The 127,490-nt window shown below is 48.1% G+C and overlaps 1 protein-coding gene across 4 annotated transcripts; it reads right to left on the bottom strand.

The window, feature by feature from the left end:
- Positions 1-7,558: 7,558 nt before the first annotated feature.
- On the bottom strand, positions 7,559-101,090 carry EDAR (ectodysplasin A receptor). Of its 4 annotated transcripts, XM_017859940.1 has the most exons (14): positions 101,012-101,090; positions 100,493-100,607; positions 100,182-100,226; positions 43,033-43,101; positions 42,190-42,312; positions 41,275-41,456; positions 35,456-35,541; positions 24,228-24,314; positions 22,455-22,580; positions 22,284-22,358; positions 21,969-22,041; positions 19,103-19,262; positions 17,555-17,615; positions 7,559-8,170 (listed from the first exon to the last, which is right to left on the bottom strand). In XM_017859940.1, the coding sequence occupies exons 2-14, from the start codon at positions 100,499-100,501 to the stop codon at positions 7,848-7,850; spliced, it is 1,419 nt and encodes a 472-aa protein (XP_017715429.1). In that variant the 5' UTR covers positions 100,502-100,607; positions 101,012-101,090; the 3' UTR covers positions 7,559-7,847. The 4 variants fall into 4 exon arrangements, with proteins under 4 accessions (XP_017715429.1, XP_017715425.1, XP_017715427.1 ...); XM_017859936.1 differs by having other exon boundaries at positions 22,284-22,580; XM_017859938.1 differs by lacking the exons at positions 100,493-100,607; positions 101,012-101,090 and having other exon boundaries at positions 22,284-22,580; positions 100,182-100,449.
- Between the last annotated feature and the right edge of the window lie 26,400 nt (positions 101,091-127,490).

Here is a 127,490-nt window from a genome sequence, read left to right as displayed (position 1 = left end):
GGCGCCCCTTTTTTTTTTTTTTTTTTTTTTTTTACTATTTTGGCTTAAAGTCTAGTCTATCTCATAAGTACAACTATACCTGCTCAATGTTGTTGTTCATTTGTATGGAATATGTACATCACTTTACTTTCAGATGTAAAGCGGTAAGGTGAGTTTCTTGTAAGAAGTGTATAATTAGATCATGTTTCTTAATCCATTCAGCTATTGTATATCTTTTAAGTGGAGAATTAAATCTGTCTGTGTTCAAGGTTATTGATATGTGAGGTTTTGGTGTCTTTTCTGGCTGTTTCATAGATTCTTTGTTCCTTTCTTTTTCTCTTATTGATTGTTGTTGTGGTTGGTGGGTTTCTACAGTGGCACCATTTCTCTTCCTATTTTATGTGATTGCTTTGCCAGTGAGTTTTATACTTTCATTTGTTTCCATGATGGTACATGTTGTTATTTTGCTTCCAGGCTTAAAATTGCCTTGAGCATTTCTTGTAGGAGTGGTCTAGTGGTAGTGAATTCCCTCAGCATTTGCTTGTCCAGGAAAGACTACTTCTCTTTCATTTATGAAGGACAATTTTGCTGGATATAGTATTCTTGGCTGACATTTTTTTTTTTTTCTTTCAGCACTTTGAGTATATCATACCATTCTCTTCTGGCCTGTAAGGTTTCTGCTGAGAAACTCACTCTTAGGCTGATGGGGTTGTCTGTCTGTCTGTCTTTCTTTCTTTCTTTCTTTCTTTCTTTCTTTCTTTCTTTCTTTCTTTCTCTCTCTCTCTCTCTCTCTCTCTCTCTCTCTTTCTTTCTTTCTTTCTTTCTTTCTTTTCTTTCTTTTCTTTTTAGATGGGGTCTCACTGGGGTCTCACTCTGTCACCTAGGCCAGAGTGCAGTACAGTGACATGATATGGGCTTACTGCAGCCTCTGCCTCCCAGGCTCAAGCAATCCTCCCACCTCAGCCTCCTTAGTAGCTGGGACCACAGGCACAAGCCACCATGCCTGGCTAACTTTTTGTATTTTTGGTAGAGATGGGGTTTTGCCATGTTGCCCAGGCTGGTCTTGTACTCCTGAGTATGAGTGATTACCCATCTCAGCCTCTCAAAGTGTCAGGATTACAGGCATGAGCCACCGCACCTGGTCAGGGGTTTTCAGGTAACTATATGCTTTTCTCTTGCTCTTTTTAGGATTCACCCTTTATCTTTGACTTTAGACAGTTGGACTATAGTGTGTCATGGAGAAAACGCTTGCAGAATGTATCTTCCTGGAGATCACTGAGTCTCCTGTATTTCAATATCTAACTCTCTAGACTTGGGAAGTTTTCATCTATTATTTTATTAATTAAAGTTTCTAATATTTTCTTTGTCTCTTTACTCTCAGGGATATTAATAACTCAAATATTTGATCACTTTGTGTTTTCCCAAGTGTCATGAAGGCTTTACTCATTTTGTTTTATTCTTTTTCTTTTTGTCTGACTGGATTATTTAAAAAATCCTGTCTTCAAGTTCTGAGATTCTTTATTCTCCCTTATCTAATCTATTTTTGAAGTTTTCAAATGTATTTTATACTTCCTTCAATGAATTCTTCGGTTCTGGAATTTCTATTTGGTTCTTTAAAAAAAAACCTCTTTGGTAAATTTTCATTCATATCCCGTATTGTTTTCTGATTTCTTTGTGTTATTTTCAGTTATTTTGTATATCACTGAGCTCCTTTAAAATCAATATTTCAAATTTTTTATGTGGGATTTCAAAATTTCTTTTTGATTAAGATGTATTGCTTGAGAATTCTGATGTTCCTTTAGAGGTGTCACATTTCCTTAATTTTTCATGTTTCATTTGTCCTTAAGTGGATCTCTGCACATCTGGTGTAACTGTTGCTTCTTCCTGTTTTTGAAATTTTCTTTCATAGAAGAGGATTTTTTCCTAAAGATATATCTATGGTTTTGGTTGAGTAGGGTACTTTGGCTTTGATTCTGGGCGCATGTAGTAATGTAGTCTCTGTATAATTTTTTAGGCTGTAAATAGTGTTGGTGGCATCCATGATTTCCTCACTGGGTTAGGGTGAAGTTAGTAGTGGAGGCTGTGGTGAAGTTGTACTAGGGATTGGGATGCCAGATGGGCCAGTCTTCAGGCCCTAGTGATGACAGCAATGGGCTAAATGTGCCCATTTGTGCCCAGGGCTGTATATGCTGGCATCTCTGTTGGCAGTTATTTGGCAGGCTGATTTCTGGGCCTCCACGTGGCTTGTTCAGTTGCTGGTAGTGGCAGCAATGGACTGGGTGTGTAGGTGGGTTTTGGGGCTTTTGGGCAGCTGGCATAGCATGAGCGATGGCAGGAGCAGTAGCAGGATGATTCTGTGGGTCCCAAGTGGTGTGCATTGATGTTGGTGGTTGCTGTGATGGGCTGGGTGGGACAATCTCTAGGCCTTTAGGTGGCACTTGCAAGGAGGTGCCAGGTGACGTGATGGTGGCTGGGAGTTTAGGCCCAACCATAGGCCCCAGAAAGAGTGCTCAGGTACCCAAGATGGTGGATTGCTTTGCACAGTCCCCAGGACCCCAGGATGTATGTCCGGTCTCAAAGAGGGGGGCAAAGCTGGGCTGTGCAGGTTTGTGCTCAGGCCTCTTGGTGAGAGCAAGAACCACCATTGGGGGCCAGGGTAGGGTGATCCTCAGGCCCCAGGCAGAGTGCTCAGGTAAGAGATGGTAGCAGCTGTGCTGAGGTGCTACGACTGGACAGAGTGTGGCTGTGCTCTGTGGTCACAGCCTGGGCTGGTAAGTGGGAATGTATGTCCTTCCCACAGTCCTAGTGGGGTTTGCTTTCCAGCCTTGACAGTGTTAGCCCATGCCTGTCTCACGCTCCCACCCTGGCTGCAGGAGGCCCCATTTCAGCTGGTGAGCAAGTCCCAGTGGCAGCTTACACCCTTTTGGCATCCTCATCTCTGTCCTAGCAGCACCCACTTCGCCCTGCATCAGCCACTGCAACCCTCCTTTCCTTGTTTGTTTCTTAGCCCTGGCTGTGGGAGTGCTCACAGCTCACTCCCTATTCCCAGCAGCAACAATCTGGGTTTCTGTAACACCTCAGTCCCAGTGCCTCTGGGCCCCAGGACAGCATGCAGTCTACCCAAGGCTAGGTTTGAAAATGGTGTCTTGCTGTAGTTGCTTAGGTCTCAGACAAGTGTGGGATCCAGTGCAAGCTCCATCTTTGGAGCAGTTCCATCCCATGGTCTCCTGGCAGCTCCCTATGTTAGCTTCAGTGGATGGGAGGGTTGAGGGGATCTCTTATGGCCAGGATTACATGATTTCATGGTGGAGATCTGGGCCACTGGAAGTCTCTCATTCACCCTTTCCCTGAATTGGGAAGTCACTCCCAGCTCCTAGTTGATCCTGGCTGGGCAGGCTGCTTGTCTCCCTTCTCCTTCCCTGCTTTTGGTGTTCCCTGCCACTTCTCTGTTGAATTCCAGTGTTCTCTGTTGGATAATGTATTCAAAGTGTGACTGCCTACACACTATGTTTGTTCTAAGTGGAAGAGGCTGACATGAAACGCTTCTGGTAGCCATCTTTGTCTGTGCTATTTCTAATACTACATGCTGTACCTAGGTAAATTCCTCGGGAAAGTTGAGACCCATGTTCACAAAATAAAGAAAAAGGCCACAAGGTTACAAGAAGGGTCACCCGGTTCCTCACGGTTATTTCATTTATTCATTTGTTTGCCTTTAAACCTACATTCATGGCTCAAAACCATTATGCAAACTGGGATTCTCATATGACTATGGATTTCATTTTTCCTTTATATTTTCCTTTTTTAAACTTCCTGTTACTTGTCCAATCTCAGTAGAAGTACACCTTCTAACAGAATAATACTGGCCCTACATTTTGAGATGATAGCAAATGTTTACAGAACAGACAAAATCGAACTTAACAATAGACTTCAAGTAGACCTAGCCTGAGAGCCACTCTCTCCAAACTTCCCTTTTGCTCAAACATGGCTAAAGGGTTTTGACACTGACTCCTAGTCACCATCAAATCCCTCCAATGTGAGACCAGACCAGCCACCTAGGACAGGTCTATCCTGGCACCAAGGAATAATCAAAACCTAACTACAGGATGACTCATCGGGGATGCTTTCTGATAAAGATCTTGATCAAATGGGGGAAATGTGAAAGTTGTCAGAATTATAAAGGAGTCACTTGTGCCAAAAAACAAAACAAAACAAAAAACCCTGACAAATAGAGCCATGGAAGGCCATGAAAGAAGGGTTCTCCTAGATAAATGACTGATAACAAGAGCCATCACAAGACTCTGAAAACACCAAAACCTTGCGCAAAAGCCATTACAATCTTAAACACACACAAAGACTCCTGCAAAGACCTCTGCCCAACAACTCCCTGTCCAGCCTTGGACTGGCACCACCCTTATTATTGATCCTTGTAGCCAAGGATAATTGTCTCAAAATAATTACGTAATCCTTCTTATTTTTCCTTTAAGAACTGTTGTCTTCCTTTACCTCTTCAAAAACACACATAGTTCACTATGGCACATGTATTCCCATTGCAATGCCCTATTCCCCAATACATATCATCATTTTCTTTTAGTGAGCTTCTCTCTGTTATCTAGGTTGACAGAGATGATGGAGCAGAGCCGCCCCAGTTAAGGTATTCCAACAGGCAGAGGCCCCAGTTGACCCACATTCAACTGAGCCCAACCTAAGTCAGCTGACTGACCCTCTACTAACCCCCAAGCTATGATAATAAATGACTGTAGCTTTAAGCCATTGAATTTTAAGACAGTTCGTTACACAGAAATAGATAAGTGATACAATGCCTTATGTGCTAATGATAGCAACTTGGAAAACAATGCTCCAGGTGGTTTTTACATGATCTCCTTGTAATGTTTGCTTCTACACTAGAAGTTCTAGTGTTCTACTTCTAGAACACTAGAAGTTCACTAGAGCAGTGGACTCTAGTGAATGGCCCAGGCCATAACATTTTAGGCACTTTGTTTATAGCTGGTTGCAATCCTACGGTCTCAGCATTCATAGTGCAATAACCAGGAACAGAGCAGTCAGAACCTTCTGCACTCACCCACCGACCCACCACCCCAAATACAAAGAGCTCACATTACAGTAGTCTATAAACCTTATTAGTGTGTTTATTGAGATTATAAAATATAATAAGTTATATATATACAGAGTTAGACAAAAATATTGACAATTAAGACTTCACTGTCTAAGGGCCACAGACCTACCCTGGGGTGTTTTCTAAATGTTTTAAAGTATTGCAAAATAATATCTCCACACAAAAATGGCAGGATGGAGTCCCAGCTTTGTTCAGTGAGAATTATTATGATCTCATTGTTCTGAATCCCATAACAAAGGCTAAAGCTTGTCAGAGTAAATCCCATGTTTCCAAATAAGTAAATGACAAGAGAATGTGTAACTATATAAGGAATAGCTCCCTAAAAATGGCAGGTGGAGAGCCAGCGGAACAGGAGCTGACACTGGCTGGCCTTACAGTCCCAGAATTCCAATAGCGTGAAATGAGGCCAAAGCACCAGGAGCAGAGAACAGCCACCCCACTCCTTCACTGAAAACATTCTGAGGAGGGTACAAGCTGTTATCCTGGAACAGCACACTCATCACAAGTGACATTTGCAGTCTAATTAAAGGGAGACTCATCATCATTATCATAATGCAGGGGGAAGGGGGCACCACAGGATTTCAAAGAGGAATTAAAAGGATAATTAAGCTCTGCCGTGGAGTATTTAGCTTGCAAGATAAACCAAATAGGTTCTGAAAAACAGCAGCAAACAGACACAGTAAATGATATTAAATATTCAGGACCTCATTATGATCCTCTCACAGTATGTACTACATTCGTTGGTGGGAAATTGCTTGTTGGTGTTAAAGATATGACTGATTTTCCCCCCAAAGCATTTTTTCAGTCATGCAACTTGTAATTTTTACAACCTCACTTTGTAAGTCAGAGACTTTGTTTTAATTTAGTAATAAACACAGTCAGACCTGCCATCAGGGAGCTCAGCAGTGAACTCCAAATTAACCCCTGGTGTGATCACTAGACTGCCTCCTGAGCCCTTGGCAGTTACAGGGATAGTACGAGAATCTGCCAAGAACAATGCCAGATTATTAGCTTTCTGCCTATAAATGTTATGTCAAACCATTGCAGTTACTGTGAAAATGCCAATTCTGAGTTCTTCTGTTTCAATTCCCATTTAAATGGACAAACCACACCGTATTTACTTCCATAGAGCACCTCAAAGGCCTGGCGTTTCCTACAGCTCCACTTTCTTTTTGCTCACCTGAACCCTACCTGCCCCAATTATAGAATCACTCGCTAACATCTCATTTGCACAAGAGAAACTGAGGTTGAGAGAGGAAAAGACAAGACCCAAGGTGGCACGAGAAGCCAGCTCCCTGGACTCCAAGCCCAGACCCTCATTTGCACTGCAGGACTCCACTTTCCCTGACTGGCTCAGAAGGCTGAGTCTGAAACTCTCAGGCCGTGAGGCTAATCTACGAGTCTCAGATGAGCTCTTGAAATCTAGAATTATGCGTGGCTGAGCTCTTAGGAAGTCATCATTTCTCTAATTACAGTTGGCTACTCATATATGTTTGAAGTGAAAACACAGGCTGACATGTTATAATTTAAATTGCTGTGTCCTTGAGCATTGCTGCCCCTAAAAGGTCAAATCTGCCTAAGGCTGAGAGTGGAAGGCCATTCACATGTAATGCAAACCACAGGGTACCCAGGCCAAAGATTCATGCAGTAAATGGAATTGGCTACTGCACACATCCAATTGCTTGGACAAACACATGCCTTGCATATTGGTTTTGTATAGAGTGAGCTCTTTCATTATTGACTGGAAGGCCTGTAAGAATATGGATGACCTCAAGGACAGGTAAAGTTATCCTAATGAAACCACATAGGGTATTAACAGATTTGTACTAAACCTGAAATAATACCTGGAGCAGGGTGTTTGCATTTTGTAGCCATTTTACCAAAATGTTTGAGCTGCTTCTTCACTAGGATGCCATCCTTCATCATCAGTAGGGAGTCATCTCCCACGTAGAACTTCTATTACATTTTCTAAGTGCCCCTTCATTCAGCTTGTTTGATGTCTTCCAGTGAAGTGGTTTGTAAACATACGTTCCTTCTGTCTTCTACTGGAGTGCAAACTCCTTAAAGACAGGGAACAGATTCTTCACTTCTGTCAGTCCCACGGGGTTTGGTTCATTTGAGTCCTCAACATTGTCTCATTGTTCAGTGAGTTAATGGTGGGCTGGTAGGCTGGCTGTATGAGTGAGTGGTTTTTTTTTTTTTTTTTTTTTTTTTGAGACAGAGTCTCGCGCCCAGGCTGGAGTGCAGTGGCCGGATCTCAGCTCACTGCAAGCTCCGCCTCCTGGGTTTACGCCATTCTCCTGCCTCAGCCTCCCGAGTAGCTGGGACTACAGGCGCCCGCCAAATCGCCCGGCTAGTTTTTTGTATTTTTTAGTAGAGACGGGGTTTCACCGTGTTAGCCAGGATGGTATCGATCTCCTGACCTCGTGATCCGCCCGTCTCGGCCTCCCAAAGTGCTGGGATTACAGGCTTGAGCCACCGCGCCCGGCGTGAGTGGATATTTACTCTGCCTGGTGAGGTACAGGTGAGCATCTGAAAGTAGCCCAGCTCTAGTCCTTTATCTTTGGTTAAATTGGAAGACAGGCCTTATTTCATCTGGCTCCTTGAACATCCTAAGGCACATGGTGACATCACAAAAGCCTTGATTCTTGGCAGTCTTTTGGCACCACTTACAGCTCCAGAGCCCTCATTGATCCTTGGCTTGTCCTGGGAGGACAACCCACAGGCATGCTTTTCAGGATGCAGCATGTGGCTGGGTAGCAGGTGGCACAACCCCCGCCCACTCCAGTATGTCTGCACACAAGGACTCCACAGCATCCAGCCGCTCAATCTGCACCAGTTTTGTGAGCAGCTCAGGGATGCTATAGCCTGCTGTGCTGATGCGGTCAAAGAGCTGCATGCCGTCTGTCATGCCCCCAATCTCATCCCTCTTCAGGCCGAAGCTCTCGGCGAGGTGGCGCCACGTTTTCACAACAGCCTTCTCAGAGTTGTACGTGGAGCTGAGCATTCGGCTAGTTTTCTCGAGGCAATCAAATGGCAGCTCCGTGGGGCTAAGACCTGCAAACACCAATGGCCACAGTTAGATGCTGCAAGTCGCAGTCAACAGAAGGTCAACACCATGAAAAATTATTTAAATGAAATAAAAATTATTGAAAAAAACATAAAAAAATCGTAAAACAAAGCATGCAGAAAGCCACCTAAAACAAATGCATAATTTAAGGCAAACGACACCTAGAACGCTGCCAGCCACAAGAGAGGGCTGTGCATGTACCCTAACCCCGGTAAGAGCCCCTTCCCCACTAGGAAAATGACTGCTCTATTGACCATGATAATAATTCCCTGATGACCATTTTTAGCAATTCTCAAAGACTTCAAGACAAGTTATCCTTAGTTGGGTAACCCTGTCTCCCATGGGGCTGGGCTGAGGAGGGGGTCAAAGAGACAGTATCATGTCTCTTTAGGGAACAGTAGTCAACTTTGTAATGGGTGCTCTCAATGATAGCCCCAGATTGGGGTTATCTGAACCAAGTCACTGCCAACTCAGTGGTCTGATGGTTTTTGGGGTTCACTGTACATTAGACTCACCTAGGAGCATTTAAAAACTTGATATTGCTGCTTCTGGAAGATGAGTAGATATAATTTTCCCTAATCCTCCCACTAAGTGCAGCTAAAAGCCCTGAACATTCTGTATAAAACAAATACAAGAAGTCTCTGAAAAGTGGAGAAAAGAAGACAGACCAACTAGGGACCTCGGTACCTAAGGATGGTGGTAGTGGTGAGTTCCCTGGGTTTTCTTTGGCCTCATTCCAGACATGGGGCAGAAAAGTCCAAAAATCCAGAAATAATAGCAACCACAGACAAAAACAGCCCCAACAAAAGGCTTCTCTCTCTAGTCAGAGCACTAGGAAAAGAGCAGCCTAGCAAGCATAAAACATTTAGACAATAATTGCTCTATTCCAGCCAAACACCACAGAAAAACTGTGTCCCCACTCCATCCAGGGTAGCAAAGACTGAGAGGGGAGCCTAAACTTCCACCCTCACCAAGCTGTAACACTGTGCCAGGTGGTGTCAGGAAAGGCCATGTAGGGAGATGGGGCTTTCTCATCAACCAGCTGGTAACAACTCCCCTGCCCCTGTGGTGACCATGTCAGGAGCCATACTCCCAAACCCCAAGTAGCAGTAAAAAGGAGTCCCCTTGGGTGTTAGTGAAGGTTGAGTGGGGAATTTGGATGTCTACCTTCACCTAACAGTAGCAAGACAGCACCCTCATTCTCCTGCCACAGGGCTGTCTATCAAAAGGAGCCAGCTAAAATAGAAGGCTTAAATAAGACCCAGAGTTTCATATCAGGACATAAAACTACACAGGTTTCAAAGTGAATTCATTCATCATACCAAGAACCAGGAAGATGTCAAATGAGTAAAAAAGAAAAACAATAGATGCTAACACTGAGATGACAGATGTTAGGTAATCTGAAAAAGGTTTTAAAGAAGCCATAATAAAAGTGCTTCAACAAGCAATTATGAACATGCTTAAAACAAATGCAATAATAGAAAAACAGAAATAGAAAATAGAAAAAAATAGAAATCCTCAGCAAAAATATACAAAATGTACAAAAGAAATGAAAATATTAGAACTTAAAAAATACAATAACCACAATAAAGACTCAGTGGATGTGCTCAATGGCAGAATAAAGACAGAGGAAAGAATCAGTGAGATGGATAATGGAAGCTAGCAGTGGAAATTACTCAATCAGAGAAAATAAACTGAAAAACACAGAGCCTTAGGGAACTGTGGGGTTATAACAAAAGAGCTAACATTTGTGTCATGAAGTTTCAGAAGGAGACGAGAAGAGAGTGGGACTAAAGTACTCAAATAAATGATGGCTTAAAACTCCCCAAATTTGTAAAGAGATACAAGTCTACAGATTCAAGAAGCTAAGCAAATCCCAAACAGGATAAACCCAAATATATTCATGTCAAGATACATCATAAATGAACTTCTGAAAACTAAAGATAAAGTCTTAGAAACAGCCAAAGAAAAACAACGCCTGACCTAGAGACAGAAAACAATTAGAATGACAGTAAATTTATAATCAGAAACCTGGAGACCAGAGAGAAGTAGCACAGTATTTCCAAGTACTGAAGGAAGAGAACTTTCAACCCAGAGTTGCATACCAGGTTGCAGTGAGCTGAGTGAAAATATCCTTCAGGAGGACATGAGAATATCAAGACATTCCAAGCCAAAGAAAAATTAAGAATTTTTCACCAGCAGACCACCCTAAAAGAAACAAAAGGAAATTGTATAAACAGAAAGGAAATAATAAAAGAATGAAACTTGAGACATCAGAAAAGACAGAAAAGAACATAGTGAGCAAAAATTTGGGGAAATAAAATAGACTTTCCTTCTCTTTTAAGTTTTCTGAATTATGTTAGGCAGTTGAAGCAATTTATGTTGTTCTAAATATATGTAGAGGAAATATTTACAACTACTATAAACAGGGAAGGTAAAGGGACAAAGAGAAAGGTAAAGTTTTTATACTTCATTCAAACTGGCAAAATAATAACAGCAGGAAGGCCAGACACAGTGGCTCACACCTGTAAACCAAGGACTTTGGGAGGCTGAGGTCGGCAGTTCACCTGAGGTCAGGAGTTCGAGACCAGCCCGGGCAACATGGTGAAACCCTGTCTCTACTAAAAATACAACCGGTTGGTGTGGTGGTGCACAGCTGTAATCCTAGCTACTCGGAAGGCTGAGGCAGGAGAATCGCTTGAACCTGGGAGGCAGAGGTTGCAGTGAGCCAAGATCGCGCCACTGCTCTCCAACCTGGGCAACAGAACAAGACTCCATCTCAAAATAAAATAAAATAAAAATAAATACTAATAACACCAGTAGACTGATAAGTTATATGTGTAAATGTAGTCTCTAGACAAACTACTAAAATAACTATGGAAAAAGATAAAATCAAAACATATCACTCAAAAAACACCAAAGTTGAATTCTGAAATATGTTCAAGTGACCCACAGCAAAGCAGGAATATAAAAACACAGAAATGAAAAACAGAGACAACAAACAGTAAACAAAATATAAAATAGCAGACTTAATTAAGCCCTAATGTAATAATGACTACATTTAATGTAAATGGTTTAAATACCAACTAAAGGCTGGGTGTGGTGGCTTATGCCTGTAATACCAGCACTTTGGGAGGCCAAGGCAGGTGGATCAGCTGAGGTCAGGAGTTTGAGACCTGCCTGACCAACATGGTGAAACCCTGTTTCTACTAAATATACAAAATTAGCCGGTGTGGTGGTGGATGCCTGTGATGCCCAGCTACTTGAGAGGCTGAGGCAGGAGAACTGCTTGAACCTGGGAAGCAGAGGTTGCAGTGAGCCAAGATCACACCATTGCACTCCAGTCTGGGCAACAGGAGCAGAAACTCCATAAAAAACAAACAAACAAACAAAAACCTAAAAGGCAGAACTTGGTAGAGTAGATTTTAAAATATACCCAGCTATATGCTGCCTCCAAGAAACTCACTTCAATATAATGAGAGAGGCTGGTTGGAAGTAAAAGGATGGAAAAATACATACCATGCAGACTTCAATAAAAGGAAGGCAGAATGGCTATAACATCAGTTAAAGTAGACTTCAGAGGAAAAAAATTACCAGAAAGTGACATTTAATAATGATAAAAGGGTCAATCCAAGAAAACATAGCAATCCTAAATGAAGATGCACCAAACAACAGAGCTCCAAAATATGTGAAACAAAAACTGTTAGACCTGAAAGAAGAGACAAGCCCACAATTATAGTTGAAAACTTTAACATTCCTCCCTCAGTAAATGATAGAACAATTAGAAAAAAATCAGCAAGAATATAGAACTTACCAACATCATCAACCAACAAGATCTAATCAGCATTTATAGAACACTCCATTCAACAACAGCAGAATACACATTCTTTATAATTATGGGCCTTACACCTCAACAAATTAAAAGAATTGAAATTATACAAAGTATATTCCCCTACCACAATATAATTAGAATATAAATCAATAGCAGAAAAATCTTTACACATTTGGAAACTAGACAACAGTCTTCTAAATAATCCACAGGTCAAAGAGGAAGTCTCAAAGAAAATTTAGAAATGAATGAAAATAAAAATACCAGATGTCAGTATTTGTGAGACACAGCTAAAGTAGTACTGAGAGGGAAATTTATAGCAGAAATACAAAGGAGGAAAACTCTTAAGTTAATAATCTAAGCTCCCATCTCAAGCACTTAGAAAAAGATTAACAAAATAAACCAAATGTACATAGAAGGAAATAAGTAATTTAGAAATAAGAACAGTAATCAATGAAATTGAAAACAGTAAAGTAAAAGAGAGCAATATGAAAAGAAACAGTTATTTGAAAAGATCAATATAACTGACAAGGAAAAAAATAGATAAGACACAAATTACCAATATCAAGAAAGAAGCAGGAGATATCACTACAGACACCATAGATATCAAACAGATAATAAGGGAAAACTATGCAATTTTAACTCTACACATACAAATTTGACAACTTAGGTGAAAATAAACAATTTCTCAAAAAACATAAACTATCACAACTTACCCAATGTAAAACAGATCATTTGAACAGACTTATAACTATTAAGGAAGCTGAATTTGTAACTGTAAAAATCTCCAGCCAAACGTGGTGGCTCACGCCTGTAATCCCAGCACTTTGGGAGGCCAAGGTGGTTATGTTGCTTGAGGTCAGGAGTTCAAGACCACTCTGGCCAAGATGGTGAAACCCTGTTTCTACTAAAATACAAAAATTAGGGCCAGGCATGGTGGCTCACGCTGTAATCCCAGCATTTTGGGAGACCAAAGCAGGTGGACCATGTGGTCAGGAGTTCAAGACCAGCCTGACCAACATGGTGAAACCCCATCTCTACTAAAAATACAGAAATTAGCTGGGCATGGTAGCACGCACATGTAATCCTAGCTACTCAGGAGGCTGAGGCAGGAGAATCAATTGAACCTGGGAGGTGGAGGTTGCCAGCCTGGGACAGAGTGAGACTCCATCTCAAAAAAAAAAAAAAATTAGCTGCGCTTCGGTGGCACAAGCCTATAATCCCAGCTACTTGGGAGGCTGAGGCAGGAGAATCGCTTGAACCTGGGAGGCAGAGGTTGCAGTGAGCCAGGATCGTGCCACTGCACTCCACCCTGGGTGACAGAGCAAGACTCCATCTCAAAAAACAAACAAACAAAAACTCCCCAAAAGAAATCTCTAGGTCCACATGATTTCACTGAAGAATTCTACAAAATGTTTAAGAAATAATTAATAGCAATTCTACACTATATTTTCTAGACATAGAAAAGGAAGAAACACTTCCTAACTTACTCTGTGAGGGTAGTATAAACTGGATACAAAAACCAGACAAAGACAAAAAACAAACCACAAACCACAGACCAATATCTCTCATGAATAGAAATGCAAAATCCTTAACAAAATATTAGCAAATAGAATGCAACCATATAAAAAAGAATTGTACCACATCAGGTATGGCTTATTCCAGGGAGGCAAGGCTGGTTCAATATTTAAAAATTACTGCAATCCACTCAAAAAATTAATGTCAACAATTTATAAAAAGCCTAGAGCTAATATTATACTTAATGGTGAAAAATGGAATGCTTTTAAGATCAGAAATAAGGCAAGAATTTCTGCTTATGCTTCATCACTTACATTCACTGTAGTGCTGGAAGGTGTAGCCAGTGCAATAAAATGAGAAAAGGAAGGAAAAGGTATACACATTGGAAAGGAAGAAATAAAACGCTCCCATTTGCAGATGTGATTATCTATGTAGAAAATCCCAAGGAATCTACAAGAAGACCCCCAGATCTTATAAGTGAATTCAGCAAGGTCACAGGATACATAATAAACATACAAAAATCAATTGTATTTCTATATAGCTAACAATGAATGTATGGCTACTGAATTTAAATTGTCATTTACAGTTGCTCAAAAAATAAATGATATACTTATGATGTAAATCTAGCAAAATATGCATAGAACTTGTTTTTTGGAAACTACACAATGTAGATAAAAAAAAATTAAAGTTGTGCTAAATAAATGAAGAGCTATACCATGTCAATGGCTCAGAAGACTCAACATAATAAAGATGTCAAATCTTCCCAATTGATATACAGTTTTGTTGCAACTCATTAAAATCCCAGCAAGGCATTTTGTACATATAGGGAAGACTATTCTAAAACTTATATAGAAAGACAAAGGAACTAGAATAGCTAAAAGATTTTTGAAAAAAGAAAGTGGGAGCAGTCTATTTGATTTCAAGACTTATATAAGTTATTATATAACTTATACAAGAATCAAGAATGTGTGGTATTATAAGAGGGACAGACATGTAGATCAATGCAACAGAACAGCGACCCCAGAAAATAGACCTATACGAATATGCCAAACTGATTTTTGATAAAGTTTGAAAAGCAATTCAATGGAGGAAAGATACTTTTTCAAAAAAAACAGTGCTGGAGCAATTGGATATCCATAGACAAAAAAATGAACTTTGACCCAAGTTTCATATCTTCTATAAAAATCAACTCAAACTTAACTGCAAAATGTGAACTATGTGAACTTAAATGCAAAACATAAAAACTATGTGGACTTAAATATAAAACATTAAGCTATAAAACTTCTAGAAAAAATTGTGGGAGCAAATCTCTGGGATCTAGGACTAGGCAAGAGAGATCTTAGATTTGACACAAAAAGCACCATCCATAAAAGGAAAACTTTATAATTAGTTTCATAAATTTGACTCATAAAAATTTAAAGCATCATTCTGTGAAAGACCCTGTTAAGAGACTGAAAAGATAAGTTAAACTAGCTATAGAATGCAGAAAACATTTACAAAACCACATATCCATCATAGGACTAGTGTCTAGAATATATTGTTAAAAACCCTCAAAACTGGCCGGGCGCGGTGGCTCAAGCCTGTAATCCCAGCACTTTGGGAGGCCGAGACGGGCGGATCACGAGGTCAGGAGATTGAGACCATCCTGGCTAAAATGGTGAAACCCCGTCTCTACTAAAAAATACAAAAAACTAGCCGGGCGAGGTGGCGGGCGCCTGTAGTCCCAGCTACTCGGGAGGCTGTGGCAGGGGCATGGTGTAAACCCGGGAGGCTGAGCTTGCAGTGAGCTGAGATCCGGCCACTGCACTCCAGCCCGGGCGACAGAGCGAGACTCCGTCTCAAAAAAAAAAAAAACCCTCAAAACTCAACAGCAAAAAATCATATAATACCATTGAAAAATGGGCAAAAGACATGAAGAAACATTCATTTTACTGAAGAGGACATACAGATGAAAAATAAACACAAGAAAGGATATTCAAACAATAGGAACATGCAAATTAAGACCACACTAAGGTATCATAACACACTTCTCAGAATAGCTAAAATAAAACATAGTGACACCACCAACTGCTGCAAGGATATGGAGAAACTAGACCATTCACACACTGCTCATAGGAATGTAAAAGGGTACAACAACTTTGGAAAACAGTTTGGCAGTTTTTTTAAAAAAACAACCATGCAACTATCATACAAGCCAACAAAAGTACTCGTACATACGTGTACAAAAGTACACGAAAACCTATACACAAATATTTATAGCACCTTTGTTCATCATAGCCCTTAAGTGGAAATAACCCTGATGTCCTTCAGCAAGTGAATGGTTAAACCAGCTCTGGTCTATTTATGCCACAGACTACTACTCAGCAAGAGAGAGGAATGGACTATTGATACATGCAACAACCTGGCTGGACCTCCAGTGAATTATGCTGAGTGCAAAAAGCCATTCACCAACGGTTACATAATGTGATTCCACTTTTATAACACTCTTGAAATGACAAAACTGTAGGAACGGAGAACAGATTACTGGTTTCCTGGGGCCTAGGTGAGGGTGGGATGGGTGGGAATTGGCTGTGGCTGTAAAAGGGCAACAGGAGGAGTTTTTTGTATGGGAGCTGAGTCTAGCTTCACCGTGTCGATATCAGTGTCCTGGTTGTGACTTCTGTGTATGGTTTTGCAAGATGTTATCATTAGGAGAAACTGGGTAAAAGGCTTGCAGGATCTCTCTGTATTCTCTCTTACTACTACATGGTAAGAAGTATCTCAAAATAAAAAGTTTAATTAAAAACAAGACAAAACAAAAAACAGAGACACAGATGCCTGGGATTCACCCCTGACTAATTACATCAGGGTGTTGGGGCAGATTGGGTGGGCTGGATGGGCAGAGATGGTGTTAAGACCTGCAGGTGACTCTAATATTCATCAGGGCTGGGCACAGAGCACAAGTTCTCAGCCCTGGCTGAGGTTTGAAAACCCCTGTCCCGGGGTGTGAACTAAATATTTTTTGGAGCAGAGAAGAGCTTGCTGGTGGATGGAAGGTGAGTCCTAGACCATCCTCCCCTGGGCAGCTGACAGCCCCAGGCCATGCCAGGTGAGATCAGGCAGGCTGACCTGGGGCATGTGTTTATGGAGAGATGCCACGTTTCAGCGGCAGCCAAGAATTCTTGGCCCTGGAGCTCACCCACAGTATAGTTATTTCTGGCCAACAAAGCACTGAACCAGAAAGCCTGCCAGGGAACAGGGGGCTGCACTTGGCCTATGGTGGAGTGTGGGGGTGGGAGGAGCGGCATTGGGGGCATTGGTGAGCTGCCCGGCGTGCACCAGGCTCCACTCCTGCTGCCCGGCCAGATCAAGGAGTCCGAGGAGGGAGGCCAGCAAGGCCAGCAGCAGGAAAACTCCTGACCTCAGCCACGAGGGGTTTATCTTTGGGGTTAATAAGAAGGTAATTTAGAAAGAGGATTTTGCAGGAACTGGAAGCTGAGGATTATGATTTCAGATTGCAGCACCGACGGTCCTATCCTGTTGCCTTTTACCTGCCCACACCCAAGCCCAGGTTATGGGGAGACAGCCTGACTTGGCTCAGAAGGCTGCTGGGAGGGGAGGCTGGAGGCTCCCAGGGCCATCGGACATCGGGGACGCTCGACGGCAGGGAGAGGGCGGCTAAGTCTAGGATAAGTGACTAAGTGACTGATTATGTTTCCCAGATGACGATGCCAGTGTGGAGACAGGCACTGGGGACACGGGAGTTCCAAGGCTCCATGGCTGCTGCTCCCCGACCCTGCATGTCCCTGTAGTGGGTGCCTGCACCGGGCTGTCTCCCGCCATGAGGGGAAGGCCCATGGAAGCACTGGGAGATGCCTTCTAATATCTGGGAGCCAGATTCTGTTTCTCCACACCTGAAGTCAGTTCCAGCGGCCGTTCTGACCAGAGTGCAGCAACTGGATGGGCGGCTTCCCTGAGTTCCCCTCACAGGAGCCTCAGGGCTCCGGGCACAGCCCTTATATCTGCACCACCTCTCTCAGCTTACCTTCCATGACTCCACACACGTTGGCATACACATCCAAGATCTTTTTCCTCCGGCTTTGAATCTGTAAAAAAGGAGTCAGGAGAATTTTCACCTCCAGAAAGGGGCAACAGTAGTGAGGAGGCAAATCCTCCATGTCAGCAGGGGCAGGCAGCAGCTACGCCTGACACCAGAGACGCTGCACACAGCCCCCGTGTCAGCACCCCAGCCCCGACACACAGGGAGGAGGGTCTTCTTCAGGTTTTCCCACTCAATCATCTTTGGGGTCCACTGTGGGTGCTTCTCAGGCTCAGCTGGGTGGTCAGACTCGTAAGATACTTGGGGATACCCCTGGCATCAGTCTGTTTGAAAAGATGACCATGGGGACCCCCACTTGCCCTCAGGACATCTGTGCTGCAGCAGAGCCGTGCGGGGCTCCCATTCTGGATCACGTGGCTGGTGCCAGGAGACCAGGCCCACGGTGCACAGGTGCTCAGTGGCCCTGGCTGAAGAGTCCTGGGGCCATGGCTACCTATTTCTTTTGTAACAACCCACAGGCTTCCAGGATCTCTGCAAGTGGCAGCCCCATTACCGAGGTCACTGAACTTGGAGCAGGTAGAGCATGGCATCCTATCAGGACCAGGCCGGAGCCAGGATCCCAACTGGGCATTTTTGCCATCAGTGATGTTGCCTAGCAACACAGCTGTCCTGCGGCTGGGGTCTGCAGCCAGGGCACAGACTAGAGGGACGACCACAGGCCAGGTCCACAGGGAGCCCAAGAGGGCTCTGGTCATCTCTGCCCTCACCCCTGCCCTGCTCCTGGCCACAGTACATTACAGGGTGGTAGGTGATAAAACCCTGGGGACAGTTTCTACATGTGAGCCTGTTTTTATATTTTTAAAAATGCTTACAAGAAAGGCGTGTGTGTGTGTGTGTGTGTGTGTGTGTGTAGAAAATTGTCTAGCTGGATAAAATCCAGTATATTTACAAGGATCTTTTTCTGCCCTCTGGCATTCCAAGTGATTTGACCTTTTTTCTTTTGCTTATTCTTTTCATGTTTGTGTATGAAGCTATATAATAAAAACAAAGTGGCTGGGCGTGGTGGCTCACACCTGTAATCCTAGCGCTTTGGGAGGCTGAGGCAGGTGGATTGCCTGAACTCAGGAGTTTGAGATCAGCCTGGGCAACACAGTGAAACCTCGTCTCTACTAAAATACAAAAAAATTAGCTGGGCGTGGCAGCATGCACCTGTAGTCCTAGCTACTTGGGAGGCTGAGACAGAAGAATTGCTTGAACCCAGGAGGTGGAGGTTGCAGTGAGCCGAGATCGCACCACCGCTCTCCAGGCTGGGTGACAGACAGGCTGGGTCCCATCTCAAAAAAAAAAGAAAGTCTTTTTCCCCCCCTTTTGACTATCTTGCTGTGAACCTGTCACTGTCCAAGTCTCCTTGCTTGGACTTTTGGGAGAAACACCCCATCTTGCAGGAGAGCTGATTCAGTAAGAAAGTTCTAGTCTTGCGGCTGTGAGGGGGCCACATCTCACAGCTCATCATGGCATCTGCAGGAGCCTCACCCCGGCTGACTTGTTGCTGGTGGCAGACTTCTCCCTGGCCAGGTGAACCAGCGACAGCAGGCACAGCTCCGGGGAGCCCTGCTTGTCAGGGGCGGGCTCCTCGTCACTGTCCACACTCCGGCTCAGCAGCTGCTCATTCTCAGACGAGGCATCGTTCTCGCTGCAAAAACAAGAGCAATGGTCATTAGCAGCGCCTGGGGGGACTGCAGCCCTGACAAGTTCTCCTGTGGTGAACTTGTCCATTGCTCAGCTGTGGACAGTGGGGGGCAATGACTTGTTTTTCAACTGGGCACCTTGTGGGCACAGGACCAGGGGACGTGAGATGAGACAGATACATCGGTGGCTTCCTGCTTCCTTCCAAACAAGTCCATGGTGGGTGACCTGCAGGCGTCTAAGGGGCTGGGGCTGCCACTGAGGGTGGGAGGCATCCATGGGCCTCTCCTTCTCTGCTATCTGACACGCAGTGGCTGCTCCATAAAGGTTCATTGAATATGTCCTAGATCCCTGTATTTAATCCCAGTAAGCACCAAGTTCAACTGGTGTCTTCATGTTAAGCAAATAGATTGATGTGGCTGGCACTGAATCCATGCTGGCTCTCTGGAGTCATTGAAAAGGGAGCTGAATGGAGCCTTGTGCCTGGAAAGCCCCCTCTTGACTAGGGGGGTGACCTGGCTGACCTGTGTGCATTGCAGAGGGTGGCACAGCAAGCCCCAGCGGGTGAGGTGGGTGGGCGGTCGGATGCACGAAGCCCAGGTTCATGCCACCTTGTGGTTCACAGCCCACAAAGAACCCAGGGTCTGCCCTTGGCACATGTGGGTTGGAGCTTAAACTCTCTTAAAACCATTCCAAGTATATGAAAAGCAATATTCTTTTTAGAGGCATCCTGCTTGCTTCCTGTGGTTTGGCTGAAGACCTTTTTTTCTTAAAAAAAAAAGGATTGTATTTGTTAGTAACTAGGTTACAGCAGTGAAGCCCACAGGCAAACACAACCCTAGAGACAGAGTAATACAAAGAAAATGAGAACCATCACGAAGCCCCAGTGGGATCCACTTCCTCATCAGGCTTCAGGGGCTCACAAGGAGGTGGTAGGGCCCATCCCTGTCCCCACTTGAGAGCAGGTGAGATGGAGCAGGTGAGGTGGCACCCCAGGTCCTGTCTCCAAGACCCAGGGACAAACAGCAGAGACAAAAGCTCAGCGCCTTGCTGTCTTTTAATGTACAATTGTCAGGGTTCAATTTGTATTTAATATTTGTGTATGAAAGAAGTATATATTTTTTCCTAGTAGGGCCTCTGAATTTTCCGTCTTCAACTGCAACTCAGGTCGTGGGGCGTGTCTCTGCCCTTTTAATTTCTGGAAATAAGAAAAGCTTGAAAAACAGAAGGGAGAGGCTGAGACGGAATGAGATAAGGCTGGGCTGGAGGCTGAGGAGCGAATTCAGTCTCTAGGGAGGCCCTATTTAAGAGTTACATCCATACAGGGTGACCAGGTCCTGCCCTTGCTCCTGGGAGCAGCAGCTCGGATCTGGCACCTCCCGCCAGTCAGGCACAATGGGGCTTAGACCACAAATTCCTGCAGGGGTGGTCGTGGCTGAAAAATGATCAACTGGAATTGAGTCACTTGCAGGAAATAACCACCCCAACACATACTCCGCTTTTCTTTCCTCGTATGCAAAGACTTTGTATTTGTTTGCCTCCTGCTCGTGTGTCAGGGGTGTTAAGAGACACTGGAGTTTTCCAGGTGAGACAATGCACCTGGCAGTGCTTTATGAATGCCAAAGCTCCACACAGATGCTGGATCGATTATTATTTCTCGACAGGAATGGCTTTGCGAGGCGAACCACAGGAAGATCATGGGGTGGGGGCAGGAGAGGAGGGTTTAACCTCTGCTCTTCCTCTAACCAGTTTGGTGACCTTCTGGTGGCCTCTGTGCCCCATCTGCCAAGGGAGGCACTGTTGTGGGGGTGTCCTTCCAGCGCAGCCTGCAGTGGCCATGGGGCAGAGGCTGGCAGCGGGCTCCAGGTGCATTGCCTGGCTGGGAGCTCAGGCTGTGGGGTTGATTTTTGGAAGCTACGCAGGACCAAGTCCAAATGACCATCCCACTGGATGAATAGAACATTGACTTCCCTCTTCCCTCGATTTTAGAGCAGAGGCTGCTTCCACACCTTCATGTGTGGTAAACACGGGAAAGGCCTCACCTGCCAAATCTCCTCCTCCAGAGGCCTCTTTACGCCACGTGGCTCCTTGGGAGCCTGGACTCAGACCCCAGCCCTGCTGCTCACTAATGTGTGACCTTGGGCAAGTGACAACTTCCACACCTCAGTGTGGTATCCTATAAACAGGGATGATATGAGCACCTTGCTCCTGCGCTGTGGAGGGGAAGATGTGTTCACAGCCCTAGGCCAGCACCTGGTGGGCAGCAGGCACCGAATGCTGTTAGCCATCATCACCGCGGTTGTTACCAGCATTACGGTGGCAGCAGTACTGGCACCGCCACGAGCGGTCCTGGTGTATTGGCTGCAGCAGCAGTCATAGGGGATGCTGCATGCATCCTTGGCTTATGTTCTGTCCTCCCAGTCTGGAGAAGGGGCATGAGGAAGTCGGATGTTAAGGAGGAAGGCCCAGGGAATTTGGCAGGGTGCAGGGACAGGAGCCTCACCCGAGAGCAGCAGGCAGCTGTTCCCACAGGCTCCTCACACCGCCTGACCCCTGCCAGTCAGCAGAGAGGCGGCAGGGACTGTCTGTCGCTGAACATCCCTATGGTGTCCCAGGCTAGCCTGTCAGTGCACCCGGCTGCACCCTGGCTCCCCTCCCTGCTCAGGATCCACAGGACCCCAGCCTCAGCCTGGCGCTGGGGGCTTCCACATACCTCTTGGTGGGCTTTGCTGGAGTTGCTGTCAGCTTCTCAAATTCATCCTTCTCAGAGAACATCACCACGTTGTCTGCAGGGAAATGGGGAGGTTGGGGAGACAGGAGTTAGAATTGGCTCATGGCTCTGTGCTCAGCTCAACCCTGTTCTTCCTGTTGGGCAGAGCTGCCCAGTGTCTGCGTGGCACCACCCCGCGGTAAGCACAGCGTGGTTCAGCATGCGAGAGCAGAAGCAGAGAGTAGGCCGCTGCCGGGGACGCCCTCCACCCAGAGACGGGCACCACGCACATGGGTGTGGAAGCCCTGGTTCACAGACCTGGGGCCTCTTTCTTCTCCTCGTCCTTGCTCACTTGGGCCTCCACACTCTTCCCCGGGTGGCTGGTGCAACAGGCTGGGGAGAGAGGAGGGAGTGAGCAGCCAGGCTCTCCGACAGGGAGAGTTGACGGAGAGTCCAGGAGGCAGGGCACCGGCGCATGGGGGCCGTCACCTGGGGCAGAGGGCTTTGTCTTCAGGATGTAGAACATGATGATGAGGACGATGGCGATGGCCATGATGAAGATGGTGGACATTGCAATGATCAGGGCAGTGGCCAGGTGTCCTTGGCCTGAGAGTTCTGTGGGTGGAGAGAAGACATGAGTGACCCAGAGCTCAGGATTCCTGCTGCTGCTCTTCCCTCCAGGACTACGGCCCCTGGAAGCAATGTGCCTGCCCCTGGGATACTTTCAGGGAACCCTGAAATCTGAGGTACTTGCTTAGACTGAGAACCAAGTCCTCCGCGTTGGTTTTGGCTGCCAGACCAGGACTGCAGCCTGCCCTCAGACTGGCCTCTCCAGACTTCTCTGGGGTCATCTGGTTGTTCCTGGGGAGTTTGCTCTTGCTTCTACTACTTTGGGAACCTGAGGGCAGGGTTTGGTGTGGAGAGGAAGAAAGGCCAGTGAACAAGAGTGTCTGGAAGGCAGCACAGTTCAAGTCTGGGTATTTCCAAACAAAAGTCAGGATTCCTCTCTTCTTCCGAGCTTTCATCTGAGCACCACCTAACTCCAGGATCAGCTCTGGATTCCGGGTTTGGCTCCATCCTGCACCTCATGCAATTTCAACCTAAGTGTCATTTTAAGAGCTCCAGGGCACAGGTGGTGCCTGGGCGGGGCCACCTAGTCCACCTGCTCTGCTGCCTCCACCAGGCAGTCCCTCAGTCACCCTGGGGGATGTTGCTCACTTCCCAGGTTAATGTCGACCTTGGATTGCATAAAATGCCCTGAAGCTCGTTCTCATTCTCTAAAATAACCAAACAGGACTCTGATTCTCTTGAAGTAAGATCCAGATTTGCCACCACCCAAATAGACAGGAGACAAGCATCTGAAGCTCTCGGATCATCTCGGGGGAAGTAGTGCCAGAGCTGAAAACCCCGCATGTGGGTGCTGAGCCTCCCCTGTGGGTGCATCTGCAGGAAAACCAGCCTCCCAGCATCATCTGGGGAATACCTGTAATAGCATTTGCATGCCAGGTCTAGATGACATAAGTGTTTTAGTATTCTCCATGTTGTGAGCTCCTCGCCCCAGGGTCTGTGCAAATGAGATTCATATATCCTCGCCCAGCAGTCCTGCCTTTTGCTCTGTGTTAGCGTGTGAGAGGCCCAGTGATGAGGCTGACGAGCTGGGTGCTCTGAGGGATCTGGAAGGTACCTCATGGCTCACTGAGACCTGGACCCGAAACATGTTTCAATAACGGGCTGGCACTAAACCAGTGAGAGGGAAAGGCCAAGCCAGCTGGAGGGCTGACTCTGAGAGACATATTGAACTTTGGGGTCTTCCTCAATCCCTTCTTCCCTGGTTAGGGAGAATGAAATGTGCTTTCTGCAAGTGAATATTAAAGTGCCATGGTCAGCAGGTTTATATGAAAGCCAGTGATAGAACTGCTGTTGACTCCCAGCCAAACCAAAGCCCAGGATGCCTAGTCTCTCCTCCTGGCCCGGCTTGCAGCTGCCTGTGCTGCCCACCTGCCGCTCTGCCCCCGCCTTCATCACCAGCACCTCCCATCAGGCCCAGGACACCCATGGAGGGATCAACTCCGCTCCTTGCAGAGATAATGACTTCCTGCACGGGGTGAGGGGGGCACCTCGTCATTCAGTTACATTAGGGAGGTGAGACCAGGTGGGGAAGTGCACCATAATCATTACTCATAATCATTTCCTCTCTTCTTCCGAGCTTTCATCCAAGCACCACCTAACTCCAGGTGATCGATACCTGAGCAGCCTTCTCACCTTTGTGGGCATGCTGGAAGGGAGATAGGGTGCTGCTGCCCAAGGTGCCAGGGAAGTTGGCAGAAGCTCCTGAAGTGGCTCCCACACCTGCAAGGAAAAGAGAGTCCCTCAAATGATCCAGAGAAGCTCCACCTTCAAAAACGCTGCCACAGAGCTCGTGGGTCTGGATTCGCGATCATGAATGGGCTTGAGACAGTGATGGCTGAGGGAGCTAAATATTTGTATTTCTTAGAGTGTTTAATGAACCCTAAAGAGTCATTGTTATTGTTCTTTATTTTTTCGAGACAGAGTCTCGCTCTGTTGCCCAGATTGGAGTGCAGTGGCACAATCTTGGCTCACTGAAAGCTCCGCCTCCCGGGTTCACGCCATTCTCCTGTCTGTCTCCCGAGTAGCTGGGACTACAGGCGCCCGCCACGTTGCCCGGCTAATTTTTTTTTGTATTTTTAGTAGAGATGTGGTTTCACCATGTTAGCCAGGATGGTCTCGATCTCCTGACCTCGTAATCTGCCTGCCTCGGCATCCCAAAGTGCTGGGATTACAGGCGTGAGTCACTGCGCCTGGCCCGTTATTGTTTTTTAAATAAAAACATTCATGTGATAAGTCTGCTAAAACTAAACAGCATAGGTTGAGGAGTTTTGCAAGCCTCACCAACTCAATTTTCCTACGCATGGAGACAAAGTATATGAAATCCATAAAAACAAGCAACATAGAATGTGTATATGAAAGTATTATTAGGGTGATACAATACTTGACTAATTCCTTCAATTACATAGAGTAGGAATGTGTTAATACTTTTTCCAGTCATAAAAGTAATATATGCTTACTATTAAAAATCTAGAAAAGGGGACTGGACGCGGTGGCTCACGCCTGTAATCCCAGCACTTTGGGTTTGGATTGTTGTTCAGCATCAGTTTGAGAAAATAGCTTCTTGATTTATACATATAAATATTGTTGTGGGAAGGAGGCTGGTGATAAAAGCACATGAGATAGCTATCTCTATGTAGTATGGGTACAAGTTCTTCTTGTTAGAAGAACAAGAGGCGGCGGATCACGAGGTCAGGAGATCGAGACCATCCTGGCTAATACTGTGAAACCCTGTCTCTACTAAAAATACAAAAAATTAGCCAGGTGTGGTGGCAGGCCCCTGTAGTCCCAACTACTGGGGAGGCTGAGGCAGGAGAATGGCGTGAATCCAGGAGACGGAGCTTGCAGTAAGTGGAGATCGCGTCATTGTACTCCAGCCTGGGTGACACAATGAGACTCTGCCTTAAAAAAAAAAAAAAAAGTAGAAAAGGGGCCAGGCATAGTGGCTCATGCCTGTAATCCTAGCACTTTGGGAGGCCAAGGTGGGTGGATCACTTGAGGTCAGGAGTTCGAGACTAGCCTGGCCAACATGGTGAAACCGCATCTTTACTAAATACAAAAAATTAGCTGGGTATGGTGGCGCATGCCTGTAATCCCAGTTATTTAGGAAGCTGAGGTAGGAAAATCGCTTGAACCTGGGAGGCAGAGGTTGCAGTGAGCTGAGATCACACTACTGCACTCCAGCCTGGGCAACAAGAGTGAAACTCCGTCTCAAAAAAATAAAATAAAATAAAATAAAATAAAATAAAATAAAATAAAATCTGGAAAATAAGAACACGAGAAAGGAGGAAAAGAACTACCGATGGCCTCCTTGGCTAAGTTGACTTTTGCTGCATTTCTCCCTAGGATTTTCCTCAGACATGTTTTTCCATAGCTGTGACCAGTTTCAGAGCAAGGTGTGCTCTGCCTTCCCTTACAGCTATGCTTCCTAAAACTCCCCTTCTACGGAAAAAGTGTCACTTAGCGGGGATAGAATGGAAGCTGATTTTGCTCTCAGTCAAATCACTAAGAAACAACCATTCAGCCAAAACGAAACCATTCCACCACAGAACAGATCACGTCCTGTCCCAGACCTCCTACAACAAGACCAAGCTTCTTTTAGGCCAGACTTCAGTTTTGCAAATAATAAAAACCAACATGTTTCAAATGCATCTCCCACTCTCTCGCTTTTGTCTCTACCAGTTCTGGAGAAATCTGGGAAGTGCATTTGGTCTACAGAAAAGCACCCCGAGTCAAGGACAAGGCCAGCTGCTCTCCCCAAATCAAGGTACCTCCCCAGCCTGGCCCAGCCCAGAGGAATGGCCCAGCACTGCGCCTGGTCAGCCCATGCAGCAAGGCTTCCAGGAGAAGCAAGCTTCCTAGTTGGGCTGTTTTTTTGTTTTGTTTTGTTTGAGACAAGGAGGATCTCACTCTGTCACCCAGTCGGGAGTACCGTGGCATGATCTTGGCTCACTGCAGCCTCTGCCTCCTGGGCTCAAGTGATCCTCCCACCTCAGCCTCCTGAGAGGCTGGGAGTACAGGTGTGTGCCACCACACCTAAGTTTTGTATTTTTAGTAGAGAAAAATACACGTTTGTCAGGCTGGTCTTGAACTCCTAACCTCAAGTGATCCACCTGCCTCAGCCTCCCAAAGTGCTAGGATTACAGGTGGGAGCCTGTAATCCACACCTGGGCTGGCTGTTTTCTTTAGTAGGAAGTTCTCAGGAGAAATGCACACTCTTGTTCTGTGAGTGGGGGCAGCCCAGGAGCTAGTGACCAGCTGAGCTATCCACTCGTGTCTCCCCTAAATGGAGTGGGGCCACAGGAGAACGGGCTGGATGCTTCTCTATCCTCACACCTTATAAAGCAAATTGGCAGCTTGGCCAAGAAAACACTGGGCTTGGGAGGGACCAGGGCAGCTAAGAGTGCCTGGGACTGTCATAGGGTATGTAAGAAACGTCACCTGCCCACTGAGGGGCGAGTGATGTTTCCTTGTGTTTCTGGATGATGAATGGAAGATTTTTTCCTCCTGGGCCTCAAACTTATGACAAATCTTTGCTTTCTTAATTTAGCCTCTTACTTGGCCTCAGAACCCGTGTTCTTGTTCGGGAAAGAGCTGGCCAGGCACGGTGGCTCACGCCTGTAATCCCAGCACTTTGGAAGGCCGAGGTGGGAGGATCACCTAAGAGGAGTTTGAGACCAGCCTGGCCAACATGGTAAAAACCCATCTCTACTAAAAATACAAAAATTCGGGAGGCTGAGGCAGGAGAATGGCGTAAACCCGGGAGGCGGAGCTTGCAGTGAGTTGAGATCCGGCCACTGCACTCCAGCCCGGGCGACAAAGCGAGACTCCGTCTCAAAAAAAAAAAAAAAAAAAAAAAAAAAATAGCCGGGCCTGGGGGCAGGGGCCTGTAATCCCATCTACTGGGGAGGCTGAGGCAAGAGAATCACTGGAACCCGGGAGGCAGAGGTTGCAGTGAGTCGAGACCGCACCATTGCACTCCAGGCTGGGCAACAAGAGGGAAACTCCATCTCTAAATAAATAAATAAATAAATAAATAAATAAATAAATAAAAAACAGCTGGTGGAGAGGTGTGTGCCCCTGGCTGAAAACCACAAGCCCCTGTCAAACAACAGAGCATCCCCCTCACAGACCTTACTGAAGTTGCTCTGGAAGTCTCCAGCGTGATAAGGGGACTTCAGACTGTGTGCCCATTTCTGTTTGCTGGGAGGTAGCCTCCCACACTTCATCAGGTGAGTAAGCACAGGGGCATCATAGCATAGTTTCCAGCATGATCTAATTTCCTTTATAAGGGCAAACAGGACATTGAAAAGAAGCTGATCTATCTGTTCAGTAAGGCGCTCAAGGGAGCTTAAGATACACTGTCGGAGCAGAAGAACAGCCGTGGGCTGTGCTGTCTGTGAATGTTTGTCATCTTCGTCTCTTCTTGTCCCTTCCTGCCGGGGCTTGCAGCCTGCTTCAGGTGACAGGGTTGGGGATAGGGACACAAATATGCCCAGGCCTGTGGTCTAGAGTGGAGCGATAAACGCAGCCTAGTGAGCACACAGACACTTGTGGAATGCCTCTGCAGCCCTGCAGGGCTGGTTACGCAATGACGTCCCCAAACAATGCCTGCAGACATGACATCTGCCTGCACCCACAGGCACCCACCTGCCCTCGGCCGGCCGGCTGTGCCTCCATCCTGATCACCAGACGTTTCCCTCCCCAAACACCCCCAGCTGGCACCAACCAAACAGTCCCTGACTGTGCCGGGCTGCAGGTGTAGGCTGGGTGCTCCCTGGTGTGCAGGGATCCCTGAGTTGGTGAGAGAAATGCTTGCTCTGAGCACGTGTGCGCAGCCGAGGAGGTGGGGGCAAGGTGAGTGGGATGGTGGACCCTGACATTTCTCCAGAGCTCAGCCTCTCATGTCAGGACTGGAGCTGAAAGCCAGCATCCAGTCAGCCAGACCCCACAAGCCTCCTCAGGTTCCAAAGTTCCCAGGGCCACTAGAGCATCTGCAGGGAGACACTTCCCACGAGACCGGTCAGGAGAATCCCAGTTGCTAGATCGTTGCCCAAGGAGCAGGAGGACATGGGGATTTCAGACTTGCCCACAGGCCACCCAGGCCACCAAAGGGCAGCAGCTCACTTCCTGACATTGGGCCTCTTCCCTGTGCTCAGAGCTCGGCAACAAGGAATGGAGCTGCCCTTTCAGCAGAAGGGAGAGGGGCGAAGACCCTCAAATCACAAATAAAGGCAAGGGTGCGCTAGAATTTCCGGAGTGGCAGCCCCGTGGCCGACAGACCTGGAGGGAGTGTGCTTGTGGCAAAAAAGGAAAAGGATCAGCCCCGAGCACAGCTGTTTTATAAAAGCAACGCATGGCTTGTGTGGAAGCCAAAGGAGTGGACCTCACAGAAGTGGAGCAGCATAGAGGTGGGGAGGAGAGGCTGGTTAACACATACAAAAGTCCAGCCGGGCAGGAGCAGTTGTTCTGAGCTCTAGCACCCAGACTACAGCTGACAATAATGCACTGTATATTTCTCACAGCTACAAGAGAGGATTTGGAATGTTCCTTACACAAAGAAGTGATACATGTTTGAGGTCATGCATATCATAATTACCCTGACCAGATCATGACACTTTGTATACATGTATGGAAATTTCACTCGGCACCCCACACATATGCGCAATTATTATGTGTCAGTGGAAAGAACCAACATCTAGCTTACTTGGTCTGTTTTGTCCACAATTCAGTGCCTCTGCCCCTGGGCAAGACAGAAGGTGTGCTAAGACCAGAGGGGATGTCAAACGGGAGGTGGTGGGCCTTGCCATCCCTGGCTGCAGGGCTGACCTCATGAGGGTGAGGTCAGCCCCCCGCACACATCTGTCACCTCTGCTTGCTGCCACTGTCACTACACATACAACCTACAAGAACAGGTGGGCAGATCCGGTCCCAAAGTGCCAACCTTGGGTAGCACTGGGTGTGGTTTGAGGACAGCTAATGAAGGCACCTGCAGAGCTTGAAGCAGGGGCTGGGTAATAAGCCCTGGGTTGTTCTGCTGTTTTTCAGGAGAGTCAGAAAAATCGCCATGGGAAACAAGCACCTACTTCGCATTACCCCTAAACGCTTGAAAAAATCCATCCTAGAATCATGCAAGTATGCATTTTGATATTATTAGCATACCAGCATCCTGTTGAATGCACGTGATGTCTAAAAGAGGTTTGGGCAAAACCCAGCATATTAAAAGGAAAAGAGAGCGGCCTGGGCTAATCCTCTTCCACTCCTTCTGCTGTCACCAGCTGCGGGTCCACAGACAAACCCTCGAGCCTTGCAGGGTGGTGGGTGGGGCTGGGCAGGGTGGGGCGCGAGCAGGCCCAGGGGCCTGGGCTGGAGATGCAGCCCTGGTGCAGCCCCCAGGACAGGCACTGGCACCCCCTGCACCTGCATGCAGGTTCTCCTGGGCCAGGGTCTATGCCTGTCTACTGAGGATTAACTCCTCACTAACCAAATATACAGTGTCTGGAGGTTCCCCCCGTTCCACTGTGTGCTGTGTGTTTCGGTTCATCTGCCTCTTGGGATGCCTGTTAAGTGGAAGGTGCTCCAGGTGGGTTTCTGTTGGGTGGCCAACTGCGGGTCCATCTCCCCTCGTACACTTCCATGTGCACCCGAGTTTTGAATAAGCAAAGCTGGGTTGTTTAATAAAAGCTGGTATGAACTGCAGTCCCAGAAAACAGGCAAAAATGTCCATACAAGGACTGTATTAAAGTGAAAATGAGGCCAGGCCAGGTGGCTCATGCCTGTAATCCCACCACTTTGGGAGGCTGAGGCAGGCGGATCACGAGGTCGGGAGATCAAGACCATTCTGGCCAACGTGGTGAAACCCCGTCTCTACTACAAATGCAAAAAAAAATTAGCCGGGGGTGGTGGCACACACCTGTAGTCCCAGCTACTCAGGAGGCTGAGGCAGGAGAATTGCTTGAACCCAGGAGGCGGAGGTTGCAGTGAGCCGGTATCACACCACTGCACTCCAGCCCGGGTGACAGAGCAAGAATCTGTCTCAAAAAAATAAATAAATAAATAAACAAAGTGAAAATGAGCGGGGACTGGTTCTGCCTAGCTCGCCGTGGAGTTCGAGGCAGCGGTGACTCCGGGAAGGGTCCTGCCAGGCACTGTGTTCCCCTTCCCCAGGAAGGCTCAGTGAGCCAGAAGCACATGGCCGGAGGGAGCTACGCCTCCATTCACAGCCACCATAGCTCATATGGGGGCCTTTGAGGTCTGTTAATCCACACAATTTAGCATCTCACCAGTATGCATTAGAGGCTGGCTGGGATTCTCTGCAGAGGGTAAAAGATTGCATTTTTAGGAATGATCTGTTTATTGATTCTTACGGCTGTCAACAAGGGGTCCCAGACTGTGGCACTGGCTGTGTACCCCCTAGTGGCAGATTCTGAACTGTGGGCAGACTCAGCAGAGACTCCCTAGATGCTCAAAGTGGGATTCCCTGGGAACCTGCTAGAAATGCTGAGTCTCGGGCCCACTGGGACCCGCTGTGTCAGAATCCATTGCTCAGCGGGTCCCTGGAGATGTGTGCGCAGTCAGGTCTGAGAGAGGCTCTGTGCCAGGAGCAGCGGAACGCTGGTGTCTGGGAGGCTGGGAAGCCCGCGTCACACCTGAGGGGCAGTGCTTGCTGTTTCGCATCACAGAAGGGCACCCAGGCACGAGAGATGGAAACCATGGAGTACGCAGAGTAGCAGAGATTTCTCCAAAAGGCCAGCGTGCTCTGGCTTTGCCTCAGGGGCCTTCATCCCCGATGATAAGGAAACAGCTGCGAGGCTATTGCATTCTTAACCCGCTGACCGCTATTTATTTATTTGTTTATTTATTTAGAGACAGAGTTTCGCTCTTGTTGCCCAGGCTGGAGTGCAATGGCGCAATCTCAGTTCACCGCAACTTCCACCTCCCAGGTTCAAGCGATTCTCCTCCTCAACCTCCTGAGTAGCTGGGATGACAGGCATGCGCCATGATGCCCAGTTAATTTTGTATTTTTAGTAGAGACGGGGTTTCTCCATGTTGGTCAGGCTGATCTTGAAGTCCCGACCTCAGGTGATCCACCCACCTAGGCCTCCCAAGGTGCTGGGATTTCAGGGGTGAGCCACTGCACCCGACCCTGACCATTCTTTCTAGGGAGGGATTTCTGTTGCCCAGTGTCCCAGGCCCTGGGGCGCCCTCTCGGGTCTGAACCGTAGCCAGGCCAGAACCGGCAGTGTAGGTCGACGAGGCTCCATGGTGCACCCGCCCTCTCTCCGCACTAGGAAGCTGCCTCATGGGGAGGCCTTCTGCCCAGTGGTTCCCAGCACCCTGAGTGCCTAGCTGACTTCCCAGCCCTGGATCTCCGCCTGGAGCTTCAGGCCATCTCTGGGTTAGCTATCTCGGTCTGGATGTCCCACAGTCGCCTCAAATTCCACACACACAGCCTCCATCTTCCCTCCACCTCCCCACTAAGCACCCTCTTGCCCTTGCCCTCCGCAGCTGAGCAAGTGGCACCATGTCCACATGGCCAGTCATGGAGACACCTGAGTGTCCTCTTCTGAATCTCTTTCCCCTTCTGTGTGCCGTCCGCACCCCTGGAGCCATGCTGCCTGCTGGGCTGGGATACTTCATCTCTGGTCAGTGCCCGGCGCCTGGCCCTGGAGTGGGCACTCCACATGCATCGCCCATGCCATCACACCTCTCCTCCCAACAGTCATGTCCCCAGTTTGCAGATGAGGAAACTTTCCCAGGGGTGATCACTTGTAATGAAACCCAAGCCTGATGCTGGACCCTATCTTCCTCTCTATTATGCCAGGGCAACGTGTTGACCTCCCTGCCCGCACTGTCATTACAACACAGATCCATTTATGCAGGATGGTGCAGGGAAAACAGAAAACCAGAAAGCTCTGGTCGCCCCAAGTATGTCTTGCTCTTTAATTTAACTGAAAAATAACCGAAGGCCTTTTCATCTCTTCATCTCTTTTCGCCGGGCTCCAGGGCTCCATAGTATTGCAGTCACTGAGTACAGGCTCAGAGCTGGGGGTGAGTATGTTCTAATCCAAGGTGACAACCAACCCACAGCCAGGACTGATCTGCAATCTGATGTCTGTCCTCTTTGGTTTCCCTCTTGTTACTTGGCAACCCCAGAAACTGGAATGATTTTATTCCATTGTAAGGGAAAGTATACGTTGCTTTTTCATTTCTCCTCAGGATTATTTGAGGGCTGCATCACATTAATTAACACCCTGGGGCACTCACGGTGTGCTTCTGGGTGGATATGGCGGGCAAAACTGCACCTGAGCCACACAGCAGCCTGGGCAGTGGGCACCACTGGGAGCTGCCCCGGGCAGGAGAGGACGTGGAGGCTCCGGGAGGTGAGATAATTCGTTTAACTCAGGCAGTGAAGTTCCAGAGCAGGTTCATAACCTACGCTAGTGGTTCCCAAACTTGCTAAAAATGTACATTCTCTGGTTCATCCAGACCTGATGAATCGGGGGTGGGCCCAGCAACTGGAGTCATAAGAAACCCCCCTGGTGCTCCCCTGAGAATCACCCCCCTGAAATCCTCTGCTTCACAGAGATGCAGAGAAGCCGCCATCTCTTTTAGGATAGGAGGTGACTGCACTGCACAGGTGCCTCCGCGTGGGGTTCAAGCCCAGGAGGTGTGGGGGAGCGCTGTGGGCACTCCTAGGCTGGGGAGACCCTGGCACTGACCTGGGCTCACTCCTGGCTGGTGCCTCCCCTGCAGCTGCGACCCATTGTCTGCTGCAGCTCTCCCAGGTGTGTGTCATCCTCAGCCAGGGGCCCTTGGCAAGTCTGACTGTGGTTTGCATAATCCACCATTTATTGCTGCAGAGTACCAAGGATGTGAATTTCGTTTGGCGAGGGCCCAGTTAAATCAAGAAAACGGAGGGGAGGAAGAGGTGCTCTTGACCACAACCGCGGGTTTGAGGAAGACAGGGCCTACTGGACCTGGGCAGCCAGTTGGCAATTTCGGACTCCTGATGAAATGTTTCCTGAATCTCTGGCTGTCCAGGGTGAGGCTGCTGACGACGGTCCTGTGTGTGGGTCCCAGTGACTCCACGGGGGTTTCTAGCTCTGATGTTTTTGCTGACTGCTGGGCAGGTGCCCGGGGTAAAAAGATCTCTGGATTGAGACCAGTGCAGGCCCAGAGGTGGAGGGCATCATTCTGTTTGACATTCACACTGAGGCCCCGACCCAGGCAGGGCTCCATCCACCCCAAGGCCTAGCTGGCCGCATCTCCCCATTTCCCAGATGGGCAAGCTGAGGCCTGGGGCCTTGCCCAAGGGGCCTCTCACGAGAACACAGCAGGACTGTCCATTTCTCTGCTGATCTCCCTCAGGGCTGGATTCTAAGGCCCTACCCCAAGGCCTTCCTGGGAGCCGGCTTTCTGTTAAGCAGGCAAGGGCTGGAGGTGGGAGTGGGGTGCGCTCGTCTTTAAAATCTTCAGGACTCAGGGGACTTTGCTTGCTTTCCACATGTGACAGACCTCATTGCTGGACTTAGAGAGGCGCCCCTGCCGTGACTCGAGTCTATTCTGGCTGCCACATTGGACACTGAAGGCTGTGCTGTGTCAGCGCTCTCCAACAGAAGGGCCCCTGAGGAGGGCTGCTGCTCTCCCGGGTTCCACAGGCAAAGATGCTTTTCCGAATAGGTAGGGCGTGTCTGACATCTTTCCAGACCGGTTCTTCATCCCAGAATGACGTGGCCTTGAGTCAGCCTAGATCCTCACAGAGGACATGTGGGCCATGGCAGCTGGCTCCACCATGGGTCAGGCTGGCAGCTGAGCTGCGGCCTCCTCTCATTTGTGAATTAATTAGCATACGGCTGGCCAGGAAAAGGGCTTTGAAGATAAGCAAACCCATTGGTGCAGGGCTCATGCACTTCAGTGATTTGGAAGGGACAGAATGGCTCTCCCTGCAGCACAGCCCACAGCACAGAACCCTCCTCCTGGCTTGACCAGAAGGAGGGAGGAGATGCTGCACCCCATTCCTGCTCCTCCCCTTCCTTCCAGCGTGGTAAGATGCAGGCCCTCTTTCTTCTCCTGGAGAACATTATTATGAGACATGGGGGTAGTGGGGCCTTACGGAGAGCAAAGAGAGGCAGAGTCCCAGGGTCAGCTGCTCCTCCACCCTTGAAGGAGCCGGAGGGTGGCAAGTGCTCCTGCAGCCCGGGACCAGACACCCAGCTTCCTCCCAGCTGCCTGTCCTACCTGCCTTCGTCTCTCCCAGACCACACATCCAAGAGTCCACCCAGCACATTCCTCTGAGGCAGGTACCTGGCCCTTCCTCATAAACAGATGCCCATGAAAGCCAGACTGAAAGGAGAACAGGAAAGAAACACCCCAAGGCAGGATTATAAACTCCTGAGACTGTTAACATGTGCTTTGTGGAATCTGTTTCATTAATTGTGATCACATTTATATTTTCCTTGGCCTCACTATCACCTAGCACTTCGTAGTACTTTGCAAAATAGTAGTACTTCGCCTCTGTGATCCCCTTGGTTTTTACAATAACCATGTGAGATTGGTAGGTCAGATGTTAGTACCCCCACATTACAGATGAGAAAACCGAGGCTCATGGAGGTTAAGTGACATGTCAGGTAGCTGGTGGCCAACCTGCACTAGAACCTCAGCCTCTGACTCAAGGCTCAGCTGTGGCAAACCTCCCTGCCTTCACAGACCTGTCTAGACAGGCCACAGGGACACTTTCACTAATGCTGTTACTGTGATTCACCTTGTCCAGGTGCTAGGATCGGCTCCTTCCTACACCCTCTCTAGTGAAAGAGACCCATGCTGAACAAATACCATGCTGGTGGAAGGACAAAGACACTCACATTCCTTGGTGTTGGGGGGCGCCAGGAGGCAGGAGTAGCAGACCATGCCGTAGATGTTCCTGGGTCTGTTCTCCAGCATGTAGTAGCTATGGGGGAGAGACAAGACAAAACAGAGACAGGTGAGCTGGACAGCACACAGGCAGGGACTGGCGCAGAGAGCACGGCGGCCAGTCTGCAGGCCCACGATCCAAGTTGGGCATGAGGCCACGTCCAGTCAGCTGCCTGCTCTGACCACTCAGTTTCCTTGGGGTTTCAGCCTGTATTAAAATGGAGCATTCTTTTAACAGTATTGAGCCACCAGTGTGGGCCTTTCTTTTAATCTCAGCCCCTTTCTGGTTCCTCTCTCTGGTGGCTGTGTTTAGTGTGTGTGCCATCACCATCATCCGCCAGAAATATCCCTGTGCCCCCACACGTAGGCCCTGCTTAGCCCCCCAGGGGTCACACCAACCAAGGCCAGACCCTCCTGGAGGAGGGACACGCCCTGTGTGGGCGCCCTCCCCAGAGCCTGCAGCCTGCTGGGATTACGGGCGTCAGTGTGCCTCTGGGACACGTGGAACTCCCAGGCCATCTGCATTGCTGCTGAATGCCACCAGAGTGCAGCTGCAGGAGACAGACGGTTGTACTGTCCAGAGAGGTCAATGCAGGTGGCCCTCATGACAGCCGGCAACACAACCAGGTTGCAAGTGCCTCCTCCTCAGGAAGCACTTTACAGAAGACAGCCTTGGAAGAGCAAGCCTTTACGCTGGGGTTGCACATACAGCGCAAGGAACAAACCATTCACAGTAGCTCCGTTTGAAGTCCTTCAGCTCCCAGTGACGTCCATTTTGTCTTTCAGCTCCCCGATGTCACAGCGCCAGCCCCGTGGCTATATGACGGCTCAGGTCCTGCTCTTGGGGTCTGCCCTGTGCCTGTGCTCCCTGCAGCTGCCCCACTCCCAGGCACAGCCTCTGCTGGCACCACCCTCTCCTTGGGGCTCCCAGCTCGGGCGCCCTCCCTCTGCAGGCTATGGCTCCTACCCTAGCCTGGGCCCATTTTCCATAAACAAATGCTCAGCGGAGAGTGTGGAGCCATTTGTCACACGGTGAGAAGCTGATTAAATAACATGAGTGGCGCCAACGCTTTCCCTATTGCGATTCAAGAGCTGGGATGAGAAGGAATATTTCCATGGCTGTTTTCTAATCTCTTATTTATTAGCCAGGCCCCATAGAGGCCCCTGCTGATGGTAGTGCTAAGCAGCAACCTGGCGCGGGGGTCTGTGGGCTCCTGCCTTCCTGAGCCTGGACTGTTACCAGTAATGTTAGGACCATAATTGCCTGCTCTCCCTCAAAGCCCTTTATCCTCAGATCCCTGTGTATCTTGTAAACATTAATTAACCAATCTCAAAACACCTCCCAGAGAAGCCACGGCAGCCAGTTTTACAGCTAAGCCTCTCGCAAATCTACCTTCTGCCCTCCAGAAGCCACCTCTTTCTATGAGGCAGGCCAAGGCACGTGTCTGCCACCTGGCCTTGTGAGCTCACGGGCATGTGGGCTAGACCGGGTCCACCTGCAGCTTTCTAATGTCCCCAGCCCAAGCTGACACTTCTGAGAAACATCTCGGGCTCCTAGGCGGCCCCCTACTCCCCATCTCACCTCCTCTGTGCCCCACCTCCTCGTCCCTTGCCTCCTCCACTTTTTCTCACTCTGCCTCCAGGCATTCTCTCTCCCACCTAGGGGGACTGGCCCTGCTCCTGGACTAGGAGGCCCTCCAGGGCAAGCCTTGTTCACACCTGTATTTCTTTGGACCTTGTGCTAGGCACTGAAGAAGGATGGTTCTCTGTAGACATTGGCTGAATGAATGAATGACACCAAGTTCTTCTCTGTGGAACTTCGATGCTGAGGTGGGCAGAGGCCCCCAAAGGCCTTTCTGCCCATCCTGGTTCATACCCCAGGCGCCGGGCTTGGTCTCTGTTATGGGGGAAGCTCCACGGCCACATGGTGGGTGAGGAACACCCGGCTGTAGGATGGGTGCCCACTGGGGCCACTACATTCTGAGCATGGGGAGGGTGGTGGCTCTGTCCCACAACTGCGTCTTTGGCTTGTCCTGGGCACCCAGGCACCTTCTGTCACAGGCTGGCCACCCTCATCCGTGGGGGTCATGTGCATGGGTCCAGCTATGCAACCTATCAAGTCACTCAGTTAAGGAATATTGAAAGGTAATAAACTTTTTTTTTTTTTTTTTTCCTGAGACAGAGTCTCCCTCTGTTGCCCAGGCTGGAATGCAAAGGAGCAATCTTGGCTCACTGCAACTTCCGCCTCCCAGGTGCAAACAATTCTCCTGCCTCAGCCTCCCAAGTAGCTGGGATTACAGGCATGCACCATGACGCCTGGCTAATTTTTGTATTTTTAGTAGAGACGGGGTTTCACCAGTTGGCCAGGCTGGTCTCGAACTCCTGACCTCAAGTGATCCACCTGCCTTGGCCTCCCAAAGCATTGGAATTACAGGCCTGAGCCACCGTGCCTGGCCGGTGATAAACTTTTAAAAACACATTGGCTCCAAGAGGCTGTTATGAAACTGTGCTTCCTCACCCCGTGAGTGTTTAGTGCCTCCTGAAAAGAAGCCACTGTTTTCTAGCACGTGCTGCTGCACACAACATTTCTAAATGTTAGGTTCTCTCCGTGGGACTAGCCTAAACTCCGCACAGTGTGGCTTACACCTGGGTCTGTCATCCTGGGCTGCACAGCAACCAAGAACATGTGCCTGTCTTTTTCTGCCTGAGCTTGTCACCAACCCAAAATCAGGTGTTCATTTAGGGATCTCTGGCCCAGCTACAGAGTGTCCGGTCCCTTTGTCTTTCTGGAAAGGTCTAATTTCCTACATTTTGATCCATATCTGGCTTTCTCCCTAGGTCCCCCGACCCCTGTTCTACATGGGTTGATTAAGGTGTACAGCCCAGGACAAGAGTCAGTTTAAATGGGTCCCCTAGGAGCTGTTGTTTAGGGATGGACTTTCTCTCAGTCAATAGATACAGATTTTCCCAGAGAGTTCCTTTCTTCAGAACTCTCATGCCTGTAAGGGACGCCGCAGGTTCCCAGATGTTCATTCTCCTCCAACCATGTTGGTGTGCAGAACCAGTGCAGAGCCGCTGTGTCCTGCCCCCTGCCCCTGCCATCCAGAACCGCGGGCTGGCGAATCCTCCGGGGTGAGAAGGCGCCCTGGAGAGGTGGAGAAACGTAACCTCTCTCCCGCTTTCCTCCTGTTTTGGTTCCCAGGTCCTTCCACACAACCTCTCCCAACAGGAAAGCCTCGGGTGCTGCTCATTGTTCAGCGAGTGTCCTGGCCACACAGCCGGGAGGGCGGAGCATCAGGAGGAGTACCTGCCAAACCACAGGCAGGGGCTGGGGCCCAGGACACACTGGGACGAGGCAATTCGCATCCGTAGCCTGACAGCCACTCGGATTCAGGAATGAACGCAGCCTTTCATGGAGCTAGTCACACCGGTCTGCCAAGACTCCTGTGATCCTCCTCTGTGACACAGCATGACAGCTTCACAAGAGGAAGTGGGGCCTCCAGGGTCCTACTGTGGGGAAGCCTTGTCTGCAGTAGAGGGGGCGGCATGAGCCCCTGAGAGGAGCTGGGATTCGGAGGCAAGGCGGGGGCTTTCAATTTTGGTGGCGTTGGGACTGGCAGTGATGATTTGAGCAGACGCAGCACATCGTGGAGCCAACCTGGAAACTGTTCCCACTGTCTACACCCCTGTGGAGCAGAGCGAAGGCACTCTGAGGCGCGTGCTGAGGGTGTCTCTGCACTGGGTCCTTTGCCTGCCCAGCAAGTGTGCTGGGCCTTGCTATGTCCTGGGTGCTGAGGGTGGTGTGGACTGAGCAGGTCACTGTACCACAGAGCAGGGCAGGAGGCATCAAGATTCCAGCACTGGAAAGAATGTTAAAAGCCCAGAGAACATCCTGCTCACTAATTCTGCAGATGGCCGTCCACATTCACCTGAATCCTTCTAGAGGCAGGGAGCTCACCACCCTTCCAATGTCCAACTTCTTTAGACATTATACACTTTCTGGTAAATGTATCAGAACCAAGCACATTGTCTTCAGGCCACAGAGTCAGCCCTGGCCTTCGAGTACTGATGGACACCTTCTCGGATCTGAACCGTAGCCAGGCCAGAGCCAGCAGCACAGATCAGTGAGGTTCTGTGGTGCACCCACCCTCTCCCTGCAGTGGGAATTTGCCTCCTGGGGAACTCTTCTACCATAGCTGCTCCCAGCACCCTGAGTGAGTAGCTGACTTCCCAGCTCTGGATTTCCGCCTGGAGCTTCAGGCCGTCTCTGGGTTAGCTATCTAGGTCTGGATGCCCCACAGTCCCCTCAAATTCCACACACAGCCTCTATCCTCCCTCCACCTCCCCACCAAGCACCCTCTTGCTCCTGTCTTCTGCAGCTGATCAAGTGGCACTGTTTCCACATGGCCAGTCACAGAGACACCTGAGTGTCCTCTTCTGAATCTCTTTCCCCTTCTGTGTGCCGTCTGCACCCCGGTCAGTGCTCTCTTTCAGGGGACTCTCAGATTCTTCCTCTCCTCTACCCGCGACGCCTCTGCTGCAGCCCTCTCCCTGCCCACAGCACCCCTGGTCCTGGGGCTCCAGGCTTTCCCTGCTCAGCCATGTCCCTCGCTGCTGCCAGGAGGACGTCCTGCTGTGTCCTACCTGGCTCAGCAGTCTGTGTGTTGACCTGCATCGGCTTCAAGCTGAAGGCTCAAGTCCTCAGCGGTGGTTTCCAGAGCCTGGTTTCATCTGGTCCCTGCCCTCCTCCCCAGCTTGTCCACACCCCCAGGTGTGCAACTCTTGCTCTGGCCACAGGGACCCAATCAGAGTCCCAGGCGCTGCCCAGCTGCTCAGCCCTCTGAGCTCTGGCGTCAGCATCTCCACTTGCAGGCCTCTGTCCTATTTCTTAGCCTAACTCATCCAGGTATCACCTTCACAAATCTCCCAAGGCCCCTGCTGACACTACCTCCCCAGCCATGAGGTGAGAAGTCCTTCTGCAACTCCTAAGACACTCTGAGTGTGCCTTATGCACTGAGTTGTGGTCATCTCCCCCGTCCTCACCGGCCTCATCACTGCCGCCACCTCTCCCACCTGTACCAGCTGTACCAAGGACACCATCACTGCTTTTATTTTTAGTCTCTATTTGTAGCCCTTGCAAAGCATTCTGCGTTGTGGCCACTAGGGGGAGGAAGCAGCAATAGCCGTGGCTCAGGATTTTCTGGGGATTGAGTATATTTTCCTGGTCCCTGGCAGAACTTGCTGAGATGTCCTGCCTGGATAAAGGAAGATTTTCTTTCTCTCTTTCAGGCTAATTGCATTTTCAGTCTTTTTTTTTGAAAACTTCTGATGCAGAATCATTTTGGTGGGATTATAGTATCATATGACTCAAATATTTTTATTGATAGCGTCCCCACAGTGTTCCCAGAATACTAAAAATACTGCTTTTGTATGAAATTTTAGTTTTCTTTTTCCCAGAGTGTTTCACATGTGTTACTGCACTGCAAGTATTCAAGCAATTTGCTTCCTTTTGGTGGTCAGAAGATATTATGATGGTTAATGGCCACTTAGGAGACACAGAGGCAGAGCCTGATGGGCTGCCTGCCCACCGGAGGGGCCAGGACGCTCCGTCCTGGATGCTGCCCCTTGCGGGACAGGACCAAGGCCAGGCGTGTGGCTGCACCGAGGCCTGGAGTGTCCATGACCCCCTGTCCCCAAGGTCCTTGCCCATCGCCCCTTGGGGTTTTCTGCAGAAAGCATCCCAGGGTTTGCCAGGAGGGCCTGTGCTTACCCAGGGAGACAAGGGCCACACTCAGCGTCGTTCTCCATGTCCCCCGGCGTCAGCACGGTGGCCCGGAAGAAGCCCTCACAGTCTTTGTGGCGCCTGCATATCTGGTAGCCTCCTTTGGAAAATTTCTCCGCCGGGCAGGGGACGCAGCCATAGTCCTCGTCTTTGGTGCCGTAGCCACAGGACTGGCCAGGGGAAGAAGAGAGGAGACACAGGTGGGTGCAGCAGCCAAACTGCACCGACTCGGCCCACGGTCCTTGGGCAGTGACGTGCCGGCTGTCTCCAGAAGCTACTCTTGCTGGGCCTTGGTTTCCTGGCTTGTCCTAACTGCAAAGCCCCCAGGAACCAGCTCACGCTCCGGGTCTGTCCCTTTCCTTGCCACTCTCTAGACGCCGCCCCTCTTCTGAGCCTCCCTGAGATGAATTCAGCTAGCTGCTGGAATGCCCAGGCAGTGCAGGTAGCACTTGACATCTGACTTTCCTCAGCTTGCTACAAGAACCAGACACTGAAACCCTGGAGGTTTCCCTTGGTGCTTAACAGAACACCCAGGCTTCGCTTGCCCAGAGGAGGAGGGAGATGCGGCACTCAGGAAAAAATGTACTAGTACTGGAGAACATTTCAATCCTGCTTCCAATCAGATGATCTGATGCTAATTTAATCAGGGTAGAGAGGGAAAGTGGTCCTTTAAAAACATCGGAGAACTCCTGAAAAATCTGTTTACCAATGCTCAGCTGGAGAGTGCCGTTCCTGGGCTCACGGCAGCTCTCGCCACCAATCTTAATGTCCAGGGAGTGTGACCGGCTGGTTTGATACACCCTGGCGACCTCTCACGCAGCAATGCAGGCTCAGGGCAACAATGCCGCAAGCGGGAGGCCTCCCCTGAGAGCGCACGAGGCCCCAGGAGGGCTGGGTCCTTACCAGGTAGGGCTCCTCCCCTGGCCCGCAAGGGGGGCACTCCTGGCACAGCCCCGTAGTCTGGTTGTAGTACTCGTTCTCGCCGCAGTTTGAGTATTCCGCTCGGGCCGAGCACATCAGAGACACCTGCCAACAAAGAGGGGTGTTGTGGCCTCCATATCTCCTTAGAAACATGTGTGACTCCCCCAAGAGCCCAAGGTTGACATAGGAAGGGGGTGTCCTGTGGTGGGGGCTCTGCTGGGGCTCAGTCTGGGAAGGTGCCAGCTTGTGAGTGCTCACTGCTGCTAAGTCTCCAGTGGCTCCTGGTTGATCACCTGGGCACGGCCAGCCCCCACCAGAACCACCCTGCCCCACCCCTGCTGGCCAAGCCTCGTCCCACCATCAAGTCCTGCTCTGAATTCTCCTCATCAACGCACTTGCCAAGGTCATGGAGGAGGCGCCCCTGTTCCCCACTGAGCCTCTAATACAGTGGCTCCTCAGAAGGCCGGCATGTCCAGGAGGATGGGGGTGGGGGTCTGAGTCTTCCAAGTCTTTCTCAGCTGTGCGGGCTGTAAGCATGAGCTCCTCACACAGACACTGGGCTGTGTGTATCACACCACAAATAAGCACTCAAGAACGTTTATATCCATGAGACTCTATGAAGGGAGCTACCAATGAAATCAATCTAACTTCAGCCTGGGGCCGAGTTCCGTGCTTTGCAGGCCTGGTTTCATTTCACCCTCAGACGAACCCTGTGAAGGAGGGACTATGACCAGCATTCCCATTTTACAGCTGAAGAGGCTAAGAAACAGTCCAACCATCACCAGGATGAGGGCGCCGTGAGAGTGAGGGGCTCAGACCACTTACCACCAGGACGGGGAGCCAGGGCGTCTGCGTGTAGTCCCCCACATGGGCCATCCTCTCCCAAGGGCTTACCTGAAAGACACGCATCATTAGCTGGGCACTGGAGGTAGCCCCCGAACCGGGGGTCCGGCTACCTGTAATTTAACCCCACTGGATATAAAGTGCCTTCCAGCAAACACAGGGGAAACTACACATCCTAAAAGAAAAGGCAGACGTGAAGCTGAAGCTGTACCCATGCCATTCGAGCTGATTCTGGGGCCTTCCCAGCCTCGTGGCCATGCCCAGGAGGGAGCCTGAGAGGAGGCTGGGAGCACAGGGAGGGCCCATGGTTAAACCTGAGGTTAGTGATTGTGTTTCTCGTGTTCAGAGGGTTTGGAGAAACCCAGCCTTACATGAGCTTTAAGTCTGGAGTCCTCTAGGCCAGTCCTGGCCTTTGCGCCCCGGACACAGGAGGACCCCCGGGAGAGACTGCCAGGCATCAGATTCTGGTCTGTGCCGCCTCTGAATGCTCTCCCGGCCCCACCGTAAGGTTCTTCCCTCTCTCTGTTAAGAACAGGTTGTCCATCCAAGTGGACAAGTCCAACAACCTAACTTTACAGTTGAGATAGTGGGAGCCCAGAGAGGTTAAGTGACTTGCCCCAGGTCACACAGCTACTTAAGGGACTGAGCATGGCTGCAGCTGAGGTGTTCTGATGCTTTTCACCAACTATTAATATTACACGAATGCACTGCCTTGAAGGAGGAGGTGGGTTTATTTATTTATTTTTTCACTTTCTGAATGGAGACCTGTGTTTCTGACTCAAAGCAATTTTACTTGGGAGTCTGGGTATTAATTAGCCTGGCTCTACAAAGAGAGATAATGTGCGCTTGTGGTCACCTAAATTCTCCAGTGGCTGCACTCTGGTTCACTGTCCTCTTGCCAAGACAAAACAGCAAGTCCTCTTCTAGATGCTGGGTTGTGTGAGGAACCTTCCAGAATCAACCACTGACTCAGACCAGAAGCCCAACTGGGCCATGGAACCCAAACTCCCCAAGACCTTTCACCCTCAGCATCCTCTTGTCCTTAGCAAGCCATCACTGGTCATGAAAACCAATTAATTCCCAATATTGCACACAAAAATACCGTGATGAACATATGCCATGATACATAGGAAACTTCCCTCCCTTCCTCCTTTTCTTTTCTTTCTTTTGGAAAAGTCCTGCAACATCCTAAAGGCATTAGGGAGAAAAGTAGCCAAAGATTATTTATTGGAAATAAAGAAATTAAGTTGGAGAGGCTGGGCATGGTGGCTCATGCCTGTAATCCCAACACTTTGGGAGGCTGAGGCGGGCAGATCACGAGGTCAGGAGATGGAGACCATCCTGGCTAACACGGTGAAACTCCGTCTCTACTAAAAATACAAAAGAAATTAGCCGGGCGAGGTGGCGGGCGCCTGTAGTCCCAGCTACTCGGGAGGCCGAGGCAGGAGAATGGCGTGAACCCGGGAGGCGGAGCTTGCAGTGAGCCAAGATCGTGCCACTGCACTCCAGCCTGGGTGACTGAGCAAGACTCCGTCTCAAAAAAAAAAAAAAAAAAAAAAAAAGAAAAAAAGAAATTAGGTTGGAGAAGGAGGCGGGAGCTGCGTAAGTCAGCAGCCAGGGAATGGCAGAGGACAGCAAAAGACCAGAGGCCCTGTCAGTGGGGACCGACACCCACAATCTTCTTTTCCAAATCCCCCAGGACTTAAGGGCTTATTCACGGAGATTTCTGGAAAGAGAATGGCCCTTTAGGGGATGCAACCAATGCCAAGTATGTGTATGTTTTTAACACATAAACTGTGGGGGAAACATTCAAACCATAGCAGCGTGGAAAATGTCTCTTCCCATCCGAGGCAGAGAAGGCTGTTGCTTAACTTGTGGAACTAATCAGTTAATTGGCTGCAAGGGAGCTTCCAGTCAGCCAGCCTTCCAGAGATCCCTGGGGAGCACACCCGTCCTGCCTCCCGAGTACAACAGTACATGCCCTCGATCCTGTAGGATAGTATGCTTGTTTATCATTGCAACAAATGCACACCCACGAAAAATCCAAAGGAACTTCAGTTTCCTGGAACACCAAGCAGGGCTGTACCACCTGTTGTTGGGTGAGAAAGAAATCATACAGAAGAATGCCTCCGGGTGTATTTGTCAAGTTTCTAAATGCATGAAAGCAGGTCTGGAGTGATGCCTGCTGAACTTCCAGCAAAGATTTTTTTTGGCAGTAACTGAAATCAGATGGGGGTGGCCAAGGACCAAGGGAGCATTCCAGGGAACATTCACTTTTTATTTTATGCAGGTCTGTATTGTCTGAATGGTCTAGAAGAGAGAGTATGAATTCTGTGATAAAGGAAAAAGCATGTGTCCCTGGCTGCTCTAAGAATAGGTGGGGAAGGGGTCCCCGGGGCGGGGTCCCAGAGGACAGACCTGACTAGGGGCAGGTCACTGGTAAAGCACAGTGGCGGTCCTGGGTCTTTTCTTGGGCCCCGGCTGTTGGCCCAGTCACCTTGGAGGTGTCTCACTCGGTGGAGACCTCCAGGTGGCTTTGGGGAAGAGTCCTGTTTCCAGACCTTCTTGATGAGGTTCAAAAACTGCCTTTTCCCACGCACTACGTGCACTTCAGTGCTGCATTTACTGTTTGGAAAACACTAAATGGACTGAGGCAAGATTGAGGAGCCAGCCACCCCAGAGGTGAACTCGCTGGGTGTTTTCCTTCTAGCAACAGAGCAAGCTGGGGCAGGCAGCGACGGGAGGTCGGGGTGGTGGGGAGGCAAGGGCGACCTGCAGCCCGCCGGGTGAGGCGGGAGTTTGGGTACAAGCAAAGGCCTGAAAGGGAACTGATAGGAGCCTGTTCCCCCTCCCAGCAGCCCTGGACTTGGCTTCAGGATGGTGAGGTTAGCAGAGAGAGGTTTCCACTGAGTCTGTGGATAGGGCCAGAGGCTCTCAGCAGGGCTGGAGGCCTTCCAAGAACCATATGAATGGTTTCTAATTTAATTGACTTCTAATTATAGCTGAGCCTTGGAGGGCTTCCCTGAGTAACTGAGAAGGGCTGGGCCTGCCGCACCTTAGTGTCAACCAGGAGCACTTATCAAAAGGCGCAATTAAAACGTTCCCAGGTAAACCCAAGCAGAGAGAAAAGAAAAACAAATAAATAGCTGCACAAAGCAGAACCAAAAGTCTGTGGCCTTAGATGTGTTTCATTACGTTACCAATTCTCTGAGAGGGCGAGTGGGGTCTGGGGGAGGGGAGCACAGGGCAGCCTGTGGTTTGGATCCCACTTCTCAGACTGCAGATGCAGGCAGGAGGTGGGCCACTGGGTGCTGGGGGGCCAACTGCTCCCAATCGTGATCCCCTGTTTGTTTTACTTTGGGGATCTCCAATCTCCATCAGTGCCTGGCAATGCTGCTGGGGTATGAGACCAAGGAGCTGACTGAAGTAGGGCTACAGCCTTGTGCACACCGAGCTCCCATGTTTGTGACAGTGATGGGGAGAGGGAGCACCTGTCTTAGTGTGTTTTGTGCTGCTAGAACAGAATACCACGGACAGGCTGAGAACTGAAGTTTATTTGGGGTTCTGGGGCTGGGAAGTCCAAGAGTGAGTGACTGCATCTGGTGAGAGCTTAGTTTCCATGTCATAACATGGCAGAGGGCATCACATAGTGAGAGAGTGCAAGCGGCGCCAACTCACTGTTACAACCAGCCCACTCTCGAGATAACGAACCCACTCCCGTGATGATGACATTAAGTCATTCATGAGGGCAGAGCCTCATGACCTCATCACCTCCCACCTTTCAAACCTGTTCACTGGGAATTAAGGGATTAAGTTTTTAACACATAAGCTGTGGGGAAAACGTTCAAACCAAAGCAGCGTGGAAATGTCTCTTCCCATCCGAGGCAGACAAGGCTGCTGCTTAACATGGGACTAATCAGTTAATTGGCTAGTGATCCAGTTCAGGGGTTGTGAAGCCAGTAGCCACCCAGCAGGTTCTGTGAACACACTCTTTCGGAGGCCAGCCTCGCATGTTGGTTACCTAGTGCCTGTGGGCATTTCATGATATAAGAGACCCCATGACCAGGTAAGTCTAGAATATCTCAAATCTGGCCCTTTATGGAAAAGGTCTGCCCACTCCTGCCTGAATTGACAGCTTCTCTTCCCCAACCTGCTCTTTCTCTGCCTTTGGACCTTCCTTCTTCAGTTCCCATCTAGAATGAGGACACAGCTGTAATCACATCAGCTTATGACTACTGAGCTCGGACCCCAACCAGGCACTACCATGGCTTCATCTTCACCACTACCACTTTGTTGCTCAAAGTGGGGCCCTGGACCAGCAGCATCAGCATCACCTGGGAGCTCATGAGAAATGCAGAATCTCAGCCCCGCCCAGACCTGCTGTCTGGGATCTGCTTTTCAACCAGATCCGCAGGTGGTCTGTGGGCACATTAAAGTTTGAGAAGCGCTGGTCTAGACGATCTCCTAGCAACATCTTGCTGAGGTGGGGAGAGAACATTTAATGTTTAATTAATGTTTAATTCCTTCTGGGAGCCCAGGAAGAAAGCCTTGGCTGGATCTCTCCCTCTTTAAGTTCTGGCCTGCTTCCAAAGAACAAATGCCATCATTAGCACCCCTTTTCACACACACACATACTCTGCACTAGACATTGATTCCCTTAATCTTGTTTGTTAGAGTTCATTCATTTATTCGTCATTTATTCAACAAAGAGCTGTGGAGCTGCTACTACGTGGCAATTTTATAGGCCCTAAGGACGGTGCCTGATAGACAGGGTCCCTGCTCTATTGGGCCTTTATCTGTCCAGGGAGCCAGACATGGAAGGCATCATAATATACAAGTTTGGCCCACTTTCCTAGCCGCCCTCCCCTAGACTCAGTCTCCTCTCTGAGCTGCCCGCCTCTTGGAATGGCCTTCACCCTTGGCGGTGTGGTTTTGACGGTCTACACTTGTCATCATGGCTGCCTCCAGAGCACAGACAGCACCCAGTGCAGGAAGAAGGTGGCCATCCTCCCTACTAGTCACCACCTTTAGGAGACGCAGAGTCACTGCCTGGTCTGGCAGATGGTCCAGCCTCCAAGGCTTCCCATTCTTCCATCCAGCTGGGCCCCCCTTGACTGTGACAGTGCCACCTCTTCCAAAAGGTTCTCCCTGAAAGGGCCACACCTCATATCTGTGGGAAGCAGCTGAGACCAGGTGGCTGTGGGAAGCCTTGGCAGGCCTGATGGTTCGGAGTTACCTTTTAAAGTCTGTAGGGCGGATGTCCCTTGTGTCTGTGGCCCCTCTCCATCCCTCCCGTGTGCTCACCTGGCCTGGCCCAGCAGGGCTCACCACGCCTGGGTTGACCACATCATGGACAAGGAGGGGAGAGGCTGTGGCCGGCCCACCCAGCTCCATGGGCATAAGCTCTTCCATGGCGGGAGGCAAGGTGCTGGCAGCTGCCTGTGTCTGGGAGGCGGCCACAGAGCTGGCTGCGGCTCCCTGCCCACCCAGCACTACTCTGCTCCCCTGGCCTCCCACGCTCTCCTTCCTACAGGAAGACCGGAGGGGAGGCTGCTGGTGGCCTCCTCCCCACACCCGGCAGGATTGCTTGCTCCTCAGCCTCCCTGAGGGCCCCCACTTCCCATCAACCCAGACAGACCTCCCTGCCCTGCGGGGAGCCCGCAAGGGCATCATCAGAGCAGCTGAAAACACTTCCATTTGATGTGATTTACAGCTCTGAATCTTCCCTGTCTCAGCCGGTAGTGCTAATTAATACTACATTGGGAGGAGAGGGATGCATTCTCTTTCCGCTTCTGCTTTAGTCGGATCTGTTTCACCGGAGCAGGAGGAAGGAGGAGAAGGCAGCCTGGAGTCCCTCCTGCCCCATGCCGCACTTAGTGTCCCGCTGGCCTTGCCAGCCTAAAGTCCTCAGTGATTTCTGACCCATTTCTATTTGGCACTGGACCCCACAAATTAAATAGCCGGTCCTGTTCCCAGCCTCTCTGGCCACGCAGGGGAGGCCCCCCGGTGCTGTGCCAGGGAACAGACATGCAGAGCACAGGCCAAACGTCTTGTCAAGACCACAGGCGCCGTCCTTCCCAAGGCTGGAGCGGAGGGTGACACTGACATAGAAGTGACTGGCAACAGAGCACACTGGCGGGTCCCGGAGCTTCAAACAGCATCACACGGGGTTTACAAGCAGCCACTCTTCTTTATCACTGCACTGAAAACCTTTCATCTGCAAACTCCCTGGTGAAGATTTCAGGGCTATGAGGGGCAAACTGACCTTTGGCAGCCTCTCAAAGGTGGCGGGCTGTGTCCCTGAATTCTCTCAAGCCCTAAGTCTCTCAAGGGTGTTGCCCACCCCAAACATGTGGGTGTGAGTGTGTGCATCCATGTGAGTGTTTGTGTATCTGTCTGCGAGCACATATGTGTGAGTAGATGTGTGTATGTGTATATGTGAGGATATGTGTATGTGTGTGTATACGTGAGTGTATGTGTGTATAAGGGTATGGGTATGTGTATGTGTGTATGTATGAATGGATGCAATGTGTAAGTGTAGTGACCTGTATGTGTGTGAGTGTGTGGAATGCATAATGTGTGGTGTTGGGTGAGTATGCTTATATGATGTGAGTGTATCTGCATATGAGTATGTGTGAATATGTGTGTGGGTTTTTGGGGGGGGGTTGTATGGTGTTGTTTGTGTGGTGTGCATATGTGTATGTTTACATTGTGTGGAGTATATGTGGTATTCGAATGTGTGTGTGTATGTGGTGTGGTATCTGTGGTAAGTGTATGCATATGAATGTATGTGTGTGTGGTAATCTGTGTATAGTGTATGCATATGGAATGTATGGTGTGAATGGTATATGTATGTGGTGTGTGTATCTGTGTATGAGTGTATGCATATGAATGTATGTGTGTGAATGTATGTGTGTGTGTATGTGGCAAACCCAGACAGGCCCCATGCACAGGAGACCTGCCTGGAGGGGCACGGATGAGGGCAAACCAAGTGGCCCTGAGCCCTGGGGGGGGGCCTTCCCAAACGACGTGGACAGAGAGGTTGGTTTGAGTTGAAAGTTTAAAATCCAAGTTCTCAAGTTTCCTTTGTTAATTTGAATTGAGATGATACTCAGAAAATAGATATTCTTGCGCACATAGAATAATAAATATAATGCACGAAACACTTATTCACTTCTAGATTTTCTTTTGAAGGATCACTACTAATACAAATAAGCATGTCCAATTCTTCAGAACTCTCTGTGGATCACTGACTCTTCAGCAGAACCCACAGAGGCAGTAAGAGCATGGAAAAATCAGTATTTTGGACATATCTGTTCACATCTCATCTTTCTATTTGACTCAACTTCTTCCGTTAGTCTTTATTTTCCCACATATAAACTAGTGACAATGATGATAATTTCTAAAGTGCAGTAAACAGTCATGGCCTAAAAACATTTCTGAACACCGACATGGTTACTGTTGCTTGTCAGACTAGGCTGGGGCTTCTTGGAATGCTAATTGTGTTATGAAGCAGGTGCATGTGTGCATTTGTACACAGGCAGGACTGGGGCTGATGTCCCAAAGAGCAAGAAGCTCTCTCCAGCATTTCCTGCAGCTTGTGGTGCTTGGGTGCTCTGCACTCTTGGAGAATTGCTCACGAAAATAACGTGGCTTGCAAATATCCATGCAGAAGTTCAGAGGGAGAGCAATTATCCTCATTCCAATGTCCCGCTGTAAAGATATGTGTTCACAATTTCATTTCTGTTTCATTGAATGCCTCAGAGCTGAAAGGATCTTGTGGAACTAACAAGCTTGGAGAAGTTTTGAAAAAAAAAAATCCCTACTTTTTTGCCTTATCAAAATTGAGTGAAAGCATTTTCAGGGTGAAATCAGGAAAGTTATCATAACTAATGCATTGCTTTAAATTACAAAATGCAAATTTTTCTAGGACTCTTTTTTTTTTTCCAGACAGAGTTTCACTCTGTCGCCCAGGCTGGAGTGCAGTGGCATAATCTAGGCTCACTGCAACCTCCACCTCCCGGGTTCCAGCAATTCTCTTGCCTCAGCCTCCCGAGTAGCTGGGACTATAGGCGCCTGCCACCACACCTGGCTAATTTTTGTAATTTTAGTACTGACGGGGTTTTACCGTGTTGGCCAGGCTGGTCTCGAACTCCTGATCTCATGATCTGCCCAGCTCAGCCTCCCAAAGTGCTGGGATTACAGGTGTGAACCACCGTGCCTGGCCACTGTAGGACTCATATAAGCATATTAACGTGAAGTTTTGTTGAAACATGATAGGAGCCACTCTCTAGCACTTTAATACACATGCCGCTCATCCTTCCTTTTTTTTTTTTTTTTTTGAGACGGAGTCTTGCTCTGTCACTCATGCTAGAGTGCAGTGGCATAATCTCAATCTCAGGTCACTGCAACCTCCTCAACCTCCGCCTCCCAGGTTCAAGTGATTCTCCTGCCTCAGCCTCCGTAGTAGCTGGGACTACAGGCATGTGCCACCACACCTGGCTAATTTTCGTATTTTTAATAGAGATGGTGTTTCACCGTGTTGGCCAGGCTGTTCTTGAACTCCTGATTTTAAGTGTCTAGTGCAGAGTGTGTGTGTGTGAAAATGGGTGCTAATGACAGATTACCAGGTGGGGAGGTCAGGAGGACTGTCCCCAGTCCCAGGAAGATGGCTAGGAGTTAGCCAGGAATCACAATGGAAAAGTAGAGAGAAAGAGGGAACAGCATGGGTGAGGGCTGGGAGGAGGAGAACATGTCCCGTTAGGAAATCCAGTCACAGTGTATCCCCTCTAAGGCCATTGCTACACCCGATTCTCTCAGCAATAGATGAATGAGTTATTTGCTGAACTGCGTACTGATAAAATCAAGAACTCTTTCTTGTTTTCTGCCAATGACCTACTGTGCTGGGTCCTCCCTCAGCTCTTGTCTTCATTTCTTTGCTCTCATCAGCTCAGAGATTTGGAAAGCAATACTTTCAGTCCGCCCTGCCTCCCCCAGACCCAGCAGTTCCTTTTGGATCTGGACTCCACCAGAGAACAGAAAGTTGGCACCTTAAAATAATTGTGGTGTGATGGAGACGAGGCCTCCTGCATGAACGTGTCCCAGTGACACTGATTCTGCTTCACAACAAAAGCAAAACAAGAACGTAATCCTTAATCACTGAAAGACACACTGCTAGAATCCCAAGCTATGTCAGCCAGACAGAAGACATCAATTTGACAGAGATGATAGCTTCTAAGTTAAGGAAGTTGAAGAAGATGAACCATCTATTGGCACCGGGATCAATAGAGTCTAAAATAGTACAAAGCTGCTGCAGACAACAACATGAAGAGGCAGTAACGATGACTGCCATTGTTACCTGTCCTGAGGGCCTGCAGAGGGCTTGCTGCTCCTCTCAGGCTGGCTATCGTAGGTAACTCAGAAGGCGCCCACATGGGCGGTGGAGGCTGAGCCTTCCAGGATGGCTCGGATGGTCTGAAGGGGAAGGTGGAGGGAGGGAGGACATATGTGGGCTGGCAAAGTACGTGTGGCTCCTCCATGGCTGAGCCTGCCCACGTGCCCCCTACTCTGCAGCCCCTGCCTCCCACTCCCCACTTCAGCTGCCCCTTTGAAGCTACTATGAGCCCAGGGAGTAATGGGAATCTCAGCGCGTGGCCTGTGCACTCTGGGCTCCCCTGGGCCATGCCTGAGTCCCAGATGGGGCGGAGGTGGGGGCAGCCAGGCTCTCTGCTCCTCCTCTGTATCAAGCAACCAGTGCCATCGTCACACAATGTGAATGTGGAGTCATGTGCAGAATAACAAAGAAACAGCTTCTAAGCAAAGACTAAGCACAATTACAACATGTCACACCACGCCATGATGTGGGGCTGAACGGGTCAGGCTTCCAGTGGCAACAGTGCAGAATGATGAGAGTGGCGTTCTCAGAGTCTGCATGTCCCGTAAGAACCTACAAGTTGATGTCCTGATGAGTGGCACAGATTTTTGTATTCTTATTGCTGATAGTTTTAAAAATAATCAGGTGTTTTGAGTTGTAATTAACTTGCAATAAGCTTTACATATTTCCAGTTACAGCTGGGAGACTTTAATAACGTGTATACACCCCATGTGGCTTGATACAGAGCCCATCTCTTCCAGAGTGTATCTTGTGCCCTTGACCATCAACCTGCCCCACCCTGGGCTGTCACCGTTCGTCACTATACATTTAAGCTGATTTTGCCTGTTCTAGATCTTCATGTACATGAAATCGGGCAGCTGGCTTCTTTCACCGAATGTAATACCTGTGGTGCGTCTGCGTTGTGGGAATTAGGACTTCAGTCCTCTTTATTGCCGAATCGTATTCCACTGCATTCGGAAACCACAGTGTTTCTCCATTCGCCCATTCCATTTGTTTTTGCTAAGACTACATTTGCAAAATGGTTTTCGGTTGTTTTCTGGACCTGGGCAGTCCTGACCTTGCTTTTGATGTCAGTGACTCAAACATGAGGCAGGTTCCCAAAGGGGCTGCCCCTGGTTTTTGTCTGAATCTGCTCTGGCCAGAGGAGAGTCCTTGTAGCTCACAACCTACCTCCCGGTCACCAGGGCAAGGCGGAGGCACTGAGCTTCCAAACAGCTTCCCCGAGCTGTTCCCTTTGAGGGGCTTACTGGCAACCCTGCCTGGCCAGCTGGCAGCTGCCATGGGTAAGATACACTCAGCTCTGAGGGTCCCCTGCACCAGCCATGGGCATGGCCAATAGGGAAGGGTGGAAGGAGAAGGAAAACGATCTCCTTGGCCCAGACCAACCCAGGGACTAGTTCTCAAAAAGTTACTTCCAAAAGATGGTGTGAGTGCCCTACAACAACCTGACTGCCATTGTAAATAATCCCCTCAATCCAAGCCTTCTCTCCTAGGCTGTGTGTTATGCTCACACACAGAATTGGCTCAGAGAAGTACACAGCCCATGTGTGAGGCCCTCACTGCCCCAGGGCACTTCTGCCCTGGTCCCAGCAGCCTCTTTCCAGCCTCAGTGAACGTGTATGCCCAAGGAGGCCAGTGCCCGACAGCAGGTGGGAGCTAATCAAGTCACAGCCGACAAAGCTCTGTTGCACAGAGAGGCCCGTCCATGCCACGGTTCCCTGCTGGCTGGGGAAGGCAGCTGCCTTTCAGGTGCTCCTTGTGTGATGGAAGCTGCACAGGTGCCTAAGAGAAAGTTTGTTGGGCTTCTTCTGGAACCTGTGTTTGGGAGTGGAGCTGCAGGTGTGTGTGCTGGGGGCAGAGGCCCCATCTCTCAACCTGCTGAGGGTATTTGTGAAGGGCCAATCCAGCGCCAGGTTTGTCATTAAACCTCCCCAGCATTGCAAGGGAGGCACTCACTACTCCCCTGTTAACATGTGGAGTCAATGGCGGCTCAGAGAGGGTGAGCGACTTGCTAAGGTCACACAGACAGAGGTGGGAGAGCCGAGGCACAATGCCATATCTACTGGACTTTCGACACTTCTACACAGCTTTGGGAACAGAGGTCTGGGAGCCAAGAGAAAGGCTGGCGATGGCTGGGGCTGAGAGGAGGAAGGATTCCAAGTAAGTCAAGGGGCCCGGGCTTGGAGCCATGGACTTGGTTTCATCCTGTCCTGTGGACCTGTGGCAGTTAGAAGGTTCTCGGTGAGGCCAGGTGAACCATGATGAACCATGCGGACGGCAGGGGCCAGCATCCCTGTCTCCCTCCCGTTCTAGAAGACATAAATGGTGTCTTCATTTTATGAGTCTGCACTGAGTGAGGCCACGAGGCGGGCAATTCCGCCACCTGCTTCCCACACCAGAGGCCTTTGAAGATGTCGGAAGCCCTGCGGTTCCAGCGCGTTCCTGTTTCCACCTTTCCTTTCACCATGAAGCCAGCTTAGCTCCCAGGCACAACCCTGGCCATCTGGACTCGCAGGAAGGTTCATGCCCTGAGAACTTCAGGAGGAGGTGTGCTAAGAAAACTCAACAGCAGCAACAAAAACATTTTCAGGCTCCCAATCTTTTAAGTTTGAGTGGGTAGGATTTGTGTTTGTTTGTTTGTTTTGAACTATTTAATAGATGGATTTTCTCCCTGCTCCTAATCCTGGGATTAGACCATACCTTCCCAGCCCCTTCACTGACGTGGAGGTAACCCGGCACAGATGGCGTTTCACCAGGCAGGTGACCCGGATGGTGCAGGGCTATAAATAACCATTAAATGTCCCTTTCAGAGTGGGCTTTTTTTCCCTCCCTTACATTCGAGTCCCAGCATGAAGCAAGTAACTCATAAATTTGGATCCTTCCTGTCAAACTCAGGGTCTTGTTCTACCGGTTTGAAAGAGAATTCGTTTTTTCGTCATTGTCTTTAGAAGTACAGTAACGGGAAGGCCTTGAGAAGGGCACGCTTAGCAAAGGCACCTCCAGGTTTAGCCGGAGCACCTGAGATGGATCTGCTCCAACTCCAATGGGCCCTGTTACACCCTGGGAGAAATGCAGGGGAGACTTTCTATCCCTCAGAGCTTGGGGATCAGAGTAAAACCTTTCATTTCTGGCTCACTTCATTCTTTATACAGTTAAATTTATGTATTAATGGGACACAGATTAAACTGCAATCACACCGTATTCTTCTCTCTACCCTGTGCCTTTTTTCCGAGGTGAAAGAGCTGATGCCACTACTGAAGTCCTGGACAAACTTTTTGACAAAGAGATTGCTGGGGCAGGTGGTGACTAGTCCGAATGATCCAGAACCAGTGTGACACAGGGCAGTCACCACGGGCTTGGGAGGATTCACTTCCGAGCACAACAAAATCTCCAGAGTGAAGACTCCCTGTATTTTCCGTGGCCTGGTGTGTTGAGAAACAGCAACCATCCTTTCTGGGCTCTTTCTTGGTGGCTGGTGTCTGCTCTCCAGTTTGGGGGAGATGAATCCATGGGGCTGAGCACCCCTCCTTTCTCCAGGCTACTCTGTGATGTTCCGCAGCATACCCCAGGCTGGAGCAGAGGGCTGGATGCCAGCCCGGGGCTGAGCAGAGACTAGAATTGCTCTGAGCCCGTGACCTTGCGTGCCATTTCCACCCACCTCAGTTACCTTGCTTCCAAAACAGGGAGACAGGTTTTCCTGCTCACTCATTTCTCAGAGGGTAAACTGAGGTGAATGCATGTGGAAGTGTTTTGAATGTAAAAGGCTTGATGTAGACTGTGGTTTCTCAGGAATGTACACATGCAATTGCTATCCAGCCATGTAGGAGCAAACACTCTGTTCCTGCCTCTGTTTAGCAGGAAGGGTATACTCTGCTAATATACCCAGACCTCTGTTCCCAAAGCTGTGTAGAAGTGTCGAAAGTCAAGTAGATATGGCATTGTGCCTCAGCTCTCCCACCTCTGTCTGTGTGACCTTAGCAAGTCGCTCACCCTCTCTGAGCCGCCATTGACTCCATGTGTTAAGTGGGGAGTAGTGAGTGCCTCCCTTGCAATGCTGGGGAGGTTTAATGACAAGTCTGGCACTGGATCGGCCCTTCACAAATACGCTGATAATTTAATATAGTCTGACTATGGGTGCGGCAACGATGGCCATGGCCATGGAGCCAATGTTGTTGCCTCTAACCTCATGGGGCTGTTAATCTGGCTGTGGGCGAAGCAGGCTCTCCTGGATTGATAATGGGCTCCTTCACAAGCAGACCTGGCCCCCATTCCTGCCCTCAGCAGAACTTACTAAGCCCTGCTGGGCTAAGTGCCAGGGTGGGGGATAGGGTGGGCACAGGCAGCAAAACCAGGAGAGGCCCTGGGCCCCGGTGTCTTGGCCTGGGAGGGAGAGGCTGTAGCGCCCCCACGGTGCAGAGGAGGGAGCTGCCACACAGAGCCAGTCTCAGACCTTCCTGAGGTCACAGAGTCAAGGGAGAGGGCTGAGCCAGAGAGCTGACGGCAGAGACCAAGCTTCTAATCCCAGGCCAGGAGCTGTGGTCCCTGCCACCTGCAGGTCCCAGAGGAATTGATGCCGGGGAGGTTCTTTGAGCCCTTTGATATGAGCAGAAGGCCTAGGGTGTCCCTACTTGGATGTTTGCCGTGGTGCAAAGGGCAAGGTTTCCACGATCATCATATTATTTATACCAGTCTGGTGATTTGAAAAAGTGGCCCCCTGCTGTCTGGCTTGCATTGTACGGTCTGGTGCTTTCTGCCCTTGAATGTGCAAAGGAGTTGTGACTATGTATATGGGCGCTGCCTGTCCATGAGACAGCTCAGGAAGCTCGATCCTGTGTGGGGAGCAACAGCTATAAGGCACTCAGCCAAGCCCAGCTTGGGTGGGGGCGAGCTCCCCGTCCTGGGGCACTGTATATTCCAGGGGCCAATGGGATGCTATGCCACTAAGTCCAAGCATGTAATCTTTAAAGACATCTTTTATTAGGTGTTTCATTATGCATTTCACTACTCCAGCAGTTCCAAGGCCATTTATTTATTTATCCCCATGCCAAGAGCCCCCAAGCAATGCCAAGGCATTTGGAACTAGAGTATGCTGGTACTAAAATAAAATTAAAACCTATTTTAAAGCCTTGAGACTTATTAATTTATTAAATTACTAAAAGGGACAATGTCTCTGGGTCTTAACAGGATCCAACAGAGGACTGGACAGGATGGATAAGCTGGGCTTGTTGGCACTGCCTGCATTTTAAATGCCAGCCACCAAGAATGCCAGGAAAAAGGACTGGACATGAATGGAAAATAAAAATGCAGCTAACTTCCTAAAAATTTGAGATCTATTTATTTCTAAATGCCATGGATCCCAAATGGATCAACAAAGTATGGCATATGCACACAGTGGAATATTACTCAGCCTTAAAAAGGAAAGACTTTCGGACACATGCTACAGTATGCATGAACCTTGAGGACCTTTTGCTAAGTAAGATAAGCCAGTCATGAAAGGACAAATATCATGTGATCCCACTTGTATAAGGTTCCCAGAGTAGTCAGATTCACAGAGACGGAAAGTAGAATGTGGGTTGCCAGGGGCACATGTTACTTTATCATGAAGATGCCTATTCTCTCCTATGCTTCCATCTGACTCTTCGTCAAAGTAAAAGACAATTCAAGCAAACTAATGACTCGATTGCATTTTCTCACTCCATTCTCTGCAGTAGTACTGGCAGCATTCGTCCTTGGACATGAAGGAATCTGACATTTGGGAGGGCTGCCAAGTTTCTGGTGACTCCGAGGACACACCAGCCCCTGCTCCTGGCAATCCTCCACACCCTGTGAGATGTGCTCAGAGTGTGTCCCAGCAGCTGGGAGGAGCTGTCAGGTACAAAATGCACCAGGGCATGACTGGGTATCTTCAGCCTCCCTTGACTTTATCACAGGCTCTTCAGATATACCCCAAACTCATGTCAGTACTTACAGGTGACAGTGACGGGAGTAGCACCTGGGACAACACATACCTGAGTGTATTCAGCATCACCCTGTGCCTGCACACCATGGGACTTGGTAAGGACTTGCAGAGCTGAATTATGCACAAAGACAACCCCTTGGGAACTGGTGTCAGGAATATTGGCAGCACCAAACAATTCTTAAAAAGTTGGCTCTCTGGCCAAACATATATTTTACATACTAAAAAGTGGAGTTGTATTAGTCCAGTCTCCCATTTTCACACGCTATAAAGACTGGGTAATCTATAAATAAATAAGATTTAATTGGCAAACAGTTCCACATGACTGGCAGGCCTCAGGAAACTTACAATCATAGCAGAAGGCAAAGGGGAAGAAAAACACATCTTACATGGTGGCGAGAGAGAGAGTGAAGAGGGAAGTGCCAGATATATATCAAACAACTAGATCTCATAAGAACTCACTCACTATCATGAGAACATCATGGGGAAACTGCCATGATCCAGTCACCTCCTACCAGGTTTCTCCCTCAACATGTGGGAATTACAATTTGAGATGAGATTTGGGTGGGGACACAGAGCCAAACCTTATCATTCTACCCCTGGTCCCTCCCAAATCTCGTTTTTTTTTTTTTTTTTTTTTTTTTTTTCACATTTCAAAATCAATCATGCCTTCCCAACAGTTTCCCAAAGTCTTAAGTGACTCCAGCATTAACCCAAAAGTCCAAAGTCTCATCTGAGACAAGGCAAATCCCTTCTGTCTATAAGCCTGTGAAATCAAAAGTAAGTTAGTTACTTCCAAGATACTATGGAGGTACAGCCATTGAGTCTCCATTCCAAATGGGAAAAATTGGCCAAAACAAAGGGGCCATAGGCCCCATGAAAAAGTCTGAAACCTGGCTGGACAGTCATTAAATCTTAAAGCTCCAAAATCTTCCTTGACTCCATGTCTCACATACAGGGCATGCTGATGCAAGGGGTGGACTCCCATGGCCTTGGACAGCTCTGCCTCTGTGGCTCTGCAGGGTACAGCTCCTGTAGCTGCTTTCATGGGCTGGCATTAAGTGCCTGTGGATTTTCAAGCTGTCAGTTGATCTACCATCCTTGGGTCTGGAAAATGGTGGTGCTCTTCTCACAGCTCCACTAGGTAGTGCCGCAGTGAGGACTCTGTGTGGGGGCTCCAACCCCACACTTACTTTCTGCATTGCCCTAGTAGAGGTTCTCCATGAGGGCTTCACCCCTGCAGCAGACTTCTGCCTGGACATCCAGGCATTTTCATACATACTCTGAAATCTAGGTGGAGGCTCTCAAAGCTCAACTCCTGTCTTCTGCACCCCTGCAGTCCCAACACCAAGTGGAAGTTGCCAAGGCTTGGGGCTTGCATCCTCTGAAGCAATGGCCTGAGCTGTACCTTGGCCCCTTTTAGCTGCAGCTGGAGCTGGAGTGGCTGGGAATGCAGGACACCAAGTCCTGGGGCTGCACAGGGCCCATGAAACCATTTTTCCCTTTTAGGCCTCTGGGTCTATGGTGGGAGGGGCTGGTATGAAGATCTCTGACATGCCCTGGAGACATTTCCTCCATTGTCTTGACTATTAACATTCAGCTCCTTGTTACCTATGCAAATTTCTGTAGCCAGCTTGAATTCCTCCCCAGAAAATGGGTTTTTCTTTTCTACCATATGGTTAGGCTGCAAATTTTCCAAACCTTTATGCTCTGCTTCCTTTTTAAACATAAGTTCCAATTTCAAACCATCTTTTTGTGAATGCACATGACTGAATGCTTTCAGAAAAAGCCAGGTCGCATCTTGAATGCTTTGCTGTAGAAATTTCTTCTGCCAGATGCCTTAAATCATCACTATCAATTTCAAAGTTCCACAGATCTCTAGAGCAGGGGCAAAATGTCACCAGTCTCTTTGCTAAAGCATAGCAAGAGTGACCTTTGTTTCAGTTCCCAATAAGTCCCTCATCTCCATCTGAGACCACCTAGACCTGGACTTCATTGTCTATATCACTATTGGCATTTTGGTCAAAATCATTCAACAAGTCTGTAGGAAGTTCCAAACGTTCCCATATTTTCCTGTCTTCTTCTGAGCTTTCCAAACTGTTTCAAACTCTGTTATTCAGTTCCAAAGTTGCTTCCACATTAGCAGTACCCCACTCTGCCAGTACCAATTCTCTGTATTAGTTCGTTCTCACACTGCTATAATGATACCACCTGAGACTGGGTAATTTATAAAGAAAGGAGATTTAATTGACTCACAGTTCGGAATGGCTGGGAGGCCTCAAGAAACTCAGAATCATGGTAGAAGGCACAGAGGAAGCAAGGCACGTATTACATGGTGGCAGGAGAGAGAGAGAGTGTGAAGTGGGGAGCGCCAGACACTTACCAAACAACCAAATATGAGACCTAACTCAATATATCATGAGAACAGCATGGGGAAAACCACTTTCAATATCATGAGAACAGCATGGGGAAAACTGCTCCCATGATCCAACTACCTCCCACTAGGTCTCTCCCTGGACATGTGGGGATTACAGTCTGAGATGAGATTTGGCTGAGGAAACAGAGACAAATCATCATATACTAAAAAGTAGAGTTGGCCGGGCATGGTGGCTCATGCCTATAATCCCAGTACTTTGGGATTCTGAGGCAGGATGATCACTTGAGGCCAGGAGTTCAAGACCAGTCTGGACAAGATAGTGAGACCCCCCCCCCATCACTAAAAAACTAAAACATTTAGTTAAAAACACATATGTTTTTAGACAAAGTCTCACTCTGTCACCCAGGCTGGAGTGCAGTGGTATAATCATGGCTTCACTGCAGTTTCGACCTCCAGAGCTCAAGTGATTCTCTCACCTCAGCCTCCTGAGTAGTTGAATCTACAGGCTTGCAACGCCATGTCTGGTTAATTTTTTTGTAGTTTTTTGTAGAGATGGGGTTTCCCCATGTTGCCCATGCTGGGGTTGTACTCCTGGGCTCAAGTGTTCCACCTGCCTTGCCCTCCCAAAGTGCTAGGATTAGAGGTGTGAGCCACCAAGCCTGGCTAACATTGGCTATTTTTAATAAAAGCAATAATACAAGTATTAATTATTCTAAAGAGAAAAACAATGCATTAATATTCACATGTATGATATCTGATCATTTTGCTTTTCAGTTAGTGGGAAGATACAGCTTGGGCATCTTGTGCTGACGAACAGCTGTGTTTGGCCTGAGCCTGCAGTTGGCTCTGAATGATGTTGCCTACTGCGTCCCACAACTCTATGGGGACATCCACTTCCTGCTGCCATCAAGTCTTAGAAAACACCCTCCAAACCAGTGCATGACTTGCAATTAATTGCATCATAAAATCTTTTTTTTTTCCTAAAAATGTGATGAGATTTCTCCCTCTTGCCCATAAAACATAATCATCTGAGGTGGGAGAATTGGTTTGGGGCTGCAGGAACTAATCACCCAACCAGAGAGGCCACTGAACCCCGGTCCTGTGTGCCATATGGAACATGCATGTCCTTATTTCTTCTCAAACTCCAAAGAGAAAGAGTGACTCAGTTATGATGATGATGTATGTAGCCAGTGATTTATCATGGGCTAGGTCTTCATGGTGCCTTAGAAGCAGATGTGACTGGAAAATAACCTCCGAGTAATATGTCCCTTCCAAATCAAAGATTCTATGATCTCATGGAGGCCAATGCCCTCATTTCCTGAGCTTTTTGAAGTAACAAATGTATTTGGGAGTAGGGGGAACTGTGGAGACTGGGTGAAGCAAACTGGACAAATCAATTGTCAGACGGTTTATTCATTGAGTGTGGCCTGGACATGGTGCCATGGGGAGGGGCACTTATGACCCCAGGAGGGGCCTGTTGGCTGAAGAGTGAATGCAGCACACAAAGGGACGTATTCAGCCCTACAAGGCACAACAGATGACAGCCATCTAAGATGTCATGTCTTTTTTCTCTTTCTTTCCCTTCCTCCCTTCCTCTCTCTTCCTTCCTTCCTTCCTTCCTTCCTTCCTTTCCTTCCTTTCTTCCTTTTCTTCCTTCCTTTTCTTCTTTCTTTCTTTCTCTCTCTTCTCTCTCTTTCCTTCCTTCCTTCCCCCTCCTCCCCTCCTCCCTCCTCCTCCCTCCCTCCCTCCCTCCCTCCCTCCTTCCTTCCTTCCTTCCTTCTTCCTTCCTTCCTTCCTTCCTTCCTTCCTTCCTTCCTTCCCTCCTTCTTTCTCTCTCTATTCTCTCTTTCTTTCTTTTTCTCTCTTCTTTTTTTTGACAGGGGGTTTTCAATCAAGCATAGCTCACTGCAGCCTCAAACTTTTGGACTCGAATGATCCTCCCGCCTCAGCCTGGAGAGTAGCTGGGACTACAGGTGCATGCCACTGCCTCTAGCTAATTTAGATGTGATGTCTTTATGTAGAGCATGTTGTATCTCTGTTAACAGGGCTGATGGTGTTTAACAGCACTTGAGCCAGCCAGGGCCAGATCAACCAGGGAAGCACAAGAGACTGTTTATTCGTTCATATTCTGACATGATGTGGCTGAAAGCTGGACAGTGTGTGACTTCATCCTGAACACCACAAGGCTCCACGTCTGCATTCTGGATGTAACACACAGCCATGTGCTGTTCCCTCTGCTCTGCTGGAGCTGCCCTCAGTCTTCTCCACATCCCTGCCCTTGCTCCCTTCATGAGTCCAGTTCTCCAGGAATCAGACCTTGGGTTGGAGATGTAAGTGCAAGATATTTATCAGAAAGCTTTGGAATCAACACTGTTGGCACAAGGGGCAGTACATTCTCAGCACAAGGATGGCCCTACAGAGCTGTCCTGAACTGGAGCAAGGGGCCCAGGCCTTCACACATCCACATTAACCAGGTCCCTAGGAAGGGGTGTGACCTTGCATGAGGCAGGCTTCTTCACCCAAGGGCAATTGCCAGGTAGGGGACTCAGCTGCAGCCTTTGTCTGTTGTCCATTGTCCAGCATCTGGGAGCACTGATGCTTCTGTATTGAAGGGACCACTTGTGAGCCAGGCCTCTCATAATCCAGTTATGTCTTGCATTTGCTCACCAGGCTGATAACTACCTGCCCTGGGGGTTTCTCAGCATCCTGAGAGGATTCTATGTAACTTGAAGCCTTTTTTCAGAAACCCATCTTTCCCCTTCTCCTGGTTATATGAGCTCAGTTCCCCCTGTAGCAGCTGTGTCTTGGAGGGTCTTAATATCGGTCTTCTGCATTTGTCCAGGCCAATGCCTTGTAATTCCAACGACCACACTACTGTACAGGTACTGAAGAAACTCTGAACTTAGCAAATGGTCACAAAGAACTGAACCATCAATTATTTCTGTTAGCTGGGCAGCATTGTGTCCAAGGTCATACGGGAATTCGACCAGAAAGGCCAGGATGTCTTATGTGATTATTGTACTAGCAGGTAGTGAACCCCAGGAAAATTGAAATGAATTTAATATAAAGCACAACTTGATGGGAGGGGCTTATTCTTGTCAAAATTTAAATGTGTGTTTAAATTTATTGTTCCAAATCCTATATGCAATCCTGTATAGATATTGGCACAGGTATAAAGGTGATACGGTTTACAGGGAAGGGCACTGGGTCAGGATGGGGCCTTGGGTAAGACACCTCACTAAAGCCTGCAATTTCTTTAACTGTAAAATGAGGGTCTTATACTAGATCATTCTAAAGGTTCTTCCATTTCTGCTAGCCCATGAGGTTCTTTTAGATCTATGATATGTAGCGAAAGCTCTTGGCAACACTGTATCAGAACCAATGCCTGTGTTATGGACTATCTTCTCAAATCACAGTTATATTCCAATTAATTCGGCAGACATTATGATCTTCACAAGGTCTCTTGACGTACCAAATGGTGTGCAATGATGAGTAAGACATAGACTTGCCCTTGACACTCTTACAGTCTAATAAGAGGGCTTAGATCCTAGACAAAGGACCATGCAGGCAGGACCAAGAATATTTTCACAAAGAAGCAAAAGCATGTTTTTTTCTTCTCTTGTTACTGCTTTGTTTTTTCATTTGTTTGTTTGACAGAAGGTCAAAAAGGAGAAATCACATTGCCAGTTAGGCACATTGAAGAAAGTTTCATTGGTGAAATGGTGGCATTTGGTATCATTGCAAGGACCTGAAGGAGGGGAGAGAATTTCAGGTATGAGCACCATGCGTGGAAGGTCCAAGGTCGGGAGGTGCAGGTCCTGGGGCAGCTCGTTTATTGATTTGGTTGAAACAATGGGTTAATGTGAAGGGGATTGGGAGATTGGGTAGAAGGTAGTTTGGTGACTAATTACAAAATACCTTAAATATCAGGATTTTGTTTCCTTTAAGTACACAAGATAGGAGAGGGGGATTTCTGAATAATGAGGACATGATATATTTTTTTAAATACTCTGTTATACAGACTAGGAAGGTTCAGTTGATCTGACTTTAATTCACTGTTTCTCTCTTCTACAGCCTCCAATACACTGTTAAGCCCTTCTGGTGAATTTTTCATTTCAGATATACTTTTCACTTCTAGGATTTCCTTTTTAAAAAATACTCTCACTTGCTCTGCTGAGATTCTCCATCTATTCACTGATTAAATCCAACTTTTTCTTTAAATCCTTGAACATATTAATATGAGTTGTTCTAAAGTCTTAGTTAATTCCAACATCTGGATTATCATGGGCTCTGTTTCTATTGAATTCATTATTTTTGGATTATGGGTCACATTTTCCTACTTCTTCATATGTGTGGTAATGTTTTATCATATGCCAGACATCGTAATGATATGTGGAATCTACTTTAAATAGCACTGAGTTTTACTCTGGGCAAGTGTCAAATTACTGGAAGATCCTCCTGAACCTGTCAGGCTTGACTTTTTTCTTTATTAGGGTTGGTCTATTTATGGTTTTGCTTTTAGTTCCAAGGCATTATCCTTATTCCTGAGGTATAGACTTTCTGAGGTCTTTTTTTTTTTTTAATTTTAATTTTTGTGTTTATGTAGTAGGTGTATATATTTATGGGGTATGTGAGATATTTTGATATAGGCATGCAATGCATAATAACCACATCATGAAAAGTGGGGTATCCATCCCCTCAAGCATTCATCTTTTGTGTTACAAATAATCCATCTGTGCTCTTGGAGTCTCTATTGAATGCTCAAAGTGGTGGCTGAGCTTTCTGCATTCTGGCTAAGCCGATGCTTCAGAATTGCCTATCCTTGTGAGGCATCTGAGCTCTCTGCTCAGCCCTTAGCCCACAACAGCTGCTCTCTGTTGTCTGCTAGCTTGTGCCGAGTCTTGGCCAAGACCCACAGGTAAACTTCATGCTGATTTCTGGAACTTTTTTCTGTGTAGCACTCTCTTCTCTGGTATCCTCTTCCACAAATTCTAGATACTTTATCTCTGAACTCTGCCTCTTCATTTCATTAAGACATCCTCCCTGCTTGGTCTCACTGCAGTCTACAAATTCCTTCTGGCTAGGAAGCCGGGGTGAATGGGTATATTTTACTTTTCTTAAGGATCACGGTCCAATGCTGTTTGTTGTCCAATACCTGACGACAGTTGCAGTTACCTCCCATACTTGTCCAGTTCTAGAGTTGTTTTTGGTGGACCAGGACACAGTCAGATGATTTTCTAGGAAGACTAATTTGGTGGTGTCATTGTCTGATGAATGTGACTGATGAGACACTTGCAGCGATGTGAACAAGGACCCATTTGTTTCTGGTGGCGACAGAAACAAAAAGGAAGCACCAGAAAACTGGCGGGAGGAGAGGCCAGTTAGGCAGGAGAAAATGGTTCTGAGGCTTTGAGCCTTTCCTCTGCTCTTTAACACCATTTGTGTGCCCAAGAGTCAAATGAAGTTGAACCAGACTGGTAAGAAGTATCAAGAATATGGATATCCTTTGAAATAATGTTTTTCTACATATTATGAGTGAGACACTAAAGATTATCAAGATCCTAAAACTTCTGGCCGGCGCGGTGGCTCAAGCCTGTAATTCCAGCACTTTGGGAGGCCGAGACGGGCGGATCACGAGGTCAGGAGATCGAGACCATCCTGGCTAACACGGTGAAACCCCGTCTCTACTAAAAAATACAAAAAAAAAAAAAAAAAACTAGCCGGGTGAGGTGGCGGGCGCCTGTAGTCCCAGCTACTCGGGAGGCTGAGGCAGGAGAATGGCGTGAACCCGGGAGGCGGAGCTTGCAGTGAGCCGAGATCTGGCCAGTGCACTCCAGCCTAGGTGACAGAGCGAGACTCCGTCTCAAAACAAAACAACAACAACAAAAAAAAAACAAAAAAAAAACTTCTTAGGTTGCTCCTAAAAAGCATGATAAGTCTTCTAGGGTCAGACAAAGAGAATTAAAGGCGTCCCTCTAGTTGTATAAGACTATCCCCTCTACGATCTCTTGCTATAGTCTCTCAGTGAAGAAAAGTGACACACCTTATCCACCACCTTCTTATAAAATCCTACAGTTATAGCAACCTAGATAACATAGATGGCATTTCCATGCTGTGTCCTAGATCATTTTCTCTTTAGAATGGAAGATCCTGTTCCAGAGACCAGCAGCGGATGGTGGTGTGTGGGCAGATGGCTATACATCAAGACCTATACCCCAAGATACATGGGCTGCCATTTTCCCATATTAATGTATATGTTTACCATTTGAATAGCTCATTACTTAAAGGAATTTCACAGACATTCTGCAACCGACCTGCCCTCTCTCGCCCTGCTAACTTTGGACAGGTGTAGTGGTCTCTATCCCATTATGTGGCCACCAGTCCTGAAACTATCCTTGGAAAAGGCTCCCCACCCACTCTCCTTGGCAAAATTGTGAGCCACATGTTTTGCTCTTTTCATCTTAGTCAACGCTCATCGCACCCAGCCCTGTGCCTGGTATACATGGTCCTTGAATTCTATGTCTCTGTGTCTCTGTCTGTTTTCCTCTGTCCCATTCCCTTAGTAATCTTTATTCAAGCATCTGTCACTGGGAAGATAATCTTTTTTTTTTTTTTTGAGACAGAGTCTTGCTCTATTGCCCAGGCTGGAGTGCAGTAGTGCAATCTCAGCTCACTGCAACCTCCACCTCCCAGGTTCAAGCGATTCTCCTGTCTCAGCCTCTTGAGTAACTGGTATTACAGGCGCCCGCCACTGTGGCTGGCTAATTTTTGTATATATATATTTTTAATTGAGATGGGGTTTCACCATGTTGGCCAGCCTGGCCTTAAACTCCTGACCTCAGGTGATCCACCTGCCTCAGCCTCCCAAAGTGCTGGGATTACATGTGTGAGCCACTGGACCCAGCCAGGAAGATAATCTTATACAGGAACTCCCACCAGGCTGTGAGTGACTGGCACTTCTCCCCCAGGGAAGTGCTCACAACTAATTTTAATAATAGCATTAAAGGGTAGTGACTATAAGAACAGGACTCTGATGTCTGATTTCCTGGGTTCAAATCTGGGCTTAATTTACTAGCTGTGCAACTTTGGACAAGTAATTTAAATGTCTCTGTGCTTTGGTTGTCTTATCAGTAAAATTATGATATTTATAGAACCTAGGTCAGAATGTGAGGATTAATGAGATAAATTAAATGAGATGATGTGTATAAAGTATTTACAACAGTAAATGCTAATGAATACAAGGTAATATAATTATTTTCCAATTATGGAAGAATTAGAAAATAAAAGAAAAATATAAAGAGGAAATAAAACCATAACCCATCAGTTTTGGGTTTTGGCATTTTCTTTCAGTCCCTTATTTGTAGAGATGTATATATCTTAAAAGATATATACATTTAAAAAAATGAAATTAGGCCAGGTGCGGTGGCTCACTCCTGTAATGCTAGCACTTTGGGAGGCCGCGGTGAGCAGATCACCTGAGGTCAGGGGTCGAGACCTGCCTGGCCAACATGGCATTGTGGTGCATGCCTGTAATCCCAGCTACTTGGGAAACTGAAGCAGGAGAATCACTTGAACTCAGGAGGCGGAGGTTTCAGTGAGCCGAGATCACACCACTGCACTATAGCCTGGGTGACAGAATGAGACTCTGTCTCAATAAATAAATAAATAAAATAACATAAAATAAAATTAGAGGTTGGGCACGGTGGCTCATGCCTGTAATCCCAGCACTTTGGGAGGCCAGGGCAAGTAGATCACAAGGTCAGGAGATTGAGACCATCCTGGCTAACATGGCGAAACCCTGTCTCTGCTAAAAAAAAATAAAAAAAAAAAAAAAAATAGCCGGGCGTGGTGGCGGGCACCTGTAGTCCCAGCTATTCGGGAGGCTGAGGCAGAAGAATGGCATGAACCCGGGAAGCAGAGCTTGCAATGAGCTGAGATCGTGCCACTGCACTCCAGCCTGGGCGACAGATCGAGACTCTGTCTCAAAAAAATAAATTAAATTAAATTAAAACACTGTTCGGGCTACTTGTGGTTTGACCATTTCATTCCCTATTGTCTTAATTATTCTTAACAACAGCCTTTTTAATGGATTGAAGTATCCCATCATATGAACAAGCCATAATTAAATCAACCCATCCCCTAATGTTTGCCCTTCAGGTTGGTTCCCAATTTTCACTATCATAAATACAGTTGCAATGAACATCTTTGTGCCTGGCTGGAGATGCCCTTTTTATACGTTCTGAAGAGCAGAAGTTAAAGGGCATGAGAGTGTTATGATGCCTGTAGAGGTGTCCTCTAAAACTTGGAGATGACCTTGGTTTGGTTTCAGGTAGGAACACCATTTGGTTTAGAATACTGGCATTCCTGATGCCACTGAAATCCCTCCATGTCCTCCGCTAGCGCTACACCAAGAGTCTCTCACGCCAGCAGGTTCTGATGTTTACCAGTGCATTCTAGGTAGCCAAGAAACTTCACATGACATTGAAATCTGGCAAGGCGCAAGGCTCCCTTGGGTGCTTTTCTGGTTAGATGGTTGACTGACAGTGAAATTTCCCTCATAGATGCTTGATTATGGGCAGTTCCTTCCATCTGCTCAGCCGCCTTCTTGTGTCACCAGAATTTGTTGAAAATATTTGGGTTATGATTCATTTTGCATATCCCTTCTTGTCCTGGACTTTTACGATTAGGATCCCAAATTTTGAAGCTCAGCAGAAAAGGCGAAGGCTCTTTTTTTTTTTTTGAAACAGAGTTTTGTTCTTGTTGCCCAGGCTGGGGTGCAATGGCACGATCTCAGCACACCGCAACGTCCGCCTCCCAGGTTCAAGCGATTCTCCTGCCTCAGCCTCCCGAGTAGCTGGGATTACAGGCGCCCACCATCATGCCCGGCTAATTTTTTGTATTTTCAGTGGAGACAGGGTTTCTCCATGTTGGTTAGGCTGGTGTCAAACTCCCGACTTCAGGTGATCTGCCTGCCTCCGCCTCCCAAAGTGCTGGAATTACAGGCGTGAGCCACCACGCCCAGCCAAGGCCCTCTAACTATGGGATTTGCATTTCTATACTTTCCCCAGGCCTTAATTCCTTGAAATCTAAGTGAGGTAACTGGCCTGGGTGCCACTGACAGCCAGTTCCAGCCCTCACATTGCAGCTCCACCAAATTTCTGGTGGGCTCCCAGGTAGCTGTTCACCTTCACTTCATGAGACAAAGCAAAGCCTGTTGTTTATCGGCAGAGATGACCCTGTTTGAACTCTCATGCGGAAGCCAAAGGTCTTAGTCACTGGTTTAGGAAGTCATGGGCAGGTAATGCCATCTGTTTGGGCATATCTAATCACTGTTTTGGTTTCTCATGACAGTCCTTCAAATAGAGAGCTATAAATCAAGTGGCCCCAGGCTCATGGAGGCCCCCCAGGGGGCTGGATGGTTCTATCAGGTTCTGCCTGCCATCTGATTTCTTCACCCTCCTCTGCTGCAGAGGTCCTCAGGCTCCATGCTTCTGATCCACAGCCACACACCTGGATAAACGTGGGTTAAGTATAGGTGCCTCCAACTGCATTTACAACATAATTGGTGTGGCCTTACAAACTATTTGATGCCCAAACTCCATCCCTCACCGGGCCTGCTCAGGGAGGCGAGCGGAGGTGAGGAGCCTCACAATCCGTGTTTTTTAATGCATCCGAGTTATTCCGAAGCAAAGGGTATTTCTTTCCTCTTTTGCTCCTCTAATTGATGCAGCTGTTGCCTAGCCTCATCTGCATTAAGCTAAATATTATGTTTTGTAACGTTTTGATCTTCATTAATTATAGCGCAGGAAAGCTGACAAAAGCAACCTGTCTCTTTAATATAAACAAGATTAATTGCACAGTTCCTGCACAAAATGAACTACCAGCCGTTTCACAAAAAATGCTTGTCTTTAAGCAGCCCTTCGGATTAAAAAAAATCAAAACTGTTACAGGAAGTGCCAGAGCTGCCAAATTACCATGCCCGTGAGCCTCACCCTCATTATCAGACTAAACGAACGCACACACCCCTGCACTTTCATCCTCCTCCAGGCCCAAGAAAAAGAAAGGCGGGAGAGAAAAAAAGGGCCTTTATACAAAGAAGTGTCTCTGAAGTCTGGAATGCACCTTGGCTGTTTGAAGACAAGATTTATACCTGACACCTTTCCTTAAGCTCACTGTTGAGACTCGCCTGTTTTCAAATCAACCGCAGACTGGCTGCTTGAGGTACTTCAGCTCGTAACGACCACATAATCTAAGATAAATACACAGGGAATTGCTATCACTTTCATTAATAACCATGAAATAGTCATTCCTTTAGCAGGAAAAAAAAAAAAAAAAAAAACCCAGGCCAGTGTCTTCCATGGGCTAAGGCGGAAGGCTCACAGGGTGGGTTTGCTCAGGCAGCGGGCAGAACTGGGGGGCACGGCAAGACACTGGACCCAGGACGCACAGCATAGAGGGCAGAAGGACAGTGGGAGGGCACCCCACGGCCACCCCATTAGCAATGGCAGAGCCAGGAGTCAGTCTCTGTGGTTAAGAGGCCCCCGTCCAGTTCTCAGGCCTCTGCAGGTGACTTCTGTTGGAACACCCCAAGATATCTGGCCCAGGAGACCTAAAGCTCAAGAGCAAGGCTTCTGATTTTGTCGAATGTTGTGACCTTACAGCCACTTGGAAGTGTCAGCCAGAGATAGTGGGCTTTCCAGGCTCATGGCTGGCTGGGAAATGGCACCAAGTTTGGGGCAGGTGACAACACAATTCATGAGAGAATCTGAGAGCCACATCCACATCGTAGAATGCCACTTCCCTGCAAGTCCTCATGAAGTGGCCTCCATGGCCAGTGGCTGAGGCCATTGGAATTGGCACCCATGAAGAACGCGGCACTGTGCTCCCAAAATCATGCTTAGAAAGTGGGCTAGAGCCAGAAAAATATGTGTGTCAACACCAGCTCTCTGTGGCTTCCAATGAATTCCTGACTCTGGCACAGTTAGAATCGTGATTAATGCAGTGTACGTGCGACATGCTGGTGGCAGGTGGCCCGAGGGAAGCCAAGGCTTCAGTAAAGCTGATGGGGCCATTGAAGGCCAAGTATGTGCAGAGGGGCAGATGATGGCCTACGGAGCCGTGTGGTCTGGGATCTGGGAACTCTCACAGCCTTGTGGATGGAGAGATGAACTGGTGTTGGAGATTTGTTTTCCCAAAGAGCAAGACACGTAGCAGAGAAATCAGAGCTCCCCAGTGTCTGTAATGCAGGAGATGCTGTGCTGTGACTTGGGGCTCTCCCTGATCCAACCCAGTGCATGTCCTCCTGGGTCTTTCACGAACAGAATATTGCATCTTTCAATGCTTTGTTTCTCTGTGATGCTTAAAACCTGTGCCAGGATGACTCAGGTTGTCAGGTTTCCAAGGGACCTAGTTCTCACAGCAGTCATGGGACTGAGGGGAGCTGGGGCCTTGGGGCTCCCCTTGGGAGCTCCAGCCAGGCCAGTGCCAGATGTGGCGTGTGCCCTGGGACTCAGCTCTGGATACCCGGTGAATGACTGCCGGGGCAGTGGGCAGTGGGGATTTTGCCTTTCCCCAGCGTACGTCTGCCTTCTGAGAGCCAAATGTCTGCAGGGGATTCAGGAGCGTGATGAGGAGTGCTGGCTGAAAATGAGAAAGACGTGTCTTCCGAGACACCAACTTTTCCACAGGTCTCTCAAGAAACTCAAGCCTTCTCTAAACACACTTACACATACATACGAGCACACACGTATCCAAGCAAAACCAACACCTGCCCTACATGACATTCTCCATCCTAGACCATGTTACGTGGTGCTATACTACATGGTCCCTTTCCATTTAAAACATGCTAGTCTGCAGCCACTCAGTCAATGTCATGATGCACTAACGCGGCCACGGTGGCTCTGAGAAAGCAGTGCCCTCCCAAGAGGGAGGCTGGGTGCTGGCCTATCCACCCTGCACACCCTGTGGCTGGGTCCACTGATAGGACAGGGTGCTAAGAGGAGTGGGGTGGGGATTCCAGCCCTGGTTCAGTCTGGCCTGGGTGTCCTGGCAACCACCAGTTGTCCCCGGGGTTGCAGTTTCTCTATTTGTCCACAGCAGCCCCAAACTGAGGATCCCCCAAGGTTTCAACTCTGTGGTTTTAGGATCTGGTTTGACACTTTCCTAAGAGATTGTCTGAACAAAAAAAGTGATCACTGCCTCAGAATGTTTAGTTGGGGGTGGTCTATGTTCTCAAGACGCTCTTGCTGATGAATGCCTCTATGGGTTCACCTGCGGTGCTCCCCCAAAATACAGGATACCAGAATTTTTCAGATCAGGCAAAGAATGAGTATAATCTGGAATGTTTGGAAGATGGGGGCATGAGGAGCCAGGGCAGGGTGCACACCTGTCTCTGCTGCCCGTCAGCCAGCAGAAGAGTGGACGACAACTTCCACCACACTGGCTCAGTCACTGATAGGCTTTTCCATTTTTTTCATATTTTCCTGATTATAAAAACAGTATATACTAATTGTAAAAAGTTTTCAAATATGTCAAAGTATAAAGAAGAAAACTAAAAATCACTGCTGGTCCTACCATATGGAAACGTTATTGAGATTTTGATATATTTTGTTTTATTATGTATAGATATATAGATACATCATTAGGAGTCATATTGTATATTGAGTTTTGTATCCTGTTTTCTTAATGATTTAATGAGCCTCTTCATTTGAAATACTCTTCAGGAACATGGCTGTATAGTATTCCACCATGTGGATGTACCAAGAGTATCCCCCAAGGCTGGACATTCAACTTTATTTCAATGTTTTTCGCTATTATAATGAATGCCACAACGTACATAAAAGACACAGTGGACAGACTTCTAATTATTTCCTTAGAATAGAGTCCCAGTAGTCGAATTGTTGGATCAGAGGTCAGGCGTATAAATGAATGGCGTGTGAGCACACATGGATGCAGAAATGCTCGGCCACCTCCCGACCAGCACTGGAGCAGGCCCTGCAGAGTGGCTCCCGCTGCAGAACCTTTGGGCCTGACACTGACTGGGTTTTGGAGGCCCAGAGAGAAAAAGAAGAATGACCACAATTTTTAATGAAAGAATAAAGAAACAGATTCAAGAAAGGGAACAGTTGCCAGCCCTTTCCTTCCCTAAATAATTAAGAGAGGGAGACACACTGCAGCCTGGGGACCTCTGTCCTCAGGACACACTAGTCTAGGCTGTCCTCCCCTCGCTCACTCAGGGGCATCCGGTGCACCCACCAGTGGAGGCAGGCAGGGAGGAGCCAGCATTGGAGCACAGCTTCTCTGGGACCAGCCACCCTCCTTGGCTGTCCTGCCCTGCTCACAGCCAGGCCCTCTTCAGAGGGAGGTAGAGCTCCTGGTTCCCGCTGCCTACATCAGATTTATGTGCCAAAGGTCGAACTACTCTTTTGATTATGGACGTTCTGCAAAAACAGACACTTACATTAAATAAGCACTCACTGGCAGATGGTGTTATAGTTATGTTTTCTTTTCTGAAACTCTGTGGTCAGAATGCATTCATTCTCATGCAAGGGGCCTTGGGCTCAACTCAGCCTTGGGTGGGCGCAGAAAAGCCTGGGGGAGGCTTCCTGGAAGAGGTAAGAAGTGATCAGGCCTGTGTTGGGTCTTTTAATCTGCTGTTGCTCTCTCATGGCCTAAGCCCGGGGAGAGAGACCCTTGCTTCACACTAATGGCCCCTGTGCTGGAAACGAATGGAAGCAGTGAGTCCATAGCAAGCATGGCTGGGCCAACTCTCATTTTTCCAAGTTAATATTTGTAAGAAAAACTCTAGTTGTGTTCAGGGAAATCAAAGAGGGAAAGCGCAGCCGTAAGTTAAGTCATGAGCTGTTTCTCCTGACACCTCTCCCAGAATCTAACAGTTTGGATAAAATCCTGGATGGACTTTTTTCCTTGTGTAAATCACAGAAGGAAATCCACAAAGATGTCCAAGTGAGACTGTGAACTCCCTGTCTAGGCAGCCCCCCAGGCTTTCCTTAGGGTTTCCTGATGGCAGATAGTGCATTGCAGATTGCATTGAGATGCTCAGACACTTTCACATCCTTTCACACATGTGAACCAAAGTTCATTCCCAGGAAAATCTTATGAAATAGATAGGTTGTGTTGTCCCTGTCTTACAGATAATGAAATGGAGGATTAAAGAGTTTGGGATAATTGTTAAAGCTCAAACAACCAGTAACTGATGCAAAAGGAACGCAATCCAAGGGCCTTCCGTGCAAAGGCCACCTCTTCCTGGCATGACACCATCGCACACACACTCTTTTCAAGATCAACCGCAGTACCATTCTGTCCAAGAGATTCAACAGAGTGATGCTGAATTAAAAGCACAAATCCAAAGATCCTCACTCTTCAATGGTTTTATCAAAGATCTACAAACAAGAGATCTGCAGACAATCCCAGTGTTGTTCTAAGATAAGGAGAGACAGCTGCAGAGATGCCAAGGACAGGGAGGGAGGCTGACTGTGCACTTGTCTTACCCTTGTCAGGAACATCTGTGCCAGCGATCAATTGAACTGAATAAAGTCCAGTGGCTCTGTGTCAGTGAAGTTCACTCATTGTCACTTGTAAGTCCCCTGTCCAGCCCTGCAGAGGCCACAAACCGCTGTACACCCCTAACTTCAACCGCTTGAGTGTGTGCACGAGTCGTACAACAAAGACATATTCCAGTTTTGGGAAAATACATCTGAAGTTTTACATGATGTATTCTTATCTGAAATTCTGTGGCCAATGTAAAAGGGCTACATAAGCAAAAATCATCACACACACCACACACTGTTAAATTGTTCATAGCAACGATGAGAAAAGAATTCAGTTTGCTTTCAAGGGCCCTTCAAAATCTGTTTCTAGGATGCCCAAAGCCGACGTTCTAAAATTTAGGAAGATTCGAATTGTAAAAATTGCACAAGGGCATTTAAAATAAATTAAGCTTTCTATTTGAAAGTGGATTCACGTGCACTTGTTCGTGATAATACAGAGATAATACAGATAATACAGAGAGATCCCATGTCCCCCATTACCCAGTGTACCCCAATGGTTTCGTCTTGTAAAATTACAGGATGATAGCACCTGCACAGTCACGTGTGGACAGCAATATAGTCAAGGTAGAAGACAATTACCAGAGGGTTTTTAGAGACTCCATTTCATAAAACTCCATGATCTGCAAAAGCCAGCAGCCCTCTCAACAGAAGAATGAACCTGGGAGCTCTGCAGAATGCTGCGGCCAATTCTGGGCAATTCCCAGGCTGTGGGTATCACAGGACTGCCTGGCCTGGGGCCTGCAACCTGCAAAGAGGGGCCCTTCCATCTGTAGACTCTTCCTTCTCTTGGGAAGATGAGGCAGAGGGAGGAAAGTGTGAGCTAGCTGGAGAGACACTCACACACTCAGAAGCAGATGACCATGGACCGAGGAGCCAGTAGGGTCAGCTCTGGCTGGAGCACGGGCCAATCCCGGACTCACTTCTTGGACCGTTTTCCTCAACCATCAGCTGAGGCAGCTGAGCCTGGCACTGTCCAGGACTATGGCCGCTGTGGCTGCCGAGCCTGAACTGTGGCCAGTGTCCCTGAAGCACTGAGTTTCTCATGTTAATGAATTCTACTTAATTTAAATTTAAACAGACACATGTGGCTGTGCCTACCCCACTGGGCAGCACAGAAGATAGTCTTTCAGATCGCTCCCACCCCCTGAAATGTTCCTATAATTAAAAACATCCAGGCTTATATAGATGGGGCATGTTTTTTATTTACTCCTGGGGAAACTGAGACTCTGAGAGATCTAGGACTTTTCTGAGGTCCCACCGGTGAGCTGTGCTACAGCCAGAAGCCCCTGCCAGGTCATCTGGACTCCACTTCAAATCTCAGTCTCTGCCACGTGATGCCACGGCTCAAAAGCAGTCCCACTAACAGGGAACTGTGACGAAAAGGGATCAGGTCATGGAGCTGTTCATACTTCCCTAGACTGAAGAGGAAACCCAAAATATGAGAAATAAAAATCCCTACTCTAAGAGGAAATCGGGTACTTTGGGGGAAAAAAACCCCAACAAAATCCAAAAACCCAACCAAACCACAGTCACCAGTGAGTGAAATGAGGATAGTCTTTTAACAACAAAAGGACTGCTGTTTAAAGAACTAGCTTTCTCTGAGCAAATGGAGCAGCAAATAGCACTCCAATTCCAGAAAGAAAAAGTGCTGGAGGCGTGTCCACAGGAGAGCTTCCCAGTGCTGGAATCCACACTCTCCCTTATGCCACACTCGGTGCTCACTAAGTGACAGCAGGCAGCAGCCGTTGGCTTGATTCTACCCAGAGAGCTGAGGTTCCTAATCAGAAGACCTTCCAGAGAGCCACAGACCCCAAATGTTTGGAAATAATTCCACAAACCGTGTAGCATGACAAAACATACTTAACAACAGCACATCTGGAATAAGGAACAATTCATTAATTCTAATTAAATCATATAAAGTTCAGCTTAACATTAGAATTTTTTTTAATGATCTAAGACTCTCTTCAAAAGCACAACTTGCCTTTTACGTGAACATTCTAAAAACTTACTTTTATATTCCCCCGAACATTTTTTAATTATGCCACCCACTCAGAAAAGTGTGTGTGTGCGTGAAGCACGTGTGTGTGTGTGTGTGTGGGTGTGTGTGCGTGTGAAGGGTAGTGTTTTTTTTTTTTTTGAGTGTCCAGAGTGTCATGATTACATCTTTTAATGATAATAAATGGGCCAGGTGTGGTGGCTCACGCCTGTGATCCCAGCACTTTGGGAGGCAGAGGCAGGCAGATCACGAGGTCAGGAGATCGAGACCATCCTGGCTAACATAGTGAAATCCTATCTCTACTAAAAATACAAAAGCAAAATTAGCCGGGTGTGGTGGTGGGCGCCTGTCGTCCCAGCTAGTTGGGAGGCTGAGGCAGGAGAATGGCGTGAACCTGGGAGGCCGAGATCACGCTACTGCACCCCAGCCTGGGAGACAGAGTGAGATTTCATCTCAAAAAAAAAAAAAGATAGTAAACGACCCAGTTGTTCCCAGATACAGGTCTTTTGGGGAGATAAAGACATTACAGACAGGAAGATCCTTAGAAGGTATTTACCCCATCAGGATTTTCTCCTCTTTGGCTCTATTGGCTTTGGGTCTTTTCCTCTTACCTTTGGGTGTCTGTGTGCCTCCTTCCTTCTCATTTGGGTGACTGCTGCAGTGGGAGAGCTGGGCACCTTCCCTAGGTGTGTAGTAATTGGGGTTTGATGTAGGAGAGGTGTGACTGCTCTGTGCATTGATGTGGTGGTGGGGGGCTGGGATTTTAAAACATCACAGGAAATTCAAGATGGGCCTTTTGATGTGCAGCACCCTCCCCTCCCCTCCTGCATCATGTACTCTCCCTCCACCTTTCCCTTCTGTGCTCCCCCCTCTCCCCCCCAGGCAAAGATGTATTTCCTGGAAACTGGAAAAACCAGGTACTATCAACCTCAAATCAGTGCCAATTAAATTCAGTTATAAAATTCGGGCCTTGTCCCTCATCTCTGAGTGACACCTTCCCTTTTACAACCGGGGCTGTTAATACCACAATTAAAACATTCAGTATCACCATATCCTTGGATCTAAAGCAGTTTATAGCCTTGAACTTCTGTAAAGAAAGTCATTAACATATCAAGGTGTTTTGATAAGACCAACTTTGAAGCAAGCCTCTCCTCCTGGTCTTTTATCCCCTCTGCCATCTTATGTATCAAATTTCAAGAATGCAAAGACCTATCTGCCTAGCATGTTGTTGCCTACTCAAGTTCTGTCTTTGTTATTTCTGTTATCAATATTTTAAAGTCAGATGATCTTTGCAATTAACACATGAACTTTGGGTGAAGGGTTTAGATTTACTATGCTGAGACTGGCATTAAGTTCCTTCAAAGCTTTAAGAAATGCAGGGGCATTGGAGGCCAGTCACAGGCGAAGCTCCTGTGGAGTGACTCCTCACAGGGCACAGGAAGTCCTATGCCTCATGTCACAGGCCCCAGTGCAGTTATGCAGGGTTAGAGCCTGTGGTCTCAGCCATACCCTGTGCTCCTTCAACCTGAAGACTATGAGGAAATGGTCATCTTCTATCTGGACAGAAGTCATCAGAGAGTTCTGCGGTGCCCGAGTGCATTCAAATAGTAAGGAAACCCTACTGACTTCAGGAACACTACTGTGTTTGGTTATAGGGTTTCTGAGAAAATGAGCTTCAGCTGTGTTGGCTCTGCCTGTGGAGAAGGGCTCCCCAAGCTACTGAGCCCACATGCAGGGCTCCCTGCTGGCAGAGACCAAGTGCCATCCCTGGAAGCAGGCACAGTAGAGGGAGGATTGACTGCCTGGGGACCACTATCCTTGGCTAAACTGCCAAGTAGGTCAAACAACTCCACAAACATGATGAAGCGAAAGGAAGTCAGAGCAGGACCCTCTTTACTGGAGTCTGTCCCAAAGACCAGCCAATGTGGTTTTGTTTTGTTTTTTGTTTTGGAGACGGAGTCTCACTCTGTTTCCGAGGCTGGAGTGTAGTGGCGCAATCTTGGCTCACTGAAACCTTTGCTCCCCAGGTTCAAGCCATTCTCCTGCCTCAGCCTCCCAAGTAGCTGGGATTACAGGCACCCGCCACCTTGCCAAGCTAATTTTTGTATTTTTAGTAGAGACAGGGTTTTGCCATGTTGGCCAGGCTGATTTTGAACTCCTGACCTCAATGGATCCACCTGCCTTGGCCTCCTAAAGTGCTAGGATTACAGGCATAAGCCACTGCACCCGGCCAAATTATGTTTTTGAGATCAAGTCCCTGGGATAATCAGTTGTAGGTTCATATTTCACAGGGAAAAACAGAAAAAAAAATGAAGACTATCAAAGGCTAGAATTTTCTTTTACTTCAATAGTTCATGTTGTCCCTGAGGTTGCAGCAAATGTGCTGTAGAAAATGGTTTGAGGGCTTGTGGGCTAAGAGCAGGAGCAGAGGAAGGGGAAGCCTGCTATTCTCCAGGCCTTTAAAGTTTATGTTTATGGCTCTCCTACTTGTCTTTTTATCCTTTTTTTATTATCAAAGAGGTTTACAACAGTCCTATGCACAAGAAGTGACTTCCTAGTTTTGCTGCCAAAACGGGGTGGCTATAAAACTTGAAAGAGCAGGGGGCTGTCCATGCCTGACAGAGTGTGTCTTTGTAGAAAAATTTAAGGTGATTTTGATCCTTTAATTGCTTCAATTTTACTTCATAAACCAATTTCTTTTCCCCTTATCCCTCAAAGCTTCCAATAACACAATCTATTGGGAAAAACTAGACGGTGGATTTCTGCTTGTTTGAGAGCTTCCTAGGTGGATATTTTTTAAAAGGAAAGTGAGAACCCACCAAGATAAATTTCTCTTCATGTAACAATGTTACTGAGAGCAGTGACTTCACAGAAACAAAAGATGGAAAACCCTCAAGATTAGTGAGTCTAAGACCTGTCAAATCCAGCTTTGCGGAGACAGAGGGCCCCAGCCACAGGGGTAGAAAACAGCTCATGCACACAGAACAGGATGCGTGGAGAGATCATAGAGAGACGTGTTATTGAGCCTAGGCTATGTGCCCACTGTCCCAAGAATGCCTCAGTCCCAGGCCCTGGGCGGAAGGTCAGCCTGGCATGCAGCTGAGTGCTGCACAGGGACAATATCATCTGATTTTCACAGCAACCACCTGGCGAAGGCACTGTCATTGTTCTCACTTTAGTGGAAACTGTCTCTTCTCAAAGTGGGGTCCACATACCATCTGCATCAGTACCGCCCGACAGCCTGTTGGAAATGAAGAACCTGGATTACCCTAGATCTACTAAATCAGGGCTGACCCAGACATACTTCAACATTTGAGATGGAATGCTTTAGCTCATAGGTCTCCAAGCCTTTTTTTTTTTTTTTTTTGGATTATGCATCCCGAACAGAAAAATAATTGTGCATGCGTCCTTTTGACTGTTGAAACTTTGCAAACCAGGGATGTAGCGTTTTCTGTTCGGTCTGGGGAGGTTTCCCCCTAGCAGTTCTAACCAGGAGGAGGTAACACAGAGCCCACAGAAACATTCTGGCTTGTTGAGAGTTGGAGCAGAAGGGTGGTAGGCATGCTCAGAGGGCAAGCCAAGGCTATGTAGGTGACCAGTCTGTTGCGCCTCCTGATCACAGGCATGGTGTCAGGGAAGAAGTGAGTTGGCACTTTCTTCTGCACTGCTGTGCACAGAATTTGCCCCCTTTACTCTGGATAGCCCTGGTAAAGCTGGATGCTGATACAAAAAGTCATCGAACACTAGGAAATAAGGTCATGTGGAAGGAAACTAGCTTTCCAGGGACCCAGGCCTGCCTGAGATGATGTCATCTCCAGGGGCGTGTATCTGAGCTTCACTCTGCTACGCACTATTTGGCCAAATCCCAGTCACGGTAGGGTTACACGTTAGCTTGCAGATTTTAGCCTGATAAAAAAGACAGCCACAAAGTTTATAAGACTTCATTGCTCTGTGGGACCTTAAGCAGTTTTGTTATCCTAACTTATTCCGTTCCTCAGATGCTCCTGGAATCAGCGAGGCCACCTCAAGGGATCCCTCATTAAGCAGCTGAATGAGTCCCTGATGCACAGTCAGTTTATGTTGTGTGACAGTCATGGTTTTAGCTCCTTGAGAATTGGATTCAACACGGCTGATGAAGAAAGAAGTCTCCCCTGCTCTATGCTGCTCTTGATCTCTGGCGGCTGACCCTTGACTTTGACAATCTTCTTTTTTTTCTGCTCTTCTCTCTGCCCTCAGCTCCAACCTCCGCCCCACCTGTTTTTAGATATGCACTTTGACTCTGTCTTTCCAAGACCTCACTTGAAATTACCCACTTTCTTGGTCTTGTTCTTGCTGCTATTGATCCGTATGTGCTGGCTAAGTTCAGATGGTTGTGTCTCCGGTGAGAGGAGAACGATTAATGAACTCAGGAATCATGCATTTTTCAAATGTTTACGGGCAGACACCACGCCAGGCCTCCAAAGGCATACAGGTCCTGGCCCCGAGGACTCAGTGAGGAGGTTGGCATGAAGCAGACCTTTATATGCTATTCACGGAGGGCTGTAAAAGGGGGGTCATTCTGTTTCAATTTCATTTTTATTCCCTTTATTTCTCAAACTAATTTTTCATTAAGTACAGGAATTTTGCTTTGAGTCATTTAAAGAAAAGATATTTATTAAGTGCTTACTAAAGGCACAACGCCATCTCTGTGCTGAAAGAATATAAAAGAAGTGAAAGATGTGTGAGCTGCAGTCCCAGCAGTCTCAGTAGCTAGCTGGAAAGACAGAAACATGTAAAAAAAAAAAAAAAAAAAAAAAAAAAAAAAAAAAAGTCAAACAAAAATACAGGCCATGCGCCTGTAATCCCAGCACTTTGGGAGACCGAGATGGGTGGATTACGAAGTCAGGAGATGGAGACCATCCTGGCTAACACGGTGAAACCCTGTCTCTACTAAAAATACAAAAAAATTAGCCAGGTGTGGTGGTGGGCACCTGTAGTCCCAGCTACTCGGGAGGCTGAGGCAGGAGAATGGCGTGAACCTGGGAGGCAGAGCTTGCAGTGAGCCGAGATCGCGCCACTGAACTCCAGCCTGGGCAACAGAGCGAGACTATGTCTCAAAAAAAAAAAAAAAAAAAAAAAACCCAACAAAACAAAACAAAACAAAAACCCCAAAATATTAATAACAATGCAAGGCAGTGTGTGATGAAGAGCTAACTTGTGCAGGGATCCAAAAAGGGGCAAAAGAATCACTGAGTTAGAGAACGCTTCAAGGAGAATCCAGAGTTCAATCTGGGTCATAAGAACATACAACTCAGATGTCTTTAAACATTTCTTTAAACACAGTTAAAAGTGGGGAAATTGCTAATGGAGGGGCTTGCCGGCCCAGCACAGGCTTTGGTGACGTCTGAGCCTTGGCTATGTGGGTGACATGATGAGTCTGGCTCAGAAGACACTTTCCCCTGTGGAAAATGACGGATAGGTAGTGGGACCTCATCCTGCAGAATGTTGCTGCTTGAACTTTGCACTGAGAGGGGAGCATCGCCTGGGAGCCCCTCAGAGCTGGAAAATCTCAGGTCCTACCTGAGGCCCAGTGGGTCAGAATCTGCCTTTTTAGCAGAACCCCAGGTGGTACGCATTTGAGTTAAAGAAGCTTCTTTAGGACACCAGGAGACATGAGATGTTTGGAGTCAGTGACGGGATGCGGGAAATATTTCAGGACTATTAATCTACAAATGGTGTGTAAAGGTTAGTGCGAAGAGAACCTGGGAGCCCAGAGTTCACCTAGGAGTCTGTTTCAGAGGCTGAGATATGAAGTGAGGAGGATCCTCACATTGCCTTGGTTATATGGAGGCACAGGGAGGGCAGGACACCAAGTAGAGATGGTCTGGGAGCTGGAGCCCCTGGACGGTGCCCAGGGAGCCTGGCTGGGCAGGGAGGTGGACGGGAGTGCAGGCAGGCCACACAGCACTGGGCCCAAGGAGAGAGAATAACCAGGGTGGGGCAGGGGACCAAGGCCCAAGATTCTGCGAATACTTCACTTCCTTCCTGCTCAGGGGATAGGAAGAGGGCCCAGTGGGGTAGACAGAAAAACCATAAGGTAGAAAGAATAAAACCTAGGACGATGGTTACTTGCAGGTTTTTTTTTTTTTTTTGAGACGGAGTCTCGCTCTGTCGCCCGGGCTGGAGTGCAATGGCCGGATCTCAGCTCACTGCAAGCTCCACCTCCCGGGTTTACGTCATTCTCCTGCCTCAGCCTCCCGAGTAGCTGGGACTACAGGCGCCCGCCACCTCGCCCGGCTAGTTTTTTGTATTTTTTAGTAGAGATGGGGTTTCACCGTGTTAGCCAGGATGGTCTCGATCTTCTGACCTCGTGATCCGCCCGTCTTGGCCTCACTTGCAGGTTTTTAAAAGATATTTTACTAGAATTTCCATAAGCCTAGAATTTCACTCCATGAAGATAAGTTCAGAAAACACACTTAAATTTGTTCATGGCGCCAATAAAAGCAGGTTCACTAAACAGATGTTTAACCTGGAGAATAGCCTACATGACTGAACAAATACAAGTGATACATTTGCTAATTCTTTTCTTTCTCTGTGGAAATAACTACTGTTCAGCAAAACAACCTAACTCGTGGAAGATTTCCAAAGATCACAGAGGATCTGGATTGATACTGTGTCCTGCTGTGGAGATAAGGGGACAGGGGATGATGCTGGTGGTGGGGAAATCATAGGGTCCGACGGGACCGGGCTCACTGGGGGGATTCTTCACCCCCTCCTACTCAGTCCTGGTGCCTGGGCCACATCCTGGGCAGGCGGTCAGGCCCTGATGGTGCTGGCTACATGTTTTCTGTCTCCAACTGAATTCCTTGTCCCGTGAGGGTGGGAATCATCTTTATATTTCTGTGCCTTTCTTCCAGCATCTAGGAACTTGCTCTTCAAAGAGTGGTCCCTGGGATGCACTGCATTACGCAGGAGCTCGATAGAAATGCCAAATTTCAGGCCACACCCGAGACCTCCGGTATTAAAATCTGCATTGTAACAAGACCCCCAGGTGATTTGCGTGCACATCACATTTTCAGGTTATGACTCCAGAAGGAGGACTCTCAACCCTGCCCACACACTAGCATCCCCAGGGGAGACTTAAAACCAGGCATCAGTCTTTTTGAAACTCCCCAGGCATTCTAGCAGAGAGCTGAGTAAATGTTTGGTAAATAAATGCCCAGAATGAATGAAGGTGTGAGGGTGTGAGGGCTAAGAGGAAGAGTATTAGAGATAGGATCAGCTCTCTCGTTTTATGGAAGAAGAAACTGAGGCCCAGAGATTTAGAGCGATTTGCCTAAGGTTACACAGAAGTTAAAGAGGAGTTGGCATTAGAAGTCAGGTGTTGTGGTTTATAACACGAACACAAACTTTTTGACACCACCTTCAAAAGGTGGAGCCTAATTCCTCTCCCTGTGAGAATGGGCTGGATTTTAGTGACTCATTTCTAGTCAACAGAAAAAAGGGTGGAAGGGACAGTGCAATTACAGAGACCAGGTCACCAAAGGCACTGAGCTTCCTGCTCTGCCCTGGCTGCTGCTCAGTTACTTAGGGCAACACAGGAGCAGCCATGGGGAGCTCCCGTGGCAGGGAGCTGAGGCCTCCTGCCCGCAGCCACTTGTGAGGCCTCTGGATGTGGGTCCTCCAGCCTGGCCTGGCCCGCAGATGTTGCAGCCCAGCCGACTGCAGCCTCAGGAGGGACCCTGAGCCAGAACCACCCAGCGGAGCCGCTCCCTGATTCCTGACCCTCAGAAGCTGTGAAACGGTCACGTTTGTTGTTTTAAGCAGCTACATTTTGGGGTCATTTATTACACAGCACAGATGACTAATACGCCTTCCAGTCCTTTGCTGTTTCAGCCACACCCCTGTAAGAGACCAGCTTCTGTTCCACAGAACTTCAATAGCCATGCCGGCCCAGTTCTCAACAAGCTTAGGATTGAATACAGACAATGATGACCAAATCGAAACAGGGGCAGGGCACTGCATGGTGTGGTCTCCACTCTTTCCTCCCAGGCCCTGGAGCACCTGCCCAACCCTCCTGGCTGGCTTTTGTGCCAACATGCCAGCCACTGCCCTTTCCAATCCTGCCTACTGTGGGAGTGCCGGGGCAGGGCCAAGTCAGGCTGCAACGGGCTGAGGCAGCCTAGGAAAAAAGAGACTGTAGGTGACCTGGATTCAGAAGCTGGTGACTTGCCCTGCACACCAAGTGTTGGTAAAACCAGCGTCTGCACAAGGGTGACGGGTGTCTTCCCCACTCTGCTTGCCTTGTAGCTATGGCTGTGATTGGAGAACCTGATGGGATCATTTGAAAAATAAACAAACAGCCCTCATCTGATTTGTCAGTGACAAAGCAATGGCTCACAGCCCACGCAGATGCTGAGACTCAGAAGGGGGTGAGAACCGGGGGGCCTCTAGCAGGGGCGTTCACTCTTCCTCCAACCTCCCCAACCTTGGCTTGCTGGATTCTCCTCTTTGCCTTCTTGACCTTTCTTCTAGAGCTCTCTGAGCTGGATTTGCCCAGAACAAGGCAACCTGTGCTCAAAGTCCAAAGAATTTCCTAGGAAGAGGTCTCAGCAGGTGTTTATTTTTAAATTTATTTTAATTTCTTTTCTTTTCTTTTGTTTTTTTGGAGATGGAGTTTTGCTCTTGTCACCCAGGCTGGAGTGTAGTGGCGAGATTTCAGCTCACTGCAACCTCTGCCTCCCAGGTTCAAGCAATTCTCATGCCTCAGCCTCCCAAGTAGCTGGGATTATTGGGGCCCGCCACCAAACCCCACTAATTTTTTTGTGTTTTTAGTAGAGATGGGGTTTCACCATGTTGGCCAGCTGGTCTCGAACTCCTGACAGGCAGAACAGGCAGAACACCTGTCTCAGCTTCCAGAAGTGCTGGGATTACAGACGTGAGCCACTGTACGTGGCCTCAGCAGGTGTGTATAATGCCACTTCCCTGCATTTTGTGAGACAGACCATTAGAAGCTGACTCAGTGGGCTGGCTAGGGCAGGAGGGCGGTGCTGAGAGAGTGTCCGCCATCAGTCCCTGAGATCTGGGAGCTCTGGGCTCAGTGCAGTGCTGGCTACCTCCCGCCTTCATTTCTCCTGCTTCCCAGTGCTTTCCAGCACCTGAGGATGCCATGGGCCTGAACCCTGGCAGAATCTTTCGTGACTGCCATGGACACTTCCAGCCTGTGAGTGTGGCTCCTGGAACCCTCAATGACTTCTTCCCTCACCTGCCAGGGTGCTGGCTGCCCCCGGAAGAACAGAAGGAGAAATGCACTTTCCAGGGTCCTGTGTCCGAGAACCATGCCACACGTGGTGACCACTGCCTGTTCCCACCTCCACAGCGACTATAAAACCTGGAAATTTTTTGGTTGGAGCCACAACCTTGGCTTCCATCTCACAATAAAGAAAACATCATCAGAGTTCTCAAAGGCCCTTCAACTTTTGGATGCCCCACTGGCTCTTGGTTTTATGTAAATAACAACTTTTCTTGTAAATAATAACTCATCTTGAAGATGAGGCTCACAGGGTTTTCAGCACAAGGCTCTTACCCATTTTAAACTAACTGTGGAGCTGTAAGCATCATCTTTGTTCACAAAAGGCTCAACATTCCACTTCCAGGAGAGTAAGACCATCCTGTCCATCCATTCTGCAAATAGAAATAATAAGAAAAATAGAAATGCCACATATTGACGGTATATTTTGTGTTAGACACTATGGTACCCTGTTTATGAACATTATCTTAATGATTTACACCATGAAAAGTAGACATGGGCACGGTGGCTCATGCCTGTAATCCCAGCACTTTGGGAGGCCGAGGGGAGTGGATCACGAGGTCAGGAGTTGGAGACCAGCCTGACCAACATGGTGAAACCCCATCTCTACTAAAAATACAAAAATTAGCACGCCTGTAATCCCAGCTACTCAGGAGGCTGAGGCAGGAGAATTGCTTGAACCCGGGAGGCAAAGGTTTCAGTGAGCCGAGGTCGTGCCACTGCACCTCCAGCCTGGGTGGCAGAGTGAGACTCTGTCTCAAAAAAAAAAAAAAAAAAAAAAAAAAAAAGAAAAGAAAAAAGAAAAATAAAAAAAGAAAAGAAAAGTTGCAAATACATACAGAGTGTTCCCTGGGATCCTACACCAGTTTTCCTTTTAGGATCTTACATGATGCGATACAGTGGTCATCCCTGATGAACAAATACTGGTGCATTATTGTTAACTGAAGTTCATACATCTTCAGATGTCCTTAGCTTTCTCCTAATGTTCTTTTTCTGTTCCAGGATCCCATCCAGCATCCCACTTTACATTTAGTCATCATACCTCCTTAGGCTCTTCTTGGCTAACAAGACAATTTCTGACTTGCCTTGTTTTTGATGACTCGGAAGTTTTGAGGAGCACTGCCCAGGTGTTTTGTAGAATCCTCCTCAATTGAGAGTTGTCAGATGTTTTTCCGCAGTGACAGACTGGGGCTATGGGTTTGGGAGGAAGACCACAGAGGCAATGTGCCATTCTCATCATGTGAACGGTTCATGCTACCAGCATGGCTCAGGATTGCTAATGCTGGCCTTGATCACTGGGATGAGGCAGTGACTGGCAGGATTCCCCACTGTGAAGTGACTCCTTCCGGTGCTCCTTGGAAGGAAGTCTCCAGCTGGAGCGCACACTTAAGGGAGGGAGTTATCTGCTCCACCTCCTCAAGGGCACAGCATCTACAAGAATTACCTGGAGTTCCTCTGCACAGGAGACCTACCTCTTCTCTGTTATGTATTTGTCCATCCATCCATCATTTATTTTCAGTGTGAACACATGGGTATTCATTTTAAACTCCGGGTTATAATCCAATATTACATTATTTATTTTGCTGCTCAGATTGTCCCAGCTTCGGTGACTGGGAGCTCTTTTAATTGGTTTGTGTGTCCCTTAGACATGCTCCCATTTTTTTTTCCTTTTTCTTTTTTTTCTTTTCTTAGGACCTCTTCACTTTCTGGCACTACAAGGTGCTCCAGGCTTCTCTTGTAATTTCCCTGCCCCAGTTCTGGAGTCAGCCGCTTCTCCAAGGAGCCCTGGTTCTTTTCACTGGAGATTGGCATTAGAATCCCAGATCTGGGTGCACAGTGAGGACTGACAAATGCTAAGATGAAAAGGTGTCTGAGGGTGCACTAAATCTAAAACTATCCAAATACCTCTGACTTCCCAGTTTGGAAAGAACAAGCTCCCATTTAGAAAGACACCTGTGTTGTGATCAGGACGCCAATAAGGAGGCGCTGATGATTCCGGTGGCCCCCACTAGCCTGGGCCTGAGTTTTCCTAGATGGGTAAGGCTAAAGGATACCAACGTGCCCCGCACCCCTGGCCAGGAGGAGTGACCATCCTGCCACGGCCCAACAGCACTGCCCATGCCGCCCAGAGATGTGGTGGCTTCTCAGCTCTGCTCCTGAGGAGCTCACCCTTTCTTTTTTTCTTTTTTTTCTTTTCGATGGAGTCTTGCTCTGTTGCCCAGGCTGGAGTGCAGTGGCATGATGTCGGCTCACTACAAGCTCTGCTTCCCAGGTTCACCCCATTTCTTGCCTCAGTCTCCCGAGTAGCTGGGACTACAGGAGCCCACCACCATGCCCGGCTTATTTTTTGTATTTTTAGTAGAGACGGGGTTTCACCGTGTTAGCCAGGATGGTCTCGATCTCCTGACCTCGTGATCCGCCCACCTCAGCCTCCCAAATTGCTGGGATTACAGGCGTGAGCCACTGTGACTGGCCGGGAGCGCACCCTTTCTAAGTGTTCCTGAACTGGAAGACTGTTCCTGGGTGTGAGGAGGGACTGGGGGCATCTGGACGTCCTCCCTCCTGGGACCCGGCTCTCACTAGGAGTCACTGTTGTTTCAAATGCTGACAAAGCCCTGGAGATTCCCCAGTGAACAGAAGGCCTCAGAGCTGAGGGTGGAAACAGGACTTGGTGTCTGAAGGACCCACAGAGACCTCAGGACAGCTCCTGCTGAGTGCCGCACCCTCTTTTCTTGTTCTACTTCTGGTTCACACACTTTTGAAGCCTTCATCAACCACAAGACATCATACTAAATGACACAGTAAAGAAACGACGGCCATTTGCTTTTTCTCTTATCTACAGGCAGGATCTATGGCCTCTGTGGATGTAGATGAAACTCCTCAGGGAGCTTCTATTCTCGTAGAGGAACTCCAGCCACCTTCATCCATAGAACAGGGCTGCGGTTCAAAGTCGTTCTTCCTTCTCCCAACAAATGGCACTGACATAGGGAAGAGCCCAGGGTACAAAGACCAGCAAATGGCCCCAGAGGGCAAGGCTACACAGGTCCCGCTTCTGTAATGCCAAGTACAGGACCTGCTGAGCTATGGCCTTCACTGGGAATGGTCTATGGAGCAGAAAAGGATCCAGGCAGGGCATGGAAGGGTTTTAAGGGGTAAATACACCATCCATGTCTAGAACATCTGATTACATCTCTGTGGTTCCCAATAATCACCGTTGTATTAGGTGGCCAGGTCTCCTATTAAGTACAAAAAGCTCATTAAAAAAACAAAAACATCAAACTTGGTCGACTCTGCGTGTCTTTGCTAATCTGTGAGTTTGTCATATTTGGTAGACGCCTCAAGAGTTTCACAATGTATTTCTAGAGGGTAGAGCTCCGAGGGAGCCACAGGCTTAGGGAACACGCAGATCCTCCCAAGGAGCCTGAGGTTCAGAGCACCGAGGAAAGGCTTTTTTTTCTTGTTTAACAGTGACTTTTAATAAATAATTTATTTCAACTATTCCTATTAAAATATTAGAGCGACCTAGTTAGAACTTGAGATGCAGTGAAGTTCAGTCAGAGGAAATGCGTTCTGTAGTGAGGCAGAACACCAGCAGACAACGCCCAACCCCGCGTGGGCTTCGGTATGAAGACCGTCTATCGGTAAGATGAAGAAAAGACGGGAAAATCCATTCTGAAAGCAGGAGAGCACCAATGAAGTTGTTAGCACAGCTGCAAATCTGGTTAAATTAAACCCAACAGGCAAATAATCCACATACAGGGCAGAGGGAAGCAGATAATGTAAACTCCAACGAAGACCATTTGAAAGCTTTCCAAAAGGAAACCATTAACCCGGGAGAGTTCTCAGCAGGGGCAGGAGGGGGTGTGGTGTGTGAAGTACAGACATTCCATTTCCAACGAGGCATCGACTCAGTAAGCAGAGAGGTGCCAGCTTCAAAAACGTTCAGTGTTGTGGAAAATGAGATTCACCGAAAACTCGGAAATGTGGAACCATCTGAGGATGCCAAGGCTGCCCCTCCCTCTCACTGTGTTTCTCCATTCACCACCCCAGTACTTGACCCTCACCTAAGGAACAGATCTTTCTTGCTGTTGGGTAAAAGGCGAATCTGCACCTTAGAGCCCAGACATGCAGAATCAAAGGTGTCATCTGGTCGGGGAAGTTTAGAGTCAGATTTGCCTCTTCCATTTGGTGAACCTCACTCCCTCCAACACTCTTGTTTGCAGAGGCTGACCCTGGGCTGGGCTGCCTCCTGCCCCACCACTTCCCCCAGCCTGGTCCAATCCCCATCCCAAGCTTTGGTGGCTCTCTCTCTCTCTCTCTCTCTCTCTCTCTCTCTCTCTCTCTCTCACACACACACACACACACACACACACACACACACACGTATGGCATACCCCAGCAGCTGAAGGAGGGGTTGGAGAAAGCAAGCTAGTAAGCTAGGGGCATGTCAGGTGGCGGTTGGGGGCCTGGAGACCCCGAGCCAGGCTGCTGAGGTGCAGGACTGTGGAGAAGAGAAGCCCCTCCTGCCTCCCTACCCAGGGTCAGATTAATCATGAAGGATGCAGACGGCAGGAACTGCAGAGGAGAGGAGGGCTTGAGCAGGTCCAGGCAGCTGTAGCCAACAGAGGAGGAGCCACCGAGGCACATGCCACCAGCCAAATGGGTCCCTTGATTAGAGTTTCTTCACTTTGGCCATCTGACATGACATGCTTCCCTCTAGGCCCTGACAACCAGCTTGGCTCTGACGGGCAACACATGGGTGGGGAAACACCTGGCATCACAGCTAGGGGGTGGGAAGCAGGGTGCTGTGGCTCTATTGCGCCGGCTGAGATGAGGCAGGCACGTGACTCTCCTGGCCTCTGCTTCTTTACTTGAAAATCAGTGTGATGCAATCACCTCCCAAGCCTGCTGTATCAGTGATCATGGGCACACTCACACTTCACAGACCAGCCATTGTCAAGTTCAACTGGATGCCGTGGGGCGGCGGGGGGGTGGGGGCGGGGCAGGCAAGTCACTTACCACTTCCTCTGCTCTCAACCTGATACTGTACTATTTTAAGGCCTCCTGGTTGTTCTTTAACCCCAGCTCATTGCATTCTCTTCCCTATTTGCTTCACTGATTCCGGATAGTTCTGCAGTGAAAGAATCCCAGGGAGGCCCATGTGAGTCACATCCCAAAACCTCTGCGAAGGTGAGGAGAGCAAAAGCCCCCTTGGGAGACTCTGGAGAGCAAGGAGGAAACTGCCGCTCCCGCTCTGGTGGGCATGTCCTGCCCCTCACCTCAGCAGCAAGTCGTGATTTGAAACTAATGCTTATTACTCACCAAGTTCTACGTTCAAATATATATATATATATTTATATATATTTTATCTATATATATAATAGACCTGAAGGGAATGGGCAAGACACACAGACATCTTGGGCCAGTGTGTTTTAGGCAGAGGGAACAAATGCAGCAGCCCTGAGCTTGAATAAGTGTGGTCAGAGTGGGGTCAGGGTGTCACTGCTGGGGAGGTGGCCAACCTGGCACCATACTCCATGGGGGCTGGCAGAGCCTGCTCTGTCCCCACACCAACCCCTGTGTAGCTGCCCCTTAACCGCAGGGTCCAGATGGCGTTTTGAAACCTGGCCAAATTGATAGATTGCTCCAAGAAGAGACAGGGACCTCTGATGGACTAGACCATGGGGAATGACTGCCAGGAAGAGGCTGAGGTGACCCGTTAAACTCAGCCCGTGAGTGCATACGGAGCGTGGGCGAGTCTTCCAGCATGCCCATGCCCCGTTCTAAGCACTCTGCCTGCCTTGGCTCTCGGAAATCCACACAATATTTCCATGAGGCAAGTGTGTGACCTTCCCTTGGGGAACTGAAGTGACAGAGTTACCCGGCAATGATGATCTGAAGTTCCACCACTAGCACGGGAAGGGGCTGGCTCTGGGACAGTGTCCACCTGAGGCTGGGCTCCTCCCCACCCTGCCGCCAGCATTCTTTCCAGAGCCGCACCTGCCCCAGGTGGCTAGCCCATGCCAGTCCAACCCCACCAGGACCAGTCCAACCCGACTTCAGGGAAGAAGAAAGGCTCCTGAGGTTGAAGTTGTCTGGCGCGTCTTAGGTCTGGTGCGACTGCTATTGTGAGAAGAATGGCTGGCCAGGTCTGCTCTTGGCCTTGGGGATAGAAAGAGAAGCTTCCATTTTCCACTCTAGTTCCCAGCATCCTGCAGCCCAAACAACACCTGTCCAGGACCTGGGGCCAGCCAGCAGGGCTGTCTGCTGAGGTGTCTCTGGGCAGCTCAGCCATGTTTAGCCTTTTACACATATGTCTATACCTAGACCCCTGCCCGATATCTACTGTCCCCGCACCTGAGATAGTTATGATACAAGGTTAGACTTCAAGCTAATTTGAAACAGCCCACATCATCCCAGCTCTCATTTCTGAATGAGCCCATGGAAACTACAGCAAGGCGAAGTCCATGAACTTACCAGGAGGGAGGTCTCAGGCAAGCCACCTCACCTCTCCAAGCCTTTCTCTGCACATGTGTGAAGCAGTGATGACTGTCTCTATTTCACAGGACTGCTGTGCAGATTAAGACGGAAATGCTAAGAAAGTAACAAATGCCCAATAAATGTGGGTTTCTTCAACATTTATTGAATACCTACTGTGTGCAGCCACTGTGCTAGGTGCCAGAGAATGAAGATGATGGTCCCTGTCCTCAAAGAGGGCACAGTCAGTGCCATGGCGGGGACAGACGTTTAACAGCTCAGTCACAGTGCAGTGCAATTTGGCTATCTCTCCTATTTCCTCCTTTCAACGCTTTAGGCCATGAGAATAGGGGCCAGGTCTTCTATTTCTATTAGATCTTCTCACAAAGCCTTGAGTAAGATCTAGAGCCCATTGTCTTATGGCAAATGCAGTGTCCTCTCTATGCTCCAGCGTAAACAGGAAAGCAGACACTTCAAACCCCATCCAGCCCACACTGGGAGAGCTGTTTACAGAGATGAACCCATGGAGGTGGGTGGAAGCCTCAGACCCTCCCTGGTGGGAGGCTATCCCACCACCAAAGGCCTGCATCTCCAGAGGCTCCTGCTTTAACTGATGCTGCGGGAGGCATGCAGCCAGTCCTTTGAGAACTAGGGACATTGGCGTTTGCCAGTGTCTCAGTTCTGTTTATTCTGTAAACATAAGGAGGAGCTCAACATTCTGTCGTACTTCATTTTGCAATCTTCACAAAATAAATATTTGCCTTCAAAAGCAACAACTGTGATAATCATCAGGATAATATTCTCCAGCGCCATTTCCCTCGCACACGCCGGGCACCGAAGGCAAGTCAGAGTGCTGTGTGTGGTCTGTTTGGATAATAATTTTCATCTGGAAACCTCAAGTTGGAAACCAACTGGCAGTAATTCTAGAGAAAGTTTTGTCTCCTGGTTTTAAGAGTTGACTCAAAACTGAGTGTCCTGAGTCACCTAAGTCTCCTTGTTTTGGTTACCTCTGCCCATAAAATGAGAAGCAAAATTGCTTAGTGAGTGCTGGCGGGAAACTTGGACCTTGGCAGGGATCACAGTGGCCACAGAACAAGGACTGGCCACCCAGACAGGCCAGGTGCTTGCTGCATGTGCAGGGATGGTCTCTCTCTCTCCAAATCTCTCTAAGAATGAGCTAAAATTCAAAGAGTTCTGCTGAATGTAAATGATACTTATTAGAGATTTTATTGCCCATAAAGAAACCCATCAACAGAAAACCACACTCTGCAAATCTACCGATGCACGATTAGTTTGTGCTGCTTACAGATCCCACTCTAAACTCAGCTGTCAGTGCCCTCCCTCGGCCACACTTCTTGGAGATACAGGCTTCCTGCAGGGGATGCCGCTTCTTCATTATGGACAGGAGGCTTTAGGAACAGCCATTCTGAGTCTTTATTAAGGACTAAATCTTAAAGAAAATGAACCTTGAGACTCCTCTAAAGTACCTTTTAGGGATGCTCAGTGCATTGCCGTACTTTTAAGGATTAGGATTTTTCTGGGCCAGAGGTAATGTTTATTATGCACGGATACAGAGCCTCAATCCAAACAGTAAACCATAAAACCACATCTAACTGGGTAAATAAAATCAACCAACTTAATAGACATCTGTATCCCACTGGAGCATTCCCCGTGGACTTGCACTTTCCTGTATTCATCAGACCCCAACCAGACATCAGGTCAACAATCCTGCCCTTCCAGCTCCTCCCTCATGATCCATCTGTCTGCCTTGACTGCCCTGGACTTCTCAGAGACAGGTATCTTCCTCCAGGCTGACTTCCCTCCTAATTGACCTCCATCCTCCAGTTACGAGGAAGGAAATCAAACTTTCCAGGTGCTGGTGGCTCTGTGTGGGACAGGGCAGGGAAGCCAGCTTCTCCCCAACTCCAAAGGCCATATGGAGTCAACAGGAACAGCTCTGGCATGCTGGCCCAGGGCATCAGTGATCTCCGAACCCATTCCCCAACAGTTTTGCCAACTGAGCTGTCAGGGAGCCACTGTGTCCCTACTCCATCACTCCATCTCACATCCAATGCTGGAAGGTGTCCCTCTCTCCAAGTGAGGAGGAAGCGAGTGCAGCTGGCCAGTGGCTCTGCGACTGTGAGAGTGTCCCGGCAGGGCTGCAAGGAGGGCGACGGCGATGTCTGTTGCTGAGTGTTCTTTCTCTGCACAACTTATTGAGTCTTGATAATCTACTTTCAGATTTTTGGAAGTGTAATCATGTGTTTCAAGTTAGGGTCTTTATAATTTTTCTCACAATGGATCCCTTTGGCACGTGTTAATGGCCAAGGGAGAGCAGGTGTTGGTGGAAATGGATCATTCCTCTCCTGCCAGCCCTCCTGCTGCCTGCCCTTCCTGCCTGGCACCCCAGCCAAGCCAGCTCTCTCAGGAAGAGGCTACTTGGAGACCCAGCTCCTTAGGAGCTGATACTCAGAATACGGTGACCGGCATGGTATGGGATGGGGTGGTGTGGGCACTAACTGTTCCAGAACGACACAGGGCATGAGCCACCATAGCTGAACTTCCGCCCTGACTTGACTTCTATTTGCCTTTCTGTCACACTCAATGAGAGCCCAGCCCCCTTGCCATGGCTCGCTCAGGCTTCTGGTTCTCCTCTCCTCCTGTTCAACCCTCCTTCCCTCTGCTTTGGCAGCACGTTCTTCCAGGTGGTGCAGGGACACCTCCAGCTCACCCCACCCCAGGGCCTCCTTTCTTGCCAGTGTCCTGGTTCACTCCCTCATTTCATCTAGGTCTTTACTCAACTATTTCATTTCCCAAGAGGCCCCCACCACTACCCCGGGCACCTTCTTTCTGCCTGCCCTGCTGGTTTGTTTTTTTTTTCATGGCGCCGGATTTATGCATTATGGCTTCTCTCCTTGCAGCAGAATCTAAGTTCTGTGAGTGCAGGGATGTTCTCTCTCCTCACCCATGGGACCACTGTGTCACTCACTACATCCCAGCATGGTGCCTGGCATGTAGCAGATGCCCATAAAACATTTGCTGAATGAATGAATGTGCGCTAAAACCAACTTGAAATCCTGCCTGCTTCCTCCTGTGCATGCAGGATTCCGCGCAAACATGGGATTGGAAATATGGCAAATGGAAGTTTTAAGAGAATGATTTGGTAACGATCTGAGAGTCATCAAAACAGTGCATGCCCTCTCATTTTTTGCTTGCAGTCTGGTTTTGCAGTGCTTTCTCTCAGGATTAAGGTATTGTTGGCAGAATCAACTCTTTTTTTTATTTTCAGGAGACGAATACTGTATCATATTTCAGTATTTGGGCTCACTTTTTAGTTGCCTATATCTAGCCATTGAATGGTATCAGTTAACAATATCAGCCTCAAGCCCACTGCTAAGCTTGTCTTCTGCACTGCACTGCGGGTCTCAGGGCTGTTAGTAAGAGTAACGTGACTGTGGCTGTTATTGCCCTCATTGCTGATTTCATCTGACTCACAAGTGAAGGCGCACCTTCCTCCTATGTTTGGAGCAGTAGGTCTGAATTACCGTGAAGTGAGTGAAGCTGGCATGAGCTCGCAGGGTGGTGCAGCGAGGGCTACCACCACAGGTGCATCTTCCTCTGTGGGGCTCCTTATGGCCCACCTGTTTTCCATAGTCCTCTGTTTTGTCGGAAATGGAAAACAAAGGCCTCCTGGTTGATTGCATGTGTACGTAGGTGTATAACGTGATGGGCATTTCCAGAGTGTGCCTGGGCAAGAGGATCTGGGCAAGGAGGCAGGGCCTCCAGCTTCACCCGCATGTGTCTGCTCCTTCCTGGGGTCCAAACAGTGTGTTTGCCACCCTTGGGCACGCAGCATTTGAGAAATAACAGGTGTCTCTGTCCCCAGAGAGGGTACCTTTGCTAACTAGGATTTGTTTGCTTATTGACTTAGGGGATGCTGATGTTCGAGCAGCCCCCTTGTCCCTAACTGTGTCATTGGAACAGTTGGTGACCTTTCTCTTAACAAGAAGGATGAAGAAGCCCGTTCATTCATTCATTCATTGGACATATTTTCATGGAATGCATGATGTGCTGGGGGTGTGCTATCACAGAAGACACTATAGGTTGCAGGATCCCTTAATACACGACCTAATGAATGGCTGACCCCTGCCAAGAACCAGGGCAAAGCTTTTTCCATAGCTTTGACTGTACAGGGTTAGTTATCCTTGGGTAATGCTTTGTGACACTCTAAGGACAATGATGAAAAATTAAATATGGTCAAGCTCATTTGTCTCAGGGGTCAATGGGCTGTTGGGATGCCTGAGCCCCAAATGCCATTTTAAATTATTTTTTAGTTACTAGACTACCTTCGACTGAACCACCTACAATGGCCTATATTTGACAGTTTTTTCACTATATAAAAACTGCAAACACTCTAACTTTTATCAGGAGGGTTCACAAAGAACAAAACTGAGATTGTTTCCTCTTGATCCCTCGCCGCTGAGGACAGGATATGAGTGTGTCTGGGGCTGACACAACCCTGGGAAACTAAGATACAGGAAGTTGGGTGTGGCTCACTCCACTCTTATTTTTATAATCCCTGGTGGTTGTCATTGCACCATCTCCTTGTGGGGGAAAATGTGGCAGTGTTGGTGGCAGAGGACACAAATTCTAGTCTCAGCCCCTCCAATTACCAGTGACAGGCTCCGCACAAGGCCTGGGCATTCTGAGTGCTAATCTAGACCAGTTTTTGGTGTTCCCATAATCATTACGAGCTGTGTGACTTTGGGCAAGTCAGTGAACCTCTCTGAGCCTCAATTTCCTTATTGGGAAAATAGAGAAGACATTCATGAAAACGCTTTGTAAAGTGCTAGAGAAATGTTCAGCAGAGGTTAAATGACCAGGCATCAGCTTATGTTTCCTTGCTTTATTTTTTAGGAAATTCCTTCCTGTAATATATGAATCCAGTAAGGACAGAATCATAGGCATTGAGATGGAGGCGGCATGCTCACAGGCAGGGTTGGCTGGGGCTTTTGTCTCCTAATTGATCTAATGTGCTAAGTGGGCTTAATGTAAGTTAATTAATGATACTATTGGTGGGTGGAATACCTAGGCAGAGCCACAAACAGCATCAAAGGAATGAGCAGGCAGGTGTCATCCAGGATAATTGAGGCATGCAGGCAGCCACTAGGCAGGCTAGGAGGAGGGTGAGGGGAAACTGAGCCCAGCTGAGGGGTTGAGCCACTTGAGCAGCAAGACTGTCTGCCAAACGCCATCCTGTTTACGGCTTCTGTATTTGAATTTCAGATTTGCTTGAGTCTTTGAAGCTGGGTTCCTGGGCGTTTCCTTGAGAATAAATTCTATTCTTTGGAAACCACAAAACGCACTCACCTGGACCCAGAAAGGAGCGTCAAGTAACCCAGCTTCCGTCTGTGGGCCTGTGAGACCTGAGGAACTTTGACGAAGAGGCTCCCTGTTTAACAGAGGCAAGTCGGTTTTGTGCTCCGTGAGATGGGGTAAGACCAGGTCTGTCTGCACTCCCGAGCAATGCTGGGCTGCCGCCCAATGGCAGGCACTGGGCTAGGCATTGAGGGTACCATGATGCCTGAGAAACAAAGATGAGCCCCTGACACTTCTGAACTTCACAAATGTGTATCCCCAACAAAACAAAAGTCCAGCTCACAAAAGCAAGAAACCAGGTAGTGGCCAGGGAGTGAAAATCAAGCATTTCAGGGAAATTGTATTTACTTTTTCCTCTCGAAGACCGGTCCTTCCAAGATTATCCTCCAACTGTGCTGTCACAAATTAATCCTCCCACAGCACAGCCTGGCCCACTTAGGGATGGGGAGGGGTACAGCAGAGACTCCGCCGATCACCACCAGGATTGCCAAACTTTCCCAGCCGTGAAGCGTGCACGTGGACAGTCATCGGAACAAACGCTTATTTCCCAGCCTTGACCAGAGTCACTCTCTTTTTGGTAGCTTCTGTCAAAATGTATCTTTAAAGGCTTTAAGTGGCTATGACATAGAAATCTCAGCGTATCAAGCCAGGAAAGACACATTCTCTATTTTAGATGCCTGGATCCCTTTTCTCCTTCAGTCTATTATGGCTCTTCACCTCTTTGTCACAGTTTCACTCTTGCTTAGGAAGTGTCTCAAAAATGCCACTTCAGAGCCACAGAGCAGTGGCCTGGGGACCGGGGAAGAGGATGGTGGTACTCCTGTCTCTCCGTAAGTCTCCTCATATGCGTGTGCCCCCGACTGTGTGGGACTCCCCACTGACTGGCATCTGCCCTGCTCGTAGATTTGAACTGTCCCTCTTGCTGCTGACCCAACACAACATGGGCAGGAAAACCAGTGGGAACCGCACCTGCTGTCCTCCCTGCCCAGCCACCTTCTTCTCCCTGAGCTGATATCTCAAAGCCTAGCTGCTACGGGAGGCTGGGAATCAGAGCCGGCTCCTGTCTAGGAGCCCAAACAGCCCCACGGTCTGTCAGAGTGTTGAGAGGAACCTCTTGGCTGGAAATGAAAACCTCAAACATCACAAATAGGTACCCACTCCCCTCTTTCTCTCCCTCTCCCCACCCCTCCACCACCAACACAGAGGCCAGGATACGGGGGGTCTCAGACATGACTGGATACCCCACTTGGAAGGTCTCTTAGGGCACAGCGGGTACGCAGAGTTGGAGGCAGGTACAGAGCCCAGCTAGAGTCCCAGCCGTGCCTGCCTTCCCCAGTGAGCCGGGCACAGGGGCAAACCTGAGAAACATGCTTTTCACGCTCCCTGGAAGAACCCGTTGCTTCAGTAGCCCAAATCTTAAAGCCTGTGACGCGCACGCAGAATTTGGCTCCCTAACCAAATGTGCAACCAACAGCAAAATGGGGTTTCTGCTGTTTTCCTGAAAACAAAGGAACAATCTCAGGTCTTATAACTGGTAGCGCAGACATACTGCAATCGGTAAAGCTTGTTCAAACGCAACCCAAAAATGACATGCATTTCAAAAATGCACCCAGGCTGTCTCCCAGCCCATGACACCTCCGTCTCAGCCACAGCTGGAGAGTTTAGAAAACCAGAGGAAGGGACCAAAGCTTACCCAGCTCCTGTTGTAGGTCAACTTCGGTCCCAGCAGAAGATGGGTCTATGAAGAAAGCCAGGTACATCCAGTTCTGGGTGACAGGCTTCACCGGTAGCCACCCTGGCAGCCCTCTCAGAAGCAGGTACTCTATGTCCTTAGGGGCCAGTAGGGCTGCCTGGGACCTGGCACACCTCTCTGCCACCAGCCCTGCTTCTTTTCCTTTCAATTTAAAGGGCTTCCCGGGAACTCGTCCTTTACTGCTCCCTGTCCTGTCTGCAAGTTTGGAAACGCAGTCCTTGCGGAGGGGCTTTCCCTCATTGCAAACTCACCTGCACCATCTAGAGGTCTCTCCCAGCACTGGAGAGACTGGAGTGGGCACGTTCAGCCCTGCTCCCGTAGGTCCCTGGCACACCTGGCTCTCTGGACGTCTGCCCCTTAAGAGATCTGTTGGAACGCATAAAAATCATTGCTTTTTTTTTTTTTTTTTTTTTTTTGCAGGGGTGGGGTCTTGCTTCTCTCAGAGCCTTTAGGCATGGGAGTGCTAAAAACCTAAACTAGCATTAAAATATCATTAATCAAAGCTTGTTCGTAGAAGGACCCCCCACTGAGATGGCTACAGGCATGGGTGCCATTGCACGGATTCAGCTTCCAACATGTCTGTTCACATTCTCACCCATCCCCCGCACATCCTTCAGGGATTGAGCCACCAGGACTGCTCTTCCTTTCCTCTCCCTGGACACCTCACACCACCAGTGTATACCCATGTAACTTCAGATAACCATACACACCCCCCGTAAACTAGGTAATTAGGAAGCCATTTGAAACACAAACATTTTGGAAGGACATACCTTTCAGTATTGGGCAATTGTTTCTCAAAAAGTAAATGATCGGGGGAAAAAAAACCAGCCTCAAAATAATGTAATCCTCTTGTCATTTTCTCCCTCATTCACACCTACACAGATAAATACAGGAACAGAGCAGCTCCTCCAGGCTAGATTTCTGTGTTCTCCTTTTCCATCTTGTCCCCTCGGTCTTGGAAACCTACAAGGTAACTCACATGTGAGAAAGTAAGAGCTTAAGAAAGAAACAGTCTGGGCACGGTGGCTCACACCTGCAATCCCAGCACTTTGGGAGGCCGAGGCGGGCGGATCACTTGAGTTCAGGAGTTCAGGACCAGCCTGGCCAACATGGTGAAACTCTGTCCCTGCTAAAAATACAAAAATTAGCCAGTCGTGGTGGCATGTGTCTGTAAACTCAGTTACTCGGGAGGCTAAAGCCAGAGAATCGTTTGAACCCAGGAGATGGAAGTTGCAGTGAGCCAAGATTGTGCCACTGCCCTCCAGCCTGGGCAATAGAGCGAGACTCTGTCTAAAAAAAAGAAAAGAAAAGAAAAGAAAAGAAAAAAACAGAAATGTATGGGGCTGGGGCAAGGACTTTGACTGTAAAGGACTAATTCTGCCTCCGCAGAGATTAAGCTGAACCAGAGTTACTTGGCTGACTTGACCCTTGCGGATGATTAATCTAGACGATATAAGCTCCCAAATGAGAATTTTAACTTGAATTTTCAGGTTTGGCTGTCTACCCTGCCCACGCCGAGTTCATACTGAGGGTCTGGATAAACTAAAGTCACTGATATTATTAAATTAGGAACCTGGGAAAATGAATGGGAGGTATTCTGGGCTAATCTGTTCTATTCACGTAATGTTGACTTTCTGGTGTGCTCACCGTGTGTCTGAGGTTCGGGATTATTTTAGGTGTAACTAAAACTTCTTTTTTTTCTATTGGAAATTAAGTGGTGATTTAAAATTTACCAAAAAGAAATGATACTGACATTGCCCAAAGAGAGAGAAAAAAGACACGAGAAAAAATGAAAATGGCACAAAATATGGATTATGCTGTAATAGAAGCCAGGGGAGTTTTTTTCCTCTCTTTGAAAAAAAATCCAAACATCATGGGAGTAGGCAAGGTTATGGATGGTTATACTTGAAGTCTGCTTAGTCATAATATTCAAATGAAAATGAGTATATAATTAATTCAGTTGATTAAGAGAAAGAATGAAATGAGAAATCATTGCTTGTCTTCATCATGTAAGGCTCCAGAGCTTTGAAGACATGTGATTTTCTGTTTTATACATTTCCTAAGAGACTGAGGCAGAAATAGCAAAAGGTTATCAATAGCATTTTTCAAATAAGAACATGAATCAAGACTGCAGACCATGGTTGGGTGAAAGGGGTCTCCCGGGGCTGTGTTCTAAATTTAGAACAAATTTAGAAATGATGAATGTAATTTAGAACAAATGAATTGTAATTTAGAACACATGCTTGATACACATAACAGCCCAGCCAGACACCTGCCCCCTTCATGGGGCATGCTCAAATGAGTGGCCAGGAGTTTCGTGGAGGGGCACAACAGGCAGGCCGGCCCCAGCTCTCAGCTCCACTGCAACAAAACTTTGCAAGCGATTTTAGAGAGTCAGTGGACTCCCATGCCTGTAAAAAACACTCATGGGTTGGTAAGAATGATCTTACAGATCAGATAATTTCCAGTGAGTGAAACGGAGCCATATTCTGGTCATCATGATTTTAAATTTGTGTCTTTTATTTTTTTGGTGAGATGGAGTCTTTCTCTGTCGCCCAGATTGGAGTGCAGTAGCGTGATCTTGGCCCACTGGAACCTCTGCCTCCCAGGTTTAAGCGATTCTCAGCCTCCTGAGGAGTTGGAATTACAGACATGTGCCACTGCGCCCATCTAATTTTTGTATTTTTAGTAGAGACGGAGTTTCACCATGTTGGCTAGGCTGCTCTCAAACTCCTGACTTCAAGTGATCCTCCTGCCTCAGTCTCCCAAAGTGCTGGGATTACAGGTGTGAGCCACCGCACCCGCCTTAAATCTGTGTCTTAATTACAAATCTCATGTTGTGTGAGCAGAAAGAAAATCCTTGATACCCATGTACCCCATCAAAGTAGCATTCTCCTATGCCATCATGTTCACGTGTTTATTCATGCAGCAAATGCACGTTGCGTCTTCTATGTGCCGGCACTGTTCCAGTTGCTGAGTAGATCACAATGAGAATGACAGTCAAAATCTCTGGCCTCAAGAAGCTTATGCTCTGTTTGGGGAGGCACAGAGTAATCAAGTTATGAAATGGAGATGAAAAGTACTTTCTGGCCATGATAAGCAAGGATGCACAGGATGCCTGGATTATTTGTGTTTGTAGGTGGGGGGATTATCAGTCGGCTGGTGACAGTTTCCTGCTACTAATTACTGTCTCAAAAAGTGGCACGGGATCCAACACTCCAAAAGCAAGATGCTCCTGTCTGGCAGCTGGACATATAATTGGCTTTACCTAACAACTCACCACAGCAAGTCAACTTCTGGTTACCTACAGGTGAAGTTTATCTCAGAAAACCTTCTAGGAAATGACATTGCTCAAATCCTAAAACAGCGTGTGCATATTTGGTGAAATGTTTTTAAGCTCATGGTGACACCCACTAAGTTATTCAGAATAAAATGATCACAGTTCTGTCTATAGTGTAGAATTTGCAGCTTCACATTTGTCCCAGAACTGGAATTGTTTTCTGGAAGAATGTTATCCCTGCTTCATGGGACAGTGGCTCCCAGGACTGACCTGGCCTGGCTTCTCTGCTTTCCTAAGATGCATTTGTCCCCAGCTCTGTCAGTGGTGACCTCATAGGGCTCTGCCCTCCTCAGCACCGGCCAGCTAGTTTTTAAAGTATCATCTCAGAGCCCCTGCTGCTCATGTGGTCACAGCTCTGTAGGCAGAAAAAACAGGAACATAAATATTTGTGATTTAAAGTCTCTCTTAGGAACCGCACCTTCCTTGGCTTGCAAATGTGCCTAAAATAGGAGAATGGAATTGGGTGACATGGAGGACATCAGCAAGCCGATGGGGTGTAAGGGGTGTGAGAGGTGGCGCTTTGGTTGTTGAGAAGGAAAGCTGCCTCACACAGAGACTCGTGAAGGAAGGAGGCAGTCCTGCGGAGTTGGGCAGAAGGTGTTTTAGATGGATCAAAGATTTTGTGCAAAGGTTCTGTGGGGCCAACAGCCAGGTGTGCTGAGGAAACTGAGAGGAAACTGTGACCACAAAGCAGGGAGCTGGCCTGGGAGGCAGCTGAGCCCAGCCCAGGAAGGGCAGTGGAGACCACATTCCATGTGGGGGCTGGACAAAAGGGTATGGATTCTATTCCAAGTATATCATGATTTGAAGATAATGGAAACTTGTTTCAGAAGTAGAATGGGCCACTATCCTTAGCAAAATGAGGAAGGGGAGAGACCAAGTCTAGGGGAGTATTTGCACAGGGAGGGCCTTTAGGGTGTCATCTAGACACAGCAAGATGAAATGCTAAGTGAACCATTGTCAAGCTTGGGTGATCTGTCCTCCCCCAGCATGAATTCAGATGGGACGGCTCCAGGTCAAAGGCAGGCAAAAGAGCTGGACTTTGTGCTGATTGTACCCTACTGGAGAATGAGATTCTGCATTTAGTTATTTAACTAAACTTCGAACACTGACCCCCTGCTGCTGATTAAACAAAACCCTGACTTTCCTTTGGCTACCCGCCTTAGTTTGGGCTGCTATAACAAAAATCCCGTAGGCTGGGAGGCCTCAACAACAGATACTTGTTTCTCCCAGTTCTGGAGGCTGGGAAGTCCGAGATCAAGGTGTCCAGCAGACCCAGTGTCTAGTCATCTCTCACAGCAGAAGGGGTGAGGCAGCTGTCTGGGGTGTCATTTACAAGGGCACTAATCCCATTCATGAGGCTCCATCTCTAGCCTCCATGACCTAATCACCTCCCAAAGACCCCACCTCCAAATACCATCACCTGGGAGCTTAGGATTTCAATATATGAATTTTAGGGGGGACACAGACACCCAGACCACAGCACTTCCCCTTTGCCCAGGATTCCCCCCATGGACACCTTATTAAAAATGCAAGCTGGATTTGGAACACAGCTGTCAATAATGACTCTGGTCACATAAAGGAAGGACCATAATTAACCGCCTCCATGGATGAGGGAAAGCTCCAGGCCAGGAGCTGTGTGCAGGGTAAGGGTGTACCCTCCCCCATGGCCTGAGCTCTCTCTGCTCCCCAGCCAGGGTTTGAGACGGCCCCCACCACCTCCATTATGTAAGCAGTGAAATCATAATTGAAATTGATCCTTGCTGAGAATGGCTTTATGAGCTTGAATAGTGCAAAGGTTCAAATACTAAATCTTTTTTATGACCTGTAATATTGTCATTTAGCTCAACAGTACACATCACTATGTTTTTCTAATAAAGGAAACCACAAGAGTATTATAAAACCTATTTGCACGATACCAGAAAAATTAAGAGGGGAGAAAACTGAGTTTAGAAATATGAAATATTGATGTCTTCATTTGAAAATCAACAAATTCATCCTTCCAACAGGCAAGTACATATTTCTATCATAAATCATGGCTCTGGGGGAAGGAGATTATGGGGTCACGGGATTATCATGCTATTAACCAGTGGATATCTAAAAGAATGGAAGTATGTGTCCATAGTATAAACATAAAAAATTATCCGTGCATTGGGTTATATTTAATAACATTTATTAATCAATGGATCTTTTTCTAGAGACAGGGTCTCGCTCCATCACCTGGGCTGGAGTGCAGTGGTGAGATTGCAGCTCACTGCAGCCTCAAACTCCTATGCTCAAGTGATCCTCCCACCTTGGCTTCCCAAGTTGCTGGGATTACAGGTATGCCTGGCCAAATTAATGGATTTTAAAATCACACCTATTAGAACATTTTGTGGGCAATCTCTAAGGCAGAGGAATGATCGATTTAGAAGGGCTAATGTGTTTTGGGGGGTGGGCATGTTAATTCTCACTTACTCTTCATCTACTATGGATATGAACTCATTGTCCAAAGATCCCCAAAGCTGTGGTCAACAAAAGAAAGCCAAAATGGGAACCACCAGGCATTTTAACAGGAATTCACCCTGGCTGGCAGAGCTGCTGCCTGTCACCTGTTCCCAGCATCCCTTCTCCAGCAGGAATCTCCCAGCTGTGCTCAGGGCAATGTGCCTGGCTAAATGGCTGCATTTCTTAGTGTAGTTAGATGTAGCCACATGCTTCAGAACTGTCCAATGAGCCACGACAGGTGTCAAGAGACTTCCAAAAAGGTTGCCAATTCATCTGTGAGGAAGCTATTCTGTCCCTTTCCATGCGTCCCCTTTGGTGCCGCCTGGAGTGTGAATGTGACAGCTGGGTAGACATCAGAGTAGGACGGAAGGAGCTCCAACGCCTTGTGGAGCTGCCCCACCAGGCCCAAATTACCTGCCTCATTCATGGGAAAGAATAAACTCTGATGTCTTTCAGCCACTGTAGCCAGGCCTTATTAATAAAGACTAATTAACTTGCAGTTTCTTGTTATGAAAAATGGGATATGCAATTTATTTTTTTCTAGATAGGCAAGGTTTAAGAAAGTCTGCTTTCTGGCAATCTTAGCTTTCATATTGGTTCTACTGGGGTATCATTCACAGTATAAAATGATTCCCCAAGGAACTGAAGTGTTGATTAACTGGAAAGATTCTGATTTGGGAAGAGGGAGTGAAAAGTGAGAGCTCCCTGCTACCTAACAGTGGGGATAGGTGCCAGGCTCCTGGTGTTGACCAGGTTTGAACCCTAGGAAGGTCTGAGTCTGGGTCTTGGTTCCACCGTAAGCCACACAGTTTAGGGATCTTTACATCCCAGGTGCAGGGATGTAGGTTTCAGTCCAGCACAGTTTCTCACAATCCCAAACTGGACTGGACACTAGGGAGCTCTCCTCTACTCATGCTTTCAAGGGGGCTGGTAATTTCCAACCACACTCCTTGGGAGCAGCTCAAAGTATATAAGAAAGGCTCCAGATAGGTGAGCGGGCACCAGGACACTGGCCTCGTTAAGTAGGTCCATTAACTCTATGTACCAGGGGCTTCAACAATGAAATACATACCCCAGACGGGATCAAGGGGATTCACTGACTGGAAGAGAGAATGTTGAAACTTCTACTTCCATTCCCCCTGCCCATGAGCATGGAGCCCAAGCCTGCTGTGCTGTTGCCCTGTGCCTCTGACTCAGTGATCTTACCAGCGACATCCATCACGCGGGCCAACAGTGTGGCAGTAACACAGGAACCCTGAAGTCTCAGTGGCGTAATACAATCATAGCTCCTTTCTTGCTCATGTCACGTCTGATGCGGGCTAAGTGGCTTTTCCTGATGGTTCTCCTGCCAGCAGTGACTCAGAAACCCAAACTCCTTCCAGCCTGTGGCCCCACCATCTGCCTATTCTCAGGGCACATAGGAGCAAAGGCTTGGTTGACACATGAGATGTTCAGGACCAGGCCCAGCAGTGGCATATCACCTCATCTGGCTAGCATCTACTCACAAGTCTCCAGGTTGACTGCTATAAGGGTGGGGAGTGCAGTGTTTTTGTGTGTCCAGGAGCAGAAAATGGGATTCAAGAGTGTAACTAGTCTCTGTTGCCAGAAACTTTTCGAAACTCCTCATTCTGTTTAAACAAAACCTCTAGCCAGCGGGTCTGAAGCACAGGATGCCCTACTATGAGCATAAAAGGTGATGGTCACTAAGGGTTTAGAAATATCCAGAGATCACGCTGCATTTCCAACCTTTGGTGTATCTAACAGATAGAAAAAGGCAGGATGGCTGGCTGGATATCTGGCCCCGGAGCCTGAAGATCTGGTGTTAAGACACTGCTCTGTGGCCGGGCACAGTGGCTCACGCCTGTAATCCCAGCACTCTGGGAGGCCGAGGCGAGTGGATCACGAGATCAGGAGTTCAAGACCAGCCCGGACAAGATGGTGAAACCCCGTCTCCACTAAAAATACAAAAAATTAGATGGGCACGGTGGCAGGTGCCTGTAATCCCAGCTGCTTGGGAGACTGAGGCAGGAGAATCACCTGAACTCGGAGGGCGGAGGTTGCAGTGGGCCGAGATCGTGCCACTGCACTCCAGCCTGGGCAGCAGAGCACGACTCCATCTCAAAACAACAACAACAACAACAACAACAACAACAACAACAACAACAACAACAACGACACTGCTCTGAACTTCCTGGCATGAGCAAGTTAGCTAAGTCCTCAGCCTCGGCAAGTCTCAGTGTGCATCTCTGAATAATGGTGATTGTCTTTTATGGGGTCATGCTGAATTGCACAGCTAGATGGTTGTATCTACTCTTCAGTCTGCCAGAACTGTTGTTCTCCCTGCACTCTGGGATTGTTCTTGCCTAGGTCACCAGGGATCTCCTAATTGCTAAAGCCAGTAGATACCTTTCAGTCTTTATTCTCTTGGAGCTTTTAACTGCCATGTAACGAGACCATGATCTCTTCTTCTTCTGTGAAACCTGATTCCTGGTTTATTCTTAGTCTCCTGTGGGCAATTCATCTCGACCTGCCCCTCAGATAATGCAGTTTCCAGGGTCCCACCACAAGGGTCTCCATATTCTCCCAGACTCATTGTTTCAGCAGCCTGGCGACTCCTGCACTCAATTTTGAGCCCAGGCTTTGTCTTTTGAGCTTTGATTCTTGTATTCAACGGAGTGGAAAACATCTTGTTGGGAAGTCTCAGAGATGCTGGAAATGCAACACCCTCAACACATCCAATCCTCCTCGTTTCCTGGCTCAGCCAGGGCCACCACTAATCCTCCTAAGGAGAGATCACAGAATCATTTTCAGCATCTTCTCTCTGTTTATCCTGCTTCTGACTTTCTCTTCCTCAACCCAGGCTCCACAGTGATTTATCTGAAATGCAAACTCCGAGCCCCAGCCACTGACCTTAATAATGAAGGCACCTACTCATTGGCCCCTGCCCAGTGTTCCTGGAATGCAGACCACAGAGAAATCCAAAGATCTGGATTTCTTTTTTTTTTTAAGGTAACATCTTCCCATTTTTAAAACACTGGCAACTTATCTGACTGTGTGGCCCAAATAAACACAAAAAATGGCTCCGGCCTGGCTCAGGCCCCCAGGTGGCCAGTTGGTGTCCTCTAGCCTGAAGCTGGGCCTGTGCCTGCACCACCAGAGCCTGGTTCCCTGCTAGCTTCACTGTCCCCAAGCTTGCTTTGATCTTCCGACTCTAATGGCAGCAAAAGGTTTATGATCTCAAGCCATTCTGTTTTTCCAAGATGCGATTTTGCAAATAAATGTATCCATTTTAGTGCTTATTGTCAAGCTGACTATAGAGTTTAAAATTCTTATTATTGTAAATATGTGAAATATGTGGTTGATTGGAGGTGCCCTGGTGCCGACAAGCTGCATTCTCCTGGCTTGGCTTCTAACTTGCTGAACCTCCGGAAGCCTTGGGTTCCTCATCTGAAAAGCGGGGAAAATAACAGTACCTACTTCATAGGATTGATGTGAGCATTAAATGAGGTAACATAAACATGGGGCGTAGGCTGGAGCTTTGCGTAAGTGTTAAGTAATGTTAGCTCCCATTCCTATAATTAGCAATTACGCTCTCTCTTTCAAATTACCCATTTCATTCCTTAACATTACCTTTGGCTATAAGTGAAGTGACTTGTGGATTCAGCAGCTACACAGCAGCTCAGAACTAAATGATCTGCTCCATTTTAGGTGAATTACCCAGATGACTTTCCCACACATCTAATTGAGCAAGGTGACCCCGGTCTTGATCAGAGATTAAGTACTTGCTTTATTGTGAGAGCAGGCTGCTAAATGGGGCTTTTAAATCTTTCAGCACAAGAGCTTGCCACAGTCTTGGATATGGCGATGCCACATGGAGATTCCTGGTAGGCTGAGGACGAAAAGCACGGGCTGTGTTATGTACACTTTTCGGTTTCCACATTTCAAAAATATGTGTGAAATCCCTGAAATTAAGGATTTTAGGTTTCCTGGAAGGCAAAGATTAGTTTTTTAAAAAATCATAAAATTCCCCTTTTATTATTACAAAAACATGGTTGGGGGAGACATGGGGAGAAATGAAGTAAGACTGGATTTCTGACTTTTCATCAGTGGCAGAGGTCAAGGGCTTAAACCCAGGGCTGTAAGAGGTGACTCCACAGCCCTGGGGTCCATCATAGCAATGATTAGTCCCATCTTAAATGCCTTTGCCCAGGCTGCTTCCTGCCTGGTAAATAATGACCTGCTCTCAAAGGCCATCTTTAGGTTTTACACAAATCTGTGCTTCCTTTATCAAAACTGGGTCTGAGAACAGCTACAGTGCAGAAATGCAGCAACGTATCTTCAGGGCAAGCACCTGAATCCAGAGTGTGCATCCTGGGGAAAAGTTCGACCTATTAGGAATTAGAGTCAGGGCCATAACAGTGTTCCAGATGAGGAGGCAAACAATACATTTGGGTGTAGATGGCTCAAGAGCCACAGGAGAAATGCAGATAAAGTCCTAGGCTGGGCACAGTGGCTCATGTCTGTAATCCCAGCACTTTAGGAGGCCGAGGTGGGAGGATCACTTGAGCCCAGGAGTTTGAGCTCAGCCTGGGCAACATAGCAAGACCCCCTCTCTACAAAAAATTTAAAAATTAGCCAGGCATCATGGTGTGCTCCTGTAGTCCCAGCTATCAGGAGGTTGAGGTGGGAGGACTGCTTGAACCTGGGAGACAGAGGCTGCAGGCTGCAGTGAGCTATGGTCATGCCACTGCGCTGCAGCCTGGGTGACAGAGCAAGACTGTCTCAAAAACAAACAAACAAAAACCCAAAATAAACAAAACATAAATAAAAAGTAAAGCCTTAAAGCATGCAACAGGTCAAGTTTCTTCCAGTTGGAAACTGGGGACGGCTTCTTGCGAAAGGGGCACAGGAGTTAGGCCTTGGAGAGATAATAACAACATATAATAAAAAATAATAATGTCCAGCATTGCTCAGCATTTCCCATGAGCCAGGCACTAAGCACTTTATGTGACTGATCTCATATAACCCTTACTGCAACCCTATGAGATAGTCTTATCTATCACTCCTTTGAAAAAACAGAGGCACACAGGATGAAGAGTATGTCCCAGGTCACGTGCCTAGTCAGGAGCAGAGCCAGGACTCAAAGCTGACAACCAGACTGCTGGGTTGGAGTGCTGAATTCCTTCAGTGCACTGCCCTGAGGCCCAAGTGAGGGACTGTGTTCCATGTGCTGTGAGCCTCTGAGTTTAGCATCCTTCCAGGGGGAAGTAAAGAGCAGATTAGAGAACCCTCACCCCATTGTAGGTTTCCCGTTTGGTTCTGACAGCTTTCTCCTTATCAGCAAGGGTGCTCAGAGTTTCACTGCTACATGAGTGGCTCGTGTAAGAAAATCCTAAAGGAATCAACTGTGCCGCGGGCATAAAAGTAAAGGCACTCACAGCAAGCCCAGGAACCATCCACTCCCGAGGCTGAGCTCCAGGCCACACAGTCTTTGGCACCATGGGCCAATCACACAAAGAATCAGGACCCTTGGCTGAGAAGGCTTCTCCCAGTCAGCTGTGTGGCCAACGCTGAGGCCAAGGAAATGGCTTGTCCAGGACACGTGGGGTCACAGTAGGGGCAGGGCAGCTTCCACACAAGAACAGGCAAGTCCGGGCCTGGCTCTCAGATGGGTGACAGGCAGTAACTGCAGGAACTGGGCCAGTTCCATGGCTGGCTGATGGCAAAGGGATGGGCAAGAGAGAGGAGCTGGACAATGAGGGAGAGGGGGACCCTTCCACTGTGCCTGTAAAAGTGGGCATAGCAAAGAGCTCAGCAGCTACTGACTGCCACGTTGTGGCCCTGCTGCATGAAGATCCCTCATGTCCCCTGGCCTCCCTTTTGGAAAGGGGACACACAGAATTGGCCCTAAATTCTCCATGCTACTGTCTCTAGGAGGGCTTATTTTTATAATTTGTCACTGAAGCTTTTTTTGTTTGTTTTGTTTTGAGATGGAGTCTCGCTCTGTCTCCCAGGCTGGAGTGCACTGGCGCCATCTCAGCTCACTGCAAGCTCCGCCTCCTGGGTTCATGCCATTCTCCTGCCTCAGCCTCCCGAGTAGCTGGGACTACAGGCACCTGCCATCACACTCGGCTAATTTTGTTTTGTATTTTTAGTAGAGGGAGGTTTCACTGTGTTAGCCAGGATGGTCTCAACCTCCTGAACTCGTGATCTGCCCCGCCTCGGCCTCCCAAACTGCTGGGATTACAGGCGTGAGCCACGGTGCCTGACCCATTGAAGCCTTTAATGGAACCCAAAAAGCTATTTTCCACCCAAGAACAGGGAGGTGGTGGCTGCCATTTGCTGTCCCTTGGGTCCCACGGCTGCACTATACCCTTACTGGCCCCCGACTCTTTCTGCTCCGGCCTCCAGGTGATGCTTCCAAGAGGCTGACCCATGCAGGAGGCCCCCAGAGGAGGATCCAGCTTTCTGACCCTGGCCCTGTGCTTGCTCCTGGAATGGTGTCTGGGGCCAGCAGCTGTCCATCCCTGGGTTCCTCACGCTTGTGAGCTGGGATTCCACTTCACAGGTTGCTAGGCTCTTAGGTTTAATGCAAAGGGCACCACACTTGCTTCCTTCTCACTCACCATGTCTCTCTCAAACCACTGCTTTGGCTTCTCCCAATGTCTCCTTGCTTCCATCCTCCACTCTCAGGTGGAGTGGCCTTTCTATGATGTTTTTCCTATCAGGCGACCTCCACATTGAAGACTTGGCTCCCCACTGGCCTTGGCATAAAGTCCTAGGTCACTGCCTTAATTACCACACCTCAGTGCACCGAGCCCTTCACAACCTGGCCCAGCCATCTCTCTAACCTCACATGGAGCTAGGTTCCCTCTGCTCCCCACCACCCTCCAGCAGGTGGGAGAGTCCCTCAAGCACCAGGCGCTGATCAGGTTCTACAGCCAGACCTGCCATTGGGGTTCTGGGTTGTTTCATTTGTTTGTTTGTTTTGGTGGGATAAATAACAATCCTTCATTTCAGTTATACCAAGACACTCACAGTTTGCAGAAGGCTGTCTCATGCTGTTCTCCACTTCTAGGCTCCTCTGCTCAGACCATCCTTACCCATTTCTACCTGTGAAGTTCACGCCTCATAATACCCCTTTACTAAAGGCTTTTAAGATGCCAGCAAAGTGGCTGGGTGTGGTAGCTCACGTCTGTAATCCCAGCACTTTATGAGGCCGAGGTGGGCAGATCACGAGGTCAGGAGTTCGAGACAATCCTGGCCAATATGGTGAAACCCTGTCTCTACGAAAAATACAAAAATTAGCTGGCATGGCGATGCTCGCCTGTAGTTCCAGCTACTCGGAAGGCTGAGGCAGAAGACTCGCTCTGAACTCCGGGAGGGCGGGAGTGTTTGGCAGTGAGCTGAGATCATGGGCGCCCTGCACTGCGCCCAGCCGGGTGGTTCAGAGCGAGCGTCTCTTCCCTCTCAAAAAAAAAGAAGAGAAAAAAAAAAAAAGAGGATTGCGCAGCATAAGTACACGCGTGCACTGGCGGTGCGCCTTGCGCTTCGCTGCACAGCTGTCAGTTCCTTTCTCAGGCAAAGAACAAGACTTTACGAGCTTAGCATAGCACTTGGGCACATTATAGTGAAGGCCCTTGGATACCTTCCTGAAAGGATGTTCGTGGAGTGAATGATGGAAGGTTGTAGCGCATCGCCTTTATAGATTTTTGTTTTTTTTTCTTTTTTTGAGGAGTTCGCTCTCTTCATTGGCCCAGGCTGGTTTTGCCCAGGCTGGAGTACAACGGCATGATCTTGGCCCATGCAACGTCCATCTCCTGGGTTCAAGTTATTCTCCTGCCTCAGCCTCCCAAGTAGCTGGGATTACAGGTGTGTGCCACCGGACCTGGATAATTTTTGTATTTTTAGTAGAGACGGGATTTCATAACGTTGGTCAAGCTAGTCTTGAACTCCTGACCTCAAGTGATCTGCCCACCTCGGTCTCCCAAAGTGCTGGGATTACAGGCATGAGCCACTGCACCCAGGCAATTCTCTCATTTTGAACTAGGACTTATAACAAATACCCATGTCTCCTTAAGGTGCAACTTGAGTAGCTCTATTCTGCAGGTGGGAATAAAATGTGCTAGCAAGGGACATCAGCGGGCAGCTCTCAGGGTGTGAGATATTATATGAAGGGACACCAGCAGAGTTGTTTGTTTAGCTCTTGGTTTGCCTGCACTGGAATGGTCTTCCCTTACTGCCTCACAGAGTGGTGAGGTCTCCCAGGTTCCCCGAGGTGCAGACATTCTATGCTCTTCTAGCTGACATCAAAGAAGGATGACAGGCATTGAGGAAAGTGAAGCACTTTAAGGACAAAGAGTGAATGGGAGATAAGTTTTATTTATTTGTGTATTCTGAAAGGAATGTTGACATCTGCATATTTGTGTAAAAGAATGTAAAATCATTTTGGCAATAAGGGTGTAAGCCAAAGAGACTTGGTCTTTTATCTCAGGAGCTCAGGCAACTTTGTAAACCAAGTTTCCTGAATTGAAGGGATGACCTTAAGACCCCTGATGGTCCACCCTCATGTGCTATGGGTGTGAGGGAGTAGGGGAGCCTGAACTCAGGGAGGCTGTTCCCAACAGGAGCCAAGGTCCTCAGAGTCCAGAGGTTCTCAAAGAGTGGTCCCAGACTAACAGCATCAGCAACACTCAAAAGTGTGTTAGAAATGCACATTCTCAGACTCTACGCCACCTCCTGAAGCAGACACTCTGGGATGGGGCCCAGCAAGTTGTTTTTTAAAGCATGCTGCAGGTGTTCTTGTGCCCATTCAGGAACAGAAAGCGTTGCCAGAGTTCAACCATTGGGCATCATCTTTGGCAACAGAGTTGGGGGCACGGGAGTGGGTTCCACCCATGCAAAGGCACAGTGAGAAGCGAGGAGAGGGTGGAGCAAAGGGTCTTTCCTGGGCCTTTTCTCTCTCCACTCTCTCAGGTTAATTCACACTCTTGGTTCTAGCTCTCACCTCCTGGAAAGAATCTCTCATCTCTGATTTCTGCCCTTATTTCTTCCTTGAGCTGTCTTCACTCCCCACTAGTCATTTAAATCTGCGGAGCCTATTACTGCTTCAAATCAGAAGTATCTAAAACAAAACTCACCATCTTCTTCCAGTTTTATTCATCCGACTCCCTGTTTTCATGATTCCCTCCCTCTCCTAATTATTGAACAAGGGCTCCTACAGCCATGCTCGGTGCTGGGAGAGTCTCTATTGTCCATGCTATCACTAATTCTCACTCACATATGTTCAGAGCCCAGTGGTTATTTTCTCTTCGTCCTCTTCCACAGGCCCAGTCTGATGGGTTTTCATATAATCTCTAACATCTGTTCCTTGTTTTGCAGGCCCCTGGCCTCTACACTAGTCAAGACACTCTTCATCCTAATCCAACTCAAGACATAGGTATTTGGTACCTAGAACCTAGAATACCCTGTGTGCCAGGCCCCACTGTCACAAAACAGAGGATTAACATGGGCCTTGCTCAGGAGGAATCTGGTTCCTGAATCACTGCAGCAATCTATTAATTAACCTTCCTCCAGACTAATCTTTCTAAAATACTGGGAATTCATTCCCCTGTCCTAAGTTTTCTATAATGCATCTGCATGTTCCACAGAGGGTCAAGTCCAAATTCCTGATCTCCACACACAGACCTTCCAGAGCCTGGATCTCCCTCTCTGACTTTCCAGAACTTCCCAAACTGCCCTCCAAGTCTCAGGGTCATTCCCGTCTCTGGTTCTTTGACCTCCCATCCTGCCTGGTATGCCGTCTTCCCTTCCACCCGGTTTGCAGAAGCAGTTTGCCTTTCCCTACCTCTCCGAAGCCTTCCTGGGTAGTCACAGTCTGCAATACTCTCTTCCCCCTCGTTTGGCACGTAGTACATACTGTTTTTTTTTGTTTTTTGTTTTGCCTTTTAATACGTATTCATGTTCCCCAAATTAAACTGCGGGCACACGGCTCTTACAACCAGCATTTTGTTCTACCTCAAGGAGCCCAGCTTCCATCTGGCAATGTCAGCTGGAGCATGGGGCACTGGGCCACAAACCTTTGCTTATCCTTCCATGTTCTGGCTTTTGGCCATTATCCCTGTATTTTCCTGGACATCATCTGTAACCACTTCACATTTCAACAGCTGACCTCTTGCTCAACCACAGCCCAATTCAGCCTGGGGAACGGTACCCACTGCCTCCATCCAATTCCCAGGGCTTCAGAGTCGTGGAGCTGCCCTTGTGTTCTGCTGAAAACAGGAAAGGAAGCACAGAGGTCACATGAGCCAGTGGGTCACCTGAGAGGTTCCTACGGCCAGCCCGGAAGTGGCAGGCATTGCTTCCATGGGTTCCATTGGCCCACTGACAGTCACATGGCTGCCCATAGCGGAAACGTGGGTGGGGTTGCAGGGGAACAATGTGAGCGTGTTTGGAGTGACGCTACTGGATGAAACACGACAATTATTTGGGGGTAATTTTAGTTTTTTTTTTTTTCTTTTTTAGACAGAGTCTCGCACTGTCGCCCAGGTTGAAGTGCAATGGCGCGATCTCGGCTCACTGCAACCTCTGCCTCCTGGGTTCAAGCAATTCTCCTGCCTCAGCCTGCCAGAGTAGGTGGGATTACAGGCACCTGCCACCACGCCCGGGTAATTTTTGTATTTTTATTAGAGACGAGGTTTCACTGGGTTGGCCAGTGAACTCCTGACCCCATGATCCGCCTGCCTCGGCCTCCCAAAGTGCTGGAATTACAGGCGTGAGCCACCGTGCCCGGCCTATTTGGGGGTAATTTTCTTAAGTCCAAACACACACAGGATAATTTCACGTGTATTTTCAGGTTAAAATATACTTGCGAGTTGTGGCAGCCCAAGGGAGTGACCTCAGTGGGATGTGGGATTCTGCTTTTGGCCTAGCTGTGTATACCCTGGGAACAAAGACTAAATCCCCAAAGTCCATAGAGCTTTTGGTGGGCGGCTAAGTGGGAGTGGAGGCCCCTTGGGCTGCGCAGAGGCGGGACAACCCTGGCTGGAAGGTCCTTTCTAGCGCATCCCAGGTACTGCCCGTCCTCCAAGCATTGGGTGGATTTGCTCCTAAACCTTCTTAGGGCAGCTATCCAATTATTTGAAACTTTAAATTTAATTGATGTTACACAAACATGAGTATAATAGGTTATGAGTGAAAAATACATTTTTAAATAATAAAATAAATTTGATTACTTTGGAAAACTTGGCTAGGGTGAATTGATTAAAAATGATTGTTAAATTGGTTGGTTGTGAAACAATTGTAGGGGAAAGAGCTGGGGAGTTACCACAATATAGAAGACCCTGTACTCTGATTGCTTCAAGGTGTCTTAAAATCTGACTGCACTATAAAGAAGCCCGACCTGGAAATCAGCTTTCATGCATTGCATATGTGGATTTTGCAGAAGGAACCACAGAGACTCAGGAAAGGGCCTTGGCCCAAGTTCAAAAGATTGACAAATATGTGTTTTAAGTTAAAGAGGTTATGTATATATTTTCTTAGTGTGATTCCCCACTTTTACTATTTTGATCAAACCACCAGCTAGCTATCCTTCTATCAGATCAGATAGACGCCTACCATATTGGGAACACAGTTCCATTAGTAGTGTGCTAAAGCTGCTGGGTGTATGGCTGGTTGACTTAGCTCTGCAATTGCCAGGAACACTCTTCCTGGCTAAACAACATGTACTTATAGCTTTTAGTATTTTCAGGGTGAGGTTGTGACCACTTGCAAACTAACTCATCCCATATTTACTGCCACCTCTAATTTAGTAAAGGCATATTGCTGCCCAGGAAGTCTGAGAGTAGCCTGCCTGGAGCTGTTCCACAGATACCAGGAGCAGATGGCAGAGCTCCCCTCTGACTCCCTCTCACATAGCACAGCCTTGGTGTGGGGGACAGGAGAGGCAGGGAAGAAGGAGAGTAATCTTCAGAAGCATGGGCCCTTCACCCACTACTTGTGGGTAGAAAGATATCCCTGTTAGTAACAGATATTTTACTGGAATGAATATGGGTAGAAATGGACATCTTTTCTGTGCTGTCAAAGATCGGTACTCCTATCTGTTGGAAATAGCAAAAACAAAACAAAACAAAAAACAATCTTCTTGCATGCTCACATAATCAAGAAATCACAAGTAGAAATCTAAACCTGTTAGCAGCTTGCTGGGGGAACCGCGTCGGGGCCAGAGTTATTAATACATTTCAGGGTAAGCCGACCATAGCAGGATGACTTCTTCTTCTATATTTAAACACCATAATTTTAAAGAGTCAATTTTTGTGAAATGGTAAATCATGCAAGGAATGAGCACCCTTCAACATGAGAGCATTTTACAGAACTGGCCCCACATGACTCACACAGAGTTGGGAGTTTGTATTTCCCTTCATTCCTTTGGAAATCTTGTGTACCTTCCTTGTGCCCTTGCCAAATTTGATCCTGTGTTATAGTTACCTATGTGTTTCTGTATTTTCACTGCTAGAGCGTAAGCTCCTTGAGGTTGGGATAGATCTGAGTCCCCCATACTGTGTAGCAGAGAATGTAAGTGCATGGTGGACGCACAAGTTGTGTTTGTGGAATGAATGGATGAATGAATGAATGAGATGGAGGTGGTAAGGAGATACGATAGATGAAGGAGACTAGACTGTAGCCAACTTCCAAATCACAACCAGCAAACACTGCACCACAAAAACAAGCTCAATATTTTAACAGAAACAATTTTGCCCTTTCCTGTGACCCATGGCAGACACCAGGGCAGGGACAGAGACCTGGGCACTTGGTCCATGTCCCATCTCCCAAGTCAGAATGTGGTGTTAATCAATGGTTGAGCAACTGCTGAGAAAAGGGGGAAAAAAAATTCCATGGATAGGCCGGGCACGGTGGCTCATACCTGTAATCCCAGCACTTTGAGAGGCCGAGGCAGGTGGATCACGAGGTCAGGAGATGGAGACCATCCTGGCTAACACGGTGAAACTCCATCTCTACTAAAAATACAAAAAATTAGTCAGATGTGGTGGTGGGCGCCTGTAGTCCCAGCTACTTGGGAGGCTGAGGCAGGAGAATGGGGTGAACCCGGGAGGTGGAGCTTGCAGTGAGCTGAGATCACGCCACTGCACTCCAGCCTGGGCCACAGAGGGAGACTCTGTCTCAAAAAAAAAAAAAAAAAAAAAAAAAAGAGCTGAGTAGGGAGAAACTCCATGCTCACCATACGTGAGTTTAACACCTAACACCTTCTTTAAGATTTTGCAGAATTTCATCCAAGAAGCCTGTAATTGACAACACTGGTTCAGCCTAGTGGCTGCTTCACATGATTTCTCTACTTCTAATGACATCAATTTCTCTTGTGCCAGTAGTGCCTTCCTTTGGCAAGCAACTATTCAATAAGGACATCTGCTTCCTTCGGGGCTTGATATCAGTCAGGGGATTAACCTGTGCAGAGATGACTTGTCAGTCATCAGTTATGGCCTCACCAAAGTGAGGTCAAGTTTGCAGCAGGTTTTTACAAAACTATGATTTTATTGTCAGCATAGGAAGCATTTTCTTACACATACAATGGATGGTTCATTTTAGAGGCACACCTGACCACTGTGAGAGTTTGTGGGAGGCATCAGTGCACTTGGGTTATAGACAACTGAATAATGTACAAATACAAAGGGTGTGTGCTCTGGTGATGTCGCAATACAGCAATTCTTTGACATATACATGTGTATGTGTTTATATTGCAAAGTGCAGAGTAATCTCTTTCCAATCTTTTGTTTTTTTTGAGACGGAATCTCAATCTGGGGTGCAGTGGCGTGATCTTGGCTCACTGGAACCTCTGCTTCCTGGGTTCAATCAATTCTCCTGTCTCAACCTCCTGAGTAGCTGGGATTACAGGCACGTACCACCATGCCTGGCTAATTTTTGTATTTGTAGTACAGACGGGATTTCACCATGTTAGCCAGGCTGGTCTGGAACTCTTGACCTCATGATCCTCCCACCTCAGCCTCCCAAAGTGCTGTGATTACAAGCATGAACCACCACGCCCGGCCCTTTCTAGTCATTCCTAATGGCTTTTGCCTATCACCATTTCTGGCTTGTTACTAAAGTTGGAGTTTTGAAAGTAAGTTACAGTTATTTTGCTCCTCATTCTTGAGCAACGTTGGAGACATTCCAGTTCTGAGCTTGCTGGATAGTGCAATAAGCCAGCTGGAAGTTGAGTCTCAAGGACAAAATTTGATATGCACTGTTTGCTAACCAGCAAGCCTTTCAGCTCTACAATAAACTGATTTTTAATAAGTCATTGAAATCCACCAGATTCTCTCCTGCTAGACAGTAACAGTCTCCCCCATGTGAAAAGACAGGCTTTCTTTCAGCGGGGCTGCCCAACAGCCATTACTTTAGGAAAATGGAGTTGAGAGGCACAAGGATCCTGGATGGAGATGAGGTGAGACACCCACGCTGTGGTGAAGACCAGGTGGCCAAAACCCAATTTGAAAACCCTGATGTGGATGTGTCCTGGGCCTGTTCTCCTGGAGCAGGACCTCTCTGTAGTTTGGATTCTTCTCTCTCAGCTTGAACCTCTTTCCTTAGCACCTGTGGTTCATATTCACTGTGCAAGGGGGAATACATTTGTTGTCTGGGTAATGTTCAAAAACACGACCGTGTTCTTAAGCCAGTTTCTATGTTAAATACAACCAAGGTCTCACTGGTGACCTTGAACAAAACAGAAGTAACCTTTGTTCCTCTGACCAGTTCTAAGTCCTCGGAACCTACAGTCACAAGTCACTCATTTCTGACCAGGTTTTCCCGTGCCTGGAGCCTGTGTGGGCCTTCCCCAGCTTCCTGGCAGAGACCCTGCTGTGGTGTTGCAGGACGCACCGGTGAGAGGCAGGGCGCAGAGCCAGATACGGCTCTAGATCCCAGCCCCAGCAAGGGTGTGGTGAGGGCAAGTGGCTTAATGTCTTTCTTCCTCATTCTCCTCATCTACAAATAAAAATAGTAATAGGCTGGGCGCAGTGGCTCACGCCTGTAATCCCAGCACTTTGGGAGGTCAAGGTGGGTGGATCATGAGGTCAGGATATGGAGACCATCTTGGCCAATATGGTGAAAACCTGTCTCTACTAAAAATCCAAAAATTAACCAGGCGTGGTGGCACATGCCTGTAATCCCAGCTACTTGGGAGGCTGAGGCAGGAGAATCGTTTGAACCAGGAAGTCAGAGGTTGCAGTGAGCCAAGATCACACCACCGCACGCCAGCCTGGCGACAGAACGAGACTCCGTCTCAAAAAAAAAAAAAAAGATAGTAATAGAACTCAGAGAGTTGTGGTGGGAACAAATGTATTAATACAGTTGACCCTTGAACAACCCAGGTTTGAACTACTGGGTCCACTGACAAGTGGATTTTCTTCCTTCTCTGCGACCCAAGACAGAGATAGCAAGACCAACCCCTCCTCCTCTTCCTCCTCAGCCCACTCAATGTGAAGATGGTGAGGATGAAGGCCTTTATGATGACCCACTTCCCCTTAATGAATAGTAATTATATTTTCTCTCCCTTATGCTTTTCTCAGTAACATGTTCTTTTCTCTAGCTTGCTTTATTGTAAATACAGTATATAGGCTGGGCGCAGTGGCTCATGCCTATAATCCCAGCACTTTTGGAGGCCGAGGTGGGTGGATCATTTAAGGCCAGGAGTCTGAGAACAGCCTGGCCAACATGGTGAAACCCCGCTTTTACTAAAAATACAAAAATTAGCTGGGCATGATGGGGAGTGCTGTAGTACCATCTACTTGGGAGGCTGAGGCAGGAGAATTGCTTAAACTCAGGAGGTGGAGGTTGCAGTGAGCCAAGATCATGTCACTTGGGTGACAGGGCAAGACTCTGTCTCAAAAAAAAAAAAAAATACGGTATATAATACACATATGAAATATGTCAACTGTTAATGTTATCCGTAGGCTTCTGGTCAACAGCAGTTTATTGGTAGTTAAGTTTTTGAGGAGTCAAAAGTTATACATGAATTTTCAGCTATACAGGGGTCAGTGCCCCCACATCATGCTGTTCCAGGGTCAATGGATACATGAAGTGTGTGTATAGCACACATGAGGCATCTTAAACAACGTTAGCATTCGTATCCCCATTATTTTCTTCGCAGGTGTGGTAGGTGGAATTATTACCAGCCTTCCTCCTTTCCTTCCCATGAGACTTTGAAGTTCTTCCACCAGAGGTGGAATGTGCTTCCTCACCATTTGATTTGAGGTTTGACCATGTGACTTGCTTTGGCCAGTCGTGTGTGATTAAAGGACACATGCCAGTCCCGATCCTAGGCCTCCCGAGGTTAGCATGTTTCCACATATGCTCGTGAGCTTCAAACCTCATCCATGAGAGCAAGCCCAGGACCCGGCTGGTGCAGGGAGCAGGAGAGACATTGAGGCAGGGAGGCAGGGTTGGCCCAGCCTGCTGCCCAAAACCAAGCCCTGCTGGCCAGTGGGCTCCCAGGCAAGTGCACGCATGTGAGTGAGAATAAATGATTATGTGAAGCAGTGAGTTTGGGGTGGCGTTTTATTTGGCATAATTGTGGCAGTCGCTGGCAGATACAATAGGAGAGTTAATGGAGTGGAAGTTCATGAGCTATTATGGAGTCACAGGAGGGGAAAGAACAGGATACAATTCCCACTGTCCCCTGTGGAAACTAGGGTGTGAAAGGGTAGGATGACCGGTTTGAGGTCTTGATTTGGAGTCAGGAAGCCGACTTCAGAAGATTTGCTCCTTGCCTCCCATGCAAAGCATGGCACCAGGGAATATCTAGTTGCTCTGAATGTGCCGAGTGTAATTTCCTCAATGTTTCTCTATCTTGACTTATTCTCCCATAGTTTTCTCTTAGCAGCACAGAAAGGGCTCTCTCCCTTGAGTCACACCCTATAGAAACCTTGCCTTTCTCTACTTGCCAAAGGCTCATACCACAAACAACTGATCAGAGTTCAGATCCTGGAAGTGGTGTGTGTCTTTGTTCATGCCATGAATGTGTCACAACTTTCCCAAAGCTCTGGGGGCAGCTGAATGATTGAACCTCTTTGATATGATCCTGAGGCTCCCTGGAGTCACAGGCTTGGTGTGCGGGCAGCCCCTGTCCCTGCTGTCCATAAGCTTCTGAATGAGAGAGAGAGAGAGAGAGAGAGAGAGAGAGAGAAAGAAAGTGGTGGAAGCAACAAGAGACCTTGGGAATCACAGGACAGCATGGGGTTGCTCCTGCTCTTGGCTAGCCTGGCCTCGTCCACTTCTAGCCTCTTTCCTCAGCAGCTCTTGGGCAGACCTCAAGAAAGCCTTGTTTGAAATGCAGGAAGACCTCGGAAGTGTTACCTTGCCTAAAGCGTTCCTTTTATTTTTTTTTTTTTATTGCTCATTATATCCAATCTCTTTTTTTAACAAATCTATTTTATTTTGACGGGCAGACTTCATGTGTGAGGTACAGTGGATAGGTTGGATATTGGTTGTATCACCACGTGAGGACATGAGAACCCATTGAATCTTTTTTTTTTTTTTTTTTTATTTTTTTTGAGGACGGAGTCATCGCTCTGTCGCCCGGGCTGGAGTGGCAGTGGCCGGATCTCAGCTCACTATGCAAGTCCGAACTACCGGGTTTACGCGCATTCTCCCTGCCTCGCAGCCTCCCGCGTAGCTGGAGACTACAGGCGCCAGCCACCTCGCCCGGCTAGCTTTTTTTGTATTTTTTAGTAGAGACAGGGTTTCACCGTGTTAGCCAGGATGGTCTCGAACTCCTGACCTCGTGATCCGCCCGTCTCGGCCTCCCAAAATGCTGGGATTATAGGCTTGAGCCACTGCGCCCGGCCGACCCTTGGAATCTTAATAAGAGCATATTAATGATGCATTTAATCTCTGGGGACCCACACCTGCACTAACTGGTTCTTAGGAGCAGAGACCATGTAGACTGGGAGGGGTGAGGGCACCTTCTAAATCCCCTGTTGTTAGGCTGAGCATGGCAGTCCTCACTGTTGTGTATCCTACTGTCTTTGCCTTTGAAATAATGCACTGGGGTTTTACCTTAGATGGTGGAAATGGTGGTGGAGATGGAGAGAATTCTAGTTTAATGACAGAGAGATGCAGCCTTGACTTTGCAGTCTCACAGATGTCTCATTAATTGACAGTAATGATGCTTGCTCAGAAAAGGGCGTTTGCACTAGGAAGCATTTTCTTAAAATCAGATCATTACCTCAGAATTAGAATTAACAAGGACGGAGTCAGACAGGTTAGGTCATCCTATCCATGATGACTTCTGTGAAATGGAGCCACATGTAAGCCCAGTGTGGGGGTTTCTATGACAAGACATGATAAGGAGAAGGTAACTTTCACTGGCAAACAGACCTAGCACTTAAGATCCTCAAAGCAGGATGGAAGAAGCAGGAACAAAGCTGTCTGCAGAATCACAAAAATGAGGTCTCACTGCCTTGTCCAGTAGACTGTTGGCCACTGTCTGCTAACCAGGCTCCAGCGTGCACTGTGGCCCCCAACCCACACCCTATCCTGCAGCCAGGGGTTCTTTTCCCAGTACAAATAAGATCCTGTTATCCTCTGTCCCCCGCCACCCTCCTGATTAAACCCCTTCAGGGCTCCCTGTTGCCTAAACCAAAGTCTTCCCTCTGCCTGTAACATGCAGTGTGTACTGACCGCTGCTCTCCACTCCCCTTCGCTCTGCATGCTTCTCCTAACCTCTTGTTGAGCCATAAGCTCTAGCTATGCTCCCACAGCCACAGGCCCTTAGCACGCCCTTTCCCTCTGTCTGGATTACATATCTCCATCCCCTTTCCACTGGCACTGTAACTTATCCTTCAGGCACTGGCTCAGTTCTGATGTTACTTAGAGAAGCCACTCAGACCCTCAGGCCAGGTTCCCTGCTGATAGCACATACAGCACCACTTGTCCTACATGGATTACACATTTGCTGGCTGGATTACGTTTCTTTCCCAGTAAAGTTCTATGAGGAGAGTAAGTGCTCACCACTGATCATGTCCCTAGCACCAGGACAGTGGTGACATGTAGCATGCCTTCAGTAAACATCTGCAGAATAAATGGAAAAGGGAGTATAGCCAAAAATGCATTTAGGACCTGTGATTGTAGTCACAGAGGCGTATGTTCTAGCTCAGATCAGATCAGTCGCTAGTTATGGCAGCAAAGTGTTTAGTGTAATGGTTTATAGCCACAACAGAAGCCCTTGATCAAATCCTTCTCAGTCACGTCCTGACTGCACGCCCTTCGGCAAACTGCACAACCGCCCTGTGCCTCAGTTTCCCCATTTGAAAATGGGAACAGTAGTGCCTGACTCAGGCTTGGTTTGCGTTAGATACTCACTCAGATGCTCAGCCCAGTGCTCATCTGTGTGTGGTGCTGGTGCTGTTGTGTGCCTCGGGTGTGGTGTGCTGAGCTCCGAGGACTCACCAATTTTGAATGAAATAGATCAACTTTGTTGTCACAGAGCAAAGAGGTGTGGGGTGTTGTTTTTGCCCAGAGCCTATGTCTAGACCCTTGAGATGAGTAAAGTATCACTGAACATTCTGAAATTGCTGGTCTTAGGAAGGTGATAAGGAGGGCTGCACCATCACCCCACAGTCTATGGGGTGGCTTCTCCAGGATGCCTGACACTGCCAGTGTTTGGTTCCCCAAGGCAAGGACACCCAACGCAGGTGATCTTAAGCGGACATTCTCTGCTGTCAGACTCAAGCCACACACCCTTTGGTTTAGTTCAGTTTGGGGAGCAATTTGATGTGCTGGTTTGATTTTTGGCTCACTGATTTTTGCAAATATGTAATTCCTACTCAGTTCATACTGACTTGTAAAGAAAACCTATCATTCTGTCCATCTGTCTATCCATCCATCTTCCTATCGGGAAAATAAACAAAATGCCTTTGGCTTCTCCTGTCCACAGTACAATAAAAGGATTTGCCCACTCTGGGGTCTGGGGATTTGTTACTGAGTTTGGTCTCCTGTTTCAAGGGGTTTTCTATAATGTAGATAGTTCTGAAATCACCTAAATCAGCACAGCCAGTGTCTGCATTCCCAGGAACAGAGCTCTCCGTAAACAGAGTTACAGAGCCCAGGGAAAACAGGGGGTGAAAAAGTGGGAGTGAAGTTTCGGGGCAGTGTGTTGAAGGGAACAAGTCTGTTTGAACAGGTAGCCATTTGGGACATGTTTTGCACTATTTTTCTTCTGATTGTTCGCTGTCTTTTATAACATCACTGTTAATACTAGAATGGGCGTTCTGATGGGAGGCATGACATGTTAGAAAGACGTGGAAACATATAAAACACCATTTGCAAAAATAACAGAGAAGCCCTGGAGCAGCGCACACAGGCAGAGTAAACAGCAGAGACAGTTTCCAGCTCTGTTAAAAGACTGGCCATTAAAGGGAGCTCAAAGACAAGCCACCACAGGCACCTTATGATAACCCTTCCCCCCGGTTTACAAAACAGAGATCAAACAAGGGAGGTCAGGGTTAGAATTACGTATAACAGCCTCTCCATTCGGGTTCCAGTAGAGGAAGTCAAGTGATGGTTAAAGGGATTAGAGCTATTTTTAGTGAAAGCAAAGAAGAAAACCCTTTGGAGTTGCAGACTCCGACGCGAGCAATGGTTACTTGGTAGGTGACCTCTGCCCCAGGTGGAAGAGAGAGAACACCACAATCTGACAACTTTATTGAATCCAGATGGGAAGAAGAAACCCCACAATGATATGAACAGTAATCTAACAACGAGGGATTGGTAGATGGAGGCGTGACAACACCAGGCGGTCAGGAAGCCTGCCTGAGTGCAGGCCAAAGGCATGTGATTTTCCATAAGGTGACTGTGGTTAATAACAGCCACATCAAGGAGCATTTTTAGTTTTACCAGTCAAGGTAATAGTCCAAAAGCCATTGCCAGTATAGCTTTGTGAAAAGCTATAGCATTTTGCAAAGGGGAAGCTTGGACGTTCCAAGGGCAGATTGTGGGGGGCACCTCGTGGCAGAAATGCTCAGACCAAGGCTGAAAGACCACCATGACCCATCACAGGCAAGGAATCCAGACAGGGCAGGCACACCCAGGCGACTCCCCACCTTCAGGAGGGCACCTGGGGTGCCAAATGGGCCACAGGGGCTGCCTCTGAAGCAGAAACTGTTTCAAACTCATTTTCCAGCAAAAGGGGCAGAACTGGGGGCCGGTGGGAATGCTTCTTGGGCTGGAGCTGTGCAGAGGCTGAGAGTTCCTGGGAGACAGAATGAGGCGGCTGCCTGGGCTGTGGCACATTGGTCAGTGTTTACCAAGTGATAAGCAACGCGGATCAGCATGGGGTCTGTGTGAAAAGTGCTGGCAAAGCCGTCGGGTGCGGGGGCTCACGCCTGTAATCCCAGCACTTTGGGAGGCTG

Source organism: Rhinopithecus bieti, unplaced genomic scaffold, assembly GCF_001698545.2.
Source record: "Rhinopithecus bieti isolate Rb0 unplaced genomic scaffold, ASM169854v2 scaffold_53274, whole genome shotgun sequence".
Classification (NCBI taxonomy): domain Eukaryota; kingdom Metazoa; phylum Chordata; class Mammalia; order Primates; family Cercopithecidae; genus Rhinopithecus; species Rhinopithecus bieti.
Note: the sequence above shows the minus strand (reverse complement) of the source record. Positions and strands in the feature narration are given on the sequence as shown.

Bases quoted from the DNA above. Each gene is read 5' to 3' on its own strand.
- EDAR (XM_017859936.1), bottom strand. The intron at 41,457-42,189 runs GTAAGGACCCAG...TCCCCTGGCCAG, and splicing joins CAGGGGAGGAGCCCTACCTG to TCCTGTGGCTACGGCACCAA. The intron at 24,315-35,455 runs GTGAGTGTCTTT...TTTTCCTTGCAG, and splicing joins GCCCCCCAACACCAAGGAAT to GTGTGGGAGCCACTTCAGGA.